Raw genomic sequence first — 129,569 nt, forward strand, 5'->3', positions numbered from 1 at the left:
ACTTAACAATCAGACATGGGAAGTTGTTGATTTGCCTAATGGAAAGAAGCCTATTGGATGTAAATGGGTGTTTAAGATTAAACTCAGAGCAGATGGTTCTTTGGAGAGATGTAAAGCTAGATTGGTTGCTCAGGGTTATACTCAGAAATATGGGATTGATTTTGAGGAAACTTTTTCTCCTGTGATCAAGATGGCTACTGTAAGATGCATAGTAGCTCTGGCAGCAAGTTTGAAATGGGATATCTATCAATTGGATATCAACAATGCATTCCTTCATGGTGATTTACATGAAGAAGTTTATATGAGGATGCTAGATGGAATACCAAACCCAGGAAACAAAGTTTGCAAACTTACCAAGTCTTTGTATGGACTAAAACAAGCATCAAGACAATGGTTTGCAAAATTACATGGGGAATTACAGAAGCAAGGGTTTATACAGTCCAAGAATGACTACTCATTGTTCATCAAGAAAGACACATTGCATATCACCCTAGCAGCTGTTTATGTGGATGACATACTCCTTACTGGCAATCATTTGCCCACAATCACAGCCTTGAAGAAACACTTGAATACTACTTTCAGCATCAAGGATCTAGGGATCATGAATTATTTTCTGGGAATTGAGGTTGGTTATCTGACTGATGGAACTGTCCTTACACAAAAGAAATTCACCAAATCACTATTGAGTGATTGTGGTTTTGACATCAGCAAGCCTACAATCACACCTCTACCCATCAACACCAAACTACTTTCTGATGAAGGTCTTCCCTATGATACTCCAGAGCATTACAGAACATTGGTTGGAAAGCTAAATTTTCTCACACACACAAGGCCTGATTTGTGTTATGCAGTCCAGTTGCTAAGTCAGTTTATGCATCTTCCAAGAATGCCTCATGTTGCAGCACTCCATCATGTACTTAGATATGTTGCTCACACAGAAGGCCAAGGTATTTTGATGAAGGCTTCTGATTCTCTTTCTCTCCAAGCTTTCTCTGATAGTGACTGGGCAGCTTGCCCCAATTCTAGAAGGTCTATTACAGGATATTTGTTACTTTCTGGTCAATCTCCTGTTTCCTGGAAGTCTAAAAAGCAAAGTACTATATCCAGGAGTTCATCAGAAGCTGAATATAGGGCCATGGCAGGTGCAGCTGCTGAAGTTACATGGTTAGTCAGACTCTTAGAGGAAATTGGTGTGACAGATCTGAAGCCAGTTTCTCTCCATTGTGACAATCAATCTGCAATTTACATTGCTAGAAATCCTGTTTTCCATGAAAGGACCAAACATATTGAAATTGACTGCCATTTTACTAGAGATAAGGTTGTGGAAGGGCTTATTCAGTTAACTTATCTACCCACTAATTCTCAACTGGCTGATGTTTTTACCAAAGCATTGCCTTCTCCTCATTTCAAGGACCTTTTGTCCAAGCTTGGAGTTTCTGGTGCAACCCCTAGCTTGAGGGGGGGTGTTGGTTATACAGATGCAGACCATGACCATGCACATGCTGCAGGCACGTCCATGCACTGCTAGAGCTGCTCACACTGGATCATTTCCCTTCTAACAGAATTGCTGAGTTGTCAGCCCTCATGGACTAACTTAGTTATTTTGTCTTATTCTATATATAGCTGCTTTGTACTCTCATTCCCTTAATTAATCAATCATAATCTCAGTAGCTTAAGCAATAAGAAACTCTCTCTATTTTCTACTCTCAGTTCATCTTTCTGTCAATTCTGTTATGGATTCTTGCTGACAATTTCATCACACTACTTTTAACAATTTGTTCAAAAAATAAATGACTTTTAGCAATTTGTTCTCCGGCTTTTTTTTTTTTTTTTTTTTTTTATAGCGATAGTGCTTGCAAACGGAGTTCGCTTGCATTTAAGAATTTATTTTAGAATTTATACCAACATTAAGCTTCAATGATCACTAGCATGTTACTCCGTATTTATTAAATACTAAATTTTAGCATATTTTACCAAAAAAAATTAAACATTTTGGGCATTGTCTATGTAAGTTTGTACTTGAATTACAAGATATTGGTAGAAATCATCCACTTATTTTCTATATCTTTAATCTTGAATCTTGCTTTTGATGTAGCCTCGAGTTCTTATACTTTTGAATGTGTGTATGAAGTGTGATTTGAACACAATATTTGACTTTCATGGTTTCAATTTCCTCATCGTTGTATATTGAAAATGAAAATAGTAAGTAATTTGATATGATGGTCACAACTAATTTGAAAATGAACATTTACTGATTTGAAAATGATGGGAATGCAAAGAAAAAAAAAATTTATAAAGATACAAGGGTTTATAAGATGTCCAGTAATAGAACAAGAAATAACAAATAATACAAAAGGTATGAACAAATAAAACAAAAAATATGATCAATTTCATTATGAACATTTACCATATGATTATTATGAATAAATTAATAAATGAGAAAGAACGAATAATTCAACAAAAAAAAAACAAATAATATAAAAAAGAACATAAAATTTCAGAAAAAAGAACAAACAATACAACAATTATGAACAATTTTATGATGAATTTAAAAAACAACATAAAGAACAAACAATACAATAATAATAAAAAAAAACAATACAAACACGTCGTTTTTTCTGGGTACAACCAGAGTTGGCTGCACTCGGGTATAGCAGTTAGGGGTATCCGCAGTTAGGGGCATCCGCGGTCCCACCATCATCACATACGTTTTGCTATCCACAATTTCACTCAGACAATCATCACTCATCCACACTTTGAACTTCAAACACATCACTCCCACCAAATTCCACCATGGCATCCTCCCTAATGTCCGGCGCCTCCTCCTCCTTCCCCGCCGCATTCGCCACCCGAACCTCATCCTCGTCGTCGTCGTCTAAGCCATGCCCACCTCTTCTTCCACAGGTTCACTCCCGCTCAATTTTTAAATCTTTTCAGTTCTACTCCAAATTTCCTGTAATTTTCCGGAGTATATGATTTCATATAAGGAATTTCCTGTAATTTTTGCATAGAAAACAAATTTCCATGGACTTCCATTGCAAGATGCAAAAAGAGTCCTATTCAACCCACTTGTAGCTGAAAGGAAGAACACTTCAACAACTGTTAAAAGAGGGCTTGAGATCAGTGCAAGAACATCCGGCGCTTCGAAGTCGATCGAGGTCGAAGTTGACAAACCTTTGGGCCTCACTCTTGGTCAGAAATCTGGTGGTGGAGTTGTCATCACTGTTAGTAATATTTTCTGTCCTGCTTATGATTTACGCAACCCTAAGTGCTTACCAAAAGCATTAATCATATATTCATATTGATTCATATATCCTAAATGGGGTACTCATTATTAGTTTAGGAATTCGTGACAAAATTACGCGTTGTTTGGTGTTGTTAATATTTGTTAATGCTTAATGTTTCGGCTTTTACCTTCTTATAATCTGTTTGATTTATAATTAAGTGAAGATTTTGTGATCCGGGTTTGAAATTGGGTGTTTTGATGGAGGAAATAATATTGTTATTGTTATTGTTAATGTAGGCAGTAGATGGGGGAGGAAATGCTGCAAAAGCCGGGCTTAAGTCGGGTGATCAAGTGATCTATACTAGCAGTTTTTTTGGTGATGAACTTTGGCCTGCAGATAAGCTTGGATTCACTAAAACTGCAATTCAGGCCAAGCCTGATTCTGTTTACTTTGTTGTCAGCAGGTATATTATAGTATATATCCCTTATTATATGCTCACTTCAATTGATTTTGTTTGGATTGTGAGTTTTTGTATTGCTGTTGTATGATCAACTGAGAGGTAAAGAGTTATGTGCTAGCTAGAAATGTGCCCGTGTTTATGGGTACCATACGAGTTTCTGTATCTATTGTTGCTGTTCTTCTATGCTTTATTCTTCAACTTCTTGTTTAGGCATAGCATTAATTGGTTTTACCTAATCACGGCCTCTTGTTGTGGGTGAATACAAAGCTTGAACTGCTAGGGGTATCAACTAGATGTTTAACACAATTACACATGTGCTAGTAGAATACACAGACTGAGAGATTGACAGTTACCGGAAGCTAAATTACAAGATAGAGTTTGAGGGATTTCCTCCTAACTTACATCTGAGACAAACTCGGGTTGGATTTCTAAAATAGGGTTTACATTGCTAAAAAACGAATCAGTTCTGCAAATCTTTTGCCAAAAGGTCAGCAACTCTATCAGTGCTTCTTAGTGCAAATTCCAGATTGACATCTTCAATCCGTGAAATAAGTGCCCTGTATTGCAAGGTTAAATTGAAATTAATATCCAAGATATCATCTTTGCCTATATACTATTCTCAGCTGCTTGTGAATCTGATTGCAGAATCACTTCCATCCATCCTTTGGTTTCTGTAATCTTTAACCCTTCCACAGTTGGCAACCGTTCTCTTGACCTGATATCGTAGTAGCCATTACCCCTTATTATCCCTGAACACACCTGCAAGTCCTGCATACTCATCGCATTTCGAGAAAGAGACATCACATTTGAGTTCTATCGGTTTGTGTGTGGTGGATTCCAACCTTTCAGGTAACTTGTATGGGAATCTAGGAACTAGATTGAGAAACAGATTTTGGAGGAAGTTACTTTCTCTGAGGAAAACCTCTATTGGTTTCTGAACACCCTAAATAGTGGCAGAGTTCCTCCTCAACCATATGCGCTAGATAATGAAATAAGGGAAGGGAACAAGATTTTCCGTGGCAGTCTAAGATTTAAGCTATGTTACTTGGAGTCTTCAACTCTTCAGAAGCATTAGACTTGTTAGAAAGTATTCAACACATAGTGAAAGCTTTTCTATGTTTACATTTATTTAGTTAATTTGAACAACCATACCCAAGTATTCATATGTATATTTCTTTCCTGCACCCCACTTCATGAAGTAATAAAGTGTGCTTGCTTAGGAAGAACTTCTGTTAAAGTAGTAAGAAATCAGGGAATAGTAATATTGCTAGATGGAGCTAAACAATAAAAATTAGTTAAATACATGTATGGAAAACCTCTGTTGCTCTTGAATCTTGATGTTCTGCATTTTGATGCAGAGGTGCTGATGTTGATGTGAAAAAGCTTCCAAAACGTCCTGCTCCTCCCCGTTTTGGGAGAAAGCTAAGTGAAGCACAAAAGGTATACCCCTTTCATACAGTTTTATGCACATTTTACTTGATTGACTTTTATGTAACTTAAATTCAACTAATTTTTACAGGCCAGAGCGACTCACATATGTCTTGACTGTGGATTCATATACACATTATCAAAACCGTTTGAAGAACAGGCAAGCTTGTGGAACTAATTTTCATTAAATGTTTTTCCTGGTTGACCAGGCATTTAACTTGATCTGAACAACCATTTTCTTTTGTTTGTTTTACAGCCCGATGATTATGCTTGCCCTCAATGTATAGCACCAAAGAAGAGGTTTGCACGCTATGATGTGAACACAGGTAAAGCAATAGGTGGCGGTTTACCTCCTATCGGTGTCATTATAGGCCTAGTGGCTGGTCTTGGTGCAGTTGGTGCATTGCTAGTTTATGGTCTTCAGTAATTCAAATCTAAAACCTACCTTAGCATTCCACCTGTTCTGTAAATCTTCTGATCTTATATGAGACTGTCATTCATTTGGTAAAAGTGATTCATGTGTTATATATGTTGTAGAGCGAACCTTGGGCAAATTTTCTCCATTGTAAGTGCCAAGATACAAATGTACATCTTACCTCGATGATTCCACATTGATATATAGTGAAAGATAATGTCATATATTATGTTACACATTATATCCTAAATTAGCCTACCTTCTTTGTGCATATTTTGTGTCAATAATCTACTGGTGGTAGCTGGCTTGGGCCACCGTGTTGGCCACCTTGAGGGGTGTTCATCGGTTTGGCTGGTGGTGGTAGCTGGCTCACCGCGCTGAATAATGTGTCTTGTAGGAAGAGGTTGTGGCTAATCTGGCTATAGCCTATAGCAGGCATATCTAGCAAGAACTTTTCCTGCACCCAACTTATTGCCAATGCCAATTGGTTATGGATAGTAACTAACCTAGCGTGTATCTAACCCGACAAATAAGAACTTGTCATTCCGTCTTTTACAAGAATTTGCTGAAAAGTAAATAGAAATAACCTTCTTTATTGTTGCAACGCTAGTTACACAACTCTTTAGTCTCTATCTCTTGTAAAGTTGTAAGTTATTTACTTTTCGGGATTCGTTGGAAAAGAAGGGTTAATTTGGTTGTACGTACTACATACGAAATACAACGGGGTGTTATGGAGTACTACGTATTTGAAACTCTTGATACTCCGTATTATTATACGCGCTATAAATATACGTAGTACAATACACGAACGTTATTGAATTATTGATAAATAATTGATTTCCACGTTGACGTTGAAGATTTTGTGTGGTCTGTAAACACATGCAACTATATATGCAAAGGCAACTCTAAGTAGCACGTCAGATTAAGAATAGCATCACAATTCTAGACTTCCAGCTTGGGTTTCTACTCAGTCAATGCCTATCAAGTATGAACTGTTTTACGGTTGACGTCAAAAGAATATAAATCAAATGGAGCAAATTGTTATTTATTTTATGTCCTTTTTCTTTAAATTCTAATAATAAAATATTGATCAAATTGCTACTTTTTGAGTAAAATTATGTTTAAATTCTATTAAAAAATTGAGCAAATTGCTATTTTTTCGAGTAAATTAAGTTCATCTCATAAAAATAGTAAAACACACTATATTTCCTACACATTGCATGTTACTCCGTCCATTTCTAAATAATTACATTATTTGGACTTTAACACTATCCAAACGCTAATAACTTTAACTTGATTTTTTATATACCAAGTATAAAAAAATGTTATAATTGTTCGATTGTCAACAATGTACTCTAACGTACTTTTATGATATCAACTTTTTGTACTTTTAGTAATAGAAAATTAGAGATATTAGTGGTCAAACTTGTATATTAACAAACATATTAGTCAAGCTGGTGCATTTATTCACAAATGGAGGGAGTACAATGCGTATACTATTTTCATTCTTTAAAGTTCCTTACTCTTAGTATTTGCACAGATTCCAATATAATAATGTATCCAATTTCGTATGTGAAAAAAAATAAAAAGTTGAAATTACGAAAATACATACGGAGATCGATCAATCTAACGAGATCTTGAATGATAACGTTTTGATGTATATAATAATGAGTTTGAGGTCAAAGTTTACACTTTGGAAACATGGTAATGTTTAGTTTGAAATAGTTTTTTTTATACGTTGTCAACGTACTCAAGCTAGCAAAGACGTTGCCAATTTGCCATGAAGCCCATGATTAGCATGATTATTAAACTACTTCTTTCGTAGGTATTTTCCCCATATTATCGGACAAGTTAGCTTAAAAGTTATACTACTAATAATACATAATACATAATACATAATACATATATAGTTGTGTCTCTATAATTGCTAAGTAGACGTGAAGCAGCATGTCTTTGATCGAACGTCCTATAATTGACTGAACATTAATGTATTACGTAGTATAAATATAGTAAGTTCTGATTTTGTGAACTTATATTATACACATTTGTTTGCTATATATAGCTTGTTCTTGTTACGATTTTTGTATAACTTGAGCTTGTTTCTTACCACACTCGTATTATAAAGCATAAAATCGAGCGAAAATGGAAGGAAAATGCATTGGAGTTTGTGTAATTGCTGGTGTTCTTGGTCTATCAGCAGCTGTCATGGCCTTTGTTGCCGAGGCTACCAAGATTAAGGTATACTCGCACTTCCAATTCAAAATATAAGCCGTTTTTATTTTTTATTTTTTTTATTTTAGGGAAAGACCGGACGGTCGGATATTTATATTAAATCAAGTTACACCAAAATTTGAATACTTTGGGGGAAGGAGTTTATACATACTCGCTCCATGCTAATCTCTATTATATAAGCGAACTCCTAAGATTAGGGGTGTGCAAAAACCAGACCATGACAGTTTTTGCACAATAGATCCGGTCGAGATTCTTTTTTCCCGGTCTCCGGCCCATTTCGGTCCAAACCACCAGGTTTTATACTGGATTGGTTTTTCCTTTTAAAAAGTACTACCTCTGTTCCTTAATGTTCTTTACGCTTTGGAATATGTGTCTAAAGTATGAAAATTTTGACCGTGGATTCCCACTGTTCTATACATCAAAATGTTATCATGTAAGATCTTGTTAGATTGGTCTCATTTTGTATTTTCAAAATATCAAAATTTTATAATTTTTTCACATATGGAAATGGATATATAAGTCGTTGAATATTGCATTGGAGTCCGTGCAAATAGTAAGCGTAAAGAACATTAAGAAACGGAGGTAGTATAATATAAATTATTTAAAAAGTTAATTTACTCTTTTACTATGTTGGAAATATTATTATATTACTACGTTAGTAGGTATGATATATTCTATTTTAGCTTTCATAAAATGCTTTAGCCAATTAGTTTTCAATATATATATTTTCTTCTTACCGTATTTTGTAGAAATTTTTTATTAGAAATAGGTTTACAACCGGTCCGAACCGACCTGATTCGATTTTTGGGCCAGTTTTTCCGATCTGGTCCAAGCATAGCTGGTCCGGTCTCAGGGTCTTGAATTATCAAAATTTTGGTCCAGGTCTGTCCGGTTCAGGTTAGACCAGGGAACACCCCTATTTGAAGTGACGTCAAAAATTAAGAGTTCCTTTATTACCCTTCATTAAGTTAAACGCTAAATTACGATATTGTGTACGTGTATATTGCAGGCTGATCAAGTACTATATACCGAGGAAGGGACTTGTATATATCCAATTAGTCCATCAATGGCATTGGGCATAGTTGCTTCAATCATTCTTTTGATTCAGCAAATACTCATTAGTGGTGCAACTGGATGTTTTTGTTGCAGAAGCAACCCTTGTCCTTCAACTTGTTGTGGCATAGTTGCTCTTATTAGCTTTATCTTCTCTTGGTAAGTAACTTATCAATTACTCCACTAGTTACTCCCTCTAATAGAAAATAAACGTTCCGGATGATTTTCACATTTTACAACACACAACTTTAATTCAAATCAATATTTTCATATTAGTAAAATAAAAAATAAGGAAACTTTATGGAAAACCTTTCATGTCACATTTTTGTGAAAAGAAGACATTTAAAATCGTGAGAAAATATCTTTTATGTTAATACTTTTTAATAAACAAAGCTTAGATCAGATTCCGGTGAAAAAATCAAATTTTCGGGTGATGACTCTCACTTTTTTTTTTTTCCCTACAAGTGCATATGTGTATTACACCATTTACAATTACCCTAGGAACCGAAACACATAATTGGAGAGAAAAGTGAGAGTCAGTGACCAAAGCTTGACTTTTTGGCCGAGTCTTACCTTAAGGTGTGTTTATTAAAAAGTGTTACGGAGTATTTATTAACAATATAAAGCGTTTTGTCCCCAAAAAATAAGTTTTGAAAGATGTTTTTTTCACAAAAATCGTGACATATAAGGCAATATAAACCTGTCTTATTTTTCGTGGACGGAAGTAGTATACTAGTATAATTCTACTCCCTCTTTTCCTTAATACTCGAACCGTTTTGACTTTTTGCACTATTCACATAATTCTCTTTGACCCTATTTTATTTATAGTATATGAAAACAAATGTTAGTATATAATATATTGTTGGGTTCATCTCAATATATATTTTCAAAAATATTAATATTTTATAAGTTTTTATAATATGTAGTTAAAGATATTGGTGGTCAAAGTTATGCATTGGTAAGCGTGTCCAGTCAAAACGGTGTGAATATTAAGGGACGGAGGGAGTATATAAGAGTATGTCTATACGTGTATGATTTCTGGCAAATTGGGAGTCAAAAAAAGGCAGGGTGGATCCAAAAACTGCACGTTACATAATGTCAAGTCATAAAAAATCATGATTTCATGCAGGTTGGTATTCATTGGAGCATTTGTAATGCTGGTTTTTGGGGCCATTCTCAACAATGCTAGCACCCTCGCAAAGAGTGACACTCTCGACGACGAGACTATCGGCTGCAGCATTGCGAAGTCCGGCCTTTTCATTGCGGCGGGTGTGTTGTGCGTCATCAGTGTCGCCCTCGGCCTCGTAGCTTACATAGCCTTGATTTCTAACGAGAAGAAGACTATTCCCAGGAGTGGTGTTCCAAATGTTGCTAACGAGGATGGTGTTGCTACTGCACAGCCACAAATGCCAACAAAGGTGGTGTAAAATGAAAATATTTCAAGCTTGTAGTAATTTTGACATTCCTCTGTCGTTCACGGCAAAGAATTGGTGTATCCGTGTACAACGAATGTAGTCGAAGAATTACTCTAATTACTTCCTCCGTTTCCTATTAGTTGCAAGACTTGCAACGTTCTTAATAGTTTGTGGACAATAATTGAAAACTTCTAGTACAATACCGACGGCTGAACAATGTGTAATTCAAAACTAGTTTTTGCCCATTCAACGCACCTGTATATAGGAAAAACCAAAACAATCCGTAATAATTAGTGTATGTCGACAAGCTTAGGGTTATGGTCAAGGTCCTTTTGGAGTGTCAACTACCAATAGAGGCATAATACTTGAAACAATCGATACCGGTCTCCTATTCCGCCTCTTCATTTTATCTCAAGTACTTGTGTCGGATCCTCAATACTTCGACATGAGTACAGACACTCTAACACTTCAATTTCGACTTAAATCCTGGAAATTTTCACAATTTAGCAGAGTCGGACACTTGGACATGTACCAGTGTCCGACACTAGTACACGAGTCCAAGTAACATAGCCGGCCTCCCTGTCGACTTTACGAGACCGACTTTGAAGGAGAGGAAACTCATGTAAGATGTATGGAACAAATTGAAGTTCCAAAATAAACCATTCACTACTAAGTACTAACCATTGAGTTACAACAAAGATGATGAAATAAGCAAAATGAGGCTTTTAACCATCCAGCAGCGTCAGAAAGTCCATATATACAGGCTCATAGTGAGCTATATCAATAGATACCCAGCAAATTAGACAATGTATAGAAGTATAAGCATTATGCAAAGCATTTAAGCACGACAAGAACAAAATGTTACCATCTGTTCCTCGCTTCAATCTGATCCCAAAACCTTTGCAAAACGAGATTTCTGACTGGTTGTAGTAAAATCAGAAAGGAAACCCAGTATTGCCAGTAACCTCTTCATCTTCATCATCATCATCATCATCATCTATCATATCTTCTTCCTCCTCACTAGACCTCTCATATTCATCTTCATCTTCATCTTCTTCCTCGATGTCCTCCCCTGCCAACATGCTTTTGCTGCCAGCCGCTTTGTCCTTCAAACCAGTGCTCAAAACCACTGTTTCACCTTTAGACTTCTGCATATCCTTCCTAAGCTTTTCCATGTTTCCTCGGCGCCGATCTTCCTCCAATCGTTGCTTCTCTGCCCGTCTTTTATCGAGGTCAGCCCTATTCAAAAAATCACACAATTAATACATTTATGGAGTCGAAACTTTTTTTTGTTGTTGACAATAGGATGGAAAATCTCAGCGTAAGTTACTTGTAAGTCTCCATGAATTCTTCGGCACTACCGTCGACAGCCTTCAGGAACTCGTTCATCCCAGTGCCAGAAAGAGCAGAAACTCCAGTTGATTTTAGGTTTTTATAGAATTCATCAAGGACAAGAGATAGACTACGACTCAAGGTCGAAGTGTAGGACTCATCATTCTCAAGGGCTGCATGAAATGCCTCAAAATCTTCCATCCACTGCAACAGAAGGGTGGATTAATCAGTGCACTTTCAGAAGCAAAAGTGAAAAGTTAACTACGGAATTCTTGGCTTATTAAAACATCATCACTTCCATTCATCATCATCATTATCATCATTATCATTATCCCATTGCCTCAAAGAGGCTCCCGCAAGAAGTGGGGTAAGGGGGGGTCGGACGTACGCAACCTTACCCCTACAATGCAGAGAGGTTGTTTCCAATTGACCCAAAAGCGATAACGGGACAACAACGGGACGACCATCTTCTACTTCATGGAAAGGAAGCGAAGAGGTATTAAGAGCCATTTTGATTTAGTCCATCACATCACTTCCATTCAAAACAGAAAACATTCCCTCACTGCATACTCTGTATACGATAATGACAGAATTTGACCAAGATCTAAAAAGAAATTGAGCGTTGCATTATGGTGTATGAGAGATAAGGTCAATGTAACAAAGCTCAAATAAGGTATTGTTCATTTTCTACCAAGTCATTTCCAAATCCAAAGCATCAAAAGGGAGGGATATGGTTCCCCAACTTAGAGTCTATAAACGTTTGCACCAGCAGAGGTTTCCAAATCCCCTAACAACTAGTAAAACTCCAGCCAGAACAAAAAAGGGAAATGCAGAGATCAAGAAATCAAGTCATATCTGATGTACAACACTAATTACTACAAAATGTATAGAAATGCCTAGGCTAAATAGATTGTCAGACTTAATTTTGTTCATCTTACTGCTCAATCCTACAAGGAGACTTCTAAGCAAAAAGACAAATCATGCAAGTCATAACAGACGAATACTACCCGCAAACAACAGCATGAGTAAATGCAAAGCACCAATATAACCCAATATTGTCCAATTTGCAAGAGCCATGGTACTATGGCAGTACAGCCATAACACAATATGATGATAAAACGACCAGGATTCAGCTAAAATCATCAGCCAACAATTTCAAGCAACTAGTCTAAGCACATGGAGTTTACATTTGTTGGTCAGACAAAACAGCATACAGTTGCACCTGAATTTTCTAAATGGAAGTAGAATGTTCAGCAATGTAAAGTTCATTGATTTCTCCTCTACCCCCAATAACACTGACTTGAAATTTCTTATTAGATATTGTTAAATAATTAGATTAGGAATAATCTTTTTCATATAACTAAAAGGACCAATACAACATCAAGAGGACCAGAAATCTACTAAAAGAAAGCTAGAGCAAAAATAACCATGCCAATCAAATTGTTCTGAGTATCAATCAAACCTAGAACAGGAAGCACTCCAAAAGAAAAACACACAAAGAAGCAAAGGAATAAAACCACTTTATCCCACATACTACGCCTGTTCCAAATTAATTGACATGTATTCCTTTCTGGGAAGTTCTTTTTATTTGACATGTTTCTATTTTAGGTAGTTTTTTGTGCTAAAATCTTAATTTTACCCCCATTCCTCTTCTCTCTTCTCCCTTACCCATAACAGACCAACTTCCTTCACCACCCCTACCATAACAGACCAACTTCCTCCACCACGGCACCACCCCTCTATATCAGCCCCACTTTCTCCACCACCCTTGCCCCTCAGAATCCCACGTTCACATAGACCATTAGAAAATACACTGTCACTCAAATCCTCCAACACACCGGCTTCAAATCCTCTCCCAGTTTCCCCAATTCCCACAAATTCTAGGGTTTCCCCCACCATCAATTCACCATCCTCCAATTCAATTCAATTCAATTCAACTTAAAGGGGGCTTTTATTTACATTTTTCTAGATCTCCTCTCTCGCAGACAGAAAATTTAAAGAATTCGGTTGGAAATTTGAAAAGTTCAACGTCATCGCCTCCTATTCCCTCTCAGCTCTCCTACTCCTCTTTCTCCGACTCCCGAGTCACCAAAAAACGTCTCTCTCTCCAGCCGCGACTATGTAGGACTGATCGGAGGAAACACAAATTCTCTATCCTCTTCATCTCACAATTTTGTCCTCTCTACCTAGACTTCGCCTAGAATCGAAGAAATGGAGTTCACGTTAGCCCGATGAGATTTGAGGATGTAGACTAAGAGGAAGAGGGCGGAGATTTGAGGAGAGAAATCGAATTCTAGGACTGGTGGTTATGAAGATGGTGGTAGGGATGATTAGTAGAGAAGGTGGTGGTGGTGGTGCGAGGGGGGGGGGGGGGGGTTAGGGGGGGTTAGGGCGGTTGGGCAGAGTACATAAGGTGGAGTGGCTAGTTGTTCTTTCCCAAGGAGAAGGGTAAGCCATGCTGGTCGTTCTTCTTCTCTCACTTCTCCTTAATATGTGTGCCAAAGTGAAACGTTTCAACTATTTTTTGGAACCTAGAAAGTAGATTCTTAAGTGGCAATTAGAAATTTCTTTCACTAAAAATCAGATCCTTCTGTCTCATCCACTATTTCAAAGGAAAAGTTACACAAGCAGCCTGCTGTATAGTTTTACTACTCACATGCTTTCCGAAATAAACAAATACACCTGCAAATGCTTAATGAGGGATCATGAAAACGCCCAACTGATCCCTATAATTGCAACCCAACTGATCCCTATAACTGTAAACAATTTTTTTTACAGAAATAGCATAGCCTCGCCGGCCCACGATGCAAAATAGTGTAGGTTTATCATGGACATGAAATTTTTTAACGTATTTGTTAGAAGCATTTGCCTATCAAACACGGATATGGAAAGCTTTTTGTATGTTTAGCCATTATATTTCAAGGTTCACACCAAGTATCCTTTTAAGTCAAGGCATCACATGCATGCCGGAAACAGGCATGAAAAATAAATTGGAAACCCAGAAAAACAGAGGCCACGCTTCCATACATTTCGGACAAACGGACAAGTAAGCATGTACAACAAATAAAGAGCAAAATCAAATCCAAATTATCACAAAATATTATTTACAAGTGGTGTACAAAATTTATTATACACCAAAGTAAAGGTTAACTAAAAATGCTTAAAAGTTACCCTTTCATAGGTAAAAGTTGTCTGTTTTTTAGTGACAAAAGTTTTCATTTTAATAAAAATTATTTCTTAAAAATCACTAATAAGGTATACAAGTAATCATTTAACCCTTCAAAATGTTTATCTATTAACTTTTTTTAATAATATAATAAGTTAATCATAACATATTAAAAGTTACAAAAAACTAGGTAAAAGTTATTATGGTGTATTGTGTACAATAAATTCATTGTACACCTTGTGCGTGCAAACCATTTTATCCAAACTATCATTGTGTCTTAACAAACATGGAAATTAAGAAAACAGAAGAAAGGAGCAGCATGTCAGGCTGTCAGCAAACATGAGTATAGGGGGGAGAAAGAAGGTAAGAAAATCAAATATCCAACGAGACACCCAACAGCTCCAATTTCCAATTCGGCAATTAAAACGACATTTTAAGCAAGCAGATAAAAAAAATCTTCTTCTGCAACACCTCGCCTACAATATATCATGCATAGTTGACAAGTTGCATTTCTCACGGATTTGATGCATATCATTATGACAAAGATCAAAGCAAAATGTTCATCAAAGTGAAACATAACAGTAAAGGTCGCAGAAATGAGTAATAATAACACTCTTGAATGAAATCTACCTCCAAAGCAAACTGGTGTTGAGCTATATCTGTCTTGTTAAATGCCAATATGAGAGGCAGCCGTGTCTTGTAAAGAATGCTACAAGCGTATAGCATATTACTCATGAACGTATTTGGGTTTGAAGAACGAGGGGTATCGACTACGTAAGCTATCACAGTAGGGAAAGTAGATGCAAAGGCTTCTGTAATTATGGCCCCAGATGCAGACCAAGTAAATATCTCAATCTGCCCAGGTGTGTCCACCAGCACGTAATCAAGCTGGTCAGCTCTACTCTCAACAACTGAAATAACCTGAAAATTTGAATGGAACACAACTCATTACGGTGAATTATGTATGAGACAAAATACAAAAATATGAAAATCGGGGGACAGCGTATACACAACCTTTTTGTTCATGTAGCAGTTTCGAACGAAAATTAAACAGTGAGGGAAAACATATTATTGTGCTATAACATTGATTCTGACTGGTGAAGGCCTGACATGGACTAACATAGTAACATCATTTATGCTAAATGCAAGGGCGAAATTGAAATGGCCGCACCAGAAAGAACCTTAGCATTTAGTCTAGGAGGCATAATTAAAATTCCTAGAGAGAGGACCAGTCAACTTCAGCATCAATGTTGTCGGTAACCCTAGTTATTGGGAGGGGTAGAGCAGGCCAATAGTGGATCAACAGGCTTAATAGGTAGGGCCATGTGGGTTACGAGCCAATAGAGAAGAGAGAAGAGAGAAGTGAGTACGTGTGAACATCAAATAATAAACCCAACTTGATTTACTTTTTTCCGTCATTTTGAGCTTCCATTTCGGCCTAGTAACAACCATGTCTAACAAAACCCCTCTTAAATTGATCCTTCCCTTGTGCTCATTAGGTTTCTTTTTCCCATCAACCAGGCAGGCAGGCATACTACCTGCCTTGCCCTTATGCCTTTAAAGTAAAGAACTTCTTTCTCAGGACAGGATAAGGGGATTGGATGTATGTAGCCTTACAAGCAAGGTTGCACTAATTTGTTCCTTGATCGGAGACCCAATAACTGTGTACTACTTAACAGGCTCACAGTGAATAAAGAAGAACAAGAAGGTTGGCGAGCGATTTCCATTTAGTCCATGATGATCCAGAAGTGAAATAAACAAGTTAGTTCTCCCAAGTCACTGACTCCATCCGGAATGGATATTACAGGACTAATCAAATTTCTTTAAAAAACTTAACTTATTTTGCCCATTAACGTTTCTTCTTAGTAGCTCTAATGATATTCTCATTGGTGTGGGCCTAGGAAGTTTTAGTTGGAATAAGTTCATACACTGCAGGTTTCTTCAAATGAAATACAAAGTTTCAAGGTCTTCAACAAGCTTTATATGACTGTGAGATCTAGGAGTAAGACACATATATATCTCTTTGGAAGAAAACAAGGTCCTAAGAAGTCAAGCTTGCTGGCGAATATACATTGCCTAATGAGTAATGACAGTAATCTCATGCACAACAGGCATTACAGAGTGATCGGCACTTGATTAACCAAAGCAATATGTAAAATAAACATTGTAATAAAGTTCTGTATGAAAAATACTGATTTGGACTGGCTGCAGCCTTTGTAGTCTAACAGTTTTGGTACTGAAGGTTAGGCTTTTGCCTTTGTAAGTTGCTGGTTTAGGTTTGTAGTGTAGAGGTTTGTCTCTACACCTTCCCTTTCTTGTAAAGAAAAATAAAAATGTTGTGTATGGCTAAAATGGGAAAACTATAATTTTCATTGAAATTACATCTAGCCTTGGGCCACGGGAAACAACTCGGTATAAATTATTTTTTGTTAAACTAAAACACAATTAGCGACTGATATCACATTAGACATTTATTAGAACAGGATTCAGAGCAACAGTTCAAATCAGAAGAATACTAAAAGATGATGCATCTAACCATTCTAGTCCTCAATTTGGTCATCCTTAACAATAATGCAGCTAATACATCACAGAACAATCTAGCAAAGTAAAACAAAATTTATACAACAAGAATGTTTCTATACTTACGATAAAACCGGTACAAGAAATTTCAAGCTTTACCTCGTCAAACTTTGTAGCAAACAAATTCAGTGATGTTAAAATTCCTCCATTGGGACCTAAGTTGAACTGCTTCATAACTTCCTTATACTTGACAGTGTCCCTTATATCAATATTTGCACCAAAAGGAAGGGTCGCAACAGCTGGATCGAGATTAATCACATAACTGCGAAGCTGTGAAGCGTGTGTATGGTAAACCAGCTGACGCATAAATGTCGTCTTTCCACTTCCTAATCACATTTGAATTCAAACTTAAACATAGTGGTAGCATTATGCAATAAAATACTAAGATCATAAAAATGTGTATCCTTAATCACTGCCAAGTATGATTAAATTTTCATTCGTTTGCTGCCTTCTAATCAACAAAAGTAATGCAATAACTGATAGTTCCCCAATCTGTAAGCGAACTGATTACTGACCTGCCATTCCAACAACAATGATAACAACAGGTTTTCGCTTGAAGTCTGACGACGAGGACGATTCATCAATCTGCAACTTCTCCATTGACTGCATCATCTCCTCACTTTCCTTGCCCTTAATTATACAATTCAAACAATAGCTTCACTCACATGTACAAAATATTAACTACTGGCAGTGATACTTTTACATACAAGGCAATTTAAAGTTCATACCTTTCCGCTAGAAGACGACGCGGTAGAAGTCGCATTTTCAGAAGCATTTGTGGCCGCGTCTTGCATCTTTGAATCAGTTTCCATTAATTAGTCTCAAATAATCAACTCAGAAGCTGTAAAATGAGAAATAGGAGCACGAATTAACAACAAATTCACCTTAATCCTATATTTTGGAGTTTAATCACGACGAAAAATGAGCAATTAGCTGACAAACAAATTGGAAAATGCAATATTTTGCCTTAATTTTCCAATTTTAACCTAAAAAACTGCAATTCGGCTAGAATGTGGTTCGGAAACTTGGAATTGATTTTGATTCTAGAATATCAGCAGTGCTGAATACCTAAAAAATTGAATTGTAAATCAATTTTGGTTTGAAAGTTCGAGTATTTACTTACCGGAAAAAATTCAACAGTTGACGAACGAAAGTCCAAGAGCAATGTCCAGGCGACTGAACGAAAATGGGAAGCAAGTTGGGATTTTCAGTTTAAGTCACAAGAAATGAAAAACCCTAAACCCTACCCCCACGAACAATAAGAGGCGCGACCTTTTTTAATCTTTACAAACTTGAACGGAAATGACCATCCTGGTGTCATAAAAGTTAAATAATGAAATCAATTATTTGATCATTGAAATTAATTAGTGCTTATAGTTAAGTAGGGTAACTAATTAGTAAATAGAATTAATTAGCTAAGCACTAAAACTAATTAATTAAGCATTAAAATCAATTAGTAAAACAATGGAAGTAATTAGTTAAGCAATCAAAATGGGTCTTTTCAGTAAGACAGTCTTACACAAAAGTTGCCCATAAATCTTTGTCCTCTCGATCTAATTTGATTTTTCTAGTTTCTAATTTGATATGTCCGATCTGATCTGGTCTGATCTTATCTGAATGTTTTTCGTGAGTGATTGTTTTTTTTTTTTTTTTTGGTCTATTATGACCTGAATTGATTTTCTGGTATGATCTAACAAGCAATAAGATGTGAAGAGAACAAGTTGAACACAAAATCAGGTACACCTTGTTCTGACAATAACTTTTTCACAAATTCTTATTTCTGACAATAACTTTTTCACAAATTCTTATTTATAAGGGTTGTACGATAAATATTGTACACCGGAGTAAAAGTTAACTCAAAATGCTTAAAAGTTATCTATTTTTTAGTGATAAATTTTTTTCATTTTAGTAAAACTTATTTATTTAAAATCACTAATAATGTATAAAATTAATCATTTAAACCTTTAAAATGTTTATCTATCAACTTTTTTTTACTAATATAAAAGCTAATTAAAACTAGGTTAAAGATACAAAAGAATGGGTAAAAGTTATCTTGGTGTACAATAAATTTATTGTACACCTTGTGCGCGCAAGACCTTTTGTAACTTTTTAAGAAACACGACTTTTTTAGGAAGCGAGACCTTTTCCCTAAAAAACTAAAACGCAGACTTTTTTAGTAGTTACTCCCTCCGTATTTTAAAAGGAGATACACTTTGACTGACACGTAATTTTAGAAGGGTGGGTTGAATCTATTAAAATAAGGTGAAAGTGGGGTAGTGGGTGAATTATTTATTAATTAAATCAAATTAATTAATTTCGGCTAAATAGTCATACTTTGAAGAAACGCATAATACAACCATTTTAAGAGTTTCTACCAATATCACACATTGACACCGTGCGATAAATTTCTTACTCCGTAAATCATAACCCTTTAAAAAGCAAGAAACCCCAACTTTTTCCTTAAGAATAGTAAAGTGACTGTTTCACCCTTGAATTCCTTCTTGAAAAAAATTGATTTTCTCTTAAGAATAGTAAAATTACTGCATTATCCTTTCCCCTTTAGTCTGGAAATAAATGGACATCGGTCAATACCCTTTGTATGATTCTAGATAAATTCTCCCACCCTCATTATTGGGTTTACGCTGATCGTTGATGCAGAAAATGTTGCAGGCTGTATGTTCTTGAAAAATTCCAGAACTTAGTAATTCAGATAGCCTTATAAATTTGGATTATGTGATTTTGATAGGGTGTGTGCATACACAGGCCGCTATAACTGTGGCAGGCGCACAGTTATAGCACTGTTCACATAATGGATATGCAGGTGGTTGTCCTACGTTCGCTTAATTTTTAAAATCTAGAAATCAGTCCTCAAAACTTCCGCTTCTTCTAACATTTTTTACACATCATGAATGTAGGGTCACTTTCAACTGCGACATCTCTAATAGCCGGCACCAGAACACCTTTCAGTCACCATGTTCACTCCGGACTCTGAAAAGCTATTCAGGATACCTGCTGAACTCTATTCCGTATCAAACACACTGTATGTTTTTCCACTTCTCTCAGTTTTTTCCTGTGCATATGTGATTAAACCCGGTCAACCTAAATTGCCAACGCCACTATATATATCAGTTGATGTTTTCGTACCTAAAGTATACTGTATTGACCTCTTTTCCTATTCAACTATAACACTCACATCATGGTTGTTAGTTCACGGGTTAACTTTTTAATCAACCGATTTGTATTCGTTATTTGTATTTATTGTTTTAGTTAGCTGGCAGCTTGATAATACTGACTTTTTATCGATATGTGAACCATAACTTGATCAAACAGCTCATTATCATGCTAGAAATTCAATTTTTTTTAGCAATGATCATAAACATATTCAGTTAGGTACCTAAGAATTTCTTTCCATTTATTAACATGCATTCTATTATGTTAGTAGAAAGATGAATTATTATGAGTCTATGGCTATCATATTCTAAAATCTGTAGTATTTTGGAATTAACAGAACCCGATTACTAACCAAAAAAAAAAAACACAGTAGCAGTATCTGAAAAAAATAACTTTAACTAACCTAGTGCTGATTGCTACTATCTGTTGATATGGTACAAGCTGAAAAGCATGAATTGTTGCTAGATTTTTGCTTGGATTATTTTGCTTGATCACTAAATAAACGAAATGATGCTACGAGTCTACACATGATGAATATTTAATGGGTTGTCAGTTGTCGTGGAAAATGCAATCGCTTGAATATTGATAATGGGCTAAGTTTATTGCTTATGTAGTGTTGAAATGTATTTATGAAGTCAACATTGATTGTCTCTTTGTTCATTGGTAAATAGACTGCCAGTAGCATCTGACCTATCTCGGTTTTGCAGCCTACCTTTGGTCTACTCTTGGTTCGTACCTGCAACTCATTTATATTTGTATCCTTTACGGCATGACGAAAAGGCAGTCAAGGCAGCAAAGGAGATGATCCGTACCAAACCAGTACGTCTTGGTAGAAGTTGGCCGAACAATGACTCTCTGCCTCTCTCCAAAAGCAATGCGTTGCAGTGGTGTCTCAAGCAAGTGGCTTTGGAGGCAAACCCCGAGAAGGCTTTGGAGGAGAATGTTGGTGAGGCTTTGGAGGACAACGCCAAGGAGACTTTGCAGGTTATAGACCGAGTAGTGATCAATTTCAGCAACCCTTGTTTATGTGTGAAAGTTATTATCAACCTCCCTTTTTTTATTTGAAACCTATAATTAGTGTGACAAATTAGTATGTGTGAAAGCTAAGTACTACCAAAATTATGTATGTCGGCGATATCATTACACCTTAATTTTGCTAGCAAACTATGTTGCATTGCTTAGTATTTTGAACTACATTATATGTGTGGTGGGGTTATTTAAATTAGAGGAACATGGAAGGCTTGGATTTTCATCTTCTCAACAAATACCTATTGCATATTTTGAATTACCTATGTATTAGGAAATACTATGGAGCCTATATTATGCAAGTGCCTACACATTTCTTATCATCTATTTAATTTGTGTTTGCAAGTATTCACATCAAGTAATACGATTGTGATTTGCATTATTTTTGGCCGATTACCTTTTTATAGCTTTGGATTTTGTAACTACATACATTTCCTATCCTCTATTATATACACCTAACAAATATTTACATCAAGAGATTAGGTTCGTGATTTGGATATTTTTTTTGATCGGCGATTTTTATATCTTGGGGGGACTGTGTGCGCTAATTATAATTTCACTAATCACATCAATCATAATTTCACAAAATAGATTTTACTAATTTGGGGGCCGTCCAACAACTAGTATCAGACAAACAAAGCTATCTTTCGTGAAGTCCTCCTACATATTGTCTTGTCCTCGTATCATCTCATTGACCACATTCATGGAGTCACTCTCAATCCAGATAATCATACGCTAAACTTGCTACTTGTGAAATAATTATAATTAAATGTGGAGAAAATATTAATTTGTTTTACTAAGTTTTTTTTTAGTACAACGCTGTCCTAAATTAGTTGTGAACCATAACTAGTTGTCTAGTTTGTATAATAAATACTCCATGAATTAGACATTTAGCTTTAGGTAAATGAGAGCACATTGATATTCTCTGTTCAAATTTTGCTCTCTTAACTTCTATAAATCTTACGATCCTACAGAGCGAATTTGAACAGAGATGATGGATGGCAAGACTATTGCGACAAGCCTTGTTATCGGAATTTTGGGTTTGATATCAACGGCGATTGATTTTGCTTTCGAGTTCTTGCCTCTCCATACTCAGGTATGCCATCATATCCTAGCTAAATTGGACCCTTTTTTTTTTTACAAACTTTTATACATATACAAAAGACCGCTTCAGTGTCATACTTCCTCTATTTTTTAATAATTGCATCATCTTGGTTTTAGCATTATTCTCATATTCTTATGAGTAGTTATTTTTTGTGATTTATATGTAAGGAAAAATATATTAATGTTGGATCTTGTTAGATTCGTATCGAAATATACTTTCAAATTATCAAATTTTTAAAAATGTTTAAGGAGAGATATTAGTAGTTAAAATAATGCATTGACAAACGTGAAATCTTAGATGGTGCAATTAAAAAAATCGAGGAAATATAAGTTAATCAATGAAACCAATTAATTAATCAATGAAACCAACTAGTTAAGCAATCAAATAGGTCTTTTCAGTGAGACGGTATTTCACAAAAGTTGTCGCATTTTTTTTTTGGAGTAAAAATCGAAGATTCTATTTATTGGACGATGATATAGGTCGCAAGTTGCGACAACAAAATGTTGTCGCAATCTTACGTGTCGGCATTTCATTGATACAAATAAGCACCATGTAGGCTTAAAAAATTACATTATTCAATTTGTAAATTAGAATATTGAGATTTTCCTACCTTTTTTATGACATGTATAAAAGTTATATAATCTAAATATTTTAGTTTCCAAATACATTTATGACACATAGGCGTGCCATGTCACCACTGTGACACGGCTTAAAGGTCGCATGTTGCGACCTTTATCATTTCCGCTATTAAAATATCCATTATTGAAAATGGTCTAGATCGAGCTCCTGCATTGTGCTAAGAAGTGAGAGTATTTCCGTATGCTCATCTTTTTTATGTGATTCTCTCTACGATAAATACATCGAGTTTCTTTGATTTTTTTTTAACTGATGTCAATATTTATCCGACTTCTGCTTCGGTGCAAGAACTGAGAGTTTCTAAAAGGCTTGCACGCACAAGGTGTGTTGTACATCGAAATTATTTTTATCCAACTTTTTGTAACTTTTACCCAGTTTTTTGTATTTTGTATTTTGTAATTTGTAATATGTTTTTTTTTTTAATTTTGGTATTATGAAAACAAAAGTTACTGGATAAATATTTTAAGTAGTTGATTAGTTCCTTTATACATTACTCCAGTGCTTTTGAAGGAATAATTTTTATTAAAATAAAAAAGTCTGCCACTAAAAACTACTCTTTCCGTCCCGGAATACTCGCAACGGTTTGACTAGATACGCTTGCCAATATAATGCACAACTTTGACCATCAATATCTTCAATTATATGTTATAAAAACTTATAAAATATTTTGAAAATATATTATATGCTAACACTTATTTTCATATACTATAAATAAAATAGGGTAAAAGTAAATTATGTGAATAGTGCAAAAAGTCAATTCGTTGCGAGTATTTCGAGACAGAGGGAGTAGACAACCTTTACTTATATTATGATAATTTTTAAGCATTTTAAATTAACTTTTATTTCGATGTGCAACTGTAGTGAGAATTTGTGACTTCGGTCTGCTACTTTGTTTCACCTCTTATGTGATTTTCTCTATGAGACTAAGACATGCGCAATTTTTTTATTTTCCAGGCTCGTCTGTTCTACTTCGCCTGTGTGGATGAATCATGTATGAAATACGAGTGCAAATACTTTCGAAGTCCAGGGTTTTATATGGTGGTTGCTGCAATAGTTTGTGTCACATTGGCACTAATTATTTTTAGCATATCAGCTCAGTGTGGGTGTTGCCGTGTACCTTATTCATCCTCCTCTACCAAATCATCAACAATCGTTTCCTTTGTCATATGTTGGTATGCTTTCTCATCTTTTATTAACATAAACTAGTCTTTTATGCATGCAAATGTAAATTCAAATGTCAAATTGTGATAAGATATACTTATATATATATATATATATATATATATATATATATATATATATATATATATATATATATTTCAAAGTTCTTCTAATAAAAAAATTCATATAATCTTTATTTACAAATGAATGTTTGATTTTCCCATATAATTTGTTATTAAGAGGGACATTTTAGAATATTCTATAGGGGAGGCCAACAGGGATTGATTGGAAATCATCAGTCAGTTACCACACAAATAACTGATTGATTGGTGACATTTCGCTTGAGGATGGTTGTAGGTCGTGCCTTATGTTGAGCCTGCGTGGCTTGGGCCAAAAGTTACTTGTTGTGCCGTGCTGAAAATTTTTACACGACCCAATCCCACATGCCCTCTTGCTCTCGTGCATTAGCATAATTTCGTTCCATTTAACGTGTTTTGTCATGTTGTGCCTTGTTGTGATTTTTCAAAAATGTACTACCCCGAGTACGGTCTATGATTTCATGCCAGCCGGTGTTGTGTTTTTTTCATGATGGGCTTGTCTTGTCTTGGGCCGGTGGGGCAACGATGCGAGTGCCATCTTTAAGTTTGCATATTAACCTTGTATCCTGACTTTTTTTTTTTAAAAAAAAAAGGTAAGAAAAAAGACTTAGGTTCCCCTTCGCACAAGGGTGAAACCTAAGCTGTCACTTTGAACAATATTATCTAAGTTAGGGCTAGAGTTCGGGGTGATACACAATGGTTCAACAATAAGATGTCCTACATTAGCTATCCAATCTGCTGCTCTATTTGCTTCACCGAAGATATGCTTGATATGGGTAGAGTGAAAATGCTGAAGAAGAGTCCTGCTATCTTGAATAATGTTTTGAAGCTTCCACGGGGGGTTCCAGATTCCTTTTAGCGAGTTGATCACAAGTAGGTTGTCACCTTCGATGTAGATGTCTTTAATATTCAGTTTGATAGCCTCTTGGATGCCCTTATGAAGGGCTAGGGCTTCTGCCATGTAGACTTGCGAGTTACCCAAGTTAAAAGATTTGGCCATGACCGTATCTCCATTGTTGTTTCTGATGATGATACCTCCTGCTGCTGATGAGTCTTTTCGTGATCCGTCGAAGTTGAGTTTGAAGGCGCCCAGTGGGGGCGGGAACCACCGCACAAGAATGGGATGTGGGGTGGTTGGAAGAGAAGTGGAAGGATGATGAGTGTTGAAATGGTTACCTCTAAGTTGTTGTGAGTCAATCTGGAGTCTAAGCTCCCATTCTTTGAAGGTGTTAAGAGCTTTAAAATAGCAGCGGCAGGGGGAAAGCTTATTGTTGGAGAACACTAAGGCATTCCTTTCCTTCCAAATAGTCCAGCAAACGGTAATGAACTTCCTGAGCGCAACTTGGTTCCGTCTAAGGTAGTCTAAAGTTTTGAAGAAATCCGTCATAGGGAAGGAGAAATCGAACCAATTTTTAGTTAGTCTATGCATCCAGACATTTTTTGTGTGCTCACAATTGAGAAAGAGATGATTAATATTCTCACTGGCATGGTTACATCTAGGGCAACAACTTGAGGGAATAATTTTCCTATGAAAAAGAGTTTCTTTAGTTGGAATACTTTTATGGCAAATTTGCCATAAAAAGATCTTTAGTTTTGGAGCTATATTGAGTTTCCAAATCCATCTAAACTCCCATTTTTTATCAGAGACTGGGAGTTCGTGGGCAAGCCAGGTAGCGGATTTAACTGAGAACTCTCCAGAGTTTGTGCAGCCCCAAATGGGGTTGTCAGGCAGTTCATTAACAGGGATAGGGATCCCTTTAATTTTTTGCACCAACTCAGGTGAGAGGAACGAAGAAAGTTTCCTTATATCCCAATTTTTGGATTCATCAATGAACGAGTTCACGTAGACGTCTCCCCTATTACTATTTGGGGAGTTGCAAGGGAGATCAGAAAGGGCATATTGACCAACCCAGTTATCTTTCCAGAAATTGATGTGATTCCCATTGCCAATCTTCCATCTAATTCCTTTCCTCAAAATCTCCCGTTGGTTTAAAATGCTGATCCAAATAGGAGAGTCTTTAATTTTTCTCTTGGCAGAGAAGAAATTTGTGTTCTGAAGATATTTTTTCCTCATGATTTTTGCCCAAAGGTTATTTTCGTCTGTTAGGATTTTCCAGCCTAGTTTTGCGATGAAAGCTCTATTCAGAGGGTAGGTTCTTCTTAAACCTAGCCCTCCTTGATCCTTAGGCAGACAGACTTTGTTCCAGGCAATGAGAGGGAGTGCATTACCTGACTTGGATTGGTTCCAAAAAAATTGGCGATGAATATTATCCAATTGATGGCACGTCTTCCTTGGAAGTAGGAAGGAAGAGCAAATGTAGGACGGGAGGGCTTCAAGGTTGCTTTGAATGACCGTTGTTCTACCTGCTTTGGATAGAAAGTTAGCTTGCCAGGAGTTTATACAGCGTTCATTTTTTTGCATGATGCGTAGATAGTCAGATCTTGTAGGTGTGAAACTTGAGAAGTGAGCTCCCAGATATCGACCTAGAGACCCAGATTTATGCATATTAAAAATGCTGGCCAATGCATCTCTCTTGGGGTGGTTGATATTCTTTGAGAAGATAATAGCTGATTTATGGAAATTCACTAATTGGCCTGAGAGTTTACAGAAGTCAGTGATGACTTTGAGTAAGTTATGGCATGCGGAGTTAGTGGCTTTACATAAAAGTAGGCTATCGTCTGCAAACATTAAACATGGGATTTTTATAGTTTGTGGCGCTATTTTAAATCCGAGCCCTAGGTTAGGTCTCGCACTGGCATTATTCAGCATGATTATAAAAACTTCCATGCATAAAATAAAAAGGTAAGGAGATAGCGGGTCTCCTTGTCTTAACCCTCTAGACGGGGTAAAAACATCCGTGGTTGAGTTGTTAACTTTGATAGAGTACGAAACTGTAGTCACAGTTGCTTTCACCCAGTTTATCCAGGTTGTAGGAAAGCCCATTTTGTCAAGAGTAGCCCAAAGGAAATCCCATTCTATTCTGTCATAGGCTTTTTCCATGTCCAGTTTAAGAGCACACCATCCAACTTTGGATTTTGATTTCTTAAAAACATTGAGGATCTCTTGGACTAAAAGCAAATTATCATGGATGGACCTGCCAGGGGTGAAGGCGTTTTGGAAGGGGCTTATGTGTTTTTAAAGAATAGGACTTAGTCTAGAGACCAGGAGTTTAGAGATAGCTTTATAGATCGTGCCGCAGAGGCTGATTGGTCTGAAATGATTGGGGTTCTTTGGGTTATCATTTTTGGGGATAAGAGCTATAAGAGTGTGATTCAGAAAAGGTGGCATTTTTCCGTGTGAGAAAAAGCTCTTTATTGCTAATGTAACTTCAGGGCCGATTGTTTTCCAGTAGGTTTGAAAAAATTTTGGCCCAAATCCATCTGATCCTGGTGCCTTGAGCGGGTTCATAGTAAAGAAACTATTTTTAATCTCCTCGTCTGAGAAGGGGGCGATGAGACTAAGCCTATCGGAATCAGAAATTAATTGTGGGAGAAAATCTAGGTTAATTATACGCCCAGGCTGAACGGATGTTTTGAATCTATCTTGAAAGGAGTTAAAGAGGATGTTTTGAACGTTCACTTTCCCCTCCTCCCAATGGTTGTCAGCATTCTTTAGTCGATAGATGTGGTTTTTCGCGGCTCTTTGTTTCATGAGTTGGTGGAAAAATCTCGTGTTTCTGTCTCCTTGATTCAGCCAAGTTTTTTTTGCAGAATTTTTCCACAAGTGCTGTTTTTGTAAGAGGATCTTTTCTCGTTGTTTGAGCATTCTTAAAAGGTGGTTTTGCCAGATAGGGTTGAACGGTTGGGTTATAAGCTTATCTTCAAGTTCTTGAATTTTATTTGCATTAGTTTTAAGTTGCATGGTCTTGTGTGAGAATTTTCCTTTCGCCCAATTTTTTAGGTCGCCTTTTATGTTGGTTAGTTTGGATCTTATTCTAAAGAATCTTGAACCTTGAGTATTGCAGTTCCAATGCTTTTTAACAATTTTAGCTGGTTCATCCTCGAGAGTTCAAGAATTTTGGAATCTGAACAATCTATTCACCATAATGGTCTCTGAGTTTGTATCAAAGAACATTGGGGCATGATCTGAGCTAGTAAAGGTACCATATTTAACTGATGCGTTGGGGAATTTATCAGTGAAGATATTGCTTGCGACGACCCTATCTAGCCGTTGATACAAGCCTGGGTGGGATTGGGATTTCCAGGAGTACGATAGTTGTATGCACGCTATGTCTGTCGCATTTGAACGAGTAAGAAACCTTGGAAGTCTCTGGCATTGTCTTTGTGAGACTGGGTTGCCTCCACATTTATCCGAATTATGTAAAAGTTCGTTAAAGTCGCCGACGAGGATCCAGGGAATATGAATGTTTTCATAGAAGGTAGATATCAACTCCCAGAATTGGTCTTTATCGTTGTTTTGTGCCGGGAAATAAGCCCCAGAGACAAGAATTTGCTCATTGGTTGGTTTATAAAGAACGTTAAGGTGAGCACATCTATCTGCTATAGTGTAGTTTTGGACCAGGATCGAGTCGTTGTTCCAACAAACCCATAGTCCTCCACTATGATTAATCGGATCAATAATTAAATGTTTTTGAAAACGGAAACCTTTGATTATATTTCTACTTGTGACATTAGAAGTCATAGTCTCAAGGACAAATAAGATATCAGGCTTGAACGAATTAATATAGTGGGATATATCTCCAATAGCTTGGAGCTTTTTATCCCCTTGAATATTCCATGAAAGTATTCTCATAAGTAAGGCGCAGATAAAAACAGGGCCTTGTGCCCGTAAAGTTCCATGCGGATCAAAGTCCGGTTCCAAATAATACACACCAAAACAAGAAGATAGAGGCCAAAACTAATGTAGGCTGTTTGCCTAACACGTTCTAAGCGGATCACAGTCCGGTTCCAATTAATACAAGTAGAAACTATAAGGGTTAAAACCAGAAGGAAATGAACAAGAAAACAGTAGTGAACGCTGTTGAGAAAAAGTGATACAATGTAAGGGGAGCTGGACAACACCATAGTGGGGTTGGGTCTATACATGTTCCACAGGTTCGAAAGCGTGTACAGCAGGTCGTAGTGTTTAGCCTCCATCCAACTGAGTTCAAAAACAAAGACAAGCTTAGTTATCCAATCATGATAAGTTACAACAATCTTCTTAAGGTGGAGAAAGGACCATAAAAGAGAGAAAGGGAAGGAGGAAAGCAAGGTTAGAGGAGGGAAGAAGTCCTCAGGTAGGAAACCAGAGTTGTTTCTTACAACATCATAGGACAAGAACCTTTGGTCCTTATAGAACACAATAACATGGTTCCAATCAAAGAGCTTCCAATGATTTAGGTTCCTCCATTTGAGTTGGAACCAGTTAGTGGTCCACAGGAAACCCATAGCAATGATCAAGGCAAGACAACTGTTCCACAGTTTAAGATAAATGAAATAGCAGGGCCAATGTATACAACAAACAACACAGTACCAATCCAGGAAAGTAAAGGCAGAAATCATACTATCATTAATTTGACACTTAGGTACAGTATTGGTGTTAGAAAAAATAACCACAACTACAGTAGTTACAAGCCTAGCTACCTTCATATCTACAGGTTTACAAAAGATGCAAAAAAGAAACCTGTAGTGATACATTGAGATAGAACACAAGCTAGGAATATAACTACTAAACCCTAAAGGCATAAAAATCATAATCAACTGATCAAAAAGTGATATGAGAACCACCATCCAAAAAATCAAAAGTAAGGAGAGACATATCATCCAGCAGAGGGTGAAGGAGAGAGATCACCATCATCTCTCTTCCTTCTCTTGGTGTTTTCAGCTTCCATGGGGGGGCATTCAGAGAAAATTGGATCATTAGCATCAAACCCATCACCATCATAGATTTCCAAGTCCATATCCAGCTCCTCATCTACCTGAACCTCTTTGACACCTTGAGGAGCAAGCTCTAAAGGGTCAAAGTCAAGCAAAAGGTCCTCATAAGGTTGGACTGCAGGAGGATTAAGAGAAATTGTATCACCAGTAGATACTTGGAAGTCTTGAAGACCCTGAAAGCTATTGGCTAAAGGGATGACAGGCAACCCAGTGTCAGGCCTTAGCTGAGGAGTAGCAACAGGTCTAGTAAGAGGTGGAGAGGTGTGATGGTAAGGTTTAGCTTGGTTTCTTTTTAAGTTACCTCTGGGCTTAGCTCTCCTTCTTGGCACAACAGCCAGCCAATCAGAAGGGAAAGCTTGCCCCCCACTATCCCCAAACACCCCCATAGACAGCTTTGCCTCATCCAGCTGAGCCACCACTAACTCAAGACAAGGAGGGGGTCTCTTGGGACAGGTATTCAAGAAGTGCTTTGGGTCACCACATAGAGGACAGACTTCCCAAACACCTTCATAGGAAAGAAAGTACTCCTGAATGTCATAGCCAAAGTTCAAAGTAATAGATCTAGGGACAGGCTTGGTGATTTCAAGGTTAAGACAAACTCTGGCAAACTGACCCTTCTCAGCATTTTCTGAAGTGAACTTATCAAGCTTAATTGGCTGACCCACACAACTAGCAATTTGGGTTAGGTAGTGCCAGGTCCAATACTCAGTGGGGAGAAAAGGTATTTTAACCCATTGATCAACATGAGTAATGGAGTTGAACTGAGCTTTAAATGAGGCTCTCCAGGGAATCAACACAAAATTCAGCCCTTGCACAAACCAAGGCCTATTATCCCACACCTCCTCCTTATCCAGGGGATTAGAAAATTTGATTAAAAACCACCCATTCCCAATGAATCTAAAGGACACCTCCCCCCTCAGGAAACTCCAGTCTCTCTTCATTCTAGCTATAACAGCTGCCTGGGGGACAAATTCACCCCACACTTTACCAAAAAGACAAGTGGCTTCCATAAGCTTAATTTGATCATGCTCGAGTTTTGGGGCATCTAAGGTGATGGTGGCAATATTCGAACCAGGAACCTGTGGTGGAGGATTGTGTGAACTGTCCTTAGGTGAGGTATTGGGATCAATATCAGAACTGCTACCTCCCAGGAGAAAGGAGCTATGGGAGGTGTGACTGAAGAAGCTGGTAGGACCTGTATCACTAGGTAAGCTGGTATATTTAGGTTCATTGGAAATTGCAGGAGGGTTCTTCTTGAGAAGTGAGGCATAGCTAGACTCTGTAGGATTGGTTGACATTAAAACACAAAGACTTAGCAGATTAAGGAGAAGAAGCACTAGGAAACAGGACTTATACTTGAAACACAAGCAAGGAAAGAGGGCTGTGAGAGAATTAGGAAAACTGGTGTAAGAAAAGAAGTACCCACATACAAAAACAACCCAGTATTTATAGATGTGTCTAGGAGTATTAAGGAGCTCAAAAGTCACCCAGGCAAGGCAATTGACACAATTCATATACAAGGAAGGATCTAGAAAAACATAATTAAATTGTATCCAAAAAGTAATCATCACCCAAATTAAAACGAAACGCAAACAAACAACCTGTAAGCATTGAAACAAAGCAAAAACCAGTAATAAATGACAGAAAAGAATCGAAAAGGCAAGGAAAAGCTTAGAGAAAAACTTCCCTGAGTAGATTTTCGAAAATAGGCGAAATCTTTCCATCTCTGCATTTGGATAATCGCTGCTATAGGTCCAAATAGGGCGGTGGGTTTGTATTAGTGGAGTGAAAACTTTAATTACCCCCCTTAAACCATCATTACTATTGCAGAACCTAAGATCTGGTGACTCAGCAAAGATCTCCACCCTTAAATCAGCGGTGCCTTGCTGATGAAGCCAAGATGAAGATCGGAAAGATGAGATCTGACCTCGATACCAACGAGGTGACAATCCATTACCCAAGAAGCCATAATTACCCCTATTAAGGCTTGGTCTAAAGATTTTGAGAGGAATCTCATTCTGGAAATGGGACAAGGAGGAAGACGAACGATTTTGCAAGGCAAAATCAAGATCAGAAGTTGAACTGAACTTGGGAAGGGGGCTATACCCAATTAGGGTTTTCACTCTCTCTCTAGAAAACTTAGGTATCTCATATTTCTTTTTTTTCCTCATTTTTATTTCTTACTCTAGTGAAATTCTTCATTGGATTTATCATTTCCCATTACAAATTGTAGCAACACATATGACATACATGAATATATTCCAAATATAAATATGTGTAGTACTTACCTTCTTTTGAGTCAAATTGAAGCAGGCTAATACTCTTTTTTTTTGGGATAACTGAAGCAGCCTTGTATCCTGACTTAATCTCACTTATTAACTTCATAACTTGTACTCCCTCCGTATTTTATTAAATTGTACACTTTTCTAAATTGAACGTATTTTATTAAATGGTGCATATTCTAATTTTGATATGTTTTCCTCTTGTTTTATCAGTTCCTCCTTACCCCATGGCCGCATTCTCACCTATTTTATTCCTTACATTCTTTGAATACTTCAATACCCTACTATCACTACTCCACAGTTGCTTACTCCGTGTTTCCTATTTACCCACCTGCATCTTATTTTAATAAAATTAATTCATCCTCCTTAAACTTTGTGCCGGTTAAAGTACACCATTTAATAACCCGGTCTAATGGGTCCGAGGATCTCACTTGTACCCATGTTGTCAATCATATTATAAATTATGGGTGTAACTATTCCTCTTTTAGAGTTCATTTGTGTACAACCGGTTTTACAGCAAGCTAAAATCAAGGTTATGTTTGTTCATTTCTACTTTAAATAAGCAAATGAACAAAAAAGCTAATCTTAATTGTACCTTAGAAACTAAAACTAACTGCATTGTAAAAATTGTCCGTCTAACAGGCATGTGCTTGTTAATTGTGTCATTGGATTAAGCAAATAACAATCTTTAATTGCAGGCTGGAATGTTTAACAGCAATTATCTTATTCCTAATTGCTGGAGCAAAGCAATATGGCATACGAATATCCAAGGTTTTACTGGCTCCTATTATAATTCTTATCTATTTTAGTTCAAATTGATTAAATACTACCTTATATATAAAATTGATGAGAAATTACTTTATAAAAAAATTATTGTAATTAAATACCTTAGAAATTTTTTATGTTACTCCATCTATTCTCGAATATTAGTCCATTTTGAAATCTTGACACTATTCATAATTAAAGAGAATCTTCTAATTTATTTCAAATACGTACTTCAAAACATATTCATGTGAGATCTTTTGTTCGTCTTAATGTGTAGTTTAACAATGTTAAATTTTATATTTTTCTAACATACTTATTTGAAAAATCAAAACAAAACTAATATTTAAGAACAGAGAAGAGAAAGCTAAGTATAATATTACTACCTTTTACTGGATTATGTATGCCAACTCAAAATTTCGGGGTTGACTTACTAGGTACATCTCACGTGCCATCTCAACAAAAAAGGATAATTAAATGGTCGTGAGATGCATATGATAAATTCTAACACTAGAATTTTGAATCATTGTTCATATTTCGGCCAAACATAATATTTTACAACATAGGTAGTAAGACATTTAATTACGACAATCTTTTTTAAAAAAAATACAATTTTATAAAGTACTCCATGTTTTTAACAGATTTTTCAATGTTGGGGTTATGAGTGCATTTCTCTAATACGACACCTTATTTTAGATCGGAGGGAATGATACTTCACAATGGATGAGAGGGACCGGGAGTTGCTTCAAGGTTAAACGACTATTTGGTGTAGCAGCTGGATTAACCTGTATTAGTATCGGCGTTGGAATCAGAATTTACATAATTGTAGTTTCTGAAACGTATAAAATCAGAAATCAAACTACAAATGATATTACTGAACGTACCACTCTATCCAACAACAGTCTCTCCCGTCAAGTTGAAGCTTAATGCTAAACCCTACACGTACTCTGGTTGGAAAATTGATTTTGACGCACTTTAATTTATATATGTGACTAGAGCACAAGAAACTGCATTTTCGTGTCATGTGCCAAAATCAATTTTTGGTGTGCTAAAATTACTTTCCCTTTGTATGCATTACAATCTTCTTGTTTATTTTCAATCGAGTCTTTGCCCTTCCCAGATTTATTGTTTGATATGATGTAAAGGTAAATTTGTTATAAACTTCCCTTATAAAACAATGGGATTTTTGCGAGAAAATGACTTATAAAATCGGGTTTTGGTGTACAAGTAATTTACACTTTATGCATTCTATACAAAACAAAGCAATATATCTATTACATTATAATAAAGCAAATACTATTAATGACCGTGTCATTTTCTGATGCAAAATTTTGGCGACAAAAATATTTTTTGTCTAAAAATCTCTACTCCGTATTTTATTTAAGTATTAACTATCCTTTTTTTTTATTAACTGTTTATGTATGAAAAATAAAGTATTTGTTTGTAGATTATGGAAATCATATACGGAGTATGTCATATAATAATAATTTGCTGAAAATGAATTTTGGTAATATTTTAGTCAAATCATTACTCCGTATAATGGAAAATATATTTACTAATATTTTGGCCAAATCAGCATATTAGTATATCGAATATTTTGATAAAATCAATGTATCAACTATCAAACATATAAAATATGTAATACGTATTAGGACGAAAATTTCATACTCTATGTGCTGTTTAAATGAATATGTTCAAGATTTATTAATTTTACAATAGCTTTAGGGTGAGAAATACTACGTCAAATATATTACATAGTATTAGTTGTGAATATAATAATACGGGTGCATGTGACTTATATATATATATAATAATATCGTACAATAGTACAATTACGAGTATACCCTTAATATCCTTTATTACACCCCCCTCAATCTATGCAGGAGGAACCACGTGCAGATCAGACCTTAAAAACTCAAAACGTTGACCGGACAAATTACCTTTCGTAAAAATGTCAGCGATTTGTAACTCAGCAGGGACATAACGTACAACTAAATCACCATGAGCGCGCAACACGCTCCCGAACAAATGATAATTTGTTTTGATATGTTTGCTAGTTGCTACGATCATGCTGAACCAAATTCACCGCAAGATAGGATGCAGAAATATTATCACAAAAGAGCTTCACGGGTTCGCGGATGACGATTCCCAACTCAGCTAACAAGGAATGAATCCATAAAGTATCTTGTACCGTGTATCCAAGTATCCAACAACGCGGTACTCTGCTTCTGTGGAAGATTTGGAGACAGTGTGTTGTTTCTTCAAGCGCCAGGAAATGAGGTTGCCTTCAAGAAAAATTGCATAACCAGTGGTGGAACGTCAACTATCAGGGAAACCTGCCCAATCCGCATCTAAGTAGGCAATCATGATTGACATGTCTGGGGCGAGGTTAAGCCATAGACCGTAGTCTAAAGTAACATGCAAGTACCTGCATATATGCTTAACAACTAACAAGTGAGATGTACGGGGTGCATGCATAAACTGGAAAACTAAATGCATAATATATGTAATACTAGGTCTTGTCATAGTCAAGTACCGTAAAGTCTCAACCATACTGCGATACTCAGTAGGATCAGATAATAAATCACTGTCTGTAATAGAAGGTGTGGTACGACTAGGAAGAGGGTACGCACAGGTTTAGCAGTGTGCAAATGGAATTTCAGAAGTAAATCATGAACATACTTTTTCTGACACAAAAATAAACCTTTGGAAGTACGGATCGCCTACACTCCTAGGAAGTAGTGTAGATCACCTAGCTAGATCTTTCTTAGCAAATTCGATAGACAAAGGGAAATGAATTTGGTGATCAAAGGAGATAAATAAACAATTTGTCACGACAAAATATGAACATAGAATTATCTGATTGACAACAAAAGAAGCCCTGTTGTAACAAAAAACTGCTGAAGCGAAGATACCAAGCTCTAGAAGCCTATTTCAAACCATAGATTGCTTTTCTAAGACGTCAAATGTGTTTAGAAAAGTCAGGATGAATGAAACATGCAAGTTGTTTCATGTACACTTCCTCAATTAAATCACCATGTAAAAACACATTTTTAACATCTAAACAAATGATTCAATTTGAGGAAAGAGCTAAGTACAAAGCCAACTGAATAGTAGTTGATTTAACAACAGGGGAAACTAATACGGCTTACCCTAATACGGGTATCTGAGACTCATATATATAATAATATCGTACAGTAATACAATCACGAATATACCCTTACTATCCTCTATTATTAATAAACTGGTTGAGTATTTTAAACTTCCTTCAACTCTTCGTCCCATCATTATGCTTTTCAGCTTTTGTTACACGAACATGACAATATACATTAATTTTTTCCGTTCTCTTTTAATTGCAACAATGTTTTGACTCCGTATGCCATGCACATCGTACACACATGTACCATTACGCAATGCAATGCAATATCCTTTATATAAGTACAAAATTAGCACAATTAAGTATTTACACTTGATGCATTGTAAACAAAGTAATAAGTACAACTTGCACAAGTAATTTACACATCAACTCTTCATCCCATCATTATGCTTTTGTTAATTACACGAACATGATCAAGAAAAATAGTTAAGCTGAAGCACCATCAGGTGGAAGGGGAGAAGTTCTGCAAACAGGGCAGTTACCTTTAGCACGAAGCCATTCATCAATACAACCAACATGAAAACGATGATGACAATTTGGTAGTATCTTGAGAATGTGATTAGGGGAGTAATCATTCAAGCAAATAGGACATATTTCACCATCTGCTTCGCGTCTGTTATCTTCTACTACAACCAGTGTTGGATAAGAATTGATTGTTGTCTGATCAAGTCCTGATACTGCTGGTGTCGGTGCATCAGTATTAGCATTAGTATTAGTATTAGCTATGTTACTTGGACTCGGGTACTAGTATCGGACACGGGTACGTGTTCAAGTGTCCGACTCGGCTAAATTATGAAAAACTTCCAGGATTTAAGTCGAAAATGAAGTGTCGGAGTGTCCGTACCCATGTCGGAGGGTCGAGGGTCCGACACGGGTACTTGAGGTAAAATGAAGAGTCTTAGTAACATAGAGTATTAGTATTAGCATATACTCTATTGGTTTGTTGGTCCGGTAAATCGCAGCAACCGCAAAGGCATAAGCAACAAGGCAATGCGATCATAATTATCAATCCAGAGATCGCTGATCCAGCAGTAATTAGTGCTGCCCAGGTTTTCGACATTTTAGATGCTGATGGATCACCAGATTTTTCAGGGGGAGCTGCCGCCGGGCTTCCTAATAGATTTTATAGAAATGAACTTAATTTAACAGATCGAAAACTAATTGTAAAGCATTGATCGAGTGTTATGGAGTAGGATTTCCTACATATTCCGATATCTATACCAATATATTAAATTTACATTGTCAAGCGTGAAAAGGTAAAATGTAACTGTTATTTCGAAGCAGATGGAGTACTATACATTTATTTTCACCGGAATAAATATATAAAAATTTTCATTTTAATAAATATTACTTGATGAATAGATAGGGAGGAGCCATCCGAAGGAAGAGATTCTTCAAAAATCACTAACAATAATGTATTAAATTGATCATTTAACCATTCAAAATGTTTATCTATCAATTTTTTTAATAATATACTTCCTCCGTATTTATTTAAGGGATACACGCACTTTGACGGACACGAGTATTAAGAAAAAGAATTGAATGAAATAAAGTAATAAAACAAGTAGGGTTGAGTAGATATTTTAATAGGTAAAACAAGTGGGGACCATGTTATTTTAGAGGATGAAGGGTGAAGTACTGAGGTGTAGTTCTGAAACTATTTGTTTAATGATGGTGGGACATGTGATATATAGATAGATTATTTAATTAGATGGTGGGGTTGATAAGTTATTAAAAATGACAAGTGTATCTCTTAAATAAATACGGCCGGAAAAGGCAAGTGTATCCCTTAATTAAATAAATACGCAGGGAGTAAAAGTTAATCAAAATATATTAGAAGTTATAAAAAAACTAGGTAAAAGTTTTAAAAATCCGGATAAAAGTTATCATGGTGTATAATAAGTTTATGGTTTTTCTACGTTGTACCCTCGTAATTCATTGATTTCTATGTTGTACCCAAACATTTTTAAATGTTACACTTTGTACCCTTATATATAGTTACAAAAGCTAATCATCTTTATCCTTAACGTTAACCCAATATGTTAACAAGTTCCACTAATTTTAAAAAAATCAAGATTTTTCTACATTAATGTTGAGTTAACAACAAAAATAAGGTTGATTAATGTAGAAACACCTTAGCAATTTGTTTAAAAAGTAAAGAAACGTCATATTAGCAACAAGGATAAGGTTGATTATATCTTACAAGTGCATGGGTACAATGTGGAAGATTTTAAATACATGAGTACAACGTAGAAATCAAAGAAATATAGATGTATAATGTAGAAAAACCATATGTACAACTTGTGCATATACGCCATGTCATCCAATCACTAACCCTCATTGCCATCTCCACCAATCACCAGTTGTGGTTTATCTCTCCACATTCATTTATAAAAATGGGCTATTTTAGAATAAAAAAAGTGAAGCATTATGAAAACCATAAAGAGACATATTCTCATAAGCATCAACTGTAGTAATGTCATGCATGTATATTAATTTAAAGCACATAATTGGTAGTTCCACTAGAAAACAAATTAAACATATTGTAAAATGATCTAATTGAAAAATTATTTAACATGATATATAAATTACTTGTGTAATTTATGAACTTAATGTATTTTTTCACTTTATAAACATGTGTTTTTGTCAAATATTAAGTTTGGGAAAACGATCCTAAAAGTGTAACTATCTATTACTATATACTAAAAGAGACACCATGAATGACACATGTCAATTTCTGGTGCGATTTTTCCCCGCCAAAAATCACTTTCCTAAAAAAGTGTATTTGTTTTATTTTATTTTTATTCTCTATCTTTTCTATAAACTATTTATGTATAAAAACAAAATTTAGTTTATACATTATGGTGGTAATATTTTAGTCAAATCGCTATATTAATAATGGAAAATATATCACTCAATATTTTTGTCAAATTTAACATATTAGCATTTGAAATATGCATATAAGATGAATAAATTTAAACGAGTATGTTAAAAATGTTATAACTATGTTAAAAATAAATATTTTGTAAAAAATGATCAAAATCCGTGCGTGCACAGAATCTAATCTAGTATGAAGTAGTATGGAGTAAATGAGAATTCGTGCGGCCACACATTATTTTTTCGGGCTAAATGGAGGTGGCTGGGAAAGGTATTTGATACGAACCTAGTCTTGCTTAGCTAAAACAAACGTTTATTTTAAAATTGTTCGATAGTTCTACGTAGTACTTCCTTGGAACATTTCAAAAGAAAAGAAAGACCAAGTACACCATTATAAAAGATACAAGTAGAAGCTAAGGAATATAACATAGACTTATACCAGTCTATAGATGCACTAATGCATTTTAGTATTTTACTAATTAATGTATACTTCCTCCGTTTCAAAAAGATCTTTACACTTACTATTTACACGGACTCCGATGCAATGTTTGACCGTTAATATATCCAATTTTGTATGAAAAAAAATTATAAAAAGTTAATATTCTCAAAATGAATAACGAGACCAATCTAACATGATCTTACATGTAACATTTTGATGTATATAATAGTGGGAATTTACGGTCAAAGTTTTCATACTTTGGACACATTTTCCAAAGCGTAAAGAACTTTCTGAAACGGAGGTAGTATGTGATTGCGTGTTCTTTTATTACAATGTCATATTTTTTTTATCTATTATGTTATTATAATGTCATATTTTTTTACTTATAAAACTTTGTTTTTTTGGTGTACATAGAACATTGTGCATACTACCTTATATCAATTTTTTTCCCCATTTTATAGCATTACCTTTTGATGGATTCCGTCAAATTTTCTGTTAGTGAAAAACTTGAAAATGAATTTCGTTGGTTGAACACACTAGGGGAAAATCCTTCATTTGCGTCGGTCATTTCAGTCCAGTTGCATAGCACATCGCACATTGGTGCGACGCAACTGGCAGTGAATGACTTTTTTTTTTCCAACATGCAAAGGTGGAAAATCGTTCGACATAAGGTAGTTGTTTATAAATAAAAAAACTTATAAGGTAGTTCTCACAAATTAGGTAGTTCCCACAAACTTATAAGGTAGTTCCCACAAAAAAACTTAGAAAACATGTGTCATATTAGGTAGTTCCCACAAAAAAACTTAGAAAACATGTGTCATATTAGGTAGTTCCCACAAATTTCACTACATTTAAGCTTAAGCTCTGTTTTATTCGACTTATTTTGACTTATTTCAGACAAAATAAGTTCAGATAAGTTCAATTTAATTCAGATAATATAATTAAGTTCATAAGATTTTTCAGACATTTTCACATATATAAAATACCTTTTTTTTCAAGATAAGTTCAGAAGATTTTTAAGACATTTTCAAACATAAACAAACATAAGAAAACAAAACAAGACCCATGAAATAAGTTCAGTAACTTTTGAATAGAACGACGCCTTGAGGACAAAACAAGATATAGTAGTATGAGAAACGATAGCTAGGTGCTATGTTACTCGGAGTCTTCCTTTTACCTCAAATACCCATGTCAGACCCTCAAAACTTGAACACTTAATTTTGGACTAAAATCATGTCATTTTTTCATAAAATAGTTGTGTTTGACACTTAGACACGTATCTGTGTCCGAGTCTCAATAACATAGGCTAGATGCATAAGGTAGCTTACCCCAAGTAAGGTAAATCTGTGTTTGATTACTCAGCCGTACCCGTGGTTGTTGGTAGCGACTAGAATAATCCATCGGTATAAAGACAATCTCCAACAGCCTGCAATTCAAACGCAAGGGAAGAAAAAGAAGATCAATATCTCCGCCAAGAACACTTATGACTGTATGATTTGATCCACTAAGACAATGTATCTGATCCAATCTTCTGTAGTAAATTCTGCTGCTTGAATTCCCAGGAGAGCTAAACACCCAAAAATCCTCATTTCTATATGCTGCTCGAAAAGGAGAAAGACTATTATTTGAAGACATCAATAATTTGGGAAGACAGTGATTAGGATCAGAGAGGTGAATTTGTTTGGTATTATAGTCAATGTATTCGATACTGAAGTGGTTTCGACCACCAGGAAGTTCAAGGAGTAGTTTAGTTGTGATGTTGTCGCAGTAGACGTCAAACCCTGGTGCACCAGAGCCACAGGACTCAGGTTGGAGATCTTTTATACGAAATGGATACGCAATCAGTACTACTACTGTCGCGTTTGGTTGTTGTTGTTGTTGTTGTTGTTTGTTGAAGGAGCAACTCGTAGGGATGCAAGATATCTGAGCATTGATCTTCATTGGCATGTAATTGATGTACTTGCATAGGACTATGAATGAGAAACTATGGATGACGATCATCATCAGCTTCATAACTTGTTCTATACGTTTTTATTTGAATTACAATTTATGGTCAGGATTTCTGATTTCATGAATTATAAGAAATTTCAATGCCTTACAGAGTTTCTATTACGTATATACAAAGTGTTTCATTGTTGAACATCTTTGCATAATTTCACTTTATTTTACTTCTTCTCAAGTTGATTTTTTCTTCAAGTATTCTCCTCTTGTTTTTGTAAGACTTTTTTTGATTGTTGGTACCTTTTGTTTACCACTTTTTGGGTTTTACTACTTACACTTCTGCTTATGCGTAGAGAAAACCAGTTGGACTGTCACAAACCTTGGGATTTGGGCCTAAAATATAGGGAGCTGGACGGAATGGTATTTTTGTAAATAACTTCCCCCGGAAAGTATGTTGGAGATTTCCGGGTAGGGGTATTTTGGTGAACTATTGAACAGGTCTGCTTGATATACTCATATACTAAGTCAAAGAAATAATAAGTGGTCTTTTAAAGAAAACAGACTCTAACCATGGAATTTTCTGTCTTTGCTAATCCTATAACTCTTTTAAGTAGACCCGATCAAAAGGTGGGTCGGGCCTGTCTGGGTTCAGGCCAGGTCAGGATAATAAAATTCTGCCAATTATGTCGTGCAGGGTCGGGTCAGTCCCAATGGCCAATTTTTGTGCCCATTTGCTTTTCAGGCCGGGCCAAATTTATAACTAAAATTATTATTTTCCGGCAAATTTTTAAAAAAACTCGGCCTGAAAAATTCTGCCCAAAACCCGGCATTTTTCGGGCCGGGTCAGGCACATGTTGATCAGCTCTACTTTTAAGGGTAAGAAGAATAATTACATTACGGAGGCCCTCCTCTCTAGAACTTTATACAAATAAAAATGGCAGGCTGGCAGCATAAACAAGCAAAAAACTGCCTGTTGAATGTTGGGTTATGATCTTTACTTTACAACACTACTGAACACAAATTCAACAATACAAAATCACCTTTTACATGAAAACACATCCTTCATTCACAAGATAACTTTTACTTTTCACCATAAACAAGGTTCTAGATCAGTATCTGAAACTGAGTCAAAGCATGTAATATTGCAGAACAATTGAACTGGTCAAGCTTGATAAACCAAGTCAAAAAAGTAATGGTCGTCTTTAAAGAAAACCAGAGTCATATATTAGGAGACCCTTCTCTCAAAGATGAACTACTCCATATATACATATTTATTTCATGCTGGAAATAAATATAAAACTTCATACAGATAAAATGGCAGCAGAAACAAGCAAAGAACTGCCTGATGACTGTTGGGGGATGATCTTTAACAATCTCGACGATGAAAACAACCTGGAATCAATCTCTTTAGTCAGCAAGAGATTCCTGTCAATCACAAGTTCGATCCGAGTTAGCATAAATGTTTTCAGTCCATCAGTTGAAACACTCTCTCGTTTGCTGCAAAGATTTTCCAACCTCAAGAAGATAAAACTCCAGTCCTTCACAGGGGACCTTAATCAAGCTGTTCTTACGATAGCGCGATCTGGGTTAGACTTGGAAGAGTTGAATATGTCTGGAATTCGAAGTCTACAAAAAGTTTGTTTACAACAGTTGAGCTCAAAAATGAAAAATCTCAAGGTGCTGGATTGTTCACCAGGGGCACTAGGAGATGAAGATGCTATCAGTATAGCAGACTCATTCCCTCAGTTGGAGGAGCTTCAGATCGCGTGTTCGAGTTATGATGACAACAGAAAGATGATCGTTGTAACCGATGAAGGGATAGATTATCTGTCATCAAAGCTCAAGAAATTACGCAAGATAAACTTTTATTATAATCAACACATTACAGATAAGTCCCTTGTTTCCTTATCGTCAAATTGTGCGTTTCTTGAGCATATTACTGTCTCTTACTGCGGTGTGACGGAAAACGGTATTTCATTCCTTGTAAAAAATAGTGATCAATTGAAAACTTTGCGTCTAAGTGCACATTTTACGGTTGGATCATCTGGTGTCACTAACTTCCCTCCAAACTTAGTATTCACAAATGTGGGTATCTCCGACGAGTTTCTCTATTCTATTGCCGAAGCACGAATCCCTCTGACTAGTTTCTCTCTTATTTTCTGCAAAAGTTATACGTTTGATGGAATTTCAAGGCTCCTGCACTCGTATCAATCTCTAAATTCTTTAGACCTTATGGGAGCAGATTTCCTTACAAACGAGTATGTAGAGTACTTGTCTCCGTTTCTTCATAGCCTGACATCAATCTCTCTCGTTGATAGTCCTGATCTATCTGATTCAGCTTTTATTGTGCTCACTCAAAGATGCCCTCTTCTACGCCATCTTAAAATGGGAATGTCGAGCCTCGGTAGAGAAGAATGCAATTATGATGGCCTTATGAAGAACTTTGCAATAAAGTGCTTGGATTTATCATCAAATTCATACTTGACCACTTCAAGTCTTAAAAGGATCCTCAACATTAGTCCCGAAGTGGAGAAGATTAGGCTATCTTCTTGTTTTACACGCAATAACCAACTGGATGTGGCTGATATCCTAGAGTGCAACAGGGGACTCGTGAACATGAACTTAGCCGCGTGCCAACTGAAAGTAGTATCCAGAAAAGACGCAATAATCTCAACGTTAAAGGTATTGGACGTAAAATCTTCAGAAATAACTGATGAAGTGTTAGGGATGTTGGTGAGGATGTGCCCTGGGCTGGTTCATTTGGATCTAGAGGATTGCGACGAGTTGACAGAAGAAGGGGTAAAAGAGGTGATAAAATCGTGTAAAAAACTGAGATTCTTAAGCCTTAGTGCTTGTTTGAATGTGGATATCAACATTATAGCCTGGATTGTGGATAACAGCCCATCCTTGAGACGACTCGTCTCACCATCTTACTCATACCCAGACAACGAAGAACAGAGACATTTCTTGCAGCAAGGTTGCCTTGTTAGTAAGGGTAAAGATTACCAAATGTATAAATAGCTTGAAATTGTGTTTGCTTTGTATTGGTTTGTATGACTCTTTTCTTGTATTTTGTTGTGTACATTACCTTAATATGGTTTGGGGTTGATGATTATATAATAATAAAATACGAAGTGTAATATGCTAGCTAATTTATGCTTATGGTACGCCTAGTCCTAGTCAAATATTGCTACTGCTTCAGGTTAGGCACTACATCAGTTTACTCATTAACTTTTTGAACTATTGTAGTCACTTTTGGGACACATTTTGAAGGTTGTATACTAGAATTATCATGTACGATGTGGGTTTGCCTGTAATATTCTATCAACAAACAAGGTTGACTTTGCTCTTTTGGTAATTAGATTGGTGGATTTGGAACCTTTATTGTTGGTGCATTTTAATCTTTGTTAACAATGTGTTGATTTTTTTCCAGCCTAAGAAGTACTCCGTAATATTGTAATTTTGTATTCAGTGCTTATGATTGGATGGTTCTGGCAGTATGGTGTCTAGAGCTTGCTGCAGCTGGTGTAGTGCATCAGTTTCTAAAGTCAGCAGGTTCGGACTTCTCAGATCAGTATAGGCTCATTAGGTGCACTCGTGAGCTGTTGTGGCTGTAGTAAAGCGATGGCGTTTGCTGGTGGTTTATTGGTGGTAGTGTGTTGGAGTTATTGCAGGATTTGTGTTAGCGGCTACTGGTTGTATATGTGTTCTTGCAATGTAGGTTATTTTGTTGCTGCAGTTGTTACTTGTCATTTAAAGTCAACTGACCAATGTTGACTTTTGGTGGGTTTTTAAGTGTTGCTTCACTTGCTTATGTTATCTTCTTTTGGTTGTTTTTTGATTTCATTTGGCAAACATAATATAGTTCGTACAAGCTAGAAAAGCAATCAAAATAGAGAATGGTGTTTTCAATAAAAGAAACCTCCATTAAAATATGACTTTTAATTAGAGACCAACCCATTTTTATTGCAAACTAAACCACCAAACCCAAATAGATTAGGCCTAGTTCCGTATCATTGTGAGTTTTCAGTTTTTGGTTTTGAAATTCATATGATTTAGAGAACCATGAAGCAAAAAATAGTCATATAATTACGGTAATCATGCTGATTTTGAAAAGTGACAACAAAAATCTGAAAAGTTTTCATATTTTGTAAAAAGCAGAAAACTGAAAAAAATAAATAAATAATGATACCGGAACGAGCCCTTAACAAGAAGCAAAATCAAAGCTTGCTATCACTATCCAAAAATATTTTGATTGAAATTGCAGCATAAGTGAAGCTAAGAAGACCACCATAGAAATTGGGTTTATGAAACTGGGATGTTCCAGGATGTTGGAAAGACGAGCGTATACGAGATAACCACCGTGAAAACGCCATTGAAATGTTCTAGTTTTCCTGACGTAGCAGCCGTTACAAGAGAATCACCATGAAGACGAGAGTATACGAGAGTATACGAGAGAACCACCATGAAGACGATAGTATAGTTGATCAAATAAGTCTTTTTCGTAACAGGAAACCCACACCTATATATGTTCAAAGGAAGTCATGATTGATGCAAATCTGTGTCAAATTTGAGCAGAATTAGGGAAACCGGGAATTTGGGGGGAAAGAAACCCTAACTTTAGCTACAATTGCAATTGTGAAAAATTAGCAGAAATTAAAGAGGGATTCTTACCTTATATTGGTCGAGTTGTCTTCAATTGACATGGCAAGTGCTTGAATTGCAAACAATGGGAAGAAATTCCAAGGATTTGGGTGAGGAGGTGAGGTGAAGGCTGCCTGAGAGAGAATGAAATAAGGTTGAACAAGGAAGAACATGCACAATAATGGTAGAGGGTGAATGACCGGCACGTGGTATGTCAATGCCGGATTATGAGGGAGTGTCCTCTTGTATTTTTAAAGTTTTTATTAATGAGATGGCGCCAAATTGTTCTGCATATAAAATAAGTAGCCTCTTGGTCTCGAATGTGATATATAGGATTGAAAATCCCTCCGATATATATCTAAGTCAGTTGATGGTCGGAGTAAGAGAGATTTTACTAATTTATTATGCGTAAATACAATAAATGAATGTAATTTGAAAAGTGTCACATATCGACATATATAGGTGATGTTTGGTTGCAAGCAATTAGAGGGGGAAGTGCACATTTATCATGTTATTTAGTTGACATGAAATTAATAAGATAGGGAAATAGAACTTCCTAGGAATTTGGAGCACCCACCCTCCTCTTGATAAGTCACAATTCCCATGTCATTTCCTAGGAAATGTGAAATACTTAGTGCAACCAAACAAGAGTATGTCATTTCCTAGGATGTTCACAAAGGAAATAACTTCACATGAAAACAAACTTCCTATGAAATTTTAATTCTTATGTCAACCAAACTACCCATAGTGTTTGATGATAAAAACGGTTGGACTTATCACGATGGGTCGTGGGCCGTATAAAAGAGTTGGTTCTTTTAGTGAATTGTTATATAACTCCCTACTTTTGCACAAAACACCTTAAAATATCCTACCACTGAAACCCGCCGCCAAATATATTGTCAATTTAAGAATCTCTTATCACCTTAGTATAGCTCAAGAAATTACCCAAGATTACAGATAAGTCCCTTGTTTCCTTATCATTAAATTGTGAGTGTCTTGAGCATATTAGAGTCTTTTACTGGAGTGTGACAGAAAAATGGTTTTTCATTCCTATTAAACAACAGTAATCAATTGAAGTACACTTCCATGTAGGGGTGTTAAATCGGATCAACAGATCGGGTTTGGGTCGGACTCATCGGATTCGGGTTGAAACGGATCGGATTGGAACGGATTAATTTCGCTAACGGGTCGGATCGGATCGGATTGAAAACATAACGGACCGGATCGGGTCGGATTTTTTATTCACGGATTCGTATCGGATTGGGTTGTAAACGGGGCGGATTGTAGTCGGTTTGGGTCGGATCGGATCGGATCGGATTGGAATATGACGGATTGTTAATGGGTTCAGTCGGACTATAACGGGTTCGGGTTCATGTCGGTCAGATTCATTTCGGATCGGATTCATATCGGAACGGATTAATCGGTAACAGACTAAAACGGGTCGGATTGAAACAAATTTAGCCTGGTTACATTGGATTCAATTTTATATTGGGTTGGGTAATTATCGGATCGAGTTATTTGGTAGCGGGTTGGAATTTGGGTCAGTTCGGTTGCAAATTATATATTATCATATCGATGACTTAATTATGGGACGAAAACGATAACTAACTTTTAAAAGTAATAAGAATTTAAGATCAGTAATATAAGTTATTAAATATATTGTATAACTTGGTTTAATACTACCTCCATTACTGAAAGTTCTTTATGTCTTAGAATATGTGTCCAAAGTATGAAAACTTTGACCGTAGATTCTCACCATTATAATTTATATACATAAAAATGTTATTATGTTGCTTTGAATTAAATTTGGTGACAGGAGATTAGCCTTGAATAACTAGAAAATTCAAGCAACAAAAATTGATTTGGATTAAACGTGTCATGGGTTGGAATTAGTTCGGATTAAACGGGTCACGGATTAAAAACGGGTCACGGGTTGAAACGGGCCGGATTAAACGGGTCACGGATTAAAAACAGATCGGATTAAACGGATATTCCTCGGGTTGGAATGGATTCGGATTGAAACAGATCGGATCATAAACGGGTTACGGATCACTTCGGATCGGATTAAATGGATTCGGATTGTCACGGATCGGTCTGTTAACGGATTCGGATCTTAATCGGATCAATACTAACCGGTTGGGTCGGATTCGGGTTGAATATAATCGGATCGGATCGGATTTCGAATTTTAACTCGCGGGGTCTAAACGGTTCGAATTCTAAACGGTCGGACAAACCCATCGGATTCACTGGGTCGGATTGAGAATTGACAATCATGCCATAAATAAAAAAACAAAAATAGAAGTACAAATTCTTTGCTTTAATAAACACGATAATGTCTATTTTTTTTGCAATCATTAACTTAAAAAAAATTACATGGTGATCAAAAGCCATCACTACAACTACAAGTAGTAGATCTATTTAATTTGAAACTATATAAAATCGAAAACCCTAACTATTCAAAAGTAAACCTCATACATATCAAACTCAAACAAATCTAAAGACCATTAGATTTATTTATTTAATATTCCTAACAAAACCAAAATCTATATTTTTAGCCAAATTCACCATGTACCCTGGTTCAATCATGGAATAGCTTGATAATTGAACGGAAGATGAGGCTCAAGTTGCTTGCACAATGCCAAATATGTATAAAGAAGCACCCGATTTTTCGCCCCGGTTCGATGAATATTAGTATGCTTACAAAAATACTTAAGTTGATCCAAAGTGCAACACCCTATAAGTTGACCTAGCAACAAAAACAACCAATTGATAGATTTTTTCTTCTCGGATAAAATAGGTTTACAACTATCTTCTTCTCCACAAAACTTGCACGTAGGAAGCTTAATCGTGGCCCATTGCTCGGGGGCCCGGTCGTGCCACCCCTCGAGCCCGTCCATAACGAAAGAAGCAATCCCTTCAAACTTCTCTTTGACATCATACTCAATGTTGTAAATCTTCTCACACTTTTTGCATTGCACTTCACCAAAAATGATACGTATCCCATTATCTAGTAAATACTTCAAGGTATGAACCGTGGCCCGCCGGCCCGTAGCCCATGGGTACGGGCTCGGGATGGTCTCACTCTTGACCACCCTTCGTCCAGCCTCGGTTCGGCCGCCTCGTGCCGTGTTACATCGACCACGTTGTGGCCTAGATGAGGCAGGAGGCCTCTTAACAGGTTCCGATTCCGATTCTGGAGAAGGGATAGAGAGAGAAAGGTCGAGTTTTGAATTATTAGCCTCATCTTCTGCTTGGTAAATTGCGTCAATGTATTTCCTTTTTCTTTGGGTATGTTGGTTATCGCCCTTCATGGTCGTAACAAAGAAACTAAGGATTCAGAAAATGAGAAAATGTTAAGATTTTCAATTGAAAATAGTTTGTTGTTGTAGGAAGAATTAGATATATACGTAGTATATTGATTTGTTTGTGAGAGTCCTCGGTTAATTAGAGATATTGTTTGACAAAGTAATTTAAATTCAAATTAGTGAGAGTCCTCGGTTAATTAGAGATATTGTTTGACAAAGGATATGCATGAATCCTAACAAATTACGGAGTATATCCCAACAGTTAATCTGTTACTTCGTATTACTTAATTATTATCCTTTTAAATAACAATAATAATAAAAAATAAAAGGGGTGGGGAGGGGGGAAATTCAATCTAGAATATTTTTCCTTAAAACACAATTATAATATTTTAATCCTAGCCATTTGTTTGAGATAATCTAAACCTTTAATATTAAAAGTTCATATAAAATACACAAAATTATATTTGTTTAAAAGTTCATATAAAATACACAAAATTTGAGTGTCGTCCATGGGGAAATTATGTCCTTTGCAAAATAATCCCCACTATAGAGTATTTTATTTGAGTGTCGTTTAATATTAGTCATGCGTATACGCCTCTATTTACAATAAAAAATAAATAAAAATAGTTTCACACATACCCAAAAAAAAAGGGAAATTCTCTTTGATAGCCATGAACTATTGCAAATTCTCAATGGTAGCAAAATATTTACCAAATCCTCTTAAATAGCCTTACTTTTTAAAATTTTCTCTATGGTAGCATTATTTTTGTAATTACCACCTAATTATAAAATAATCAATATTTTGTAACATTAGTAGTTTCGAAGCTAATGTAACACTACATTAAACTTCTCCTAAAAACAATTGAGTCTTACTTTAACAGCTTCCATCCATGTCCTGCGTATCTTGTCTATTCCTAAAAACAATTAAGAGCAATATATTGAATTGTTTTAGTTCATTTTAATTGGCACTTTGACTACATATTCTGCCAAGAATCTCCAAATTCACACTAATTGAATAGAGAAAAAAAAATATTATACTACAAAATGGACAAATGTAAGGGGATAGAGAATTAGGGAGGACAAAGTTGAAATCTTGAATCTTCTCATTAGCAATTAACTGCCCATAATGAATTGAGAGACAGAGTGTCAAAAAAATTAGAGAGCAAACCTAAAAGGACATAGAAGGGAAGTACTCCGTATCGCCGGACTGGGACATTTTCCAAACCGAAACCATGAAAACCACTTAATGGAGTTTCTGTTTTTGTTTGACCAAAATCGCTGCAATTTTTTTTAAAATGGGATTACGAACAGGTTAATTTTATTTTATTTAATTATTAAGTGGTAATTATAAAAATAAAATAAAAATGCTACTACAGAGAAAAATTATAGAAGCAATGCTATATGGGAGGATTTGGCAAAAACTTTGCTACCATTGAGAATATGACAAAGTTCATTGCTACCAAAGAGAATTTCCCAAAAAAAAACATTATACTAGTAGTATTACGTACCCAAAAGTAAAATAAAACTAATAGTGTACGTAGTACTACGTATAAATTAGATAACTCTATTGCGTATGATATATCCGTAATTTATTAATTTTTTTACATTTTTGGTAATTTGTTACCTCAGATTATTAAAAAAAAAAAAAAAAAAAAAAGCAGATGATATCCTTTAATTTTAACATCGATCACACTCCTACATGTAGCCACACATAGCTATGAAAAGAATTATTGCAAATCACAAACTTTATTGTACCAATACATTCATTCATAATTTGATATTACAACATATCACTAATCACTTATTACATAAATTGGACTATGAATTCCGAAACAGTGATTAATTAGTAGAAAATTAATTAAGCATACATATATGATAAAACCCAAACATGATTGTCAGATGTTGAGAAAGGTATTAAATCAGATTCTAGTATTCTACCCTAGGAAGAAAATGAGATGTAGACGGGCGAAAGAAAGGGGTTTGTTTTTTCGCATATCTGCATATCAACTAAAAGACAAATAGCTAAAAGACAAAAAAGGAAGTACCATTCATGTAAAAAAAGTACCATTCTGTAAAAAAAAGTAACATTCTGTAAAAAAAAGTACCATTTGTGTTTGGAAAAGTACCATTTAATTTATTTTTTTGTCCTTTTTCCTATTTTGTCTTTTGTTCTGATATGTATTTTCCCATACATATCTGATATGTATTTGTATTTCCTCCGAAAGAAAACAGGTATAGTGTTTCCTACCTTAAGGTCTTTAAGGGTGAAGAACGAACACTTGCACAGAATGGTCCATATGTGGTGTTGTTGAATGGTCTTGATGATGATAAACTTGATCATTTTCTCCAATTGCATAACCAATCTACAAATGAAGGAAATTAAATTATAAGTTAATAAATTAGTTGAAGAGAAATAATTATATGCAAATTATATGAAGAAGAATGATAATAATCACCATTAATAAAAGCAAAGGGAGAGCCAAACTACAACGAGGAAATTGGGGATGCATCTTGAAATGTGTAAATTATAAATTAATAAATAAAAATATTATAATCTAATACTTCCTCCGTCTTTTAATACTCGCAACGTTTGGACTTTTGCCACTATTCATATAATTCACTTTGACTATTCGTAGTGTTTTTTATATAAGATAAAACATAGTCATGTGGGATCTTGTTAGATTCGTCTCAATGTGTATTTTCAAAATATCAACTTTTTATAATTTTTGCATAAAGAGAATTTAAGATATAAATGATCAAAGTTGTGCATCGGCATGCGTGAAATTAACAAACGTTGCGAGTAATATATTTTTGTATAATTACAAAATATGAAATAAAATAAACATTCACTTTAATTTCAATTGCCAATGAGTACTGAGTTGGACGCCTAGCCATCATTAAAAAAAGTTCCTTCATTATTAAAATTATTTTAAGAACTGAATTACAATAATCCAATTTCAACTGTGGTTTGAAAGAAAATTACTAAGTATTTAAAAGAAAATTTAAAATTAATTTCAAGAACACAAACCACTATTTTTTATATCCACTGAAATTAATTTTAAAATATAAAAGTTGTTGCTAATAAGATATCCACTGCGATTTTTATTATTCCATTACCGCTTTCAATTTTTTCTATCCATTACCGAATTTATGAAAGTTTTTTATTTTTTTTTCTAATTTTCTATACAAATTATAAATATTTTTCTGAAATAAAAAATTATATTATTAAATTTGTAAATAACTTTTTTCATAACAGGTAAAATATGTTATATAAGTTAAATATCTTACTTCCTTTCAACAAAAAAAGTTAAATATCTTACTTTTCAATTTAAGTTATGACACATAGGGCGTGTTCGGCGGTAGCGTTTGAGGTAGCGGGTAGCGTTTTGACCTAGTCAAGACGCTACTTGTAAAATATGTAAGTGTTTGGTAAAGTAGCGATTTAGGTAGCGGTTAGCGATTGAGGTAGCGGTTGAGTAGCTTTTGTCAAACGTTAAAATTAGTAGCGTTTAAGGTAGCGGGTAGCGTTTGACAAATTTATAATAAAGTTTTAAATAATATTCTTGCTTTTATTTTTATTTTTATAATATCAACCGCTACTTTTACCGAACACTCATATTAGTTACCGCTACTTTGACAGCTAACCGTTACCCGCTACTATTCACCGCTACTCGCTACTTTAACCGCTACCCGCTACTCAACCGCTAACCGCTACCCGCTACCGCTAATTTTGCAAAACAGGGCCATAATCGTGTCATGTCACCATTGCGACACATCTTAAAGGTCGCATGTTATGACCTTTATCATTTTGCCAAATAATATTCAATAGTGAATTTTTTTGTAAGCATTATATAATATTGGTATATTGTACGATGATTCGAAACTTATGACAAAATCATGTATTGGTTCGATGTTATATACTTCCTCCGTTTCTAAATAATTGCACCATTTTGACTTTTGATACTATTCACTTGTCTTGCTCGACCTCAATTTTCTACTAATAAATAAAATTAAAAATTATTATACAAAGTATTCTAAGGTTTATCTTAATATATATTTTAAATATATCAACTTTTTATAATTATTAATAAAACACAATTATAAGTATTGATGGTCAAACTTATGCGTTGACAAACATAAAAGTCAAAACGGTGCAACTATTTAGGAACGGAGGAAGTATCTACTGTATATTTAAGTAAGTTCAAAACTAAAAACGTGCTAACTAAAATCGTATACTACAATTACAATCTTAAAGAATCTCAAATGTGAGGTACTCGTTTACTTTTGAAACTACTGTAGTCGTTTATGGGACGCATTTTGAAGGTTGTATACTTAAATTATCAATGTACGATGTGGGTTTGCCTGTAATATTCTATCAACAAACAAGGTTGACTTTGCTCTTTTGCAGGATTGTGTTAGCGGCTACTAGTTGTATATGTGTTCTTGCAATGTAGGTTATTTTGTTGCTGCAGTTGTTACTTGTCATTTAAAGTCAACTGACCAATGTTGACTTTTGGAGGTGTTAAGTGTTGCTTCACTTGCTTGTTTATCTTCTTTAATTTGGTTGTTTTGATTTCATTTTGCATGCATAATATACTTACTTCGTTTAAGCTAGAAAAGCAATCAAAATAGAGAACGATGCTTTCAATAAACAAAACCTCCATTAAAATATGACTTTTAATTACAAACCACCCCATTCTTATTGCAAACTAAGCAACCAATTAGGGCGCGTTCGACATCACTGCCAGTTTACAGATTTTTTTTTTTTTTTTTTTAAATTTTGAAATTCATATGCTTTAGATTGAATAACCAAAAAAATAAGCCATACCTATAATTAGATTTGACCACATACCAAATCAATTATTCAATTTGATTTTTGTCTAGTCCAGTCCTTGTTTACTTAAAATTGCCAATTGTTAGATTTCTGTATTTCCCGCTAATTTCGATCTGTTTTCATTTTTAGTATCCTTAGTAAATCCAGTCTCCAATCTCCAATCAACCAACGTACTTTACTTTGGTAGAATAAGTCAAATTTTATCTACAACAAATTAAGTTTCCATAATTATTACTGGAGTTCAATCTAATCTAGAATTGTTTTAATTAGTCCAGGTATAGGATTAAATTTCATAATAACCGGCCTAGAAAACTATAAATACTACGTACAACGTCTCTGTGTAATCTTCCTTATGTTTTGTTAACAGTAAACTCAATCGATCTAGCTACTAGCAATGAGTATGAATCTAATGCCAGGGTTTCAGTTCGATCCAACAGATGAAGAACTAATTAACTTCTTTCTTTGGAGAAAGATACATGGCGTGCCAACACCAGCAGTATACCCTCGAATGCCCGATGCTAACGTATACGGCAAAAAGGGAGATCATCCTTCTCAGATTTTCGATTCTTTTGGAGAATCAGACCGCGAAGAAGAAGATACTGTCAGGTATTTCTTCACTCGTTTGGTTCCCGTTTCTAAGAAGAAAGGTTGCAACGGCAAGAACGTAGTTCGATCAGTGGGTAGCGGTGATGATTTTTGGAGAAACGAGAGATCCGAATCTGTTAAGGTAAAGAACAAAGATGGCGGCCAAGATATTAAAATTGGGTCACGAACTTATCTCAAGTTCATAGACCAAACTGGTGTTGCTAATCCTGATCGTGTCGAATGGAGTATGAGGGAGTTGATGTCAACTGATGATAATGCTTTGGTTCTTTGTCGAATCGAGAAGAAGATCCCTAAATCCACCACCAAGAAAAGGAAACAAGCAATCAGTAGTACTACTAATTCTACTTCTATTGTGGATAATAATGTTGATGAAGATCTTCTCCAAGAAAACAAAAGGCAGTGCTTAGTCCATCTTCAACTTCAACAATCTACCGATCAAGAACAACAAACGAAGGAGATGATCGATAATGACAATTCAGACTTGTGGTTGAAACAAATGATCGACGACTATCTGCAAAAAAGTGATAACTTGAATAGTAGTACTACTACTACCCAAGTTAATATCGATAATCCGGAATGTGTGATATCTATACAAGATCTGCAGAATTCACAAACATCTCCAAACAATCAAGAAAACGAAAGAAATACTGCTACTTCTTCTTCGGTGGATGAGGGGAATAATATAATTTCTTACCTGGACTTGCTGAATTCTGATGATCAAAAACTGAACGACGACTACCCACAAATCAATCAACAAGTAGTTCGCGGCGATGACGATGATAATCTGTGTTGGGAAGACTTGGGGGATCTTCTAGCAAATCCTACAAAGTATAGCAGCAACAATTTTTATGATTTTGATTTTAATTTGGTTCCGTAGATTTGGCCTACAGGTTTTTACCTTCCACTTGGAAGGGTTTTTCTTGTTTCAGGCATTAGGATTAGTTTTTAATTAGGGTTTAAGCTTTAAAGCTTCCTTGTACATTACATTCAAATTCAATACAAAAGTTGGAAGCTTTGTTTATTCCCTTTATTCTGTTTCAGTCTTCTAAAAGCTGCATGTACGTATCTCCACTTTAACAACCTAAGACAATAACCAGGACATTAATCACATGCTTGACCCTATATTGGATACTTATGCACGAATCTGGATTCCAGTAATTTAGCCAAATAAGGAATATACTCTCCAAATAAACAGCCAACATCTCAACCAGAAATAACAAACAAACCATAAGATCCATACGTATATATTTACCACTCCGTGTGAACCAATTCACTAAACAGCACAACGATAGTGGTTAAAAATCAGACTGTTATCTGAGAGCCCAAGAATAATAGAGGGGAGGAAAAATAACGATGTTTTCAATTGAAGTACACGTTTATTTTTATTCTGTTATACACCACTTCTTAGAAAAGAAGTAAACTGGAAACAGTATTTTTGAATCGTGCTCATGCATTCAGCAATATCAGTAGCAGAGAAGTTGGTGCTTGCAGTTCAATGATCAACATACTAACATGAATAAAATCCAATACAAAGCTAAGTAAGATAATCACCTGATCACAGCACACAAGCTTGGTAAGCAATGGGTAGAACTTTCTGAGATGTTTTCTGAATACATGACTATTCATAGAAGATGACCTGCATATCGAAGAGACAAAACAGTCAGTTTGAGCTAATAAAATTTGCAAGGACAATTTGGTTTTTCTAATACTCCGTAGTTATTACTTGAGGACTAATTATATCTACCAAAAAAAATGCATAATTTCATCCTTTAGAAGACTTAAAAACTACAAAATTCCAATATTGGCTGGACCTTCGGGCTCAGAAGAAAATTGGACAAGTAGCAAAAAAAGTCTCTTGAATAGCAATTAATTCTCAATAGAGGCAAAAAAAAAATATCAAAATAAACAAGTGTAAATGATGATAAATACTTCCTCCAATTCTTTTTAGTTGCAACACTTTGTTTTCACTCTTGCCAATGCATATCTTGAACAATTGATATATTTAGTTACCGATAAGTAAAAATTCTAAAAAATTGATTTTCGCAAAATATACATTAAGACGAATCTAACAAGATCCCACATCAATATGTTTTTCCTAAAGCATAGATCATAAAAAGCAAGTAAAGTAAATTATGTAAATAGTGCAAATTCCACTATGTTGCAAGTTTGCAACTATAAAGAATAGGAGGAAGTATGAATTATTGAGACACTTAAAAATAAAGAACTAGAAAAACATCCCCCATGCACCAAAGTAACATAATACAATGGAATAACATCTATCATGTTTACCACCCAATAAAATACTAGTCAAATGGCTATTTTGTAGGTGACAAAACTAGCCAGATAGATTATTTGACAGTAAACTATACAACAAATTATAAGGAAAAATTTGATGGCATGTTGAAGTCTATTTATCCGGCCACATGTTAATTGAATAGATGGCATTCTACAATCAAATATTTTGACTCTTCACACATGAATAGCAAGCAGTTATACTAGAACTTATCAGAAAATGGTATTTGAATCTAACAATCCATCGGAGAGACTTCCGATATGGATGCCTCCTTCAAAATATATCCACAAAATGATACCAGTTTTCTTCTGCTACCTGACCAAGATTCTCATCAGCAGCAGAATAGGCATTGTGCTTAGGTTGCTAGGGGTCGAGGAGGCATTTGAATCCCGAATGTCATTCGTTTCAATATTGTTCTCTCTACTACTATCAAGTTCTGAGGTGCTTTTCTGTAATATATCCATGTATATACAGGTACTAGCCAATTCTTGGCGTAGAAGATTTAATGGAGGCCTGCCAGTATCAACGTGTGTTAATAAATGTACTTATCATTCAAGAAGAAAAAAAAATTAAAGGCAACAAATATGAGAGAATCTACAATCAACAACAAAAGTGCTATTTTCAAGTCAGGCACAGGAAGGTATTTGTCCATTTCCGATGGGATGTAATGAACTAAATCAAAATGGCTATTAAAACCTTTTCGCTTCTTTTCCATGAAGTAGAAGATGGTCGTCCCGTTGTTGTCCCATTATCTCTTTTGGGTCAATTGGAAACAACCTCTTTGCAGGTGCATGGGTAAGGTTGCGTACGTCCAACCCCCCCTTACCACGCTTCTTGCGGGAGCCTCTTCGAGGCAATGGGGTAATGATAATGATAATGAATGATGACACAGGAAGGTAATAGAAAAAGCAAGAAGAAATCAGCAATGAAAAGGAGATGAAAACCATTGAATCCTTATTGTTCTCAAGATTTCTGTGAAAGAGAATAGAGGCAACCGCAGCACACATTGCTGAACTAATTATACAGCAGTACAAAATTTATGCATGCAGAGTAAGAGTAGATTTTACTATTATAAGTCAGCTGCATGAACCTATAAGATGAATTGGAAACCATAAACTCCCATAAAGGTTTCTGGAACTGTAACTTTTCGTTAAAGCTTGTTGGCTTTGAACAGCTTTCACGGGAAAATCTTTTGCAGGGAAGTTTGGAAAACAGATAAGTGTAGTCTAGCAAAGTAGCAAGTTAGTTAAACATGATAGGCTTGCCAGCTAATCATTTTCCATTATCATTGAGAGATGGTTGTACTCAGCAATGCATCATATTGCTTTATTGATAAGAAAAAGTATTTTTTGAAACCAAGAAAAGAGTAATACCAGCACTATCATACTGCTGAAACAATCCTTGAGGAAATGCAGGTGGTAGAAAGGTTAGATAGCCAGTGCGCACTTAAGAGCTGCACAAGAAAGGACGGAACCAGTAGATTTTTTGATAAAATATTATTGATGGGAAAAATATAATGTTGTGTTGTGTCTTGTGTAGTTGTGTTTTACGGGGCGTACGCCTCTATTTATAATACAAACTAGATATCCTACGCTTTGTAGATTTCCTAAGTCATATAGACTTCTATCTTATATCATAAAGCTAAGACATAACTCTACCACATACGATATTCTATCATATAGGATACAATATTTTTGTTTCTCATGGATTTTTTATTGAAGGAATAGAAAATTAAGAGTGATGATCCAATCAGTTGTCTTTAAGTTGTGCACAAACTTATGACTGCCAATGAGTCTGCAGAGAGTAATGTGAATATGAAGGTTTGAGGCACAGGTTGCAGTGTTACCCATGCGTTAAAATATCAGACTAACAGGGGTTGAGTGTCAAGAAACAAACACACCAGGTTTTGTAGTTCATTAGTGTACTGACATTAAAACAAACGGGTACAGAGAGTAATACAAATCAAGTATTTCAAAGCACAGATGATACATTCTCCTCATACGATGCTAATAAGCAATACAAATTCATGAAGGAGCTTCAAGCAGTAGTTACCTTTCCACAGAAATGTGGCGCATGCGCAATCGAAGGTTAGGGTACGAATTCTATGAAGCAGCAAAATCCAATATGGCAATATGGATAGCAAAGTTTCCATGATGGTAACCTTCTGCTGAGCTTTCAACTTAGGCCAAAACTTTTTCTGCAACAAAAATCAAAACCAAAGCTGAATTCATAGAATAAATAAGCATAAACAATATGCACATGATTGATGCAACATGATGCGTCCATCACATTACTGCAACGTAAATAACGATTAACATTACAATTGTCTTAAACATGCCTTTCAAAAAATGAGCTTTAAACATGATTAATGCAAGTGCATGAACTCATGATTTATGGATATGTGCATAGCATTTTATAGACAACATTAGAGGTGAGCCTATTGTTGTTTCTCCATTTAACACACCACATTTACAAGTTCCTAAAACAGAGAAAAGGTCAGTTGTACTATCTAAAAGAGGTTCCACAAAGAACATTATTATCAATGAAAAATAATCTCTTTATATAAGCTCTAAAAACAAATAGCATGATTTTAGCATAAGTCTAACAACTGTCTAGGTTTATGGAAATTTGGGTTATGTATGTCTACAAAAAAAAGGTGCCTCGTAGAACAGTGAAAAAACGGTTGTCTACAAATTTTGAAATAAAATTAGTGCAGCCAAAGTGCCATTTTTGTGTCTCATGGAAAACGCCTTGCCCAGGGGCAGCAGCACCTTGGGCTTAAGAGCATAGGTATGCTTCAAACACTAATCTAGACTGCCTTCAAAAATCTAAGCATGCATTACTCTTTCTACAGCCAACATGACCTTGATGTTCCCTGCAAGGAATAACTAAAAAATATGGCGCATGTATACTCAAGAATATATGAGCAGTTATAGTTGTTCACATTATGCATACTAAAGGAAAAAAGATCAATACCTAAATACTATCTATTGCACCGAGAAGCAACAACTGAGTGATGCATTTATCCCTAATGGTTGTTAACAACGGGCTTTCTACTTCGTCCTTTGTATCAAACTCCACAGTTTCAGGGAGCTAACGATGACACAAGTTCAGATCAAACAAAAAAATACGAGTTCAGAACACTGGAATAGCAATAAGATCGAAAGTAAAAGAACCATGCAAATACAGTGAACTAATGGAAGCACAGTATATGGGATTAACTCAGAGAAAGCAAGCATAAAAACCACAGCATAGACGCCAATTTTTGCAAGGAGAAAAAGTATCTACGAGGAAGAAATTGTAGGGCGCAAATTTCAAAAATAAGTTATAAAGCTAAGAGCCTAAGACTCGTTGAAGGGAACCCTTTTGAATGGAGTGGAAGATTTTTTGTTTGACTTTTGGATTATAATGGACCATGTTAAAATGATTAATTAAACAAAACAGCCAAGGGTATTTTTCATCATGATTTATTAAGTAGCAGACTTAAGCAAGCAGCTGTTGCAAACCAGATTAAAGGTCAATGGAAGCTGCCTCTCTGTAGTCACATGGGTAAACCTGCTTGCATCAGACATTGTGGTCAATTTTTTTATCGTCATTTAATAATACAAAACCATGGAAAGCAAGAATCGAGTAAGGAAGGTAATGTAACACAGATCACAAACTGGGTTCAAATACATTCAGATATGTGCACATAGGAGGATCAGACAAGAAGCTTACTTTGCATTCATTCAATAATTCCACCTAGTAAATACCAAACAATTTGAAGGGAAAGACTAAGAATAAGCCCTTGACAAGGTCCATCTCAGAGAGATTATATCTTTTAAACACTTAAAAAAAATTATCCCACAGCTTAAACTACACTCTTGGAAAGATCAGCATAACAGAGGGTGACTCAAAAGAAAGATCGTCCAATTCCCCAAAGTCCCTAATTGCTTTATTGAAATAAATTGAAACTAGAATCTATTGCAAACAGAAAGAGGGTATGTCAGTCATCTCTCTGAGCCTTTTACTTCTCGTTTCTCTTTGTGAGCGGTGTCCTTTTGATAAGGAGGGCTTGTTGTTCTTGTGTCTAGCACTCCAGTGTCTCTTTCGTGTCTTCAAATTCATCCTTATAGAAAAAGACAGAGGAAGTCCAACCCTCTATTGGTGGTTGTGTGTTGGAGTTATTGCAGGATTGTGTTAGCAGTTACTTTTGTATGTGTGTTCTTGCAATGTTGGTTATTTTGTTGCTGCAGTTATCAGTTTAAAGTCAACTGACCAATGTTGACTTTTGGAGGGTGTTAGTGTTGCTTCACTTGCTTGTGTTATAATGTTATCTTGTTTTGGTTGTTTTGATTTCAAATTGCAAAGCATAATGCCATAATATATAATATATAAGCTAAAAAGGCAATCAAAATGGAGAACTATGTGTTCATATAACGAAAACTCCATTAAGAAACCAATTGTGTAGAGTACATAATATGACTTATAATACAAACCAACCAATTCTTATTGCAAACTTACAACCAAACCCAAATAGCTTGGGGTTAGTTCCGTATATTGTCAGTTTCCAATTTTTGGTTTTTTTACTTTTGAAAGCCTATGTATTTTAGATTGAATCATACCTGCCTATAGTAATCACTTTAATTTTGAAAACTGGCAAAAAAAATTTACTTTTTGTGGTTTTCATATTTTGTTTTTAGATTTATAAAAAACAAAAAACGATACCTCCCTTAACAAAAAGCAAAATCGAAGTTTTCTATCACTATCCAAAAATATTTTGATTGATATTGCAGCATAACTGAGCTAAGAAGACCACCATAGAAATTGGGTTTATGAAACTGGTGTACCTTTGAAACTGGGATGTTCCAAGATCATTTGGAAACACGAGCGTATACGAGAGAACCACCATGAAAACGCCATTGAAATGTTCTAATTGTCCTGACGCAGCAGCCGTTGTAAGAGAACCGCCATGATGACGAGAGTATGGTTGATCAAACAAGTATTTTTCGCAACAGGAAACCCACACCTATAATTGATATGTTAAAAGGTAGCCATGATTGATGCAAATCTGTGTCAAATTTGAGCAGAATTAGGGAAAACAGGGATTTGGGGGGGAAACCCTAACTTTAGCTACAATTGCAATTGTGAAAAATTAGCAGAAATTAAAGAGGGATTCTTACCTTATATTGGTCGAGTTGTCTTCAATTGACATGGCAAGTGCTTGAATTGCAAACAATGGGAAGAAATTCCAAGGATTTGGGTGAGGAGGTGAGGTGAAGGCTGCCTGAGAGAGAATGAAATAAGGTTGAATAAGGAAGAACATGCACAATAATGGGAGGGAAAATTAAACAAAGGGGTCACATGACCGGCACGTGGTCAGTCAATGCGGATTATTATTTCGGGTTTCATCTTGTAATCAAATAGTTCCTCGTATGAAACAACTCAACAAGTAGCATCTTACCCTCGAATGTGGTACACACAAGTACACAACACATGTTATATGAGGTTGTCTACATCGCTGGTAACCAGCGAAATAAGGATCCCATACCCACTTTAAAAAATAAAAAAAATTGGAAACATGGCCCACCTTTAAATAAATGTGTAAAAGTGTTGTTAACTTGTTATATATTGTCATTTCTAATATAAGTATTGTCATTATTGTATATATACTGTCATTGTTGTATTAAAATACTGTCACAATCACCCAAAAAAAGGAAATTATGTATACAACTGTAATGAAATATAAAAAGTAAAGAGACCACTTAAATGAATGAATGGATAAAAGTGTTGCATATTAAATGAATGGGTAAAAGTATGTATACAAGTGTTATATAAGTATTGTCATCGTTTGCATAAATATTGTCATTGTTGTATTAAAATACTATCATTGTTGTACTAATTACTGTCATTGTTGCCCATATGTAATACTTTGTTTGACTTTTCAACTCATGAGATGAAATTACCATTATACCCCTGATATGGGGTAATTATGCCGCTGGTTACCAGCGATGTAGCCTCCCTCCATGTTATATGTGGTTCCCCGGATGAGTAAGAGAGATCTTACTAGGTAGGAGTCACATTTACCAATTTCTGTCGTATTTTATTATGAGTCACATTTTTATTTTTAATAACTTTACTACCTCTCTTATAATTATTTCATATATGTAATTGACTAATTTCCTCTATGTACCACCACTACAATACTTCCTCTTTACTTTGATTAAAATAATTTCTCTATCATCTTTTTTCTATTTGTTTATATTACTCCCCTTTGCTTTATTATTTTTATTACATTCTCTCCTTTCTCAATACGAGTGCCGGTCTACATGTATCTCATAATAAAATACAGAGAGAGCAATAAATACAGATGGAGTACTTAAGAACGAGACTTAATCATCATAATTGAATTGTTTTGGAAAGCCTATCATTTGTACATAACATGTACTTCTTGTTAGCTATATAAATAATTGGAACAACTTAGCTGGATAATGCGTATATACGAACTGAACACTTGTCGCGCCGTGGTCGGACCACTGCTCTAAAAGACAATTTCGCGCTACCTCTGATGTAGTAGAACACTTGCGGTTGCCCTCCAGGGTTAACACGACACCAAGGTTTGTGTGCACTCACAAGCCTCGGTTGGAAACCTGAATATTTGCCCAGAAAAACGAGAACAGTGTTTATAGTTTGAGAGAGAATTGTAGAAAATGCTTTTTTGTAACTGTGTGTTTATGGAGTTAATGGGACAGTTACGGGATTAGTGGTTTGATTAATTCTTTCTGCCCGTTAGAATTAATTAAGCCCACCACTGACCAAAAACAAAGACCCGGAACCACAAAACCCACCCCACCCCACGCCCCAAACCGCATTCGCCAAGTACCAAGGCCCATGGCCCACGGGCCGACCTGCGCGCGAGTGTGTTTTGTGTGTCCACCCATGCCACTCACATGCTTTCTTAAACAAATGATTCCCTCAAGTCCCCAAATATAAACATTGAATGTGGTTTGTGTTTTTCCATGTGGGACTTTCCATATTCCCACATTTTTTCATTTCCCACTCATTTACTTTTGTATTCTCACTAATGCCATCAAATGGAACCTCTCTCTATGGTCAGAATAAGCCATCAAGGATGCGTGCATCGATTTTTGAGACGACATCCAAATTATTTAAAACGGTGTTACTTATTTAGAGCATGATCATCCCCAAGTCGTAAGACATGGGTTGTGCTGACATGGCATATGATTCATCAATTTCAAGATCAGACATATATAAATTGTAGCATTGAAGTAGACAAGTCTTATCAAAGTCTTAAAGTAAGTCTTGAAAAATTAAGACTCAACTTAAGACTTGGTATGTGAGTTAAATTAAATAAATTTACAAGTCTTAAATGATTTAATGGGTGAAGAACTAAATTTGATTGAATCTTAAGAATTCTTAACAATAATTTAATTATTTAATATTAATGAAATGCTGACATGGCAAATGAAGAAAATCTTAAGACAAGACCCCCTTGATCTTGATCTTGCTCTTACTTGTGAATTGCGACCTTATCTACTCAACATGGTAATAGTAAATTTTACTAAATTTATCAAATTAATTATTCAAACTAATATTAATAGTATGATCACACAATTCTTTAAAAAATTATTCAACTCATGAGAATATGACTATCTAATTGCGGGAATTATTTTTGTTGGTAGAACAACTTAAAAAATTACAAAGTCAAATATATAGACGTACGTATGGTAGGATATTAATAATGTGCAAAAGTATATTATAAAGAATAAATAAATTTATGCTAATGTTAACGTTAATGACTTGTGAACCATAACTGAAGGCTAAACAAATTATTGAATTCTAAGTAAAATATTTGATCAAACCTATTATATATCTTTATAGATGAAATATATAAATCTTAGCACCAACCTAATAGAACACTTCCAAGGCCTGCATTGAAATCAAAGAGATCGAGAGGAATCGAGGATGGATGGCAAGACTATTGTAGCCAGCGTAGTTGTAGGAATTTTGGGGTTGCTATCTACGGGTGTCGGTCTTGCTTTCGAGCTCTTGCCTTTTAATGCTCAGGTACGCGCCACTCGAGGTTTTAATTATGGGTTAATTTTTTTTGAAGATACGGAAAATTTATTAATAAATAGTTGTACGATATTTAAAAGAAAAATAAATCATTTTGTTGGTTAAAGAAGATTAGATAATTTTGGAATTAAAACACTCGTGATTGGGTCAAATGTTCTAGTTAAAGATGATTGTGGCTAGGCTGGGTCGTGCTTCGATTATGCCTTATCCCTGAACGAGCCCGACCCATGATAAGACCATTACTTGTTTGGTGTCGGGGAGTCTAGGGGTGGGTCGTGCCGAGAATCTTAAAACAAAGGCCCAAGCACGGCGGTCTAAGCCAACATGCCCTCGTGTCAGGCCGGACCATGACTCCCATGCCTTCGTACAACAGAAACATAACTTATTTTCTTGGTTAAATTAAGAAAGGATAGTTTTGGAATAAAATTAGGGGTTGTTTGGTTGACATTAAAAAATAGAGCAAGTGGAAATTCATGGGAATTTATAAATTGACTAGTTGTTTGGTTGACATAAAAAGGTAAAAATGGAGGAAGTTGAAATTAATGGGAATTTTGAGTTCCTACAAAACATGGAAAGTAAATTACCTAGTCCCCCCTTGGTCATTCAAAGTTCATGGGAATTTCTAATTATCATGTTGTCAACCAAACAATTTTAAGAAATTCCCATGAATTAAACATGGGAACTAATTTCCCTTAAATTACAACTTACTATCGGAATTTAATTCCCATGTCAACCAAACAAGCCCTTACTCTTGATTTGGTCAAATATTCTAGTTAAAGATGGTTGTGGTTGGGCCGGCCCGTGCTTCGTGCCTTGTCTCTGAACATGTCCGACCCATGCCAAGCTCATCGCTATTTTGGTGTCGGGTCGGGCCGTGCTGAGAATTTTAAAAAGGAGGCACACTCCAAGCCCACACGCCCTTGTGCTAGGTAGGGCCGTGCGCCCGTGCCTAATCTTAATTTCATTCAATTAACGTGATTTATTGTGTCGGGTCATGTTGTGTCGGCCTTGTCGTGCTTTCTCCAAAAAATATTGTCCAAGTCCAACCCACAAACCACAATTTCGTGCTCGTGTCGGGTCGTGCTTTTTCCATGATAGGAAGTGGTACCTCGGGTCAGCCTATCCCAGTGTGTCAAATATTGTGTAATCTCGTATCATTCTCATTAATAACACACGTATATATAGTACAACTCAGTTACCTAAACCCTAGGTACACATTAGGTAACTTACCATAGTTAGGACTCTACAGAATATTCACAGAATAATATCTAATATCTTAACATATCTTAACATCCCCCCTCAAGGTGGAGCATGTAGATCTCGAATGCCCATCTTGTTCAAAAAAAACTCAAATTGCGCCTTCCCCAACGCTTTGGTGAAGATATCTGCTAACTGAACCTTCGTCGACACGTACGACGGACTGATGATCCCTTCCTTGATTGCATCTCGAATGAAATGACAATCTGACTCGATGTGTTTTGTCCTTTCATGGAACACCGGATTCTGTGCAATATGTAACGCAGACTGACTGTCGCAATACATCCTCATGCCTTGGTCGTGTGTCACCCCCAAGTCGCGTAGTAGTTGTTTCAACCACTTCAACTCACACGTCAGAGCTGCCATCGATCGATATTCTGCCTCAGCAGACGACCGAGAAACAGTATGCTGTTTCTTGGTCTTCCAAGAAACTGGCGACATACCAAGTGACACAAACCATCCAGTCACCGACCGACGCGTCATTGGACACCCTGCCCAATCCGAGTCGCACCACCCCTCCAACTGCAACGCACTGTCCGACCGAAGTAGTATACCTTGACCCGGACACTTCTTCAAATATCTCACTACTCGCAAAGCTGCTTCCCAATGTGCCTCCTTTGGTGCTTGCATAAATTGAGATAGGACATGTACAGAGTAGGCAACGTCTGGTCGCGTGACAGCCAAATAAACCAGACGTCCGATCAGACGCCTATACTGCTCACCGTCCGACAGGTCTGGCCCGTCTGCCAATGCCAACCTATGATTCTGTTCCATGGGAAAGTTCACAGGCTTTGCTCCCAACAATCCGGCCTCGGAGATGATGTCGAGGGCATATTTTCTCTGACATACATAGAACCCTTGACTACTTCGTGCCACCTCTAACCCAAGGAAGTACTTCAGAGCCCCGAGGTCTTTCATTTTAAAACACTCCTTCAAGTATGCCTTAAAACTCTCAAGCGCAAACTTGTTATTGCCTGCGATAATCATGTCGTCCACATAAATGAGCACACTCAGCTGCAACGTACCTTTAGACAGAGTAAAGAGAGAATAATCGGACAGCGACTGTCGAAATCCATAGTGCGTCAATGCCGTCGACAACTTCTGGAACCAACATCTAGGTGCTTGTTTCAACCCATACAACGACTTTCTCATTCGACACACTTTGTCAAAGTGATTCTTCTGGAATCCAGGAGGAATCTTCATATAGATCTCTTCCTCCAAGTCACCGTGCAAGAACGCATTGTGGACGTCCATCTGATGCACGTCCCACTGTTTGACAGCTGCGACAGCTAGGAAAGTTCGAATTGTCGCCATCTTCGCGACGGGAGCAAATGTCTCATTATAATCCAACCCTTCCTCCTGATGATTCCCTAAACATACCAATCGAGCCTTCAGTCTCAACAAATTCCCATCCTCATCACGCTTCTCAGTATACACCCATTTACTCCCCAGTGCTTTCTTCCCTTCCGGTAAATTTTCCAACGTCCATGTCCCCTGTTCCTCCAACGCGTCGATTTCAGCAGCCATTGCCTGACGCCACCCCTCATGCTGCATCGCTTGTTTAAAACTTTTAGGAACTTGCCCTTCTTGCAATGCTGCTATATAATGCCTGTGCTTTGACGAAAAACGCTCATAATTAACAAAATATGTGATAGGATAAGGAGTACCTGAGAGTGATGACGCCGTAGGTGTTTTGTCGGAAGTACTATATTTTTCCCGTATTGTATGTATCACACAGTCTTTCAGCTTTGTCGACGGAAACTTCGCACGCTTCCCCCTTCCTAACTCCGTATCCTCCACACACTGCCTTGTCTCACTCTCGTCACTACCCGTCGTCTCCTCTACACCTGTCTGTGAGGAGACGATGTCTGAATCCACTCGACTAGGAGTTTCATGTTGTTGTTCCTCCCTCCCAGGCGACGACACTCCCCTGTCGTCGCCACTGGTCAATGACACCCCCTCATCAGCTCCCGGATGCGACAATACTCCCTCAGTATCACCTGTAGGCGGCGACACCCCAGCAGTATCACCTGCACGCGACGACACGGTCTCAGGACCCGTAGTCCCACTCTCATCCAAACTCCAATGGTCAAGCCCCCCATGACCATCATGCACCAGTGGCAACACATCCGATTCATCTACAAAAGGAAACGTCCCTTCATGAAACTTGACATCCCGTGAGACGAAGAACTCATGTGTCTCTAGATCATAAAGTTGCCATCCCTTCCTGCCAAACGGATAACCCAAAAACACACATCGGCGACTCCGAGACTCAAACTTATCCCCTTTACACCGGAGATTATATGCATAACACAGACACCCAAACACGCGGATAGGCACATACGATGGTGGTTTACCAAACAACATCTCATAAGGTGTTTTATTGTCAAGGATCGGGGTAGGTGTACGGTTTATCAAGTAACAGGCGGCCAAAATACATTCCCCCCAAAATTTTATTGGAAGATTTCCTTGAAAACGTAACGCCCTCCCAACATTCAAAATATGTTGGTGTTTTCTCTCGACTCTCCCATTTTGTTGAGGCGTCCCAACACACGACGACTCAAACAGAATCCCATGTTGACGAAAATAATTTTGTAAGCAATTGAATTCAGTACCATTATCACTGCGTACTACTCGAAGGGATCTATTAAACTAACACTTAATCATGGCAACAAAATTAAGAAATGTCGATGCAACTTCCATTTTATTACTCAGTAAATAAATCCACACACCTCTAGAATAATCGTCAACAATGGTAAAAAAATACTTTGCCCCACAAGACGAGGGAGTCTTGTAGGGTCCCCATAAATCAAGATGAACCAATTCAAATGTGCGACTAGCACGACTAACACTAACTGGAAAACTCTCCCTACATTGTCTCGCCCGCGGACATACATCACAAATTGTTTTATTCTTCCTAATCTTATGACTCACTTGAGGAAGTAACTGCAACACTTTTTCCGACGGATGCCCCATCCGTTGATGCCACAAGTTGACCACACACTCCACTGCTAGCACACGAACCTTTGGAGCCCCACGGAAAAAATATAGTCCTGCCTGTCGATCACCTACGCCAATCACCATCCTCGTCGAGCGGTCCTGAAGAACACACATTTTGTTAGTAAATTGAGCAGCACAATGTAATTCGTCACTTAATTGAGTTACAGAAATTAAATTGCAGTTCAATTTAGGCACAAATAGAACATTATCAAGCACGAGACCATCCTCCAAGACCACCGAACCATATTGGTTTGAATTTGCAGGTTGACCGTCCGGCAACACAACCTGTTGATTTCTTGATGTCTTGATATTTCTCAGGATTGAAATATCACCCGTCACATGACGTGATGCCCCACTGTCAACAATCCATCGTAAATCAAGATTACCTTGCAACTTGTTTGAAGGTCGTGACAAGATGTCAACTATTTGCTGGACTTGCTCCTTCGTCACCCCAACAAGCTCATGATTGGTTGTCGTCACTGCACCCTGCGATCCGTCTCCACTCGTCACAGTGGTTGTCGCCCCTCCTGTGGCATTGCTCACGGCATTGGCACGAGCGACACCACTGGTCGACGACGCTGCCCCACGAGCTACTCTGCCTCCTCTAATCGACGTCCTGCCTCCTCGACCAGGCCCTCGTCCACCTCGTTTCTTCTCATCCCACCATTCAGGAAATCCAATCAGCTGATAACAAGTTTCTTCCTCATGACCCTCACGATTGCAATGACCACAAAATCTGCCACTGACATCTCCCGACCTCGACCGAGCCTTAGTCTCGACCTTGAACGCCATGACACTCTCCGGACCTCTCGCAGCCTTGGCGCGCATGGTCTCGGTATTCATAACCGTCTGGTACGCCTCGTCGAGTCCTGGCAACGGCGATCGTGCTAACAGTTGTGCACGAATGGCTTCATAGTGATCATCCAGGCCAATTAGGAAATAGTGCAGACGATCTTCATCGTGAATGTCCCCCACCTGCTTCGCTATATTACACGTACAACCCGCACATACACACCTGGGAACTCGTGCATACTGTACGTACTCCTTCCATACCTTCGACAAGCGGCCATAGTACTCCATGACGCCCTCATACGTGCCCTGCTTGCAACCACTCAGAGCCATCTTAATATGGCAGACCCTGGTGCCCGACACGACGCAGTACCGCGTCCTCAAATGACTCCACAACTCGTGAGCAATATCAAAGTCCTCCAGATTCGAACGCAAATTCTCGTCAATGGTGTTTGTGATCCAAGACACCACCATCGAATTGACCGCAATCCAATGTTTCATCTTCGTCTCGTCCATAATGGGTTCCTTCACAGAACCGTCAAGAAATCCAAATTTGAATTTTGAAATCATCGAGCGACGAACGGCTTTGGCCCATTCATCGTAGTTCGATGCTCCTCTTAGTTTCACAGGGGTGATAACAATACCGGGGCCGTCGCCTGACCCGAGATAGTAGTCTAGGTCGACGGCGGCGGCGATGACCTTTGGTGGTGCCTCCTCATCGGAACTCATGGTGATACTTAAGGAATTGTTAACTCCTGATCTCAATACTCAACAAGCGAAGAAAGTCGCTGTTCTCAATACTCGGCTACACTCTCTCAAATTTCTTGCGGAAAAAAAAATCTAGGGTTTTTAACCTAGGCTCATGATACCATGTCAAATATTGTGTAATCTCGTATCATTCTCATTAATAACACACGTATATATAGTACAACTCAGTTACCTAAACCCTAGGTACACATTAGGTAACTTACCATAGTTAGGACTCTACAGAATATTCACAGAATAATATCTAATATCTTAACATATCTTAACACAGTGCCATCTTTAGTTGGCATACATCGCTAGCTGAGAGTGATCAATCATTCAATCATAATTAAGTACCACGTACGTAAGTAGTACGTAGTTCGATCATTTCTCTAATACATTTGATGCATATTTTTTGATGTGTTTCTTTTTCAGGCTCGTTTGTTTTACCTATCTTACGATAGTTACGAATGCCTATATTTTCGAAGTGCGGCGTTTTTCATGGTGGTTGGTGCAATAGTTTGTGTGATAGTGGCACTAATTGTAATTAGCATTTCAGCTGATTGTGGGTGTGGTAGAGGAACTCATTCATCCTCCGGCTCTAGAGCGCTAGCCATTCTTGCCTTTGTCTTCTGTTGGTAAGCATGCTTTCTAATCTTTCATGTACATAAAAGTGATAAGAATTAATCCGTACTACGTAGACTCCCACGCGTTAGTTGTCTTGCATTGACCAACACAAATTGACTTAGAGGTCACAAGCTCGATCACCATCAGCCGCATAATATTTTGATAGGTCAAGGTTAAACTTATGTAGTTGAACCGACAATTATGTGATTGATGGTTGTTCAGTAGGGTCAGGTTAAAATAACTATTTGAGTTACTTCTTGTTACCAATTAGCCTATTTTGCGATTTATAATTTAGTTTTGAGCATTTTAGTGGTTGATTCTCACGATGTTACATTGAGTAGCGTACGTTCTGATTTTAGTCCAATTCAAAGCCATTGATTTTGTTTTTTCTCCTTATCAAACGCTTCTAAAGTGATAAGTCAACTAAAAGTTTCGGCTAACTTATAATTGAAGTTGAAACGAGTTGTTAAACAGGGCCAGTTTCATATATATTCTTTCTTAATCTTAAAATTTAACAAAAGAATATCCAAAATTCTTTCTTAACATTTGTCAAAATCATATCCAAGAGACGACTTTGTATCATAAGGAATATTTGTAACAACTGGAGTATTATAGGATACACGGGTACGTATGATTCTCGAATAATGTTTTTTTTTTTTTAATTCACTCGTAATTTTCCAACCTTATCCACCTGTTTATTAGACAATAATATATAATTTGTACGGGATTAAATTGTTAAATAATGTTGTAACGAAAGTCTCATGCTCATGTTCTTAATGTTGTAATAGATCTAGAATTCCATCTCCAAAGTTTTATACGATTAATCATGCATGAATTTACCAAATTATATATGAATTCATTATCATTACCGCAATTTATTGTCGTGAACCTACTACGCTACGTATTATTGTACTACTACCTCCGTTTCAGAAGGTTCTTTACGCTTTGAAAAATGTGTCCAAACTATAAAAATTTTGACCGTAATTCTCACCATTATATACATCAAAACGTTGCATGTAAGATCTTGTTAGATTGGTCTCGGGATGTATTTTCAGAATATCAAATTTTTATAATTTTTTCACATACGAAATTGGATATATTATTAGTTAAATATTGCATTAGAGTCCGTGCAAATAGTAACTGTAAAGATATTTTTGAAACGGAGATAGTAATAACTAATAAAGGTAGAGGTTTATAAAAAGTTTCTTACCAAATGATTTCTAAGATTGAATAATTTGTATGTCGCAGGTTGAAATGTGTAACAGCAATTATCTTGTTTCTGTATGGTGGAGCTACGCAGTACGGATTACAAATCTCTAAGGTTTTTACACCGTATATTCATAAATTAATACTTGTATATGTTTAATGAGATTCCAAAATAAGTGTAGCTTTAGGATATACTTTGGTGCTAAAACAACTTATAATTTGCCTTAATCATCATAAAATTAAATGTGATCAGAATTTTATGGTAGCTAGTGTTATTTAGGAGGTGTTTGGTTCATGAATGTAGACTTTGAAATGAAACAAAGGTGATATGGGATAATGGGATTATGGGATAGATACCATGTGGAGTATTTGGTTTGTTAGGAAATTTATTTATTTATACCTGAATTAAGGTTTGGTACTTCCCCTTTAAATTTTTAAACCTGATACGATGTGCGTAGACCTGGTTATTGGATAGGGTAGTCCAAAGGGTATAGGGTTTGGATTCTGTTAATAGAGTTTTTGTTGGATATGGCTAGTATTGGGCATAGCCTTTATTAGATTGCGTCAACATAGAGCCAAAGTTATAACACAATAATTTTGAAAACTAAAATAGTTATGATATAAAAAATGATATGGATAGCTTCGTATTAATTACTTGTATTTGCATACGACTTTTTTTTCTTTTCATATATTTTTCCATATTCGTTTATTGACCCGCCCACTATCGGCCCGCTATTGACCTACGAATCCGCTTCGATCCGCCTATTATTGACCCGCTAAATTGACCTTTTCAGAACGGAGGGAGTATATCATTCGAAGATGTCTCGGACAGGATATCACCTGACAACCGTACTTGCTTCATCAAGTTAAAACGTGGAGTATTTGGTGCAGCAGCTGCATTAACCTTTATTGGAATCACCCTTGGAATTATAAGTTACATTGCTTTAGTTTCTGAAGATTATAGAATTAGAAGAGCAAATCAAGCCATAAGAAGGGAAACCACAATTCAGCAACAACAACAACAACAACAACAACAACAACAACAACAAACATCTGTATCCAACGACAACAGAGTCCCAAGCGAGATTGTAGCTTAAATGCTTAAGTAATCTATCAATACTCTACTCCTCGATCCATTCCTATATATATTTTGCCTTTCGTAGTATTTCGAAAGTATTTTAATGTATTATATAAAATTTTATCACTTTGCATATAGTTTACGGCTCCGTTTGGCAAGTATTTTCAGCCTATCTTAAATGATTAGCGGCTAATAATATAAGTCACCTTAAATGATTAGAAGTATTTGTTAAAGAACTTACATGCAATTTAAGGTGACTGATCTTGAAACGTTATTCTGACTAACGTTTCAAGATATATTAGTCACCCTTTTAAATAAAGTAATTAATACACTAGTCTAAATATAATCACAAAGCTCAAGCACATAATTATATTGTTGATTCTAACATACATCCCTGAACACGCTAGAAATCCCCGAAGAATTACCGACTCGAACTAACAAATATTAATAGCAAGCCGGCCTGGAAGCAATTGGGGTGGTCTCTAATAAAAAAGAATTGGTTGAGTGTAGCAATGGTGTGATGATTATTAATACAGTTTGGTTTTGACAGAGGAAAACAAAGAAAGAAGAAGATTTATGTTATACAAATACTCGTATCTATACTAATATATTAAAAGGCGTTGTGGAAAATGTATATGTGCCACGTAGTACTATTCTCTTTGCGCCACATCATTCACTCACCAAGTGGTATTCCATGTCATGGATAACCAAAAAATCAATACAATGAGGTTCAAACTCTAGACCTCATGTATGAATGATATTTCTCATTACCATCTTAACCAACCACCAATTGTGGTTTATTTCTTCACATTAATTTATAAATAAATGTTAACATGAAATCTAAACCAACTAAATTTTTATTTGATTTTTTTTATTTTCTATGGAATATTTTAAAAAATAATAATAAAGAATTAATTAGAACAACTATGAAGAAACATGATGTCATGAATCTCATAAGCATAACTATAGAAATACCTTGCATGGCTGCTTATATCTAATTCGGTGTTATTAATTTAAAGCACTTAGTTCCACTAGAAAACAAATTATACAAATTGTAAGATTATCTAATTGAAAAATTACTTTGCATGATAAATGACGTAGTGTGTCTTTGTAGTTGACAAATTTAATTGATGTTTTTCACTTTATGGTATACATGCATTTCGTCAAATATTGATCTCAAGAAAAATCTAAAATTTTAACTATTCAATGTAGCGACCGGGGCATCGCTCGGGCCACACACTAGTTGTTTAATTAAAACTAGCAAGAGGCACGTGCGTTGCACGATAATGCGCATATTTGTGAAAATCTTTGTCACCATTTTTTGAACGTGTACACTAGCTATCATCTACAATAGGAAATTAGTTTTATTACTCCATATTATAATTTACAGAAGAGAATTAAAAAGTAAAATAAAGAAGCTTCTGCCAAACTGCTAAGGTATTCCGGTACTAATGTCCAAAATATGTCCAAAATATACCGAACTAAGAGAACATTAGTAATTATCTTCTACTTGATCTTATGCATATGATTGCATTCTTTGATACTCCATACTACCAAGATTTAACAATATTACGAAGTAATTTAGAAAAAAGAAAGTAGAACTTGTCTGCTTAGGCGGTATCCTTTTGCTAATTAGCACATGAAGGTGGTCTATTTTGAACCAGCAAATGCAATATCAAGGAAATTAGGCTTAATATAAGGCTCACAAAATACCACAACTGAAGTATGATTTAAGTAGCTAGAAATAGCCTTCAAAAAAAAAAAAAGTAGCCAGAAATAAAAAGAACACGAGTCTATGTTACGTACATCATATTCATTCACTTGAAACGTAAGATGTCACCAGACTACTCCTTAATAAAAACATTCATTAATTGTTGGTTTTTTTTAACTTTTAATTAGATGGTTTCAAAAAAAAAAAATTAAGATATTTACCTAAAAACAATATTAGATTTTTCTTAGCTTGTTGATTATTAGAGCTTGAGTTCTATTTATTAGTATTTATTTTTATCAAAATAATAATTAAATGATACACAAATATTTTTCGAAAAGAATTTAATATAACCATAAACGAAATATGAATATTTTCTAAAATAATTAATAAAAGGAACTTATTACTCCCTCGGTTTCTAAATTCTTTTCCTGTTTAGACTTTTTTTTAAGAGAACAAAAAGAGACGGATGAGAGAATTTAAATAAGTCTTTTTTTACACATTGTAAAACATACAAAGCGTAAGATTAAACCAAAATTGATCCCTTACTTTTATGAATTTTAAAAAAAATCAGTAATGACTTAAATTTATGATTGAAAAAAAACAACAATAATATTACCTAAGGAAATCGATCCGAATAGACCAGATATTGTAGTTTCGATATGGATCATTATTTCATTTAATGATATCGATTGTAACTATTCCATTAAAATGTTACTAATAAACTTTTGGATAGTTTGTTATTATTTTTGTGATTTGATTAAAAAATTGTACTAATATTTTAAGAAATGTTTTTGCATATGTAAATATTTTTGGGAAATTAAAATAATGAAATATAAAAAATGAAACATTTCAATGTGTTGTTCTGAATTGCAGTGCAATAGTATCCAATCCATATTATTTAAGTTAGATTTTTTTTTTTTGTTATATTTGACATAGGAAAATTCAAATCAAGTGGACTATAAAAAATTCATTTACGAGAATATTTTATTTTATTAGCTTTTCAGTAAATAATTTTTAAATTATTAAAATTATTACATAAAAATATTTACGGAGTAACATGGTTCAACAAACAAAATATTAAAAGATATAAATCTAACTACTGTTAGATGCAACCTTGCTCATGGGCCATACGGAGTAAAACAACCAAATCAACATAAGTTTCAGCAGCAAGTGGATGACTATTTTAAGCCATATCATATAAAAAATTGTTCAACCAATATATTTTATATTTAGTTTAAAATTAAGTACATTACTAAAGTTTCTCATGATACAAAATGACAAGCAATCAAGGAGTCATTCCCAATCGGTATTGGTTTCTCTGTATCGACGCAACAAAATCACATTCTACTGCGCCTGAAAATTTTGTCGGAAAACTTGGGCCGAGGGATACTGAAATAACATTTGGGTTATCACTGAGGAAAACAACGAACTCAAAGTAAATTTCAGCAGCAAGTGTATTGCTAATTTAGGTCATATCATATGAAAAAGTGTTCAACCAGTATACTTCATATCTAGCTTAAAATGAAGTATATTACTAACATTTTTCATGATACAAAATGACACCGACTCAAAAGGAAAAAAAGAAACAAAAGGTCTTACGCGCACAAGGTGTACAATATACATTTTTTAAAATTAAAGAAATTAAAAAATACTAAGGACTCACCAAGACACGACATTCTTGGTGTGTCGTTTTAATATATAGTTATTGATTATTTAATTGATAATGACCCTTTACTGTTAAAGAACGTACTAATCACAACCATTCATCGGTATAACTTAAAAAACAAATAAAAAATGTCATCTTTGCTCATAGTGGAGTTCTTTCGAACCACTATGGTTTGACAGAGGCGATGTATATTTCATTTCCTCTTATCGGTCTATTGTAATTTGTATTCCAACTATAAATCACTCTTTAGTACTCCCTCTGTATTTGTTTAAGGGATACACTTGCCTTTTCCGGCCGTATTTATTTAAGAGATACACTTGCCATTTTTAGTAACTTATCAACCCCACCATCTAAGAGATGGAGGCCTCTCTTTTCTGGCGAGGATTGCCAAAAGAAAGAGCTGGCTAAGGAGTTCACTTCACTAATGATTGATTTTTGGACCGGGAAGCATTGCATGAAGTACGTGGGGATTGCGGTAAGGGTGGACTGAATAAGGCAGATTTTCCCAGCCTTTGAGAGATAAGAAGCTTTCCAAGAAGCAAACTCCCTTCTCACTTTTCCCACCACAAAGGACATTTGTGTTTTGGTTGGTTTCTTGCGATGAAGGGGGAATCCCAAGTATGTCCCCAAATCCTTAGATTGTGTACAGTTGAGGTTGAGTTCAAAATCCTTAATGGTCTCTTTGGCACGTATTGGGGGGAGAAAATCAGTTTTGACTTTGCAAAATTTATGGTTTGACCCGAAGCATGGTTAAACAAATCAAGGGTATCAACCATTGTTTCCAAAGTTTATGGTTTTCCTCTCCAAAGATCACTAAATCATCGGCAAAAGAAGGTGGCCGGGATATGGACAAACTACCCCTTCCCAAACGAATAGGAGCTCAATTCTTTTCCTCACACTCTTGGTGGATCAACTTAGAGAGCCACTCCATGCACATGATAAAAATATAAGGGGATGGGGGATTAGCTTGGATACCTGGGACATTCATATGAAACACTTGTACATGGAAGGTTATAGAGTAGACACGCTAGCAAGCATAGGTGTAGTTCAAGTAGAAAATGTAATGTTTTTTGATAGACCATTTGGAGAAGTAGCTAGTCTCCTTAGGGAAGACTCTATAGGTGTTACGACACCTCGCTTTGTTGCTTAATTTTATTTAATTGTCGAGGCCCCCTGCCTCTCTTTTGCACCAAAATATATATTTCATAGTTGGTATTAGTTAGTTTATTGTTTGCGAAACAGAAAATTGATTTTTAATTATAAAAAAAAGAATTTAAATGACGGGCATAAAGGGTAGTTCACATTTTTTTTACGCCGCCTCGGACGTTCCTTTATATGACAGAGTTACACAATCTGACAAAATTGCAAGTCGATCAAAAGAATGACATATTACAAACCGATAATGACACGATAGAGAGAATGATTTGATAACAGCTAGGTGAAAAGCAAGCAAAGCAGCAGAGGAAAAATTCTCGCGCACGATGGCACCGGGTAAGGGCGCCCGATCGGGCGCGAGCTTCAAGCATTTTCATGAAGTTAATTCGCTCGATCGGGCGACCTTGTCCGACCGGGCGCGAGCGTTTTCACGGGTCTTCATTAAGCAAATCAACAACTGTTACACCCTAATAATTTCTTGCTTTTATAAAACCATTTTCTTACTTAAATAGAGGAATTCCTATAATATTATCACTAATGTGACAACGGTTAAGTCTAGTATCAGAATTACGCATCCAAAATAACTAACTATCAAAACATAAATAAATAATTAATGGCCTTTAATACAAGTTGGAACCCTATATGCCCAAACCAAAATCCAATTTAAAACAAACTAATCCATTAACTAAGCATTGTCTAGATAATTATTATAATAAAGTGTATAAGGAAATGCAAGTATAAAATGCTAGATATGCTTAGAAAATACTACTTACCAACAACGCAAGTGTAATTGATGTATCATCACAGGATCATTATATACCTGATCTTAATTCTTAACAACCCAAAACCTAACTGAAATAGAAAGAATTCGACCTAAAGTCTACCCGAACCAATTTGATAGATGGATTAAAATCTAATACAATACATCAAACCGGCCGTGTTAGTGTTAAATTTTTCCAACCTGTTTTATATTCGAGACAAACCACAAACACAAACACGAGTTACACGACACATTTGCCGGCTCTAAATATAATATTCGGACTCCCATTCACCTAAAAATGGATAGCCTTTTTCGTGAATGGATTATTAATCATCCCTCACAAAATCACACGTAGTCGTAGATACCCAAAACACATAAAAACATTTTTTTTTTTTTCAAAAAAAGGAAATTTGGTGAAACACTACCTTTAAGTTTGGTGGTTTTGTGAATTGCTACCTTTTAAAAAGGAAATTATATTTTACTACTCCCTCCGTCCCGGAATACTTGACCTGTTTTCCTTATCGGGCCGTCCCTTAATACTTGACCTGTTTCTAAAAATGGAAATATTCTAACAATATTATATTATTTCTCACCCCACCCCTATTAACCCACCTACCCCTATTCCATACAAAAAATAATTAAAAATTCAACCTCTACTCTCCTCCAACCCCACCTCTTAACCCACCTCCCACTAACTACATTAAAATAATACCCCACTATCAACTACTACCTATTAAATTAAATAAGTCAATTCAAGTGCCTTAAACTCTGTGCCGGTCAAACCGGGTCGAGTATTCCGGGACGGAGGGAGTACCTTATAAGTTTGGTTTGTTTGACAAATACTACTATTTGACGTTTTTTTGTTAATGTTTTACGTCTTTGGACTCCACTACAACGCTTATTTAATATGGCAAATGCACAAAATGACAAATGAACAGAGATATTTAAAAGAATAGAAGAAATACAAGACGGAAAATATTAACGAAAAACGTCAAATGGTAGTGTTAGTCAAACAAACCAAACTGATAAGGTAGTTAAATTAAAAAAAAAATTTATAAGGTAGCAATTCACAAAACCACCAAACTTAAAGATAGTGTTTCACAAAATTTCCTTAAAAAAAACATCAAAATGAACTTGATGTTGCTTAAGCAGGGTTGATAGAAAGCACAAAATCAGATTTTGCTTCTTTGTCCTTTTGCTTTTTTTTTTTTTTTTTTTTTTTTTTAAGAAAACCTGTCACGGGAAGTAAGTGAAACTCTGTGAAAGGAAGATTCATAGAGAGAGAAGAAGAAGGAAAAATGATGAAGATTGAGAAGAAGACTCTAATTATCTGCGTAATTGTGGGTTTCTTAGGGCTCCTTGCTGCTGTTCTTGGTTTTGCTGCTGAGGGTAAAAGAATCAAAGTAAGAGAGTTTGATTTCCGCTTGCTTAATCTCTGTTTTAGCTTGTTAATTTCTGATTTAACCAGTTTTGGTGAAATGGGTATAATAGAAATGATGTTCATAATTTGCTAAATTGCTATGAGATCTTCTTTTATGCGGTAGTTTTTCCTTTAATTTGCCTGAAATTTCAAATTGCAAGTGTTAATGTTTTATTTGGTGCAATGATATTAGTGAGTATTTATCCTACTTTGTTGAGGGATTTCTACAGTTTGAAGAGTTGTGTGGTTAATTTTCACTTCTATAATTTTCACTCTGCTAAATTTGCCCCTTTGTTTTTCAAATTTAGTTTTGCAGTAGTTGATGTGTTGTTAAGATCTAGGGTTTCAAAACTGAACCTTGTTATGTGACCTTAGAGCAGAAAGGGGCAGTGGTATTGAAACTTTGAAAGGGTGACCCTGTATCCTTTTCAGCTGTTAACCTTGTTGCTTGTTTTTCCTTTAATTTGTCTGAAATTTCAAATTTTCAAGTCTTAATTTTTTATCTGGTGCAATGAAATTAATGAGCAATCATCCCATTATGTTGAGGGATTTCTGCAGTTTGAAGAGTTTTGTGGTTAATTTTCACTTCAATAATTTCCACTCTGCTAAATTTGCCCTCCTTTTTTTCAAATTTAGTTTTGCAGTAGTTGATGTGTTGTTAAGATCTAGGGTTTCAAAACTGAACCTTGTTATGTGATCTTGTATTAATCCAACTGTAGCGAGTTCTATTGCAGCAGAAGTTTTGTTTCAGAGGATCTCCATTATTGATTTACTTCTTTTTGCAGGCATCCCAAGTTACTGAGATTCAACCTGGTATTTGTTCTTACCCAAGAAGTCCTGCTTATGGGCTAGGCACAAGTGCAGCACTTTCCCTTCTGGTTGCCCAAATTTTTATTAATGTTGCTAGCGGTTGTATTTGTTGCCGAAGAAATCCCTATACTTCAACTACTCATTGGACTCTTGCCCTTGCTTGCTTTATTATATCCTGGTATTCCTCTTTCTCTGCTGCTTTAACTATTTAGCCTTTGCATTGTGAAAGACTGAAATTGGATATGAAACCATATGGAATGTCAAAACACCGCCTTTTCTGCCTAATTCATGGGCACAAGGAAGTGCATTATAACGTTCTACTCATGCTTAAACCCATAAAATGATTCATGTTTCATACGAGTACTAAATATTCCCTCTTTAAATTTTATTGGTTGTAGAAAAACTCAAGAGTGATTTCCTTGTTTATCTGTTTCAATTTGGATAAAGATGTATGTGATTGCAAATTTGCAGCGACACTTGAATTTTCTTTCAGTATGGTGAACACACACCCTTATTTACAGACTTGCTGAGAATGAAATTGACGGCCCTATGATCTTGAGATAGCAAAAATACCATGTTTGAAGTGCATTGCTTTTGGTGGTAATGTGATACGGCGTTCAGTCGTAGATAGACCAGGTTATTAGGTGGGTCGGGTCACGGTTAGTGCGGGTCAGGTAATGAAAGGGTCAATTTTAGCGGGCCAAAACGGGCCGTGGGTTCATAACGGGCCAATAGTGGATGAGTCAATAAACGAACAAGGAATAATGAAAAAAAAAGAATGTCGTATGTGAATACGAAACTATCCAAATGATTTTTTATATCATAACTATTTTAGTTTTCAAAATTATTGTGTTATAAGTTTGGCCCTATATTGACCATGTCCAATAAGAGCCCTACAAAAACCCGATTAACTTGACCCAAACCCTATACCCATTGTGCTACCCTGTCCAATAACCCGGTCTAGTCGTAGATAATGTCCAAAATTTTCGAATCAATTAAGTTTCCCTGGCTACTACTCGAACTTGAGTTTTACCGACTTTTATGCTGGATAATGTTGTTGTTTCTTGTTGTAAAACCCTTAACTTCCTCAAGGAATACTTCTGAATTTCTGATAACTATATACATCAAGTTCAAAAACTGAAACAGTAACTTGAAGTTTCTTTTTATCCTATGCCATTATGCAGGTTCACATTTGTGGTAGCATTTATGTTGCTCCTAGGTGGTGCAGCCCTCAACGATCAACATGGTGCTGAAAATGCATACTTTAGTTATTACTACTGTTACGTTGTCAAGCCTGGTGTCTTTGCAGTGGCAGCTGTGTTAAGCCTTGCAAGTGCTACACTTGGCATCTTGTATTACCTCACCATTTCCTCTGGAAGGGACAGTGCTTTTGGAAACCATGGTGCACCAAATCAGAGTGGCATTGCCATGGGACAACCTCAGATTCCACCTACCTCTCACGACCCGGTATTTGTGCATGAAGATACGTATGTCAGGCGACAGTTCACCTAAGCTGCTACTGCAAATTCAGCACAATTTTTTTCCGGAATCTGCTAATCGTCTTCTGATAGCCTGGTTTTCGGTGGAACAAGAGGACGAATACGGAGTAGTTTTTTTTTAGGGTTTCTCTGTTATCTATCCCCCCACCCCACTCAAAGGAAATTAGAGATTATGTAGAGAGAGAGAGAGAACTCTCTTTAGCTAGCTATTGTAAATATATTTGGGGGTCTATAATCCATTATGATGGTTGAGTTGCATCTTTGTTATAAGTCCTAGCTGTTTGAATAATTATTGAAAGCGAAAACTAGCAACAGTTTGTAACTCATTGATCATTGTAAGTGTCTTTGATTTACGGAATATAATTCACAGCATGAAGGAGGTTACCTACACAGATCATTTCAGAGATTGAACTGGAGTTTGAGTAACATTTTTTTCCAGATTTGAACTGGAGTTTAAGTAACATTTTTTTTTCCAGATTTGAACTGGAATTTGAGAGTTTGAAGGAGTCTACGAGTTTCCAAGTTGATCACAAACAACCTCAAAACTTTTTTTTTCTTTTGATCTAAAGCTGAACTTTTATTGGTTTCATTATGAATTAGCATAAAGCTACTTAATTCGAACTTTTATTGGTTTCATTATGAATTAATAACTGCATAAAACTACTTAATTCGACTTGTCATAGTTTTCACTTAAAAACTACTTAAAAGAGCAAGGATTGCAATAACTTGTTAGAAAATAGCAGCAATAAAACCATTTTCCACTAAAGGGTATTGCTTTCTTTTGCTAAGATTCCAATTTTGACTAACCAAGTATGACTAAAGTTTCACTAAATTAAAAAGTTATTGAAGTATGACAAGGTAAAATTTGTATATGATAATGATTGTTATAAAAGGGCAATAATAATAGTATTATAAAAGACACGACCCGTTACTGATTTCGTGTTACTCGATAATTGGATAGTATTACAAAAGACACGACCCGTTACTGATTTCGTGTTACTCGATAATTGGATAGTATTACAAAAGACACGACCCGTTACTGATTCCGTGTTACTCGATAATTGGGCGACTGAGCAGAAAGAGGGGCGCACAACAACATTGCCACTCTCCCCTTTGTTTGGGCAAAAACAATTACAGTCAAATCAATCAAAATGCTATTATTATTACTGTAAGAAACAGGGTAGTAAAAGAACAGATAAATAAAATACTTTTGTGGTTTATTATTTAATTAACAAATTGTTGTTGAGCACAGCACTCAACACAAACTTTTTATCTACAAAAATTATGCTCAATTTACATTATATGGAATTAGATACAGCCAAATTATGTTCCTATTTACAAACAAAAGCCAATTATGTTCCTATCAGTTCACAGTTGTTTAGAGAAAATTCACAAATATACAATCTAAAAAGGTTAATCAACTAATATGATTCAGAAGGGCGAATAGATCAGCAGTTAATCACCGAATGCGATTCACGTGGGCAAATGGCTCAGGAGCAGCTTTTGGTGCAGGTTTAGCAACTTCAGGAGTACCAAACACATTCCAGAATCTCAATGTCTCATCTCCAGCAGCAGAAGCAACTGTGCAACCATCTGGGCTCTGAGCCATGAAAAGAACTCTCGATGTATGCCCAGTTAACTCAGCCATTTTCACCATTGATGGGTATTTCCACAAGGTAAGCTGATTCTCAGTAAAACCATGAGAACTCAACAACTCACGCTCATTCTTGCTCCACATAAGAGAACAAACCTGAGACCCAGTATCAACCGAGTTCAAACAAGCACCAGTATGTGTGTTCCAGAACTTGATGCATCGATCACCACCACCACCACCAGAAGCTAACAAATTACCTTGGAAGGGGCACCAAGCTAGGGCTTTTACTGCGGCGGTGTGGTCCTCGAGTCTGTGCAGATATTGAGTAGCAGAGTTTGAAGATGCCATTGATCTATCCCAAATGTGAAGGATGTTGTCATTTCCTCCACTAGCTAACTGTTGGCCTGAAGCTGACCATTTTAGTCCACAAACCTCTTGCTGGTGTCCTCTGTAAGTCTCCACTACATGGTCTCTAATCCTCACATCGTTGTTAACAATCTTTCCGTCCATTGATCCAGTGGTGAGGATGTGGTTGTTCCATGCTAGTGATCCAACTCGAGCTCGGTGTGCTCCTTTCAATGTCCTCAACTACAGGTACAACAAAACAATGAATGTCAGAATTTAACCAATAAACAATAGACTAATTGATCACTGAAAGTTCTAGATTTGGGTGTTAAGTGTTAGTGTGTTACCTGCTTGTTTGATGCCGAATCCCAGAGCTGAACTTCGGAATCGTTCAAGCCAACAGCAATGTGACGGCCATCAGGAGCCCAGTTTACACTTGTTACAGGACCTTTATCATCATCAACTGTTACCAATTCTGAAGTAGATCCAGTAGATGCATCCCAAAGGTATACTGTGGTTCCAAGAGCTATTGCAAGAACATTGCTGCTACCCCAATCCAACAAATTCAAGTAGTAGTCGTCCAATAGATCGGGGGCATCCAATGTACGCTCTGAAGTCTGCAATTACACAGTCAATATACAAAGATCAGAACAAACACAAGTTTGCAAATGGAAGAACAATTTCTGATTAGGGTTTCTTATCCTACTTTAACCAAAACAACCCAATTGATTAAAATCTCTTTAAATTGAACATATAAATGAAATTACCTGAGGGATGTGTCGGCGAGGCTTAACGGGCTTAGATTGCTGAACAGAAGCATACTCCTGGGGCATGAACTCAACTGGAGTAGGTGGCTTGTTCTTGAATGCAAGAATCCTTGTCCTGTTCATGTTGAATACCTCCCTCAGCTGTTTCTGGTAGGCCTCCTTTGAAGGTGAGCTGGAAGCTGGGTTCTCCTTACCTTTCTTCTCGGTGAGCATGTAGTGTGCGTAATCGAAATCCATTGCTGATCTGTTGGGAATAAACCTGTCCAACTGCCAAGATCAAAAGAAGAACAGTCAGACACACAAAACATTGGTAATTGTGAGTATAACAGAGAACAAGATCAATTTAGCAAGATTGCACAAATTCTCCAGAATGATTGTTGTAAATTTAATTAGGCAGATATTATAAAAACATCAATTTCATCAAATTTCAGAAGATGAATGTAAAACAATTTCATCAAATTTATCTTTCCCCTCTAAATTCTCCAGAATTGTAAATTGGAATTATGCAAAAATTATACAACATCAAGTTAATCAATTTGCTGAAGATAAATGTAAAAAGGAATTGCGTCCAAAATAAAACCCCAATCCCCTTTAGATTGAATCCCCGAAATAATTGGTTAAAAAAGCACGATAATCGAAAAGTTCAACGATAATCATAAAATCCATAATTAATCAAATCGGAAGTAAAATCAGATGCAGAAAGTATTGAAATTGAAAATTGAAGACAAATTAGGGTTTCAAAAATTTACATTTTCTTTGGAACTCTTCCTGGTAAGGCCGATTTCTTGGAATGCACTTCTAGGATTCATCTCGAAGAATTGCTGCAAAAATTATATCTAAAGAAACAAACAACAAACAGAATAACAATAACACAATAATAATATTCAAAAATTGAAGAAATTAAGCCTGCAAAAAATGGTTAGTTCGTATCGCGAGAGAAAGAGCAGCTGATTGAGTAGCGTAGAGAGAGAATTGTAAGATCGCAACGCAACCAGAGAGAGAAAGAGAGAGAGCAGATTGATTAATGGTGTAAATGAAGGTTGAATTGGGGGGTTTATATAGTTATAGCAATTATTAGGGTTTATTTTTGGAAGGGGTCCCAACGGCTATATTTTTCTTTAAGACTCGTTTGGAAATTGTTATTGTGATTTTTCTGCCAGCAAAGAGGGGTTTAAGGGTGAGATTAGTTGGTGAACGGCGCCCTGTTTGTGACTTTTAAGTCGGGTCGGATCAGATTTGTTGGGCCTAAGCTATTTTGCTAGTTTCTTTTTTCACTTTACTTTCTGACTAAAATGAGAACTAAATCATAATATTGAGAACAAAATCATAAAATGGTAGATTTGGAATATCACAAGAGATACTTATGCATTTTTTATCCCCCTAAACAAATACATAACTTATACATTGGTTAACAATTTTTTATTTTAATGTAAAAAAATTAGGATGCGGTCTTTTCACCTTAAATTTATGAACTGAAATATCTAAACAGATGGTACTTGATTGGAACTTATTGGACCTATTTATTGAACTTGACTGCAAGAGATAAAATTTGAGAGAATAAACTTATTAGACTTAATTGAATTTTATCTGAACTAATTGTGACTTAATTTTTTTTAAAGGTGAAGAGAACGCACACTTAATATAAATGATCATTTTTTCAAGGTAAATTTGACAAAAAGGACCTTTTATAACACAAATTTTGCGAGAAAGGACCTTATATAATTTTTTTTTTGTGAAAACACACCTTAAAGTAATTTTTTTTGCGAGAAAGGACTTTATATAATTTTTTTGTGAAAACACACCTTAAAGTAATTTTTTTTGCGAGAAAGGACCTAAGGGAAGTTTCCGGCATTGACTGAGCTTTTTCGACCATTGACTTGCACGTGAGCAGCACGCGTGGCTTACGTTGGTTAAAGACACTGATTTTCCCGAGTCTTGAATTTTCAAACTTGATTTTATTTCGATTTTTTTTTTCAACTTTAGGTTTTAAAGCTTAGAATTTTGGAGGAAAATTGGGTGTGATTAACAAAATAAAGCCACACGTGCTTCTCACGTGCAAGTCAATGTCCGGAAAAGCTCAGTCAATGCGGGAAATTTACTTTTGGTTGTCTTTCGCAAAAAAAATTTACATTAAGGTGTGATTTCACCCAAAAAAAAAAATATAAGGTCCTTTCTCGCAAAAAAATTTACATTAAGGTGTGATTTCACAAAAAAAAATTATATAAGGTCCTTTCTCACAAAGTTTGAGTTATAAAAGGTCATTTTTAACAAATTTGCCTTTTTTCAAAGATAATATAGATGAAACTATGAGACTTTATCTCGGGTTTTAGGATTACTTCGTATTTAATTTGGACGGAGTATTTAAGAAAGAGGATTTAGGGGGGTTTGCAACATTGTTTAGAGTTTTTTTTTTATTATCGTATTGACGTTTATTGTTTTAAGTTTTTTGGAAAACGATAAAAAAAAATAGTGTTCATCATTTTACTTTTACGTGGTACTATTAAAAAAAAATTTGGTCAACATTAGTACAACTAATTTTAAATTCATCATACAAAACCACTGTTTTAGGTTGTAAGGAGTATTATACACACTCCTTCACTCCGACTAAAGATGGTACAACTAATTGAAATTCATCATACAAAACTATTGGTTTAGGTTGGAAGGAGCATTTATAGACACTCCTTCACTCCGACTAAAGATGGTATGTGGGACGAATATCGGAATATGTGTCGTGCCTAGGTCTTGAATGGGCCCATTCTTGGAAAGGCCATTAAAATTTTACCGTGTTAAATTTTTCAAAAAATGGTCCAAACATGGCCTAAGCTCATGTGCCTTCAATTTCGCTCAATTTTATGTGTTTTATTGTACCCAGTCGTGTTGTGACGTGCTTTTTTTTCTTTCAAAAATACGGCCCAACACAACTCACGACTTAGTGCTTGCGCCATATCTTGCTTTTCCGGATCTCATACTGTGTTTTTTTAGTGTCGGGTCAGGTCGTGTCTCAGACCGGACAGGATAGATGTTCACTTGATCATTAACCACTCTAACTTTCCAGGGGAAAAACTATGAAGCAATTATCAGTAAAAACTTCACATCAATCCATATAAATTTGATTCAAGCTTAACACATTATTAGCATCTATACAACAAAGTTGGATGAACAACCACCCTGTAAAAATTTCCAATACTTCAGAATTCTTCTACTCTATTGAATCAATTCAACTTCATCATGTGCAAGATCAATAGTACTTCCCCATATGGTAGATAATCGACAATACATATGTTCATGACTGCAACTTCAATTACTTAGCTTTCTATGTTTCTTTGGACAAGTGAATCGCGTACAGTTTCCACAATGATCGCAGGATTCAATGTAGCATCAACTTGAAGTATTCCTTCAGAGGCATCAATCTCAAGTAACTGTAACTGAGACTGCAACAAAGATGGCGGCATGAAATGTTCTCCGTTAGTCAGTCTCTTATTCAGTCGATCAGCAAGTACCTCAACAGGAACATTAAGAAGAACAAACTTCACCCTGCTACCCTGTTTCTCTGTAACGTAACTTGGGTCTGACGATCTGAGAATTTCTCTGTAATTTTTACGCAAAGCTGAACATGCAAGAACTGTAATTTCCCCATCAGTTATGCGATTTTTCAACGCATTGCAAAGTACTTGAAGCCAAGGCATCCGATCTTCCTCTGAGAGTGGAATTCCTTTTCTCATCTTCTCTATTCATGAATAAACAAATTAGTGTAGAAACTTGGATTTCTTTTTTTACAGTAATGGTCCGGTTTTACATACTGTAGTTACCTTTGTTAGAATCTGGGTGAAAGTCATCTGCATCAAGAAAAGCACAGTTTGCAGCTTCAGCTAGAAGATTACCTATAGTTCTAAATTGCAAATCACAAGACATCAGTTAAGAGCTGTAGAGGTGTAACATTCATCAGCAAATGACAAACAATTCATTTGAAGATCCGTTAAGATCCTACACTCGAACCATTGAGGCAAATTATCTGCTCATTCATTCTTATATTTTCTGTTTATCCATTCTATTACAATACGAAACATGATCCAGTAATACACTAATCTTTGAAATGTCAAATATCAGTACGGAATTATATTGGTAGATAAAATTATAACTACTGTCGTGACTTGTGGTGGAAGATCATCACGGAAGTTGATATTTCTTCAGAACAGTTGGTTTCTATATTTGCAAGATTGTGGGAGAACTATGCTACTGAATCCAACAGGTAGGTTGAGGCTCATGTCTTACTTCTTGTAGTTTTTCGATACGCAAGGTCTATTCTAACTCTCCCTACTATAAATTCTATACAGAGTTCACAATAAGTTACCCACAGATGGTTCAGTAAAAACACATGGGATCTACCGATCCAGACAAATGGGAAACCAAACCAATAAAGCATAATGGGAAACCAAACATCTTTAATCCTAGGAAAATGATTATGGTGTGCACAACAGATCAATAGAATGAAGACAAATCACAAGATATCTTACAGAAGCTTAGAAACTTACGTTTTTCCAGAACCGCTAACACCCATAATCACAATAACTGCTCCTGTAGTTTCAATAAATGTTCAGCGGTCAGCCATACTTATATCGAGTAATTTTTTGGAAAAACAGAGGCAAACATGAAAATTGATAAAGACAATCACCTTGAACTACAGGTGCCATTTCTGAGAAGGATTTTGAAGAACACTGTGCCCCTGCAATCATATCGAAGTCAGGTATAAGCTAGGTAGGCAGGTTAAGCAGGACTTCGCCACTAAAAGTTCCAAACTTCTGGTGATAAGAGTCGTCCATAAAATTCCAAACTTATTCGCAAGACTCGTCCACAAAATAAATTTACTCTTCCAACACTAGAACTTGAATTTAAACTATACAATGTGATTGCATCAAATACATGAAAAAGGCCCTTGGGGTAGAACGTACAAAAGGGACTGGAAGCCTGGAAAAAACAATTTGAATTGACTATCATTTGTAATGCGGAAAGCACTGACTACTTTGATGCTTTCAGAATCCCTTCATTTACATTTAACAGAATATGCAACATAAGAGGAACTGTCCTAAGAATAAATTGATGTTTAAGGAAGAGGCAAATGTTATGTGGAGATAGTTCATGATGGCTCAATATTTAAGAACACGCTTTTCCTGGTGTAATTGGTTCTTGAGGCTATTAGGTGCAATCCAGAAAAGCTTTTCTACAATTTATTGAGATTTTCCCACACTTTTCAACTGAATCTAAGAAGCTTATTGTGTCTAAACTTTTCAATTGGGTTTGGGACATGAGGCAACCAAGAGAGGTCTCTCTAAATTTCTCTCTAAATTGGCTTATCAACAGCACATGCCTGGGTTTTGGAGACTTTTAGGGTTAATGTTTTCACCAAAATGTGTCAATATTTTCCTCCCAAGGTCTCATGCGCATGAATTTTAGCCTTCAAAATAGACAGTCTAGTCTTGCATCTTGTTGGATCAAGATGTAACAAAAAGTCTCAGACCCCACTAAGGTGACACGAGGCACTTTTTTTCTTTTCTCTTTATGGGTTGGGGGGGTGGGGCAGCTCTAGACCGCCTCTTCTAAAGAGAAAACCGGGCACCTCACGTTTCTTTTTTTTGAGGGAAAGAACGAGCGTTTATATTAAATCGAGGTCCACCAAAGTTTGAATACTTTGGGGGAAAGAGTTCATACAAATACGTTCCGTACTATTACCGGTTTCCCATCTAGCTATAGCATGAGCCACGGTATTACCCGCTCGTCTAACATGATTGCACTTAAAGGATGAAAAGGACTCACTCAACCTACTAATATCATGATATATCAGAAATATAGGTGCAGCCCCATCTGTCTTCTTGTTGATGTTGCTCACCACAATTGATGCGTCACTTTCCAGAATGATATCATGATAACCAAACCTTAGTGCTAGCTGCAAGCCATACCTTGTTGCCAGTGCCTCCGTCATTTCTACGCCCCATTCCACATCCCATCTCCTCACAGCCGCAAGCATAAGACTGCCCATGTCATCCCTTATCGCCACTCCTACAGACACTCCCCGTCCCGCCAATACGTGAGCAGCCTGAAGATGATGAGAGTGCAGCCTCCTTTCAGATTGTCATGCTACTTAAAGTGTTAGGGGGCAGGATGTAGGTTTGTGTATGGGTTAGATCTATGAGACTGTGAGTATCTTAAAATGTTTCGGTATTCTTATGATATAACGAAGATAGAATTGCTAGAACATTTCTTTCAAATTTTCACCAGCATAATATTGAAAATAAAGAGAATACCGAACTCAAGTGTGTTAGTAGAAAGAAGAATAGCAATATTCCATCCTTAAACGGCACACTGATAAATCTATTGAACTTATACCACTACAAGTAAAATACTTAAGCAGTATATCAAGTCTTTTCATTATTTTCCTTTTTCCTCATTTATGTATATCCTCCGCATTTCTTACTCAAGTAAATTCAGAACATAATGGCCTTAAGGTTACTTGCAGTTAATATTAATGAAGGTATACACAGACCTAGACGAGAGTAGTTCATAGATGAAGTAGCTCTACTGAAACATCTGGGGGACCTGCTCAATGCAACTACAGAAGTAGTACTACAGCGACTGCAGCCTGGCTCCCAGACGTTCAGTAAGGCCTTCGCTTGTCGGCACGGAAGTTTGATTGGAATGCAGACTTCATTCTTAGAGAAAGCCAACATGAGTCCATCCGCTGACATTGGCTCAAATAAGATGCTTGCAAAAGGCTGCATTTCTTGAGCAAGACACGAAAAGAGAGTTTGTCACCAAATACGGCCTTAAAGCTTAAAAGTGGCACAGGCAAAGGAAACTAGGAAGGAAAGTGAGAGTAGTCTAGAGGTAGCATTAAAAAGCAATACAAGGCCATATATAGGAAATAGGATATAGGAAATCAAATATGACACATTTAACTAACACCTTCATGAATTGCTTTCTAGAATTACTGAATTTATTCCAAAGTAAGTACTACTACTACTGAATTAGAATCCTGATCATCATTATTATTATCATTACCCCATTGCCTCAAAGAGGCTCCCGCAAGAAGCGGGGTAAGGGGGGTTGGACGTACGCAACCTTACCCCTGCAATTGCAGAGAGGTTGTTTCCAATTGACCCAAAAGCGATAACGACTAACGAGACGACAATGGGACGACCATCTTCTACTTCATGGAAAGGAAGCGAAGAGGTATGAAGAGCCATTTTGATTTAGTCCATTACATCCCGTAGCCAAAAGAACAAATGAATCTTTGGCTTCATCAGAAATGGACATATGAATTAGAATCCTGATATGCGGCAGAATTACATACAGTTTCATCTTCACCCACTAAACCACTCACCTTGAGTCCTTGACCTAGCACTGCATTACTAAATGGAAATACTCTTTGTATCCCTTGATCAAAATTAAACTAGCCCTTGCATTAACATTGCCTTGTACTCACATTCGGCATTCATATTCTCATTGAGTTACTCATGCCACACAAACTGTAAAAACATTACAGGTTGTGTGGCATTCTCTAATCCCAATAAGAATTTATCTTACTTACAACTTCCTAATCACAGGACCGGATTCTAGCTCCTATACTCCTCGTATTAGCACTAAGAGGTGTCCGATCACTCCTGCATAGACTTCAAGCCGAAATTATCGAGAATATCTCAAACCCCATTGGGTTCCCCAAAGAGATACGCTTCTAGATTTACAGCCAGCATATACCTAAATTTGTCAAGCTTCAATTTTCAGTCAAATTCAAGTTTTTTCATTAAAATTGAATCAGCTTATAAGCAGCTCAACTAATAATAATCTCCACAATCAACCAAAACATCTGGAAATTGGGAAACTTTAGGTCCCACTGCCACCAAAATCTTCAACTATTTTTTCTTACTTTACTCTAACCATTTATTGAATTAAAAGAAAATCAAGCAGCAGTCAACTAAAATGATTGAAACCCAGAACAAATTTAACTTTTAATGAACACCTAAAACAAATTATAAAGAAAATTTCATTCCATTATCTGAATTTCCCAATTCTGAACAATAAATATTGGCCAAATTCCCAGATTGTGATAACAGAAGCTAGGAAGACGCACCCCCAAAAACTGATAAGGTGATCAACCCAAAAAGATATCATATCGCAATTCACAACTACAACAAATCAAACTAGGAAAGCAAATGAAATGCGAGTAGTACAAAAGGATAGATATTTTTACCAGAATTTAAGCAAACCAAAAATGTTGAAATGGCAGGATTTCTTGGGTTTTTTCAAATTTCCAGGTCAATTGAGACTTTGAGAGAGATATTACCAACCATTTTTGTTTTTCGGGTGCATTACCTTTTACACGCTTTCTTAACGAAGGTCAAACAGTCAACGTGTAACGCATAAGCAACAAGTTTATATGATCGAAAATGATAAATACGGCCTTTATAGCCGTATCACTGACATGACATGCTTATGTGATCATGATTTAAATTGAAAACTAATGTGTAGATGTGTAGCTCGGATGATGTCCTGGTTGCTACTTTGAATAATTAAAATTCGGAATTTTTTTTCAACTCAATATTTGAATAAGATACATGTAGACCATAAAAGTGAAAAGATTCATTAAGTTCATCAACTACACATGTACATTACCTTCACCATGCAAAGTAATTTTCCTAATGTTTTAATTGTTTAATTCACGATTTCCTAATATTGTAACTCTTATTTTTATTCTAATATAGTCCGTACGAAATAAAAAGTGACATAAAAATTTAGTTGTTTTAGATTTCATGTTAACATGTATTATAAATTAACGTGCATGGATAAACAACAATTAGTGGTTGGTTAAGATGGTAGTGAGAGTTATTCTCCAAACTCGAGGTCTTGTGTTCTAACCTTATTGTATTGATTTTTGGTTGTCAATAACATCACATAACTTTGGTGAGTGGATGATGTGGCGTAAGCAGGAGAGTTCTATGTGACACATAAACATTTTTCGCAACGCCTTTTAATATATTAGTATAGATTAAAATATTTAATTTATAATATATATGTTATAGAAAAAGATAGGAAAATCTTAATATTCTAATTTGTTTCATTTTTTATATCGACTATCTTATTTACATATTTTCATAGTAAAAACTAGTGTGTGGCCCGGGCGTTGCTCCGGGTTTTACTTTTAATCGGGTTTACGTTTTCTAAAAATGTGCCTAATTTTAAAAGATTGTATTTTACATTTATATGTGAAAATAACATTGTAGCTAGTTGAGATGGTAGGAAGTGAAACTTTTAATCCATGAGGTTTGATGTTCAATCCTTGCTACATGCATGCTTTTTTGGTTGTCAATAACATAACATGATGCTTATTAATGGTGACATGACGTAATACGGAAGGAGTCTACGTGACACATATACGTTTTCACAAACGCCTTTTAATATATTAGTATAGATATTACATTGATAGTAAAAGTATTCTGATAACATATAGGCTATGTGACGCTTATATGTACCAATTAAACTCCGACACGTGAGATTAACTTGCGACCTTTATCATCACCCTTAGAAGATTAACTTTGGCTAATACAATCATCATCTTCGTCCGAACATACAACACAAACAGAAAATAAGCTGAAATTGTCAAAATTGAAAGGGTACTCCCTCCATCCTTTTAATTTGTCCCATTTGTCGTTTTAGGCTGCACTAAAATTGTCTCATTATTATCAAAGTTCATGGGACCATAACTTTACTCTCACATAAAATACAATTGGCCTATCATTTTTGTCTCTTACGCAACTGATTTTTAATATAACACTAGTATGTGGTCCGGGCAATGCCCCAGTTGCTACATTGAATAATTAAAATTTTAGATTTTTCTTAAGCTCAATATTTGACCAAAATACTTATATTCCATAGAGTGAAAAACATCAATTAAGTTCGTCAACTACACAGATACACTACGCCATTTATCATGCCAAATAATTTTTCAATTAGATAATCTTATACTCCCTCCGTCCCTTAATACTCACACCGGTTTGACCGGTGCAGAGTTTTAAGACACTTGAATTGACTTATTAATTTAATGGGTGTTAGTTGATAGTGGGGTACTTTTTATAATATAGTTAGTGGAAAATGTGTAAAAGGTGAGGAGTGGTGAGTGGGGGATGTGAATTCTTAAATGATTTTTGTAGGGAGTAGGGTTGTAGGTGGGTTAGTAGGTAAGTGTGAGAAATAATATAATATTGGTAAAAATATCCATTTATAGAAGCGGTGCAACTATTAAGGGACGGCCCGAAAAGAAAAGCGGTGCGATTATTAAGGGACGGAGGGAGTAATTTGTATAAATTTATTTTCTCGTGAAACTAAGTGCACCAAATTAATAAACACCAAATTAGATATATATGCAGTTATGAAGGACAGTCATATAGCTGAGACTTTATCATTTCTTTATGGTTGTCATAATGTTTTAATTATTATTTTTTCCAAAATAGTCCATAGAAATTAAAAATTCACATATACAAAATAGTTGTTTCAGACTTCATATTAACATTTATTTATAAATTAATGTGAAGAGATCAACCACAGTTGTGGTTGGTTAAGATGGTAATAAGAGTTATCATCCACACTTGAGGTCGCTAATGTGGAGTAATGGGGAGAGTAATACATGACACATAAATGTTTTTCACAACGCCTTTTAATATGATTAAGTATGTGATTGGAGGAGTTGTTTGGTAGAATTAAGTACGAAGTAACTTGATTTTTTTTAAATGGTTGAAATTGATACGGAGTAAGTGGCTAACATTTGTTTTTCGTGCGCGATTTATTTTTCGACAGTTATGAATTATACGACGGTTTAGGTTTTAAAGGAGCTTATAAGGTTATGTACTCTTTAGCTAGGAAATTGTAGTTGTGTTAGTTTAGAAAGCAAATGCTAAAGTATGTTGTAAATTTGTAATTTATGAGTTATGTTTTACTAAAATAAATATACGAAGTATTAAAATTTAGTAGTAGTAAAAGTAAGATATGAACAAAATAATTTCAAAAGGTTTTGAGCGTATAAGGTGTACAATAAATTTATTGTACACTAAAATAACTTAAACCCAATTTTTTCTAACTTTTACATAGTTTTTTTTATTAACTTTTATTTTATAAAAGAAAAAGTTGATCGATAAATATTTTAAATGATTAAACGAATATATACATAATAATTTTAAAGATATGTGTTTTTTTAAATTAAAAATTTATTCTAATAATTAAATAAGTTTTACATATAAATATGTAACTTTTAAGTACTTTTACGTGTACAATATTTATTGAGTGCGGATCCTCTAGAGTTTTAATAAAACTCTACAAGGTATTAAATTTCTGTTGATATTGTACAAATAAGAATTTTAAAAATAATTTCATGTAATGGTTGATATGGTACAAATAAGAATTTTTAAAATAATTTCAGTTCAATAAAAATCGAAAAAGGCATTAAATTTCTAAGGTAATTTCAAAGAAAACACAAAGTATTCCCCTCAAAAAACACAGAAAGTACTAGCGATTTCTAATTTCTGTTGTTGCTCTCAATCTCCCTCCGACTGTGAAAGTGCTGGCTAATCTCCGACTACGACGATCATACCTCCAGAGAGACAAAGAAAGAAGAACTTGCAGGTTCGAATTGACTTTAAAGGTCGGTTCTTTGCGTTTTCTTTTCTCCTATTTTAATGTTTCTTCGTCGGAAGTTTCTCGCTTTTTCCAAAAAATTGCCAAATTAGTCGACGGAATGATTAAGAATAACAAACTTAAAAGCTTAAAATCATGTATTGTTGTTAAAATTTATAATGGGTAAATCATGTATTTCCATCCTTTCAATTTCTGGTTTTTTTTCTTTGATTACAAATTACAATTGCAGGAGGGTGATTGTCAAATTCATGTATAATGAGTTGGAGTAAGAACTTGCAGCAAATTGTTAGGAATAATGTGTCAAGCAATTATGTGTTAAAGGGTAGTAGCACAACTGGAATTCTAAATTCCACCAAAAGTTCAATTCTTGGCTTACTTCAATTACATGGGGGAGGGTTTGATGGTGATGGAAACCCCCAATTGTCCAAACATCCTGAAGCAATGCTGGAATCTCGCCGGTTTAAGCATAGCGCCCGAAAAGAGCCGGAATTGGACCGGGATTTTCTTGCTCGGCTTTGGGTTTTGGACAAGGAAATGGAAAAGGCAATAGCGAAAAGGAGAATGGCTTATTTTAGGGGAAGGAATTTTAGGAAATATCATGGTTCAGGAATGCATGTGTTTGAGCAGCCCCCACTTAGTCAATCTACTACTGGATATTTGGCACCCACTTCTCCTGAGGAGGTAAACATATTTCATGTCTCCTTTTGATTGGGGTTAACATATTTCATGAACTCTTGCTTTGAAGTATTTAAGTTGACTCCTGTTGCTATGTACATTGCCTTGTTTTGATGTTGTGAAAGATCATTTGCTAGAGAGTGAACTGTAATTGTGTATGATGTTTTCTGCACAAAAAAATTGGAAGAAATTATAAATGGGCATTGTTTTTAGGTTTGTGTACATTTTATTGTGTATCTACAGAATAAGAAGCCAAAGCTCGGTTTAACTTGTTTTATTTGTTGTTCTTGATTCTGGAGGGTAGTCTTAGAAAGGCACTTGCATCTGTGGTGGCTTGGACTTTGTAGTGTATCAGTTAAACTGTCCATGGATCAAAGCTTGAGATCATCCCTTCTTTAGCATACCCGACCGTAAAACATAATGGAAGAGCTTGTTAACTTTGTGAAATCAATTAGATTATGCTTATAGGACAAATATGTCATTTGGTTTTCTCCAATTTTGTTACCAGATCATTATTCGAGTGTCTTTGTTATAAACAAGATATAATACACTGTTTTTTAGACATGGAATGTTCTGTTTATAATAACTTATGATGCATGAGCCTGTTGTGTAGTATTATGCTCCCACTTTTTGAAAGCATCATGCTTGCATGAGCCGTGTGACCATGCAATTGTGTTTTGTCTTCTCTATTTTTTTTTTATACCATGCTTCTTTGATTTGGATCATTTTCATTTGAATACCTGGATTTCTTCTAAACTAATACTCCTGTATATGATGTTTATGTGACTTTTGCAGGCTCAAGTAGCCCCTCTTCTTGCTAGATCAAATTTGTTAATTACCCGGCATATAGAATGGGCAAACCTTGTGTTTGGCTTTGAGCAGGTGATCCATTGTCTTGTTCATTATTGTTATGTCAGCATACAAGATAAATTTTGTTTGAAACATTTTACATGGAAATTAAGAAACACAAATTCCATAGTGGTTGGGACTAATTTTGAACCACCGTAGATAAAGTTGGCTCCACATTTTTAATCCAATTACAAAATGATATAGTTTGCTTAATGTACATGTACTGATGATTTGGTTAATTAATGTGTTAGAAATTTGAGTTTTGTAAGAATGCTGTAATTTCTTGTAGTTATACATTGAACAGTTACTGTATGTCTGTTGCAGGAAAATCGGTATGCAATAGTAGATGTATGCTACCCTCAGTCTGTAAGTGCACATGGCTGTTTTTGAAGTTCTGTTGCATTCAAATTTCAGTTTTGAGAGGAAGAAGGTAGTCATTGTAGTATCTGACTTAAGATATTTTGTGTATTGAATCTAGCCTGTAGGTTTCATCCGCGAACAAAGTAATGTCCTTTTGAGACAGGTACGAACTTATCATTATCCGAATATTTATGACATGTTGCATCTGCTTAATATGCTCTGATCTGCAACGAATTCTGTTGCTACCATTTCCATTAACAGGGCCTTCAAAATTCCTTAGTGAATAATGAAATACAATATCCTGGTTATGTTTTTCTTTTCCACTCCCGTGTTGCTGCTGGAAAAATCAATAGTATTAAGACAGCTGTTGAAACAAGTGATAAAAATTTGACTTGGAATTATTCACAACTATCAGGAAGTACAATCATAACTATGCCAATGTTACTTATGCAATCGATAAACCATCTCAACTTCATCCACTAGAAGGTTGTCCATGATTGATATTAGCCATTTAGGAGAACTGACATTCAATAAATTTTGCATTTCTTTTAGTTTTGAGACTAGTGACGTCCAATTATTTGACCACCTTTTGAAAGGATGCAAAATGCAGTACTCTGAAGGGGAATGTGTTTCTGAACTAGCATTAAGCAATATCCGTGTTTGCCAACCATCATTTCTATATGCTATTGATTTGGTGACCTGACGTGAAACATATTGCTTTCAATTACACCGTAGTTGAAATTTTGCAGTGTCCTTTTTCAGGATATACGAAGTATATATATGATAAGAAATCAATAAATGATAACTAGATTAGTATATTGTATATTTTGGAATGGAAAGAGTATCATATTAAAGTGAGTCAATTAATTTTGAAAGAGTGAATTAGTGTGTCCGTGAGACCAATAGCGTTCAGTAAGTACTAAGTAGGAGACATGTAGATTGACTCTTTTTGGTGACGGGGGTTGGTTGGGCAACGAGCCATTTGTTCCCTTGTCCTCTTTAAACAATTTCTTTGCAGGAAATGGTTATGGCTGTCTGATGTGCCATTTTTCATGGTATCAACTAGTTTGCATTGGTGTGCGTGTGTTGAGAACTCACAAGGAGTGGTCTAATATTCAAGCCTAAATTATTTGGAAGGGTGTCTATTTAGAAGGATGTGAAGCTAGGTTAAGGATGTAAATTGGACAGTTATGATTGAACTTTACCGAAGTAGGCTCATTTTCAGTCGAACAAGTTAAGTCCAACTTTATTACATATCCGGAGTATTATATTCAGTATAATCCACAAATTGGAAGGATTATCTAGGTGTGGGATTATTTGGTTATAAACTTCTTTAATTTAAAAAAAGGAAAATCATGAGAAAGAAGAAGAAGTTTAAGGAGGAGTAAATGGAAGGAGTTTAATTTGTTAATTTGCAACAATATATTACGTTGTTTGTTTTAATTAAATAATTCTCAGCCATTATTTAATTAGTGCATTAGACATTGTAAAAGGGTTAGTTTGTAATGTAGAATAATTCATTCAATACAATACACATCACAAAAGCTTAGCTTAAGAAAAGTTTATTTTTCCTTACGTTACATTTATTATTTCTTTCATAAGGGTATTTATTTTGTGGATAAACAAACAACCCTTATGAAGGAAATAATAAATGTAACGTTAAGAAAAATCAATTTTTCTGAAGCTAAGCTTTTATGATGTGAATTGTATTGAATGAATTATTCTACATTACAAACTAACCCTTTTATAATGTCTAATGCACCGATTAAAGAATGGATCAGAATTATTTAACTAAAACAAACAGCGTAATACGTTGTTGTAAATTAGCAAATTAAACTCCTTCCATTTACTTCTCCTTAAGCTTCTCTTATCCTTTTTCATATTATTTTCTTAAATTAGAGAAATTTATAACCAATTAATCCCACAATTCTCCACCTCGTTTATAATTTTGAAAACATTCAAATTTTGAACGAATAAATTTCGGTATTCTTATCCGGTTGCACCATTTTGACAATGATTGCCTGCGTACCCTCGACCGGGATCAAACCAATCATAGTTCCATTTATTCTTCCATTTAGTGCTTAACATGGACAATGTTTAGCAATTCCAAACAATGTTGGAACTTTGCTTCCTGACACAACTTTGGTTAACATATCTGTGGGGTTCTCATTTGTATGCACCTTCATAAGAGAAATACTACTTCCTCTATGACATCTCGAATAAAATGATATCTCACATTTATATGCTTTGGTACGAGCATGAAGAATCTTATACTTAGCCAATGAACTGCACTTTGGCTGTCACAACTCAGATTCACACATTCTTGCTTCAACCCCAAATCATCTAGAAGTCCCCACAACCACCATGCGTACATTAAAACGCCAACTGCACTAGCATAAGGTACATTATCCATGTATGCCTTATCTTCCGCTGTAGTGGGAGATTGTTTACTAGATAGTCTAAAATGTGGAGCCAAAGGAGTTACCACTGACTTAACATCTTTTATCCCAAACCTTTCAATTACCCGCTCAATGAAGCCTTTCTGGCTCAAGAATGATTATCGGTTTGATCTCTCTCTTCTAATCTCCATAACCAGTATTTTCTGTGAAGCGCCCAAATCTTTTGTCTCAAACTCTTCACCGAGTTGAGTTTTTAAAATATTCATCTCCACCTTGTTTTTTGAAGCAATAAGCATGTCGTCCACATACAATAAAAGATAAATATAATTTCTCCACGAAGTTTACGAATGTATACACAACGATCATAATTACTTCTAGAAAACCCTTGTTTTGACATAAAAGAAACAAATCGCTTGTACCACTGCCGAGGAGATTGCTTCAATCCATAAAGATTCCCTCAAGCGACATACTTGACTCTCTTTACCCTCAATCTTTATCCCTCAGCTTGATACATATAGATTTCCTCATCCAAATCACCGTGTAGGAAGGTTGTCTTCGCATCAAGTTGTTCCAGCTCAAGATCACCATGAGCGACAAGACTTAATAGCACTGTAATAGAAGTATGTTTTACCATCGCAGAAAATATCTCATTGTAATCAACACCCTCTTTCTGTGCAAATCCCTTGGCCACTATCCTAGCCTTATATCTTATACTATCAGTCTTGGAAGGATCCTCTTTTCTTTTATACACCTAATTACAACCGGTCTTTTCCATGGACAATGGGACTACCTCCCATGTCTTGCTTTTATGAAGAGATGACATCTCTTCCTCCATAGCAACCAACCAACTCTCGTTATCCTTGTTTTTGATAGCTTGTTTGAAGGTGACCGGCTCATCATCCTCCACCGAGAGTGCATATTCTACCAAGTTAACCTACCCGTAATGCCTCAGAGGTTTGTCTAACCCAAACTTCTGAATTGTGATACGAACACCGCAATTGTTCGTTCAAAATTTGAATGTTTTTTTGAATTATAAACGAGGTGGAGAATTGTGGGATTATTTGGTTTAACTTCTTTAATTTAAGAAAATAATAAATAATATGAGAAAGGAGAAAGGAGAAAGGAGAAGTGAAGTTTAAGGAGAAGTAAATGGGAGGGGTTTAATTTGCTAATTTGCAACAACATACTATCCAGTTTCAATCTAAAATTCATAAGCACCGCCTTAATTAGCTAATTTTGATTGGATTGAACCAGGCTTTGAATTTTATCTAAGTAACTAGCTCTATTCAAGTTCATTGATGACTTTGCGTTTGCAGATATGTTTTCTTCATTTTGGTGTATTGATTTATTCTATCAAATGGTATATGCTGGCATTTGTAAACTCAACTCTCTCTGACACACTAACATTAGAAAGAAGTATGTGCAATTTTCAATGTGCACTTGAACATGGAAGTTTAAGTGAATATATTTTAGAGTTTTGATAGTTGGCTGTGTTCAAGTGATTGTGTTTTGCAATTTTGCAGTTTCTTCGTTTGAGACGTCCCTTCGTTGCGTACATAACTGATGCATTAGGCAATGAGCTATTCAGGGTAAACTTATATCTCCTCATCCTAATGTGGTTGCTATCTGTCATTTTTTCTTGTGAATTTGTTAATTTTGTGGACTTGTTCAATGCAAAATCTAGATTCGCCGACCATTTTGGTGGATTACCAGCTCAATCTACGCTGACGTTAATGGAAAGGTATGCCAGATTGTTTTGGAAGTACTCTGTTATCTAGCTCTCTTTAGGCAAATAGGTTGCAAGATGTTAAAGTTCTGCTATGCTTTGAACCCTACTTTCAAGGACACTAGCCTATTTTTTAGGCCCTTACCCAAAATGAAATATTCAAGATCCTATCAATACATCAATGCATCTCTTTTATTATTTCCCTTTTACTAGTGTTAAACATCATTGAAACACCAGTGATAATTCCAGTTTTCCACTAAGATGACAACTCTGCGATAAATGTTCGTGAACAGGAGATTGGTGTTGTACACCAACGATGGCATCTGTGGAGGAGAATATATGATCTATATTTGGGGTAATCTTATCTTGCCTGTACATTATTGTTTTGATTGTTAAGTAGCCTTTAACCCATATGTCACGACTTTACAATGTAGAAATAAGCAGTTTGCTGTGGTTGAAAACCCTGGTTTTTGGAACTGGACATTCACTATGAAGGACGCTGGTGGAAATGTGCTCGCGGCTGTAGATCGCGATTGGAGAGGTTTGGGTTTGGAGGTTTGTTACATTTCTGATACTCCCTTCGTCTCAAATAACAAAGCCACATTTTTATTGGGTTCTTTTTTGAGGAATTGAGTAAAAATATCAGAACAGATGTATTGTTTCTGCGCAACGTTCTATTTGTAGGATAATGGTTATAGAATGTGCGAAATTGTTATACATCTAACTGCAGGCGTTGTTTTATTTTACTTTATTTTGAGGGGATCTGCTGGGTAGATTAACAGGGGTAAGTAGGGAACTGCGGTCCCAGAATCCCTGTACTCGTTCCTACTTCATGGGCCTAGTAGTAGGAGACGGCGAGTACCATTTAAAACAAACCGAAACTGTGAATGAGGTGATTGACCTTTTTACTCCACAGTTCTTAACAACATTCTAATATTGTATTGGTTAGAAGCTGACAACTGAATCATTGTTTTCTTCGCCCTATGTTGTTTATCTCGCGCATGCATGGTGTACCATTTAATGAGCTTATCTAACTGAATTGAACGAAAGAGGAAAAAAACAAAAACAGAAGAGCAGGAGCTATGCATGCTTAACATGATATTGACATGCTTCATATTGACATGTTAGCTTGAGACAATGTTTAACGATTTTACAATAATTATGAAGGCACAGTGCAAAGTGCCAACCACTAAATCTACTCTGTCACAATGTCTAATTGTCCAGAAAAGCAGTATGGAGCAATTATGTTACGCCTGATCTTAATGCATCCTTTCTGACCTTTTTTGCTCCTCCACCACCCTCTACTCCCTATACAAACACAGACACTAAAGAATAGGGAGTATAAAATTTGTATATGTGAACTACATCTCTGCCACTGTGTTGAGGAAATCATCCTTTTCAGAGATCAGCTGATTCAAATATTGCATGGGAGATGATGGGACTTTTTAAACTGTTGTTGACGTTTGATGAGAAATAATTTGTGATCTTTTCATTAAGTGATTTATGTTTTTCCTATAATCAGTGGCAGGAGTTGCTTATAGTCTATCAATGGGTCTGGTGTACTGACCTTTGTACACCAATGTATTTTAGGTGTTCACGGATGCTGGACAATATGTCATTAGATTTGGGAGTTCTGATCCTGCATCGAAAAACGGCCCTGCAGAAGCGGTAATATTCTATGCCCGAAGAAAGAACATCTTATCTACGTTTTGTTTTTGTGTAGATCTTGCCGGCTAAATTTCCTTCTTTACCGTACCTTCTCCACAGGTTGAGGAATTAGACATTGCTCGCCCACTGACCCTTTCGGAGAGAGCAGTGGCAGTGGCTCTTGCTGTGTCACTGGATAATGACTTTTTCTCACGACATGGTGGCAGCTGGTAAGCCAAATTGTCATTTTAAAGGAAATTGCTTTTATTTGCATGTTCATCTGGATGTCCTTGCAATATATACGCGTTTTTCTACAGCTACATTCTTGAGTTGCATTTATAAATGTCACAGTTTATTTAAGTTGTATCTGGAATTGTTACCAATTTTCTTGTGGCCATTATGGATTAAATACATAACATCAGGAATCCTCCATCCTGTAAACAGTTAAACTTTAAACACAAGCACACAGTTAAGTGAGTGAAGAAATGGAGCAGAAAGTGAGCTACTTTGTGTGGCCAATGTGTTTTTCCAGGTGGCTAAATGTGTGTAAACAACCATGTTTGTCGATGCTATTGGCCTATATGTGGCGTTCCGTATTAACCCTTAAGAGTGATCATAATGTTCAAAGACAGAGCAATTATGTATGAATTAAATTTTCCCTGCTTGAAAATCCATATGAGCCTCTTGTGTGTGATCCATGTTTGTTGATGCTATTGATGTGCAATATATGTGCCTTCACATATCAAGCTTTGAGAGGGATCATAATATTCAAAGACGAGCAATTTATTATTCGTTTTTTTCATGAAATACCCCAGAGTTTTGGCGTAATTCACCAAATGCCCATCAAGTTTCGATAATACATAAAATGCCCCTATTCCAAAACTTAATACACGAAATACCCTTATGCGTTGGCTGACCCTGCTCTCATATATTAATTGCTCTGATCACCCCTAAGCATAATAGCAATGGTGGCTTCATAACATTATTTTACTTTATTGCATGATATTGTACATATTCTTCGTGCTTACTTCACTTTTTTTGTTACCAGGTTCACGGGTGTTCCATTTATAGTCACAGAGTAGATAGAATAGTGTGGTCTTCCTGCACCTCCATACGCAAATTCAATTGTGAATTACAGGAATCGATTTTCATGATCTCGGATCCATCATTTATTCGTGAACTGCCAACTCAAGGGTCGATACATCTGATGGTACTGAACCTACTGACAATGTAAACAAGGGAAATGCGCTTTTCATTGACGTGATCAAGGAATTAGCAGTACAGTAATAGCTTATTATCTGCCTTTTTTGTTCACACTTGTAATAGCATATACTCACATTTGTAACCTCAGCTCAGTGAATTGTATGCATTACATTTATTTTCCAGAAGAATGTAAGTTAAGAATTTATGACAAAATCACGTATAATTTGGTGCTATTACAATTTTTACTTTTATATTCTTATACTGTATATAGAGCTACGTTTACATTATCTGCACATCACTAACTTGGTAGAGAATGTGCCTGAGAAAAAGTACTCATTGTCTTCTGTTGGACTGGGACGACTATCATGTTAGTTCCCGGGCAAGCTAATATCAGTTGAACGTTCGGGGACTTCTGCTGCTTTTGGGTGAACAATTAGTATGTTGAAATTTTTACTAGGAAAATTACTGGAGTACTGTTTATTACTGAAGTAACAGAGAAAAAATTAACAGCAAAGAAAAGATATCAATTTGCAACAGAAAATGTATAAATAGCCGAACTTTGTATCACAGGTTCACTGAAACTTGTGTTTTACCCCTAGAGAAAGGGCAAAAACTGAAATGAAGAATCAAGAAGGAGAGTGACAGAAGATAACAAAGTTTCTTTCATCAGGAAACAATGACATAAATTGCACAGCTAATAATTTAGTGTACATAATAGAAATCAGTAAAACTGAAATGAAAATTATTCCGTCTCTTGTTTAGTTGAAGATATCGCTTCTGTAGTTGAAGGTTTCAGATGTTCAGCTGCTGTAATGTGAGAAAACTTTGGTGGGAGAGTAATGAGAGGACCATTCCCAGTCAGTTTTTGTGCTGCCATTCCTAAACCATACCCTAAAGCTTTAGCAACTGAAACTGCTACAGCATTTCCAACTTGACGGTATCTACCAAATTTAAACAAGTTAATTTAATTAGTTAAAAGGACCGGAAACTGCAGAGTACATCAACAAAAGAAACCTAACTGCCCTACCGGCAAACCGGTAGAGTACCCTTCCCCAAAAGTATTACTCCCAGTCAATATAAGGCAATAAGCCCCAGTCGGTAATCAGGGTTGGAATAGTCCATTTGGCCTTGCTCGGTCGGATTGGACCATGACAGAACCGAAAGACAAGGGCCATGACCCGGCGGATCATGGTCCGTACCATACGTACAGGTCACCTGTCTATATATATGGACCCTCATTAATTGCCAAAGGTACGTAAACACCACCAGTCATTCTAGTTAGCATTTATTACAGAGCAACCAGCATTTTCACCGACTTAAGCATCGGAGGGGAATTCTCGGATTACCCCCGGGACAACTTCTATATCCTCAACTAACAATAACAAAGAATAGAAATGGACTAACCTTTCCTTCACAGTCCCACAAAATTTGAAATAATCCGGGAAACCCTGTAATCTTGCACACTCACGAATAGTGAGAACTCTGTCTTGCTCTGGATGCAAAATTTTCTGCAGAAGGATACAACTGGACTTAATATTCTACTCCAACTCTGATCAAATGGTTGTTCCTCGCTCTAATCTAAAGACGAATAACACAACAAGGGTTACCTGGCTGTGAAGGTCGGGTCTTGTCAATATTGTAGGGACTGTCTCGTCCCACCATAGTCGAGCAAATGGTCTGTACAGGTTTGTCATGCAAAACAAAAGGACATTTATACACACATTTCGAAGGATAGTGTATCAGATTCATAAATGATATACTTCCCCTGTTCCAATATTATTTCACCATGTAGGTTACGTCAAAGAATTTTGGTAATGTATAAAAAAAAAGAGATAAAGACAAAAATACAAACTTGCCCTTATGATTGCAAACATTAAATAAATCAAGAAGGTTAAGATATAAGGGTATACTGGATATTTGTGGTTGAAAGCAACTAAATGGAAATGGTGCAATATTTTTGAAACTTCCTTAAAAGGTAAATGGTGCAATAATATTGGAACGCAAAAGTATCAAAATCGTAAGTTGCATAATATGAGCACGTACCTTAAGGATCGACCTTTACCAAAGTTTATTGCATAATCAGGAACCTGTTTAATGTTGAAAAAAATGCAACTTTAGGATGCAACAAAATTTAAGTTGGTAGCCATTGAGGTGGAACCAGATTCCACTTTCCCAATTTCATAGATTATATATTTTCTCCTAATCAATATGTAGAGAATTGGTGAAGGCAAAGAGGTATTTTGGGTAGAGTACCAGTTGCTTCCCAGATGGTAATCTTATATCTGATTCAGGGTCTCTCTGAACAACGTTGTCTCTTCCAATAATTAAACCTGGTAAATCTCGAAAATTTGCTCCCTGCAAAATGTTTCACTCCAAGACCTTTATACAAGAAATTATGGTGCTGAAACGGAAGAAATTGGATGAAATCTAAAACTTGATTTCAACCTTTCTCGGAGGGATTTTAGAAACTCGCAAGTAATCATCCTCGAATAATTCAGCCGGTCGATGATCATAAAGAACACATCTTTTTCGTGCAGTGGCATCAGGATCGCCCAACATATCTATAGCAAGCAAAAAGTATGAGGGATTGAAAACATGTACTCCTACCAAGAAGACAACAATGCCACACAACAGCATATGAGTAAACACAGTTCACCAATTTGGCACAATTTTTGACAATTTATTTACCAAGTTCTTATTAACGTATGTTTGAGAATATCAAATGTTGGACAAAAACCTTCTATTCTTTTGCTTTCTGCTAAGTTTTTTATAAAAAATTCCCTACAAGATTGGCAGTGAAAGAAATCCACGCGATTTGGCAATCACAAAAAGAATTTAACGAGTCAATTTTGAAGAAACGAGGGATGAATCACAATTCAGGAAATGAGGACATAAAGTACAAAAATTGTTCTATAAGATCAACAAGCACCTTCAGAATTTGTCACGGTCATGTCCCATGTGGGTATACTTACCACATTCACTTGATCTAATATACTTTTGAAACTCCGTTTCTGGAGGCTTTCGATACGACATCTCTTCTCGAGCTTCATTATTTTTCACCTTGAAAGAGAAAATTTAGTGAACAAGAAGAGTTTAAGCGGGAAGGAGTGAACAAGAAGGATAAGCAAAGGTATTACCGGTGGAAGATCAGAAATAGCATCTTGTAGTTTAAGAGCTTTCTCAAGGTCTTTTCGAGATTGATCTTCATCATATGCAACAATGTTGCGCTTGAAGCACGTCAAATATCACATAGTAAAGAAGGCATACTTACACGCTAGAAAAACAGCAAAAACTGAAAAGTCACAATATTAAATAAAAAGTCACAAAAAAAAAGAGATAAAGACAAAAATACAAACTTGCCCTTATGATTGCAAACATTAAATAAATCAAGAAGGTTAAGATATAAGGGTATACTGGATATTTGTGGTTGAAAGCAACTAAATGGAAATGGTGCAATATTTTTGAAACTTCCTTAAAAGGTAAATGGTGCAATAATATTGGAACGCAAAAGTATCAAAATCGTAAGTTGCATAATATGAGCACGTACCTTAAGGATCGACCTTTACCAAAGTTTATTGCATAATCAGGAACCTGTTTAATGTTGAAAAAAATGCAACTTTAGGATGCAACAAAATTTAAGTTGGTAGCCATTGAGGTGGAACCAGATTCCACTTTCCCAATTTCATAGATTATATATTTTCTCCTAATCAATATGTAGAGAATTGGTGAAGGCAAAGAGGTATTTTGGGTAGAGTACCAGTTGCTTCCCAGATGGTAATCTTATATCTGATTCAGGGTCTCTCTGAACAACGTTGTCTCTTCCAATAATTAAACCTGGTAAATCTCGAAAATTTGCTCCCTGCAAAATGTTTCACTCCAAGACCTTTATACAAGAAATTATGGTGCTGAAACGGAAGAAATTGGATGAAATCTAAAACTTGATTTCAACCTTTCTCGGAGGGATTTTAGAAACTCGCAAGTAATCATCCTCGAATAATTCAGCCGGTCGATGATCATAAAGAACACATCTTTTTCGTGCAGTGGCATCAGGATCGCCCAACATATCTATAGCAAGCAAAAAGTATGAGGGATTGAAAACATGTACTCCTACCAAGAAGACAACAATGCCACACAACAGCATATGAGTAAACACAGTTCACCAATTTGGCACAATTTTTGACAATTTATTTACCAAGTTCTTATTAACGTATGTTTGAGAATATCAAATGTTGGACAAAAACCTTCTATTCTTTTGCTTTCTGCTAAGTTTTTTATAAAAAATTCCCTACAAGATTGGCAGTGAAAGAAATCCACGCGATTTGGCAATCACAAAAAGAATTTAACGAGTCAATTTTGAAGAAACGAGGGATGAATCACAATTCAGGAAATGAGGACATAAAGTACAAAAATTGTTCTATAAGATCAACAAGCACCTTCAGAATTTGTCACGGTCATGTCCCATGTGGGTATACTTACCACATTCACTTGATCTAATATACTTTTGAAACTCCGTTTCTGGAGGCTTTCGATACGACATCTCTTCTCGAGCTTCATTATTTTTCACCTTGAAAGAGAAAATTTAGTGAACAAGAAGAGTTTAAGCGGGAAGGAGTGAACAAGAAGGATAAGCAAAGGTATTACCGGTGGAAGATCAGAAATAGCATCTTGTAGTTTAAGAGCTTTCTCAAGGTCTTTTCGAGATTGATCTTCATCATATGCAACAATGTTGCGCTTGAAGCACGTCAAATATCACATAGTAAAGAAGGCATACTTACACGCTAGAAAAACAGCAAAAACTGAAAAGTCACAATATGAAAATACATAAACAAGATAAGTACCTCAAACTTCTCTGGCGAGCCATATTTCACCACCACATCATGTGTAGGGAGAGGAAACTGCGGTAATCTCTGCACACCACGAGATCAATAAATAATATGTCGTTCTGCAATTTTACAGATAATTTTCCCCTCCTTCATTATTGATAACTAGTGTTGAAACATTACTGATAAACTAGCACATGTTCTTAAATATCTTCTAGGATACGCTTGAATTTTTTTTTAATCCAATGTAATCAAACGAAATCCGCTAATTGACACATAGCTAGTAACACATCCATGTAACTACAATACCATACAACATTCATTTGATACACTATCACAGGCTCTCTAAGGACCACTACTGTACTACTTGTGCAGAACTTCAGTTAATTAAATTTTGGAACATAAAATTGCTAACCTCGTTAGGATGAGCTCCCCATAGGAAAACACGTAGACGGAATTGTGGAAGGCCATAGCAACCAGCAGCCATAATTCCAAGACTTGATTGATACTTCAATTGAACCAATCGGCTAATTGCATATTTTCCAAGCTTACCATCAGCAAGCCTCAAAATGTCAACCACATTTTCCATCAATATGTATGTTGGCTTGAGAAACTCTACAATGTCCATAAACACCACAATTTGGCGATTTCTATCATCGTCTAAAGGGTTATCAACATTCCTGTGACGGTTATACCCACTAATTCCCTGGCACGGAGGACCTCCACAAATCACATCGACATCTCCCTGCAAATGCAAGGTAAAGAAGCAACAGCTTAAGATCCATATCAAATCATGAACGAAAGACGTAACTCCATAACCACATGATCCTAAATATATTACCGGCCGAGGCAATATCCCAAGTTTATAACTTTTCTGAACAAATTCCTGTATCCGTTCCTGGCAGTTACTAACAATTGCAGGTATCAATCAGTAAAAATCGATGAATCAGGAAAATTCATAAAAGAAAATAGGATAATTTGATATTTACCACCTTTTAAGTTTCAGGTTTTTGTATTTACCACCTTAGGAAATTTAATATTTATCACCTTAATTTTATGAAATGTTTTAAATTCACCACCTCTTAACGGTTTTCATCCAACTTTCGGTCCATTTGAAGTTTTGAACCCTATTTAACTAACTTCTTTAATTGGAAACCTAGTGAAAAGGAGGAAATTAAAGAAGTTGGTTAAGTGAAGCTCACATTGATGAAAACTCGGATGAAATTTGTTAAAAAGTGGTGAATACAAAACATTTTATAAAATTAAGGAGGTAAATATAAATTACATTTTATGAGGTGGTAAATACAAAAACCTGAAACTTAAAAGGTGGTGAATATGAAAAAATCAAAATGAAACTTGCATACCTTAGTCCCTCAATTGGCTCCCATGTGTCCTCACTTGAGCCGTAACCAGCCCAACGCACCTAAGTAAAAGAAAAAGGTAAACCAGCAGCAGCAACAATAGGTCAATGAGGGAGGAAATGTTGAGGTTTATAATACCATCATATATTCTGACAAATCAAACCTACCTCAAAATGAAGTCCGTGCTTGCCGCTTTGGTTGGGATCACCGTAGCAGATATCAACAATGCTAGCAACCTCATATTCAGCGGATGGTTTTTTATTCTTGTTTCTTGAATCATTACTTTTCGGAGATTGCAACTGTCTTTGAACTCTAGGAGAAGACATAGTCTTATTTCCAGCTTTATCAATGTAAGTTTTACAAAGTTTATCCCATTGTTTCAACAAGCCAAGAAATTCATCCGCCGGTTCATTTCTTATCTGTAATATAAGAAAACATAAGCTCATTTCTCAAACAAGTGAACAACTAATCTAATTAGGAATATATCTTTACAGACTAAAGGCAGAGCTCAGCTTACTGACTTGAACTTGGGGATGATTTAATTTCAAGCTATCACAAGCTGATTTATTGAGGTCAAGAGCCCATCTCTAAAATAAGTAAATGAAATAAGTTCAATAATACAAAAAACGATAAAAAAATCATAAACCAATAAGTTGGAACAAGAAAAACAAAGGCCACAACTTACCGTTTTAAGATTGACGCCAGCAAGTTTAGCTCCTAGGCATAATCCGGTTGACATTCCGCCACAACCAGAGTATAAGTCCAACAGTGCCATGTCTTTATGCGGCTTTTGGCCAGAAAAATTCCAAAAATTAGGCCTGAGCCCATTTGCCTGAATTTTCTTCATGTTATCACATGATGAGAGGCCAGGTTCATCTGTAACCAACCAAACAGACTTACTGACTCAATAACATAATAAATATCAACACACCTTGGTAACAAATAGGAGCTCACACAATATAGCACTTTCGCCACATAATTACTGACTCAAAAATATAATTAATATCAATAACTAAGTTTTATGATAAATCTGGTACAATACACATTCAGAGAGTCATATAAGTTAACAGTGAAATTTATGACTAAACAACGAGGGGAACTCTGTACTGAATATAGTACTCTAACAGAAGTAGATGGTGCTCAAAGCAGAGATCCTAACATATCCTGGTCTACAGTCAAGATCACCAACTTACCATCAACAACAGTAGAAAATGTGGTGTAGTCTACAGAGTATTTCATGTCATAATAGAAGTCAAAGGCGGAAAGAGATTTTGGTTTTAAGTCCACCTGCAAGGGATAAAAGGCAACAACAAAGTTAAAAGTGAATCAGAATTAACATAAGCAAAAGTTATCCAGCCCATAGAGAAGTGTTTGTGTATTGTGCTATTAGCACGAAGCTATTATTATAACTGTGACAAAAAGTTGAAATTCCGGATCAAGACACAGCCTCCAAAATAGCATGCAACATCTCACTCATTCATCATTATCATTACCCCATTGCCTCAAAGAGGCTCCCTCAAGAAGCGGGGTAAAGGGGGGTCGGACGTACGCAACCTTACCCCTGCAATTGCAAAGAGGTTGTTTCCAATTGACCCAAAAGCGATAACGGGATGACCACGGGACAACCATCTTCTACTTCATGGAAAGGAAGCAAGAGGTTTTAAGAGTCATTGATTTAGTCCATTACATCCCACAGCCAAAAGAACAAATGAGTCTTTGGCTCCATCGGAAATGAACACAAGCAATATCTATGATGTAAAATATGTCAAGAGAACATACACTTGGTGGTACTTGTAAAATCTTGACTTTTGAAACAATGCAATCCAATGGGTTGTCATTCATAAGATCCGAAAGGAACAACCGCTTTACATCATGAGGCTTTGCCTCATCTTCTATAACCTGAAAATGAACAAAAGAAATCACACAAAGGCTGCAATCCTTGCATCTTTAGACACCTAAAATGACACAAGATAGAAGGCATAGGAACTTGTTTTATGAAGCACGAATGAAGTTGATATATGACAAAATGAGAAAATCAGTAAGAAGCTCTTATCTTTACCGTATCTTCAGCCCTAAAAAACCATTGAACTCGAAAATAATCTTCGTCGTCCATGGTTTTGAAGAATTCGACAATCCTACCAACAAAATTCTTCTTCCCCTTTTCACCCTACAAGACATAAATAATAGTGTTTCAGGAAAATAAAAAATATAACTAAGCCACAAACGAAAAGAAGATAATGCACGATGTTGATTGTAGGTCCAAGAAGCTGAGACAAAAAAAATGCCATTGAATACCCAGATTTTGATCAATAATTCCATAATAGGCCTCTCATAAATTCATAGTTATGAATTTATGTCTTGAGTTCAAAGTTCAAACAATAAACTTGATATGATCAAACATGTGATTGAAGTGTATTTGCAATTTTCTTGGCTTATTACCCGAGTTAACTCAATCCATGTTTTAAAACCCCTAAACACATACATGGTCGCAAACAAAAGCTATAATAGGATCAAACAGAGTCAGTTGCATCAACTACAACTCTACAAGAATATTGGATCAAAGTAAATCAAATCAAATCAAATCAAATTAAATTCAACGCAAGTAGAGCAACTTAACCAAATTGGATCAAATCATAACCATTTTATCACCTCAAGCCATAAAAAACTAACTCATTGAAGAACAAAAGCTTGTCAAGAGTATGTTTTCTTCAATGGGAGGCCAGCTTGGAAGTAATGGAAGCTTACTTTTACATATGTGCAATCTCCAAGGTCAAAAATACAATTCACAACTTCAGCTTGTGAATAATGACATTTTACATCCAAAACCAACTCATCTTCATCATCATCACTGCAAAAAGACAGCAAAAACATACCTCTTGAATTAAACATGTATCAATGAGAATATAAATCAAAGATGCACTTGCTAGTTTATCAATAATCCATCACTTACGAAGGCTTCGAGTTCCCATTATTACATCTTCGCCGCTGCAAAAAAGTTGGCATTACCAAAAACAAATAAACACTTTTGGTCATTTATGGGTCACTTAAACTTCAAAATCATGTCTCAAAAAAAAAAAAAATCATCCAACACAATAAACACTCTTTTGGTTGAACAAAACAATTAGCATTACTGAAAACAGAGTATCTGTTTCAGAGCAAATCACAATTTCTGCATAAAATATATTTCCTTGGGGAAAATCAATACATTTTTACAATGGGTAAAAGGAAACAAGGAACTTTATATGCATTGTGTCCTAAAGATAAAAGTTAATCAGAAAAAACTCAGAATTATGTAATAATTAATTTTATGTTTTGAAGAAACAATTCAATTATTACATTAAAATACCCACATTTCAAATAAAGATTAATCATTTAATTAATTTTACATGCATGCAGTTCATAAAAATTAAGCAGGAAAAAAACCCAAACATTAAAATTAATAAACGAAAATTACAAAGAAAATTAAATAGTGAAAATGAAGACAATGTACCTTATTGGAGTTATTGCTGTACCTAAAAGGCCACCGGCGGCGAGCTTCATCATCGGGAATTGGATCACCGATCAAGAAAGAAACACACTTATCAGATTTACCCCTCTTATTCTTTTTGATCTTATTGGACTGTTTGTCACAGGAACTATGACTGTCAGTCAATTTAGCATCTCTCTTTCCTCCTCCTTCTGCCGATAATCTCGGCGATTTCCGATGACTTACCGGATCAGCCGACGGGCTCAGCTCCGGCGCCATTTTAGCCGGTCGGAGATGTAAGAGTGAGGAGAGAGAAAATGCAAAAGAATGGAAAAATCAGATACCAAAGAATTGAAAAAGGGGTGTTTAGAGTGAAGGCATTTGTACTGTGATTTTAGATTGCTGGCCTGAGATGAGAGAGCTCTGAACAGTGACACTAGTTAAAGTCTAAGGTGAGATGTGGTCGATATATTTGACTTTAATGATCAAGACATACTAATTTCAACGAGAATGATTTATGTATTTAATGGGTAAGACATACTAATTTCGAGAATGACTTTTTTTTAAGGTGAGATCTTAATTACACATTTGACTATTATGGTCAAATATTTAAATCGTATCAATTTTGATAGCGTTTTAATTAAATGTGACGTGTCTTATTGTACAATGAAATTAGTAATGGTTGAAACGTACTCCGGAGTACCTATTATCTTTCAGAACGGTTCACGAAGCTAATGCTAGGAGAAAAAAAGGTTATAAATTAATAATTGTTTTTGAGTAGAAAATGTAATTATGTGGTGTTTAAACTGATCAAATCGTGAATGCGGAGTATATTTTACCTAAAGGGTGTGTTTGACGGCAGCTTTAAGATGGCGGGTAGCGTCTTGACCTATTCAAAGACGTTATTTGTGAACAGCTTCCTCCGGATTATTTTTTTATAATTTCACTATTTGAGGTTTCAGGCTCGTCACAATTTTAACCACTAATATCTCTCATCTATACTAATATATTAAAAAGCGTTTATAAGAACGTATATGGGCCACGTAGATCCATCCTTATTACGCCACATCACCACTACTAAGTATCATGGTAGTTGACAACCAAAAAGCATGTAGCAAGGATTGAACACTTGACCTCTTGAATTAAAAGTTACCATTTTTACCATCTTAGCTAGCCACAATGATGTTATATCTTTCTATTTAAATAATACATACAACCTTTTTAAAATGAATAATAATGAATTAAAGGAAAAAAAAAAACAAACAAAAGAGAATTAATTACTTAACTTATAAATGTACAATTCTTCTCTTCTCAACTTAAGCTTAAAAAATAAAAAATTAGGGTAATGGAGTGTAATTATGAGTGCGTGAAGAGGGAAACATTGACAAGAGTATAATAATCAACTAATCATGAAGAAGAGAACTCGACTTTGTTTTGATTTTAGGATATGGGAAGGAAGTTTGTAGATCGGCCACTGATCTTGAATGGAAATCAGATAATAGCACCACATACGCACATATTTAAAATAAGTAAATCCCACTAAAAATAAAACCCAGAGCAACGCCCGGGCCACAAACTAGTTATACATTAGAAAAAAGTATTTTAAAATTAGACGAATCTAACAAGATCACTTATTAATATGTTTTTCTTCACATATAAATCACAAAAAATATATAAGTGCGCGTGAATAGGGACAAAACTCTAATGGTGCAATTATTAAAAAAAGGAAGAAAGTATTTATGAGTTTGGCAAGGTAGGAGTTTAAGTAGCGGTTAGCGGTGGAGATAGCGGGTGGATAGCTTTCCTTGCAAACGTAGCGCATAGTTTGATAAAATTATAGTAAAATTTTGTATTTTACAATCTCAGTCGCTACTTTTACTGAACACTCATTCTAGTTACTCGTTACGTTGATGACTGGAGTAACTTTTACCCGCTAATCTGCTACTCAACTGCTAAAAGCTACTCGCTACTGCTAGTTATGTCGAACATACCCAAAATTTTGATAGTCTGATGGGCTAGATTACGTAAAAATATAGCATTACAAAAACAAACAACAATTAGATGAGAGTTCTCCAAACTAATGCTAAAAATTAAAATTAAAAAAAAATAAACATTTTGCCTAAAATTTGCCCTAGGGGAGAACAAGGCGATGTTGTTGCTTAGAAGATTGATTTTATTTTGATTTCGTTTGTTTAAACTAACCAAATCATCAATATATTTTACCTTACAAGTTTGAAATTATTTCCTTTATGATTAGATTACGTTCAAACCTTGCATCAAATTAAAAATATGACCGTAATTCATGTTCGGCGAGAGAGGGGAAATAATTGGAGGAAAAAAAATAAATAAACCATTACTTTACCTTTTTTTTTTTTTTTTTTTTTTTTTCTGTATTTCAAATTCTAAACCTCGCCCTAAAAAGGCTAAATTTTCATTATTAAACCTTCATCCCCTCAATCTCCTTTTCCCCTTCTCTTCCTCACTCTCATATCTCTCTCATTATCATTAATCACGCCACATACAACAATCGTTGTTGGAGAAACACTGGTCTTTACCGGATGGAGAAAGGTAATTAATTCTTTATTTTTTTTTTGTTTTAATTGGTAAAAGTTGTTCGAATTTATTATTTTTTCTTTTTTAATTAATTAGACTTACATGGGGAAAAACTCATTCGGGTTGTGACTGATAACTACTTTTAATGTTGGAGGGGGCGAAAATCAATTTCCTCCAACACTAAAATTATATAGAGTGCATTTGGTTGAGAGTCTTATAATTAATTACTTTAGCACACCTAAAAATGAAATACAAATTAATTACTACGGGGTCACAACATACGAAGCATAAATTAAAATAATAAAATATTCAATTATATTTTAATTAGAAGAAATTGTTAGAGTGTTGTGATGTAAATAGGGAGCTAATAAACCTGTGGAAATATTTTACCTTAATAGCTTGAAATTTGTCTTTTATGACCTACATTGGGTTCAGAATTTGCATCAAGTTTTTATTTTCAAAAAGTAATAAATGAAACCCTACACGCGTACATGCATGTGTTTTAGCGAGAGGTGCGGTATCCAAAAAGGAAAAAAGAACGTATAAATGTCGCTTTGTTGCATAAAGTTTCTCACTGTTGCATTATGCGTGGTTTTCTATCATTTATTCAACCATTTTTTTATATTATATATTGAAAAAAAAGGATTATAGAAAATTATTATTTGAAAAATTCATATTGGAAATAGTCCAATGATATCAAACGATTTTTTTCCTAATATCTTTTGAATACAAATATTCTAAATAATATTATTTCTATTGTTATGATAAATTAACTACTTCATCCTAATTACGGAAAAAGTTTATTAATTGTGACCACATGAAGAATAGTAAAAGTGAAATTTTTTATGGAATAAACGAAGTACTCCTTAGTACTTAAAAGGAAATTGTCAAAAAAAAATTTGGCGTACTCATTGTTTTTTGTTAAAGCAAATGAGCCGTAAGAGAAACTTTTTTTCATACTCATTGTGAACCACCTTAATTATTTTTTGGTCAAATAGTACCTCCAAAATATTTATGTTACTTTGTTAATATTTTCCGGCTGAAAATAATCAAAAGCCCTTGACATTTTTTTCTTTCCAATTCTTTTATAGAGTCAGTTACACTCTACTAATTTTTTCAACTTCGCCTCTCAGTGTCCTTCCATCTCTTCCTCTTATTAATTTTTTTTATTTAATCTCCCTCCTCCTCTTCCTTTTCCTTTTTCCCATTTCTTCTAATCTTATTCCCTTATCTCCCCTTATCTCATTGTTTTCATCCGTTTTCTCTTACCCATTTTGTTTATCTCTTTAATATTTTTACCTTCGATGCTTTGTTTTTCTTTCCTCAGCCGTTCATCCAATTATTACTTATTTATCAATTTTCAATTGAGAGTGTAAATTCATATTTGCATGCCATTGATTTGCTTTAATAGTCAAATCATTCTTATAATTGATGTAAGTATCAACTCAATTTTTTGTAGATTTTGTCATTTGTGTGTCAATTTCAATTCGAATATGATTTTTATTTGATATGATTAATTTTACCATATAAAGAAGGAAAGTGAATGTTGTAATTAAAAAAATGTCGCTTAAATATGCTAAATTATTTTTTCGTTATTTGTGCGGATGTTAAATTTTGAAATGACTACGTACAATTTAAGGAAGTGCATGTTACCCAAATATTCAAAAAATAATTTGCCTATAGTTTTATTTAATTTATGGCATAAATTACATTTGGTTATGACATGTATTCGTGGATCTAGCAGAAGTCGGGCCAAAAGAATTAGTAAGGCCGACATATTAAGGTTATGTTCTATTCACTTAAACTTATTTACTAATTAAAATTATTGAGTAAAATATAATTCCTGTTAATTAATATTGTAATGTCAATATAAATATACCGATTTTAATGATTACAACTTGTTTCTACATAGAATTTTTTTTAATTGATTAGAATCATCGAACGTAATTTTAATGAATTTTGTAATTATTTTTAGGTAAAAAGAACATAGTCGATAAAGCAAATATGAGAAACTGAGAATAAGTGATAGAGATCACATTAGAAAAGATGTGGGAGATATGGAAGAATGGAAGAGCGTGAGACACACTGATACACACCATCAAATAAGGGAAAACAAGAAGGAAAAACCGATAAAAGTCAAACACTACAAACTTAACTTTGTTTGACCCATCGATCATTATAAGTCTTTTATATTACTGTTTGACCAAAAAAATATACTTCATATATAGTATTACATAGTAACTCACAAAAGTATGTGAAATATGATACTTACATTTTTCCAACAAAAACATAAACTAATGAAACTAACTACGAGGATTCAAAGCAAAAAATAACTCTACTATAATTTCAAATTCTAAGAGGTACTATAACTACACAATCTAAAAATTTTAAAAATCATGTGCACACAGGCCCGACAATAACCATGTCCAACATGGGACACAACACAGGGCCCAATATTTGAAGGGGCCTCAAAATGTGAAAAAATAGCCAGTTGTATATAAAAAAAACCTTTGTGAATGGATTGCAATGCCCACGTGAATTATATGGGCCCTTCTTATCTCACATTTACTTTTCCATCTCTATTAGTCAACAGGACAAAAATAGATGAGGCATCTGAATTGAGGGCCTAACTTTGATATTTAGCACAAGGCCTCCCCTTACATTGGACCGGGCATGTGCGCACACGCATGAAAAAACCTGAAATAATAAGTAAAGTTTCTTTTGAAAATAAAATATAGAAGATCCCTATTTGTAACAAATTGTATGACCCAACTAAATCCCTATTTGTAACAAACTGTATGACCCAACTAAAACTACATAAGTTATAAGTTTGTTATTGAATATCATTTTAAGTCAATGTCAAAAAAAAAAAAAATCATTTTAAGTATTTTTAACTAAGCTCTCGCTATATTTTTGCAAAAAAAAAAATCTTTGTACCATTTCAAAATGATGAAATCCATAAAGAAACTAAGAATGTGCATTGTCACTCCACTATAGTTAAGTCATGCAATTCTTTTAGCATCACACTTGTGATGATACTTTCAGTTCCAACAATCAATTGAAAATATGATGTAAATTGTCACTCCACTAAGTCAATATTGTTAATTTGTTATAGTCACTTGACTACATTTAAAAAACTACTGATTCACCAACTAAAAAGAGTGGTAATAGCATAATGTTCTTTTGGTAGTTGGTAATATAAATAGAGTGGAAATAAGCGATCCATTAGTATATTAAAAAAAACGAGGGAATAATAATGATATGCATGGGAATTGTAGATTGTTTTTTTTATCTACCGTATTCTTCTTTGAATTCTCATATGTTGGCACACATATATTTAAAAGTACATTAATAATGATATATTTGGTTTTTTTGCAGGGTGAACTAGGGAGCAACATACCATCTTTTTGTACAAGTAAGATGTTATGAAACTTCTTCGTTAATTATATGTCATTTAATTATATAAGTATGGCTTAATTCTAGATGTTTAGGGAACTTGTTTAGTAACTATCTAGTTTTTTTGAGGTTCGGCGATAAATGCTCTATCTTTAGGGACCTTATTTATACTAGACATTGCAATCATCCACCTCTAATTAGGGTCTTTTGATTTTTATATGACTGACTGAACTCATAAATACAAGACGTTCCATATTTGACCTTTTTCTTTTAGAAAATATGCATATACTCTGTATCTCTTTTCAAGTTGACTACTTAACGTATCACTGACCATTTGTGGGCATTGAAAAAGTGTATAACGCATGTGGTAGCATGAGTCCGCTTGACAGGGAATCTATTTAGCTCTTCTTCATCTTGTTTCTTCAATATTTTTTATGTCATTATGTCATTGATTTCACAAATTCTTATTTACAAGTGGTGTACAATAAATATTGTACATCGAAATAAAAGTTAACTTAAAATGCTTAAAATTTACCCTTATGTAAAACTTATTTATTTTTATTGATAAAAAATTTCATTTTAATAAAATATATTTCAACAAAACCATTAATAATGTATAAAATTAATCATTTAATCCTTTAAAATGTTTAAGTTTATTTTTTTATAATATAAAGTTAATCAAAATATATTAAATATTACAAAAAAAAAGAGGTAAAAGTGGTAAAAAAACTGGATAAAGGTTATTGTGGTGTACATAAATTTATTGAACTGTGTATGCAAAACCTTTTGCATTGATTTATAATGTTGTCTATATTATTTATGAGTGGTGACTTGTACATAAAACTCTTTTATAAAGTGACAAATAATGAAAAAGAATAAAAACTTTTCTGATAATTAACCTTTAAATTTGGTTCGCAACAACATATGTATAATTCCATTCTAGAGAAATATAATTTAAGTTAAACAAAATTATAAATGATGATTAAAATAAAAAGAAATACTTTTTTTTACATGAGCTCAAAAACAGAAAACTAAGGAAAATTAGTAAAAGAAAGACGCAAAGAGGCAACCGTCCTTGCGAGGTTGTGTGTGTCTTCCACTCTATCATTCGTATCAATTTTGATAGCGTTTTAATTAAATGTGACGTGTCTTATTGTACAATGAAATTAGTAATGGTTGAAACGTACTGCGGTGTACTTATTATCTTTCAGAACGGTTCACGGAGCTAATGCTAGAAGAAAAAAAGGTTATAAATTAATAATTGTTTTTGAGTAGAAAATGTAATTATGTGGTGTTTAAACTGATCAAATCCTGAATGCGGAGTATATTTTACCTAAAGGGTGTGTTTGACGGCAGCTTTAATATAGCGGGTAGCGTCTTGACCTATTCAAAGACGTTATTTGTGAACAGCTTCCTCCGGATTATTTTTTTATAATTTCACTATTTGAGGTTTCAGGCTCGTCACAATTTTTTTTGGTGCGAATGAGCCCACAAGGACGGGGATGAGAATCGATCCCATGATCACCTGGAACCGAGATGGAAGCTCTAACCAACTGAGCTATCCATCACTCTCGGCTCGTCACAATTTTAACCACTAATATCTCTCATCTATACTAATATATTAAAAAGCGTTTATAAGAACGTATATGGGCCACGTAGATCCATCCTTATTACGCCACATCACCACTACTAAGTATCATGGTAGTTGACAACCAAAAAGCATGTAGCAAGGATTGAACACTTGACCTATTGAATTAAAAGTTACCATTCTTACCATCTTAGCTAACCACAATGATGTTATATCTTTCTATTTAAATAATACATACAACCTTTTTAAAATGAATAATAATGAATTAAAGGAAAAAAAACAAACAAAAGGGATTTAATTACTTAACTTATAAATGTACAATTCTTCTCTTCTCAACTTAAACTTAAAAAATAAAAAATTAGGGTAATGGAGTGTAATTATGAGTGCGTGAAGAGGGAAACATTGACAAGAGTATAATAATCAACTAATCATGAAGAAGAGAACTCGACTTTGTTTTGATTTTAGGATATGGGAAGGAAGTTTGTTGATCGGCCACTGATCTTGAATGGAAATCAGATAATAGCACCACATACGCACATATTTAAAATAAGTAAATCCCACTAAAAATAAAACCCAGAGCAACGCCCGGGCCACAAACTAGTTATACATTAGAAAAAAGTATTTTAAAATTAGACGAATCTAACAAGATCACTTATTAATATGTTTTTCTTCACATATAAATCACAAAAAATATATAAGTGCGCGTGAATAGGGACAAAACTCTAATGGTGCAATTATTAAAAAAAGGAAGAAAGTATTTATGAGTTTGGCAAGGTAGGAGTTTAAGTAGCGGTTAGCGGTGGAGATAGCGGGTGGATAGCTTTCCTTGCAAACGTAGCGCATAGTTTGATAAAATTATAGTAAAATTTTGTATTTTACAATCTCAGTCGCTACTTTTACTGAACACTCATTCTAGTTACTCGTTACGTTGATGACTGGAGTAACTTTTACCCGCTAATCTGCTACTCAACTGCTAAAAGCTACTCGCTACTGCTAGTTATGTCGAACATACCCAAAATTTTGATAGTCTGATGGGCTAGATTACGTAAAAATATAGCATTACAAAAACAAACAACAATTAGATGAGAGTTCTCCAAACTAATGCTAAAAATTAAAATTAAAAAAAAATAAACATTTTGCCTAAAATTTGCCCTAGGGGAGAACAAGGCGATGTTGTTGCTTAGAAGATTGATTTTATTTTGATTTCGTTTGTTTAAACTAACCAAATCATCAATATATTTTACCTTACAAGTTTGAAATTATTTCCTTTATGATTAGATTACGTTCAAACCTTGCATCAAATTAAAAATATGACCGTAATTCATGTTCGGCGAGAGAGGGGAAATAATTGGAGGAAAAAAAATAAATAAACCATTACTTTACCTTTTTTTTTTTTTTTTTTTCCTTTCTGTATTTCAAATTCTAAACCTCGCCCTAAAAAGGCTAAATTTTCATTATTAAACCTTCATCCCCTCAATCTCCTTTTCCCCTTCTCTTCCTCACTCTCATATCTCTCTCATTATCATTAATCACGCCACATACAACAATCGTTGTTGGAGAAACACTGGTCTTTACCGGATGGAGAAAGGTAATTAATTCTTTATTTTTTTTTTGTTTTAATTGGTAAAAGTTGTTCGAATTTATTATTTTTTCTTTTTTAATTAATTAGACTTACATGGGGGAAAAACTCATTCGGGTTGTGACTGATAACTACTTTTAATGTTGGAGGGGGCGAAAATCAATTTCCTCCAACACTAAAATTATATAGAGTGCATTTGGTTGAGAGTCTTATAATTAATTACTTTAGCACACCTAAAAATGAAATACAAATTAATTACTACGGGGTCACAATATACGAAGCATAAATTAAAATAATAAAATATTCAATTATATTTTAATTAGAAGAAATTGTTAGAGTGTTGTATTGTAAATAGGGAGCTAATAAACCTGTGGAAATATTTTACCTTAATAGCTTGAAATTTGTCTTTTATGACCTACATTGGGTTCAGAATTTGCATCAAATTTTTATTTTCAAAAAGTAATAAATGAAACCCTACACGCGTACATGCATGTGTTTTAGCGAGAGATGCGGTATCCAAAAAGGAAAAAAGAACGTATAAATGTCGCTTTGTTGCATAAAGTTTCTCATTGTTGCATTATGCGTGGTTTTCAATCATTTATTCAACCATTTTTTATATTATATATTGAAAAAAATGGATTATAGAAAATTATTATTTGAAAAATTCATATTGGAAATAGTCCAATGATATCAAACGATTTTTTTCCTAATATCTTTTGAATACAAATATTCTAAATAATATTATTTCTATTGTTATGATAAATTAACTACTTCATCCTAATTACGGCAAAAGTTTATTAATTGTGACCACATGAACGAATAGTAAAAGTGAATTTTTTTATGGAATAAACGAAGTACTCCTTAGTACTTAAAAGGAAATTGTCAAAAAAAAAGTTGGCGTACTCATTGTTTTTTGTTAAAGCAAATGAGCCGTAAGAGAAACTTTTTTTCATACTGATTGTGAACCGCCTTAATTATTTTTTGGTCAAATAGTACCTCCAAAATATTTATGTTACTTTGTTAATATTTTCCGGCTGAAAATAATCAAAAGCCCTTGACATTTTTTTCTTTCCAATTCTTTTATAGAGTCAGTTACACTCTACTACTTTTTTCAACTTCGCCTCTCAGTGTCCTTCCATCTCTTCCTCTTATTAATTTTTTTTATTTAATCTCCCTCCTCCTCTTCCTTTTCCTTTTGCCCATTTCTTCTGATCTTATTCCCTTATCTCCCCTTATCTCATTGTTTTCATCCGTTTTCTCTTACCCATTTTGTTTATCTCTTTAATATTTTTTCCTTCGATGCTTTGTTTTTTCTTTCCTCGGCCGTTCATCCAATTATTACTTATTTATCAATTTTCAATTGAGAGTGTAAATTCATATTTGCATGCCATTGATTTGCTTTAATAGTCAAATCATTCTTATAATTGATGTAAGTATCAACTCAATTTTTTGTAGATTTTGTCATTTGTGTGTCAATTTCAATTCGAATATGATTTTGATTTGATATGATTAATTTTACCATATAAAGAAGGAAAGTGAATGTTGTAATTAAAAAAATGTCGCTTAAATATGCTAAATTATTTTTTCGTTATTTGTGCAGATGTTAAATTTTGAAATGACTACGTACAATTTAAGGAAGTGCATGTTACCCAAATATTCAAAAAATAATTTGCCTATAGTTTTATTTAATTTATGGCATAAATTACATTTGGTTATGACATGTATTCGTGGATCTAGCAGAAGTCGGGCCAAAAGAATTAGTAAGGCCGACATATTAAGGTTATGTTCTATTCACTTAAACTTATTTACTAATTAAAATTATTGAGTAAAATATAATTCCTGTTAATTAATATTGTAATGTCAATATAAATATACCGATTTTAATGATTACAACTTGTTTCTACATAGAATTTTTTTTAATTGATTAGAATCATCGAACGTAATTTTAATGAATTTTGTAATTATTTTTAGGTAAAAAGAACATAGTCGATAAAGCAAATATGAGAAACTGAGAATAAGTGATAGAGATCACATTAGAAAAGATGAGGGAGATATGGAAGAATGGAAGAGCGTGAGACACACTGATACACACCATCAAATAAGGGAAAACGAGAAGGAAAAACCGATAAAAGTCAAACACTACAAACTTAACTTTGTTTGACCCATCGATCATTATAAGTCTTTTATATTACTGTTTGACCAAAAAAATATACTTCATATATAGTATTACATAGTAACTCACAAAAGTATGTGAAATATGATACTTACATTTTTCCAACAAAAACATAAACTAATGAAACTAACTATGAGGATTCAAAGCAAAAAATAACTCTACTATAATTTCAAATTCTAAGAGGTACTATAACTACACAATCTAAAATTTTTAAAAATCATTTGCACACAGGCCCGACAATAACCATGTCCAACATGGACACAACACAACACAGGGCCCAATATTTGAAGGGGCCTCAAAATGTGAAAAAATAGCCAGTTGTATATAAAAAAACCCTTTGTGAATGGATTGCAATGCCCACGTGAATTATATGGGCCCTTCTTATCTCACATTTACTTTTCCATCTCTATTAGTCAACAGGACAAAAATAGATGAGGCATCTGAATTGAGGGCCTAACTTTGATATTTAGCACAAGGCCTCCCCTTACATTGGACCGGGCATGTGCGCACACGCATGAAAAAACCTGAAATAATAAGTAAAGTTTCTTTTGAAAAAAAAAATATAGAAGATCCCTATTTGTAACAAATTGTATGACCCAACTAATTAAATCCCTATTTGTAACCCAACTAAAACTACATAAGTTATAAGTTTGTTATTGAATATCATTTTAAGTCAATGTCAAAAAAAAAAAAAAACATTTTAAGTATTTTTAACTAAGCTCTCTCTATATTTTTGCAAAAAAAAATCTTTGTACCATTTCAAAATGATGAAATCCATAAAGAAACTAAGAATGTGCATTGTCACTCCACTATAGTTAAGTCATGCAATTCTTTTAGCATCACACTTGTGATGATACTTTCAGTTCCAACAATCAATTGAAAATATGATGTAAATTGTCACTCCACTAAGTCAATATTGTTAATTTGTTATAGTCACTTGACTATATTTAAAATGCTACTGATTCACCAACTAAAAAGAGTGGTAATAGCATAATGTTCTTTTGGTAGTTGGTAATATAAATAGAGTGGAAATAAGCGATCCATTAGTATATTAAAAAAACGAGGGAAAAATAATGATATGCATGGGAATTGTAGATTGTTTTTTTTTATCTAACGTATTCTTCTTTGAATTCTCATATGTTGGCACACATATATTTAAAAGTACATTAATAATAATATATTTGGTTTTTTTGCAGGGTGAACTAGGGAGCAACATACCATCTTTTTGTACAAGTAAGATGTTATGAAACTTCTTCGTTAATTATATGTCATTTAATTATATAAGTATGGCTTAATTCTAGATGTTTAGGGAACTTGTTTAGTAACTATCTAGTTTTTTTGAGGTTCGGCGATAAATTCTCTATCTTTAGGGACCTTATTTATACTAGACATTGTAATCATCCACCTCTAATTAGGATCTTTTGATTTTTATATGATTGACTGAACTCATAAATACAAGACGTTCCATATTTGACCTTTTTCTTTTAGAAAATATGCATATACTCTGTATCTCTTTTCAAGTTGACTACTTAACGTATCACTGACCATTTGTGGGCATTGAAAAAGTGTATAACGCATGTGGTGGCATGAGTCCGCTTGACAGGGAATCTATTTAGCTCTTCTTCATCTTGTTTCTTCAATATTTTTTATGTCATTATGTCATTGATTTCACAAATTCTTATTTACAAGTGGTGTACAATAAATATTGTACATCGAAATAAAAGTTAACTTAAAATGCTTAAAATTTACCCTTATGTAAAACTTATTTATTTTTATTGATAAAAAATTTCATTTTAATAAAATATATTTCAACAAAACCATTAATAATGTATAAAATTAATCATTTAATCCTTTAAAATGTTTAAGTTTATTTTTTTATAATATAAAGTTAATCAAAATATATTAAATATTACAAAAAAAAAAGGTAAAAGTGGTAAAAAAAAGCTGGATAAAGGTTATTGTGGTGTACATAAATTTATTGAACTGTGCATGCAAAACCTTTTGCATTGATTTATAATGTTGTCTATATTATTTATGAGTGGTGACTTGTACATAAAACTCTTTTATAAAGT

General features: G+C 35.2%; 16 protein-coding genes across 24 annotated transcripts; 8 read left to right on the forward strand and 8 right to left on the reverse strand.

Annotated features, from left to right (window-relative positions):
- The first annotated feature begins 2,724 nt into the window (after nucleotides 1-2,724).
- LOC110786075 (uncharacterized) lies at nucleotides 2,725-5,771 on the forward strand. Its single transcript, XM_021990583.2, has 6 exons — nucleotides 2,725-2,904; nucleotides 3,012-3,224; nucleotides 3,524-3,690; nucleotides 5,046-5,127; nucleotides 5,207-5,275; nucleotides 5,372-5,771. The coding sequence occupies exons 1-6, from the start codon at nucleotides 2,794-2,796 to the stop codon at nucleotides 5,540-5,542; spliced, it is 813 nt and encodes a 270-aa protein (XP_021846275.1). The 5' UTR covers nucleotides 2,725-2,793; the 3' UTR covers nucleotides 5,543-5,771.
- Nucleotides 5,772-7,516: 1,745 nt separating this feature from the next.
- LOC110786077 (uncharacterized) lies at nucleotides 7,517-10,350 on the forward strand. The gene is made up of 3 exons (XM_021990586.2): nucleotides 7,517-7,768; nucleotides 8,772-8,974; nucleotides 9,945-10,350. Exons 1-3 carry the CDS (start codon nucleotides 7,673-7,675, stop codon nucleotides 10,240-10,242), a joined length of 597 nt encoding a protein of 198 aa, XP_021846278.2. The 5' UTR covers nucleotides 7,517-7,672; the 3' UTR covers nucleotides 10,243-10,350.
- A 503-nt stretch (nucleotides 10,351-10,853) lies between these two features.
- On the reverse strand, nucleotides 10,854-18,590 carry LOC110786076 (GPN-loop GTPase QQT2). The gene is made up of 7 exons (XM_021990585.2): nucleotides 18,432-18,590; nucleotides 18,037-18,149; nucleotides 17,824-17,938; nucleotides 17,408-17,634; nucleotides 15,359-15,649; nucleotides 11,561-11,766; nucleotides 10,854-11,469 (listed from the first exon to the last, which is right to left on the reverse strand). Exons 2-7 carry the CDS (start codon nucleotides 18,118-18,120, stop codon nucleotides 11,166-11,168), a joined length of 1,227 nt encoding a protein of 408 aa, XP_021846277.1. The 5' UTR covers nucleotides 18,121-18,149; nucleotides 18,432-18,590; the 3' UTR covers nucleotides 10,854-11,165.
- A 3,838-nt stretch (nucleotides 18,591-22,428) lies between these two features.
- LOC110786049 (uncharacterized) lies at nucleotides 22,429-34,645 on the forward strand. Its single transcript, XM_021990553.2, has 4 exons — nucleotides 22,429-22,601; nucleotides 24,201-24,418; nucleotides 33,363-33,435; nucleotides 34,123-34,645. The coding sequence occupies exons 1-4, from the start codon at nucleotides 22,497-22,499 to the stop codon at nucleotides 34,351-34,353; spliced, it is 627 nt and encodes a 208-aa protein (XP_021846245.2). The 5' UTR covers nucleotides 22,429-22,496; the 3' UTR covers nucleotides 34,354-34,645.
- Nucleotides 34,646-37,009: 2,364 nt separating this feature from the next.
- On the reverse strand, nucleotides 37,010-41,840 carry LOC110786060 (putative RING-H2 finger protein ATL21A). The gene is made up of 3 exons (XM_021990564.2): nucleotides 41,228-41,840; nucleotides 37,550-37,696; nucleotides 37,010-37,260 (listed from the first exon to the last, which is right to left on the reverse strand). The coding sequence occupies exons 1-3, from the start codon at nucleotides 41,838-41,840 to the stop codon at nucleotides 37,010-37,012; spliced, it is 1,011 nt and encodes a 336-aa protein (XP_021846256.2).
- Nucleotides 41,841-43,154: 1,314 nt separating this feature from the next.
- Nucleotides 43,155-45,457, forward strand: LOC110786050 (uncharacterized). Its single transcript, XM_021990555.2, has 2 exons — nucleotides 43,155-44,835; nucleotides 45,339-45,457. The coding sequence occupies exons 1-2, from the start codon at nucleotides 43,155-43,157 to the stop codon at nucleotides 45,455-45,457; spliced, it is 1,800 nt and encodes a 599-aa protein (XP_021846247.2).
- Nucleotides 45,458-45,969: 512 nt separating this feature from the next.
- On the reverse strand, nucleotides 45,970-46,766 carry LOC130469356 (uncharacterized). 2 transcript variants are annotated; one of them, XR_008929848.1, is made up of 2 exons: nucleotides 46,515-46,766; nucleotides 45,970-46,399 (listed from the first exon to the last, which is right to left on the reverse strand). XR_008929848.1 is itself a non-coding variant. In XM_056838577.1 (2 exons), exons 1-2 carry the CDS (start codon nucleotides 46,655-46,657, stop codon nucleotides 46,146-46,148), a joined length of 360 nt encoding a protein of 119 aa, XP_056694555.1. In that variant the 5' UTR covers nucleotides 46,658-46,766; the 3' UTR covers nucleotides 45,970-46,145. The 2 variants fall into 2 exon arrangements, 1 of the variants encoding a protein (XP_056694555.1); XM_056838577.1 differs by having other exon boundaries at nucleotides 45,970-46,362.
- Nucleotides 46,767-49,066: 2,300 nt separating this feature from the next.
- LOC130469454 (uncharacterized) lies at nucleotides 49,067-49,795 on the reverse strand. Its single transcript, XM_056838782.1, has one exon. The coding sequence runs from the start codon at nucleotides 49,793-49,795 to the stop codon at nucleotides 49,067-49,069; it is 729 nt and encodes a 242-aa protein (XP_056694760.1).
- Nucleotides 49,796-55,017: 5,222 nt separating this feature from the next.
- On the forward strand, nucleotides 55,018-55,901 carry LOC130469455 (NAC domain-containing protein 41-like). Its single transcript, XM_056838783.1, has 2 exons — nucleotides 55,018-55,750; nucleotides 55,834-55,901. Exons 1-2 carry the CDS (start codon nucleotides 55,018-55,020, stop codon nucleotides 55,899-55,901), a joined length of 801 nt encoding a protein of 266 aa, XP_056694761.1.
- On the reverse strand, nucleotides 55,854-62,837 carry LOC110786078 (brefeldin A-inhibited guanine nucleotide-exchange protein 5). Its single transcript, XM_056838578.1, has 6 exons — nucleotides 62,685-62,837; nucleotides 62,352-62,572; nucleotides 59,575-59,719; nucleotides 57,838-58,035; nucleotides 56,781-56,865; nucleotides 55,854-56,050 (listed from the first exon to the last, which is right to left on the reverse strand). Exons 3-6 carry the CDS (start codon nucleotides 59,595-59,597, stop codon nucleotides 55,976-55,978), a joined length of 381 nt encoding a protein of 126 aa, XP_056694556.1. The 5' UTR covers nucleotides 59,598-59,719; nucleotides 62,352-62,572; nucleotides 62,685-62,837; the 3' UTR covers nucleotides 55,854-55,975.
- A 2,496-nt stretch (nucleotides 62,838-65,333) lies between these two features.
- On the forward strand, nucleotides 65,334-74,432 carry LOC110786061 (uncharacterized). Its single transcript, XM_021990565.2, has 4 exons — nucleotides 65,334-65,589; nucleotides 71,824-72,026; nucleotides 73,264-73,336; nucleotides 74,016-74,432. Exons 1-4 carry the CDS (start codon nucleotides 65,488-65,490, stop codon nucleotides 74,316-74,318), a joined length of 681 nt encoding a protein of 226 aa, XP_021846257.1. The 5' UTR covers nucleotides 65,334-65,487; the 3' UTR covers nucleotides 74,319-74,432.
- Nucleotides 74,433-80,795: 6,363 nt separating this feature from the next.
- LOC110786079 (protein VASCULATURE COMPLEXITY AND CONNECTIVITY) lies at nucleotides 80,796-83,710 on the forward strand. Its single transcript, XM_021990589.2, has 3 exons — nucleotides 80,796-80,994; nucleotides 81,797-81,999; nucleotides 83,006-83,710. Exons 1-3 carry the CDS (start codon nucleotides 80,890-80,892, stop codon nucleotides 83,331-83,333), a joined length of 636 nt encoding a protein of 211 aa, XP_021846281.1. The 5' UTR covers nucleotides 80,796-80,889; the 3' UTR covers nucleotides 83,334-83,710.
- An 806-nt stretch (nucleotides 83,711-84,516) lies between these two features.
- Nucleotides 84,517-87,135, reverse strand: LOC110786081 (cell division cycle 20.2, cofactor of APC complex). Its single transcript, XM_021990590.2, has 4 exons — nucleotides 86,776-87,135; nucleotides 86,027-86,293; nucleotides 85,607-85,876; nucleotides 84,517-85,502 (listed from the first exon to the last, which is right to left on the reverse strand). Exons 1-4 carry the CDS (start codon nucleotides 86,833-86,835, stop codon nucleotides 84,780-84,782), a joined length of 1,320 nt encoding a protein of 439 aa, XP_021846282.1. The 5' UTR covers nucleotides 86,836-87,135; the 3' UTR covers nucleotides 84,517-84,779.
- Nucleotides 87,136-89,100: 1,965 nt separating this feature from the next.
- Nucleotides 89,101-94,428, reverse strand: LOC110786083 (gluconokinase). Of its 5 annotated transcripts, none has more exons than XM_021990594.2 (6): nucleotides 94,269-94,428; nucleotides 92,565-92,801; nucleotides 90,699-90,749; nucleotides 90,559-90,601; nucleotides 89,836-89,915; nucleotides 89,101-89,753 (listed from the first exon to the last, which is right to left on the reverse strand). In XM_021990594.2, exons 2-6 carry the CDS (start codon nucleotides 92,797-92,799, stop codon nucleotides 89,332-89,334), a joined length of 831 nt encoding a protein of 276 aa, XP_021846286.1. In that variant the 5' UTR covers nucleotides 92,800-92,801; nucleotides 94,269-94,428; the 3' UTR covers nucleotides 89,101-89,331. The 5 variants fall into 5 exon arrangements, with proteins under 5 accessions (XP_021846286.1, XP_021846287.1, XP_021846288.1 ...); XM_021990595.2 differs by having other exon boundaries at nucleotides 92,565-92,793; nucleotides 94,269-94,424; XM_021990596.2 differs by lacking the exon at nucleotides 92,565-92,801 and adding an exon at nucleotides 91,981-92,117 and having other exon boundaries at nucleotides 94,269-94,418.
- Nucleotides 94,429-97,523: 3,095 nt separating this feature from the next.
- Nucleotides 97,524-106,814, forward strand: LOC110786082 (altered inheritance rate of mitochondria protein 25). 2 transcript variants are annotated; one of them, XM_021990591.2, is made up of 12 exons: nucleotides 97,524-97,709; nucleotides 97,932-98,383; nucleotides 99,173-99,259; nucleotides 99,551-99,592; nucleotides 99,705-99,749; nucleotides 103,509-103,574; nucleotides 103,670-103,726; nucleotides 104,005-104,066; nucleotides 104,146-104,266; nucleotides 105,302-105,379; nucleotides 105,479-105,588; nucleotides 106,407-106,814. In XM_021990591.2, the coding sequence occupies exons 2-12, from the start codon at nucleotides 97,958-97,960 to the stop codon at nucleotides 106,438-106,440; spliced, it is 1,128 nt and encodes a 375-aa protein (XP_021846283.1). In that variant the 5' UTR covers nucleotides 97,524-97,709; nucleotides 97,932-97,957; the 3' UTR covers nucleotides 106,441-106,814. The 2 variants fall into 2 exon arrangements, with proteins under 2 accessions (XP_021846283.1, XP_021846284.1); XM_021990592.2 differs by having other exon boundaries at nucleotides 97,525-97,690.
- Nucleotides 106,815-107,084: 270 nt separating this feature from the next.
- Nucleotides 107,085-116,658, reverse strand: LOC110786084 (DNA (cytosine-5)-methyltransferase CMT2). 3 transcript variants are annotated; one of them, XM_021990598.2, is made up of 21 exons: nucleotides 116,233-116,655; nucleotides 115,693-115,727; nucleotides 115,488-115,590; nucleotides 114,802-114,909; nucleotides 114,522-114,641; nucleotides 113,936-114,029; nucleotides 113,428-113,618; nucleotides 113,264-113,329; nucleotides 112,910-113,161; nucleotides 112,746-112,804; nucleotides 112,223-112,289; nucleotides 111,797-112,126; nucleotides 111,400-111,468; nucleotides 111,203-111,292; nucleotides 111,038-111,125; nucleotides 110,511-110,626; nucleotides 110,319-110,420; nucleotides 110,109-110,152; nucleotides 108,169-108,238; nucleotides 107,966-108,069; nucleotides 107,085-107,502 (listed from the first exon to the last, which is right to left on the reverse strand). In XM_021990598.2, exons 1-21 carry the CDS (start codon nucleotides 116,485-116,487, stop codon nucleotides 107,304-107,306), a joined length of 2,562 nt encoding a protein of 853 aa, XP_021846290.1. In that variant the 5' UTR covers nucleotides 116,488-116,655; the 3' UTR covers nucleotides 107,085-107,303. The 3 variants fall into 3 exon arrangements, with proteins under 3 accessions (XP_021846290.1, XP_056694558.1, XP_056694557.1); XM_056838580.1 differs by lacking the exons at nucleotides 107,085-107,502; nucleotides 107,966-108,069; nucleotides 108,169-108,238 and adding an exon at nucleotides 109,814-109,835 and having other exon boundaries at nucleotides 116,233-116,658; XM_056838579.1 differs by lacking the exons at nucleotides 107,085-107,502; nucleotides 107,966-108,069; nucleotides 108,169-108,238 and adding an exon at nucleotides 109,814-109,853 and having other exon boundaries at nucleotides 116,233-116,658.
- Between the last annotated feature and the right edge of the window lie 12,911 nt (nucleotides 116,659-129,569).

Source organism: Spinacia oleracea, chromosome 3, assembly GCF_020520425.1.
Source record: "Spinacia oleracea cultivar Varoflay chromosome 3, BTI_SOV_V1, whole genome shotgun sequence".
NCBI classification, from domain to species: domain Eukaryota; kingdom Viridiplantae; phylum Streptophyta; class Magnoliopsida; order Caryophyllales; family Amaranthaceae; genus Spinacia; species Spinacia oleracea.

Excerpts from the sequence above, each read along its gene's own strand:
- LOC110786079 (XM_021990589.2), top strand. The coding sequence starts at position 80,890 with ATGATGAAGATTGAGAAGAAGACTCTAATTATCTGCGTAATTGTGGGT. Across the intron at positions 80,995-81,796 it reads CTGAGGGTAAAAGAATCAAA|GCATCCCAAGTTACTGAGAT; the intron begins GTAAGAGAGTTT and ends TTCTTTTTGCAG. Across the intron at positions 82,000-83,005 it reads GCTTGCTTTATTATATCCTG|GTTCACATTTGTGGTAGCAT; the intron begins GTATTCCTCTTT and ends GCCATTATGCAG.
- LOC110786081 (XM_021990590.2), bottom strand. The coding sequence starts at position 86,835 with ATGAATCCTAGAAGTGCATTCCAAGAAATCGGCCTTACCAGGAAGAGT. Across the intron at positions 86,294-86,775 it reads GGAAGAGTTCCAAAGAAAAT|TTGGACAGGTTTATTCCCAA; the intron begins GTAAATTTTTGA and ends TGATCTTGGCAG. Across the intron at positions 85,503-85,606 it reads ATTCGGCATCAAACAAGCAG|TTGAGGACATTGAAAGGAGC; the intron begins GTAACACACTAA and ends TTGTACCTGTAG.
- LOC110786077 (XM_021990586.2), top strand. The coding sequence starts at position 7,673 with ATGGAAGGAAAATGCATTGGAGTTTGTGTAATTGCTGGTGTTCTTGGT. Across the intron at positions 7,769-8,771 it reads CCGAGGCTACCAAGATTAAG|GCTGATCAAGTACTATATAC; the intron begins GTATACTCGCAC and ends TGTATATTGCAG. Across the intron at positions 8,975-9,944 it reads ATTAGCTTTATCTTCTCTTG|GTTGGTATTCATTGGAGCAT; the intron begins GTAAGTAACTTA and ends GATTTCATGCAG.
- LOC130469454 (XM_056838782.1), bottom strand. The coding sequence starts at position 49,795 with ATGAAGGGCGATAACCAACATACCCAAAGAAAAAGGAAATACATTGAC.
- LOC110786084 (XM_021990598.2), bottom strand. The coding sequence starts at position 116,487 with ATGGCGCCGGAGCTGAGCCCGTCGGCTGATCCGGTAAGTCATCGGAAA. Across the intron at positions 113,162-113,263 it reads TAAATCATCCCCAAGTTCAA|ATAAGAAATGAACCGGCGGA; the intron begins GTCAGTAAGCTG and ends CTTATATTACAG. Across the intron at positions 108,239-110,108 it reads GGTAAAGGTCGATCCTTAAG|ACCATTTGCTCGACTATGGT; the intron begins GTACGTGCTCAT and ends AAACCTGTACAG.
- LOC110786061 (XM_021990565.2), top strand. The coding sequence starts at position 65,488 with ATGGATGGCAAGACTATTGTAGCCAGCGTAGTTGTAGGAATTTTGGGG. Across the intron at positions 72,027-73,263 it reads CTTGCCTTTGTCTTCTGTTG|GTTGAAATGTGTAACAGCAA; the intron begins GTAAGCATGCTT and ends TGTATGTCGCAG. Across the intron at positions 73,337-74,015 it reads ACGGATTACAAATCTCTAAG|AACGGAGGGAGTATATCATT; the intron begins GTTTTTACACCG and ends TGACCTTTTCAG.
- LOC130469356 (XM_056838577.1), bottom strand. The coding sequence starts at position 46,657 with ATGTTCTTCCTTGTTCAACCTTATTTCATTCTCTCTCAGGCAGCCTTC. Across the intron at positions 46,363-46,514 it reads GACAACTCGACCAATATAAG|GTGTGGGTTTCCTGTTACGA; the intron begins GTAAGAATCCCT and ends GAACATATATAG.
- LOC110786076 (XM_021990585.2), bottom strand. The coding sequence starts at position 18,120 with ATGGAAACTGATTCAAAGATGCAAGACGCGGCCACAAATGCTTCTGAA. Across the intron at positions 15,650-17,407 it reads TTGCTACAAAGTTTGACGAG|GTTATTTCAGTTGTTGAGAG; the intron begins GTAAAGCTTGAA and ends TCAAATTTTCAG. Across the intron at positions 11,470-11,560 it reads GAATTCATGGAGACTTACAA|GGCTGACCTCGATAAAAGAC; the intron begins GTAACTTACGCT and ends TTTTTTGAATAG.
- LOC110786060 (XM_021990564.2), bottom strand. The coding sequence starts at position 41,840 with ATGAAGATCAATGCTCAGATATCTTGCATCCCTACGAGTTGCTCCTTC. Across the intron at positions 37,697-41,227 it reads ACAGATTTACCTTACTTGGG|GAAGCCCGGCGGCAGCTCCC; the intron begins GTAAGCTACCTT and ends AAAATCTATTAG. Across the intron at positions 37,261-37,549 it reads TTGTTGCTTATGCCTTTGCG|TATCAGGACTTGATCAGACA; the intron begins GTTGCTGCGATT and ends CGACACCAGCAG.
- LOC130469455 (XM_056838783.1), top strand. The coding sequence starts at position 55,018 with ATGAGTATGAATCTAATGCCAGGGTTTCAGTTCGATCCAACAGATGAA. Across the intron at positions 55,751-55,833 it reads CGACGACTATCTGCAAAAAA|AATTCACAAACATCTCCAAA; the intron begins GTGATAACTTGA and ends CAAGATCTGCAG.
- LOC110786049 (XM_021990553.2), top strand. The coding sequence starts at position 22,497 with ATGATGGATGGCAAGACTATTGCGACAAGCCTTGTTATCGGAATTTTG. Across the intron at positions 22,602-24,200 it reads TCTTGCCTCTCCATACTCAG|GCTCGTCTGTTCTACTTCGC; the intron begins GTATGCCATCAT and ends TTTATTTTCCAG. Across the intron at positions 33,436-34,122 it reads ATGGCATACGAATATCCAAG|ATCGGAGGGAATGATACTTC; the intron begins GTTTTACTGGCT and ends ACCTTATTTTAG.
- LOC110786083 (XM_021990594.2), bottom strand. The coding sequence starts at position 92,799 with ATGCAGCCTTTTGCAAGCATCTTATTTGAGCCAATGTCAGCGGATGGA. Across the intron at positions 90,602-90,698 it reads AATGGCACCTGTAGTTCAAG|GAGCAGTTATTGTGATTATG; the intron begins GTGATTGTCTTT and ends TTGAAACTACAG. Across the intron at positions 89,754-89,835 it reads TCACCCAGATTCTAACAAAG|AGAAGATGAGAAAAGGAATT; the intron begins GTAACTACAGTA and ends ATTCATGAATAG.
- LOC110786075 (XM_021990583.2), top strand. The coding sequence starts at position 2,794 with ATGGCATCCTCCCTAATGTCCGGCGCCTCCTCCTCCTTCCCCGCCGCA. Across the intron at positions 2,905-3,011 it reads GCCCACCTCTTCTTCCACAG|AAAACAAATTTCCATGGACT; the intron begins GTTCACTCCCGC and ends ATTTTTGCATAG. Across the intron at positions 3,225-3,523 it reads GTGGTGGAGTTGTCATCACT|GCAGTAGATGGGGGAGGAAA; the intron begins GTTAGTAATATT and ends TTGTTAATGTAG.
- LOC110786050 (XM_021990555.2), top strand. The coding sequence starts at position 43,155 with ATGGCAGCAGAAACAAGCAAAGAACTGCCTGATGACTGTTGGGGGATG. Across the intron at positions 44,836-45,338 it reads AGGTTGCCTTGTTAGTAAGG|TATGGTGTCTAGAGCTTGCT; the intron begins GTAAAGATTACC and ends TGGTTCTGGCAG.
- LOC110786082 (XM_021990591.2), top strand. The coding sequence starts at position 97,958 with ATGAGTTGGAGTAAGAACTTGCAGCAAATTGTTAGGAATAATGTGTCA. Across the intron at positions 99,750-103,508 it reads GTAATGTCCTTTTGAGACAG|TTTCTTCGTTTGAGACGTCC; the intron begins GTACGAACTTAT and ends GCAATTTTGCAG. Across the intron at positions 105,380-105,478 it reads AAAACGGCCCTGCAGAAGCG|GTTGAGGAATTAGACATTGC; the intron begins GTAATATTCTAT and ends CCTTCTCCACAG.
- LOC110786078 (XM_056838578.1), bottom strand. The coding sequence starts at position 59,597 with ATGCGCCACATTTCTGTGGAAAG. Across the intron at positions 58,036-59,574 it reads CGCCACATTTCTGTGGAAAG|GCCTCCATTAAATCTTCTAC; the intron begins GTAACTACTGCT and ends TGATACTGGCAG. Across the intron at positions 56,866-57,837 it reads CTGATGAGAATCTTGGTCAG|GTCATCTTCTATGAATAGTC; the intron begins GTAGCAGAAGAA and ends TTCGATATGCAG.